The sequence below is a fragment of the Lepidochelys kempii genome, unplaced genomic scaffold (assembly GCF_965140285.1).
Source record: "Lepidochelys kempii isolate rLepKem1 unplaced genomic scaffold, rLepKem1.hap1 scaffold_242, whole genome shotgun sequence".
NCBI classification, from domain to species: domain Eukaryota; kingdom Metazoa; phylum Chordata; order Testudines; family Cheloniidae; genus Lepidochelys; species Lepidochelys kempii.
In genome coordinates, this window is record NW_027621922.1 from 1 (window position 1) to 127,000 (window position 127,000).

The following is a 127,000-nucleotide window of genomic DNA, read 5'->3' on the forward strand; positions in this document are numbered from 1 at the left end:
GCAGCCCAGAAGGAGAACAGAGGCTCTGAAACCAGAAGACGAAGCAATCAAATCCGCAGATTCGACAGAGAAGTTTTGTACCCTACAGGGACATCAAAGAAGGTCTGTTAGGAAAGCTGAGATGTTAGTCTGGAAACAGCTAAGGCAAAGATTGTGACTTGTTAATGTTCAGTTTAAGTCACTACAAAGTGTGTTGTGTTTTGTTTGTCTGTTTGAAATTTGTCTTTTTCTCTTGCTTAGCTTCACTTAAATCTCTTCCTTGTTACTGTGCTTCCCAAAGCACCTCAGCGTTGTGTGTTTGAGTGAAGTGTGAGTCTCCAGCCTACCCAACAGGCTGAGCTGTGCCCTGTCTCTCTAAAGATAGCGAATAATTTCTGAGCGGTGCTGGGCCCAGAGTCCAAGGGCAGTTCACCAGACATCTCCTGTGAAGCCCAAAGAGACTAAAGGAGCAGGAGAGATTCAGGCCCCACTGATCCATGGGAACTTCCCACAGAAGAGGCTACACAGGGCTCCAGACACAGCCAGCAGGATCCCTCCCACAAGCTGGGCCGTGTCCTTCCCTTCCCAGCCCCACAACTTCCTCCCCACCCCAGCCTCAGGAACCCCTCCCACCTTCCTGCTCTCCCCACTCATCCTCCAATACCAGGCTGTTTCCAGAATGGAAGCAAGTGCGTACCAGAGTTCACTCACTGCTAGATGCTGGCCAGGCCTCGTCTCACCGCTTTCTAGCTGGGCTAGCAACCCCGCTGATACTCACTCTTGCAGTTTTTTGGCTGAGAACTCAGCCCTCCAACCAGGTGACTGGCCTTTACTCCACTCCTTCCTGGGTCGTGCTTCTTGCAAACAAAGTCCAAAAATGTCTTGAACAGAAAGAAGGCCTTCCACCCTCGTGGGGAGTTCTTCCTCTGCCTGATTTCGGCTCGGCTTGCCCTTCTTGGGTTTCTATGGTCTTCTGTGTCCCCTTCCTTAGGAACGGTGAGAGAACCCAGTCCTTCCCTGGACTCCAGGTTTTGGCGCAAGGCTGTCGACTGAACAGCTCGCTCTGCTTCTGTACTTTTGCTGCTGTTTTCCCTTGTTTCCTCTCAGGTGGGCCTCACTTGGTCATCAATTTGGCCTAGCCCCAGGCTAGGCAGCCATAGGCCAAGCCACCCTGTTAGATACCCTCCTCCTTCAAATCCGGTCCTGCCCGGCTGACAGGTTTCCTGAGGGGATGGTGAAACCCCATTGCTGATCAGAAGGAGGTCAGAGTCTGTTCTCTAGGAGCTGAAGGTCCATTTGTCCTGCTGCGGGAAGTGGAGCTGGAGAGCGGAGAAGTTAGGTGAAAGAGACTGCATGATGGAGTTGGAGACTGAGGGATGGGAGCCTCCTCCCAGAAACGCTCCCAGGAGAACAGGTTTGAGGAGTTCTCTGGGGAGTCTCTTGCTAGGAAAAAAACAAGGGTGGCACATTCATGGAGATGTCTCTGTCCCAGGGATGGGGGAAGCTCCCAGCCAGGCTATGCAGCAGGGATCCCATTTCTCCCCCAAGAAACCCAGATGCCCAAAGAAGTCAATGGCTCTTACCTCTATGAGGGAGTGGGGTCTTCCCTCTCAGCCTCTTTGAGAACTACCACTGCTTGGTTTCCTCGGACAAGGGACCTGCCCCTACTGCTTCCTGTGGTGGTTCAGCTTCTGACTGCAGCCATCTTGGAGGCTGTCACACACCCCAGGGCCTAGAAGACGTGGCGTGGGGAGGAGGCTCCTCTTCATGTCAGACTCTGAGAGCCCAAAGAAGAATAAAGGGCAGGAGATGAAGCTAGCCCTGAGCCTCTGTCCCATCCTCACCTCCTCAAATGTGGAGCTTCCTGAGTTTCAGTTGGGCAGACAGTCTGTAGCCCTGACACAAAGGTCTTTCTGCACCATATGGGGCAGGAAGATCTCTGCCTGGGAGCACGGGGAATGGGATGGGGGTGAGATCAAGGAAAGAGGGGAGGGATATGGGTGGGAGGGAAAGAGCTTCTGCCCCAGATGGAGGAATTTGGGGGGCCAAGGGAAGGACCCGGCTCCACAGAGAGGGCAGAGAATTTCTGTGAGTGCCAGGGGCCTCCATTTCCACTTCCACTAGCCCCACATTTACAGTGAGACAGAGCAGTACCTGCAGCAGGGAGCGGGACTTGCTGAACAGGGAGGGGAACCTTTAAGAGCATCAGACGAGCCACAGCCCTTGCAGCACCTCGGGCATCTGGTGCAAGTGCCTGATGATGTGAAGCTGGCCCATGACCTTGGCTGTGACATCCTCGTGCTGCAGGGGAATGAGAACATGTCAGAGACTGAGACACTCCCCAGGAATCAGGGAGGATTAAGGGCACCTGGAACCAGCACCATCATTTCCACCCAGCAGCTGCTCATGTCTGATTGGTGGATTCACCCTCCTGACGCCCAGGATGGAGGCTTGCTGTCCTCTCTAGTGACCTCCAGTGCCAACCCCCCTCCTTGTCGCGTGAGCTCCTGCCACCTCCCCATCACTGCCCCTGACAGCTGTTCCACCTCCAACCCACCTGGGGACACCGCTCAACTTCGTAGAACCGTCTCCTCCACCCCCACCTCCATCCCCACCCAGGTAGGGCAGGGAGGGGGCTCTAGCAGGGTGGCGGGGGGCAGGAGGGATTCTGGCAGCAGTGAAGTGGGATGGGGAGAGGTTGAGACCTTTCCCCAAGTCACCCTAGTGACAAAAGCTGAAGCCACAGGATGGCAGCCCTGGTGAACGAGGCAGGTCAGCAGCCCCTGCTGACTGAATCCTCCCAATCTCTCGAAAGCGGGTCTAGCCCTACCAGCAGCAACACCAGCTTCCCACGCCCATGTGCCTCAGCCCTTCCTGCTCGGTCACCATCACCAGTCAGTCCTTGGCCTCCCAGGCTGCCGGGGAAGGGAGCAACTCTCGATGGTGGCTCAGGTGACATGGACACTAGGCTATGGGGAAATGGGGGCAGCTCTGTGGGGCAGGAAAGGTTCCCAGAGGGCTCTTAGGGGACTCTCCTGTCCTTCCCAGGAGTGATAGCAGAGCACCACATCCTGAGAAGAGAAGTCCATGAAGTCCAGAAGTCCCCACTAGGCTCCTTGCCACCAGGCCAGCGAAAGGCGATAGGATGGGAATGAGAACCTGGACCCCACCCCAAGCTCCTGAGTCGATTGCAGCTGCTTACCGTGACCCCCATCAGTTGCTGGGCTTCCCCCAGGAGGGAGTAGACGAGCACCAGCCCAGCCTGGCTGACACGCAGCACGGGGTCGTGGATAGCCAGCACTGCTGTCTGAAGGAAGGATCTTTTCTGACTGATGGAGAAGAATTTTCCAAAGACCTAAAACCAAGAGGACACGGGACTCGAGCAGATTGGCCAGAGCCAGCCTCCAAGTCCTGGCGGTACAATGGCATCTAGTGCCCCAAAGGGCGGGGAAGAAAGCTGCTGTGGCCAAGGCAGTTCATTCCCCAGGAGGCTTTCAGGGTCCCAGGGCTCAGGGAAGCCCCTTTATTAAGAGGTCGCAGATGCTGAGGGACCAAAGACTCCAGTGGCTCTTTCAGAAGGGCAATTTCTGGCAGGGGCCAGGATGGGCAGGAAATGGATCTCTAATGTATGTGAGCAGGCCCACTCTGCTGTGCAGGGCACAGAGATGACAGGGGACCCTGTGTTGCTTCCAGCAGAGAGATCTCCTGCACCTCAGTGGCTAGAGGAGTGTGTGTGTGTGTTGTGTGGGGCGAGGGGGTTGGAGCTGACAGACCAAAGGTCTCTTCACCCCAGCTTAGTGATTTCTCTCGTTGGTGGGAATGACCTCTGCAACTCCTTGGTTTCTTCACAGGGAATCCAACCTGCAGCCTGACAAGGACAAGGAGACTCATGGCCCAGTCCCCATCCCAGACGCTCCTCGGAGACGTTTCTTCCACGGCAGCAATTCAGCTTGTGGGAGGCGGGACAAGCTCACACAGTCTCTCTCACGGGGCGTCTGTGGAGCAGCGTTCTGTCGATGCCCTTGTCGATCCAGGAGCCACTCCAAGGCCTCCTCTGTGATGTTGTGGAAATCACCCATTTCAGCTTTGACTCCAGTCTGGGGGCACTGTGTTACGGTGTGTTCGAAGATTTGGATATTCTCACCACAGTTGTGAGACGGGGCCGGGGGGGTGTCTTTGATTTTCTACTTGTGCAGTAAGTAGCCGCAACTTGGGTCAGTGACAATGTGCTTCTTTGGAACAGTGGCTGAGGTCCAGATACTCTGCCATTCCCTGGCCAGGTCTGGAGACATGAGGGGGGCGCATGTGGTCCATATTGGCTCTGGAGCGCACTATGTCCCCTACCCAGTTCCCAGGTTGGGGCATTCTCTTTCCTGACCGGCAATGGAATTGGGCAAAGCCCACCTCCTTTCTCTGCTTCTACAGGGTGCAGGAAATTAAACAAGGGTCTGATCAAGCAATCGTGACTGACTGACTCAGGGCTCTCCTCTCAGACACTTGGGGATCAGCCAGGGGGACAAGGAGCAGAGAGACACCCAGAGCCATAATCCTATATTAACTCACCCACCCGGGGATCCTCCTTATGCCACGGAGCAATGCAGCCATGTAAGACACTCAAATCACGGCAACTAGCGAGGTTCCAATGTGGGACCTTTAGCACCAGCCTGTCCCACTGGTTGCTGGATGAGGAACTCTGAACTGGAAATAAGGAGTGGGCTCTTCTCCTGTCTCCAGGAGGCATCCACTGCAGGGAACCCAGCCAGCCCCACTCCCCGGGCTGTGTCATGCCCTGGCACAGTGCCCTTACCTCCCCGACTCTGGCTGTATTTTTGTAGCCCAAGAGCCTGCTGTCCTGGTGCCAGTCATAGCACCAGAGATCTTCTGCGTCATGTATGGTCAGGCCTGGAAGAGAGAGAGAGAGAGAGAGACTTTTCTCCTCATTCTGGTTGCAGTTTCTGTGTCCTTCCAATCCCATTGGTGGCTCCACAGTGGAGTGGAGAAGAACAGAGGCAGAGAGAGACTTGTCCTCTAGCTGGGGTCAGTCGGAGAGAAATGGTCTGGGGTCCCATTATCCACCTGTGGTCACTCTCAGTCCCCTATTGGGTTCCGTGTCCCAGCTGGGTTCCTTACCCCTCTGTCGGAGCAGCAGCTGGTAGAGCCGGTAAGTCCCCTCCCTGGCCTGCCGGCTGATGTCCTTGTCTGGATCGCTGACAAATAGAGCCAGCTGGGCCACATGCTGCCCCATCCTAGGGAACTCAGCTGAGATCTAATGGAAGGGAGAGGAGAGGGGACTCCATCAGCATTTTCCTGTCAGCTCCCCTGGGCCAGAGGGCTCCTTCCCCTTAGCTCCTCTGCAGGAGATGCTGGGGAACAGGAGCTTGAGATCGACCCTTCATTTGCTCTGCTGCCAAGGGAGCCCGGAGCTGCTTTGGGATGCCAAGCAGGGGTGGAGCATGGGCTACTTAAAGGCCCAGGGACAACACTGAACCAGGACAAGTAGAACTTGACTCAAGCCTAGCTCTCTCCCTGCTCTGACTCTGCCTCCCATGAAGAACCCTCCTAAGCCACAGCCCGGCAGCCGCAGATCCTGCAGCCCACTGGAGCCAGCCCGCCTCCATCTGGAGAAAGCAAGCTGGGGTCGGAGGTCACTTACGTCAAACTCAGGAAGGGAGACTGTGTATCTCAGCAGGGCTGTGCTGCTCCTGATGGCCCTGGCTCGCTCCTGCGACACCCTGGACACGACCCACAAGTTGATATTCTGCGGGGAAAGGAGGCAGGTCAGAATCAGTGGCCAGATGCACCTGCTTTGCAAATGAGCCCCCCACGCCCCCAGCCCCAGGGGCCTGAGACATTCTGCACAGGAGGGAATATCTGAGGCCTTGATGGCAGAGCTTTAGAAGGGAATTCTTTCCCCCAGGACACAGCTTGTACCCTGCAGGTCACAACTTGTCAGTGTCTCTCAAGATTGGGACAATGTTCGGGGTCAGGGCTGGTCCCATCCTCCCAGAACTCCTGATTCCTGAACAGTTCACCAGAAAGGAGACTGAACCCTCGGCCTTTCCCTGCTACGAAAATCCTTGGGGGGATGGAGGGAGTGACTGAGAACACAATCCCCCCAGGAATTTCAGAGCAGATCAGAGGGAAGGGCTGATTCCCTGGGCTCCTCCTCTTTCTCTAGGAAGGAGTGGGTGCCTCTTCTCTGAGAACCATCTCCCGAATCTCATGGAGTGTGTGTGTTGGAGGGGTGGGGGAAGGGTGGGTTTTCAGACACTCACTCCCCAAGACAGCCAGGAGCCCTGTGGTTAGTGCTCAGCAGAACCAGGCAGAGCTCAGGCTTGAAATCCCAGCTCTTTCCTCTGTCCCTCAAGAAGGAAGGACCTGAAACTGCATTGCACTGACCTCCCCAACCAAGGACGGACCACTGGGGACCGAGCTAGGAGGACACAGAAGAAAATGGATCTTCCAGTCTCTCCTTACCAGTCCCCCAAAGAGTTCAGGTGAAATGGGGCTCACCTCTAAGATGAAGTGGAGCCTGTCTGTGTCTGGGGACTCTGCCAGCAGGTTCCCCAGCATGGCATCCAGGACCTCTGGGATGACTTTGTGGAGAGTCTGCAAAGCATGGGTCAGAGTTAGGGAACCTGGGCCTACACGTGCCACAGGATGGGAAGAGGGGTCTCTGGGAAGCACTGGGGAGACTCCAAATACATCTCCTGGCCTCTCTCCTTCACATCCCACGGCAGGCAATTTGCAAGAATTGATGACCCCTGGACCTTTGATCCATGAGCTTAGCAGGTCTCTGCAGAGGGCCTTGTAGGCAGAAGAGTATGAAACAGCCAAGTTGCTATGGATGGAAGCTGGGCTTCTGGATAAAACATGGCTTATGAAAGAAAGAAAGAAAGAAAGAAAGAAAGAAAGAAAGAAAGAAAGAAAGAAAGAAAGAAAGAAAGAAAGAAAGAAATCCCCCAGGGAGGGGTAATCTCTTCCCTGCTGGAGGGAAGAATCCAACCCTGCAGCTTGTTCCAACTCTGTTACCCCACCCCTAAATCTGGAGCTCCAGCGAATCAAGGGAGCAGGGACCAAGGAAAAGTAAGAGGATGGAGGAGGAACCTGGATGTCGGTGGTGTCCTTCTCCGTGCCCAGGGTGAAGACGGAGTGAAGGGCAGCTCGCAAGAGGTGGGTCTCTAGGGCTGGCTCCAGGGCAGGTTTCATGGTGCTGGCAAGAGAGAGGAGCTGGTATTAGACTGTGCAGTATGGGGGTGGGACTGTCACCAACACGGACACCAAGCCACAGGGATAGAGGCACAGGCTGGCGAGAATGGAAACTGAGGCACTTAGCTAGGGAATGAGAAGGCCAAGGTATCACAGACAGACAGTGGTAGGACAGGAATAGCTCCTGTTCCCTGGAGCCTGCTGCCCCTCCTGTATCTGAGCCCGGGAGTGAGCCCCTCCCCAAGGTCCCTGTCATGTTATGGAAGTGAAAAGAAGAGCCCCGCCAGGAGAGAGTGACCCTTCCCACCCCACCATCTCTGCCAGAGGCGCCACTCTTGGGAGGTGACCTGGGAGGGACAGTGACGGTGACTCCCAGCCTTGGGCCTGAGCAGCACTGGGGTGAGGGGAGCCGACGGGGTGTGGGGGTGGGGCTGTCTCGGTACCAGAGGTTGCCCACTGCAGCCAGGGCTGCTTTGTCAAGCCTGACCTTAAAAACCTCTAAGGAAGGAGATTCTACCACCTCCCTAGGTAACGCATTCCAGTGTTTCACCACCCTCTTAGTGAAAAAGTTTTTCCTAATATCCAATCTAAACCCCCGACCCCCAAACAGTCATAGCAAGTTACTGTACGGACTCATAGAAACATACGCATGGTATTGCCACCCTTACTTCTGGGCTGCTACGGGCGGGGCACTGCCCTCAGAGCTGGGCAGCTGGAGAGGGGCAGCTGTTGTAGCCCTCTTCCCCTCCTGCCCCCCTCCCCTGAGAATATTTTTTGTGATCTCTTGACCCCCCCTCCCTCCTCCAAAGCCTTGCAACCCCCTTTTGGGTCAGGACTCCCAGTTGGACAAATGCCGAGCTAGACAATCTCAAACCATGAACTAGTTCCCAGGCGACTCTGGGCCGATTCTCAGAGGAGGCAGCTCCCAGAATCAGGCCCTCGATGGCTCTCCCAGTGCAACAGGCCCTGGGTGCAGCGATCGGTTTGAAACAGGAACCCCTGCAAGATGCTCTCTACCTTCGGTTCCTGACCCCTCCAGGGGCCGAGTGCATCTCCCCCATCCTCAGGCAGAGCTCAGAGCAGAGTCAGCAGCAGCAGCCCCTCCCCGGCGAGAGCTCCAAGCGAAGGCAGGGGCCTGGCAGAGAGAGGAGAGGGGCACAGGCAGGTCAGCGGAGGGGTGGAAGGTGGATCCCACCTCAGGAGATTTAACAGAGAGAGGAAAGCGGGGCTGTGAGAGCGCAGAACAGAGACACCCCCCAGGAAATCCCCCACCCCCCACCCCAGACACCGAGATCCCGGCCTGGCACAGGGGTTCACTCCCCAACACTTACTCACGACAGCTGCAGCAAGGGGTCCCTGTGGGGCGGGAGGAGCTTCCACCCCGTCCGGCTGGCTGGATCTGGAGAGAGAGAGAGAACAGGGAGAGGAGAGTGCGGTGAGGAGTTGGTGCCCAGGGGTCCCCCTGCCCCCGCTCCTCGCTCTGGACCCCCATAGCAGGGGTATCTGTGGGTGTGTTCAGGGAAGGGCCGGGGGCTCTGCTCCACCAGGGCTGAGAGTGTCAGAGCAAAGTAACTGTAACACTGTGGAGTATTTTCAATGTTGCCTCACCCTGAATGTCACTGATCCCCCAGTTTAGAATGCGTCTCCCCGGCCGCTTCTCTTGCTAATTTGAACCTCAGGGAACACATCAAATCTCTCTCCTGTCCCCCACAGCTGCTGGGTATGGGCCACGGCCAGGGCCCTCTACACGGGGGTTAACATCTAGATCCTGGCCAAGCTGGTTCTAGCCCATGTGGCCAACCTCCAGTGACCAAAAATCACAAGTCAGAGCCCCCCAAAAACATGAGATTGGCTTAAACAAGATGAGATTTTGAAAACAACTGTGGGTTCTGTTCTTGATCTCCTGGTGGTGCAGCCTTTAGGGGTCACCTTTTCAAGCTTTTCTCCCCATCCAGGAGGGCTAGAACAAGAAAAACTTCTGACAAAAATGTCCAACCCCGCAAAAATCTTCTACCAGTATCAGAAAAAATTAGTCCAGAATGATTGAAAACAGAACAATTTTTTGTTTTTTTCCAAGAAGACAGTGAATGTTTTTTATTAAAGTCGACACTTTCCACAAAAGGTTGCCTTGAATCAAACACCCAATTTTTCCGAAAAAAAAAAAATTAATTGAACCATTTCAGTGGTTCTCAAACTTTTGTCCTGGTGACCCCTTCCACACAGCAAGCCTCTGAATGCAACCCCCCGTTATAAATTAAAACCACTTTAATATATTTATATTATATTTCATGACCCTGCCAGATTTACTTGGGGGTGGGTCTTTTGCTCATGGGTTGTGTTATGAATCCTGTGGGTGGTGTTTCCTCAGCATAATGCCGCATTGTTTCCCTCCTTTATTAAAAGGCTTTTGCTACATTCAGACTCTATGCTTGCGAGAGGGGAAGTATTGCCTCTTGGAGGCACCCAGGGGTGGTTTGTAATTCTCCCAGGTCTCTGGGTGGGGGCTTGAGCTGGTTTTATATTGCGTTATTGAAACCCCTAGATACTCAACCTGGCCCTTTTTGCTGCTAACTCTGACGTGCAGAAGGGTTACAGTTACATAGGAATTAGATACAGTGCTCCTGTCAGCTAATTTCCAAGTTATCTGCAAAAAAAAACCCTAGATTTTTCAGATGCCTAAGTAGTACCTGTTAAAATTGCCCCCCCATCTGAAGTGGCACCCCAGCACCCCCCCAGCATGTACTGAGAGTTGGTCAGTCCCTGTCCCAACACATAACACCCCCCCATGTATCTCTACTTTTCTCCAGCTCCCTCCATCCTACCCCCATTTTCCCTGCACCCCTGGGTCTCTCCCTGCCCCCAGATGTCTATGGGGCTGTCTCTCCGAGGCCCCATTCTGGAGAGAGGCGTGTGGCAGAGTTGAGAATGAATGGCAAGTGATAGTTACATTCCACAATTTTCCAGGGAAACTTTGTTCCCTTGGGTTTGTGGCTGGCTGCTTCTTGGCTCTGTTCCCAGCACTGACGTGCTCCCTGGGCTGCTTTTCTGGCCCCCCTGGCTGGCATGACCCTGTTCCCCAGCTCAGTTTGGACCCTGCTTTCTCCTTAGCTCGGCCCCTCTCTCTCTGACCCAGGCAATTCTGGCTCACACAGAGGATGGGACCCCCCTGGCCTCCTGACTCCCTGAGTAACCTGCCCGCCCTGTCAATCAGGCTGACCTGGCGCATTGGCCTCTCCCCATTGTTCCTGGGGACTGGCAGTCTCAGGGTCCTGATTTCCCATTGACCCTTCCCCTTCCTTTTGGTACTGGGAGCTAGCTAACCCAAACACCCCCACTGAGTTTTAGGAAGTGGACAACAGTCGCCTTACATCAGGGAGACTTGTACCCCCAAAGGGAGCAATGTACCCCCAACTTCCTTAAACTGATGTAGCTCTCAGCCACTGTTGTAAAAGCAGGAGGGTTTATTAGCTGTCTGGAACACAGTATAGAGAGTCCTTGGTTAGAACTGAGAGTTCCGGCATGGTCCCTCCGCGTCAACCGAGAGCCCTTTGACCCCTTTGTTGTCCCAGTTCAGGAGAGCGTCCCCGATTCCAGCGGCCCCACACTGAACAACCCCCAACGTGGCTCCTCTTCAGCCCTTTCTTTTTGTTCCTGGGCAAACCTTGTCCCCTGGCCTTCCTCCTCAGCCCTTTGTTCTCCAGCTGGTCCCTTCCCACTGGCTTCCTGCAGAGGGTGGGCCATCCATGGTCATTAGTTGCTGGGTGCCAAATGTCTGGGCAATTGGAGTGGCCATTGTCTTCTGGGGGTCTCCATGGGCATGGGGCCCCAGGGCCCAGGAATCTAGGCGTCGGCCACGTCTGTATCTCTGGGTCTCTACAAAGGATAAACAACCTTTTCCCACCACCTACTTAACCATGCAGCACATAGGGGAAACTGAGGCACATAGTATTCATACAAAATAGTACAAAAAATTCCCACTCTGTCACAGTTCCAACCCTCCCCCAGTCTATGCCCGGGGCAGACAGGCCCTTCTTTGCCCCTTCTCCCCCCGTCCCACCAGTCTCTGCCCCTGCTCTCCCCAGGATTGCAGTGGCTCTCAACTTTTCCATACTACTGTACCCCTTTCAGGAGTCTGATTTACAGACCCCAAGTTACACCTCACTTAAAAACCATTCGCTTACAAAGCCGGACATAAAAATACAAAAGTGTCACACAGCCACTACTATGGAAAAATTGCTGACTCTCTCCTTGTTACCATATAATTATAAAAGAAATCAGCTGGAAATGTACATGTCGGTGTACACTCCATAGAGCAAGATGAAGACGTCACTGTCTGGAATGTTGGTTTGCACTGAGGTCACCAGTGCTTTTAGGCAGCCCCTGGTAAAACTAGGCCAATAGCGAGACGAGCAGAGGCGGACGAGGGTTTCCTGGGGCCCTGGGCCAGAGCAAGTGGACCCTCCTCCCCCTGCGGCGCTCCTGCCCCTTGTCCAATCAGAAGCAATATGCTAATAAGGTGTATGATCTCCCCCGTGCTGTGTAGTTTCATTCTCCTCGTGGCTGGCTTTTTCGGGCGTTTTCCCTTGCACGAGCCATGGGGGAAGACATGATGTGTGTGAAGGGGGGAGTTGGGGTTCCCCCCTTCAGCTAATCCACAGAGAGGGGGAGATGGAGCAGGGACCTGCCTTGCAAAGGCTGCTGCAGCCATGGAGTCCCTGGAGGAGGTAAGCTGTGATCTTCCTCCAGAGCAGTGCCCTGGGAACCTGACTCCCACCCCCCCGCTCTGCAATGGAGGGACTGGGGTTAGGGTGGAGACGGGGGGTTATTCTGAAGATCCCAGTGTCATCGCAGCCCTGTGATTATTGTTACAGCCCCCACAGGCAGGCTGCAGGGCGTCTCAATGTCTGTGAATGATGTACGATTTGTACAGCAGCCGCTGTTGAATTGTGTGTCCATTCTTCGGCCACAAATTGAGCTTGAATATTTTCCTTTCCCACAAAATGAGGTGTTGGGTAAAGGAGAGCCTGGGGGGGGGCGGGGTCCAGGAAATGAACAGTAGCTTTTAGACGTGCCATAAAACCCAGTAAAACACACAGAATTGCTCCCAAGTCAGCGAGACGTCCTGCCTTTCAGAAAGGGCTCCTGTTCTCTGGCAAATCCTCCCTTCGGGGGACAAATCAACCCCATGTGCAGATGTCATTTCTCCCTTCCCGAGGAGCCTGGCCCAGAGCGCGGCGCGCATCGCTTGGCCTCCTGCCCCGGTCCCTCCAACCTCTGGGGTCCCATGCTCGTGGCTGGGGGGGGTCTTACGGCAGCTGGGGGGGCAGGCTCCTGGGGGACAGGGTAGCCGGGGTCTTTGCAGGAGCTTTCGCGAGAGAAGCTCAGCCCCTCGGGGGCTGCGAGCAGGAGCCGCGAACAGGCCGTGTGGTGGGGAGCTCTCTGGGTGAAGGGGAGACGGTGTCTGACCCTGCATTGGCTTGGCTGGGGCGGGGGGACTCGCTCGGCTCGTAACTCCAGCGGGAGAACAATGTTCCACCGCCAGGGTGATGTTTAAGTTGGGGGGGGGGGCGGGGGGAGAGACACCTTTAAATCTGCTTGAATGCTCTGGGTACCGTTGTGATGCGCTGTACACCCCCAGCACCCCTGTCTTCTTTCACTTCATCTCTCCCAGGTGGTGGGTGCAAGACCCAGGCTGTGGCTGCCTTTGTCTGTACCCCGATGGCCGGGTTCCTCTCCCTTCTCGGGGGCAGGGGTGTTGTGGCCGGGCTGGTCCCAGAATGTGAGAGAGACAAGGCGGGGAGCTGATAGCTTTTCTTGGACCAACTTCTGGTGGTGAAAGGTACAAACTCTGGAGCGCCACAGAGCTCTTCTTCGGGTTTCCTCTGATGTCCTCCCCCAGCCCTGAAGACGAGCTCTGTGGAGCTCCGAGTTTGTATCTTCCACCAGTGGAAGTTAGTCTAGGAACAGGAATTACCCAGCTGGTCTCTCTCTTTCCTTGTTGCCGTCCTCCTCTTTCTCTCCACCCATTTCACATCAGATGTTCAGGCTGGGAGCTCTTTGTGGCAGAGATTGTCTTACTATCTGTGCGCAGCATCCCTAGACCAACCTCTAACCCGATCCAGGACAGGAACCTCTCAGCTCTACCCTATTTCTTTCCACTGCAGTCCTGCCTCAGGGATGGAGGCCCCATTGTGCCAGATGCCATAAAAAACACATCACAGAAAGACAATCCTTTCCCCAGGGAGTGTGCAGGAGAAGCACAATAAGTAATTCTCAGCCGCTTGTGCAGAGGAGCAGCAGTGACCTCTAGTGGGAAGAGGAATTCCCATTGCTGGAGCACAGACGATCATGACAATAGTGTAATAAAGAATACAACTCCTCTAGAGGTTGGATCCCAAAGTGCTTTACCAACCACGCCGTACTTATGGGAATCCTTTCCCCCCACTACTGACATGCAGCCACCTCTGGAGTGAAACTCCACAACTGTTCAGCAGCACACAACACGGGCAGACGATGTCTTAGGGGAATGGTTGAAGCAGAATCCACTCACCTATTGGAATTTCACAGGGCATTTGAGGGAGGCAAATTGTAGTCCCCCGAACTTTCATTTGAACCGACTCAGATCTCCCCCATTAAAGAAGAGCCATAGGATTTGTAACGACCGTAATGGGACCTTGCTTTTAACTCCCAGCTGAATCCTGACACCAGCAGAGGTACAGCGCCCCCAGCGGCCAGGTTGAGTCTCTGGGTTCAGTTCTGCCTTAATCGGGGGTGTCATCCGTCTTATTTGTTTCAACACTGAGTTTCCCTTGAGGTTTCCCATTGGGAAACAGCCTGGGTCTGTCCCTGTTCAGCTTTTATAAGCTCACACCGTCAAACCTCAAGGAATTACATTGGAATGCACCAAGCCAGAGGTTTCTCCCAGCCAGTGATTCCTACATCGAGCTCAGAACTTGTGACTGAGTTAGAGCAGATCATTCGTAAGAGAGCAACTCCGTGTAAAGACTTGGAGTGAATTCTCTCCTTTCTGGCCTCCCAGCACCTTGCTTTCCTGACCTACAGTGTGCCCGGCTGTTTGAGTGCTGACCCTGAGAAAAGCCCTCACTAGTACATTGAGCCTGAAGGCTTTTTACTAGGGCTGGCAAGCGATTAAAAAAAATAATCGCGCTTAATTGCACTCTTAAACAATAAGAGAATATCATTTATTTAAATATTTGTGGATGGTTTCTACATTTTCAAATATATTGATTTCAATTACAACAGAATACAAAGTGTACGGTGCTCACTTCATATTTTTGACTATAAATATTTGCACTGTAAAAAACAAAAGAAAGAGAATATTTCAATTCACCTAATACAAGTACTGGAGTGCAATCTCTTTATCATGAAATTTGAACTTACAAATGAAGCATTATGTACAAAAAATAACTGCATTCAAAAATAAAACAATGTAAAACTTTCAAGCCTACAAGTCCACTCAGTCCTACTTCAGCCAATCACTCAGACAAACAAGTTTGGTTACATTTTGCAGGAGATAATGTTGCCCACTTCTTATTTACAATATGACCTGAAAGTGGGAACAGACGTTCGCATGGCACTGCACAAAATATTTATGTGCCAGATGTGTTAAAGATTCATATGTCCCTCCATGCTTAAACCACCATTCCTGAGGCCATGTGTCCATGCTGATGACGGGTTCTGCTCAATAACGATCCATGGCAGAGTGGACCGAGGCATGTTCATTTTCATCATCTGAGTCAGGTGCCACCAGCAGAGGGTTGATTTTCTTTTTTGGTGGTTTGGGTTCTGTAGTTTCTGTATCAGAGTGTTGCTCTTTGAAGACATCTGACAGCATGCTCCACACCCCGTCCCGATCACATTTTGGAAGGTACTTCAGATTCTTAAACCTTGGGTTGAGTGCTGAATCTATCTTTAGAAAGCTCACACTGGTACCTCCTTTGCATTTTGTCAAATCTGCTGTGAAAGTGTTCTTAAAATGAACATGTGTTGGATCACCATCCGAGACTGCTATAGCATGAAATATAGGGCAGAATGTGGGTAAAACAGAACAGGAGACCTACAATTCTCCCCCAAGGAGTTCAGTCACAAATGTAATTAACGCATTTATTTTTTTTAACGAGCATTATCAGCATGGAAGCATGTCCTCTGGAATGGTGGCCGAAGCATGAAGGGGCAGGTGAATGTTTAGCATATCTGTCACATAAATACCTTACAATGCCAAATACAAAAGTGCCATGCGAATGCCTGTTCTCACTTTCAGGTGACATTGTAAATAAGAAGGGGGCAGCAGTATCTCCCGTCAATGTAAACAAAACTTGTTTGTCTTAGTGATTGGCTGAACAAGAAGTAGGACTGAGTGGACTTGTAGGCTCTAAAGTTTTACATTGTTTCATTTTTGAGTGCAGTTATGTAAGAAAAAAATCCACATCTGTAAGTTACACTTTCACGATAAAGAGATTGCACTACAGGACTTGTATGAGGTGAATTGAAAAATACTATTTCTTTTATCATTTTTACAGTGCAAATATTTGTAATCAAAAATAATCATGTAAAGTGAGCACTGTGCCCTTTGTGTTCTGTGTTGTAATAGCAATCAATATATTTGCAAATGTAGAAAAACATCCAAAAATATTTAATCAATTTCAATTGGTATTCTATTGTTTAACAGTGTGATTAATCACGATTAATTTTTTTAATCACAGTTAATTTTTTCAGTTAATCACGTGAGTTAACGGTGATTAATTGACAGCCCTGCTTTTTACACAACTGTAGGGGAAACTTCAGCAATGTCTAGAACTAGAGCTGATACAGTGTAAGCCTAGGTCAAGAAAAAGGTGAAAAGAAATGACAGTTTGATGTCCTTTGAAGGAAGTAGAAAAGTGAAAGTCCTCCGCCACTTTTCAAATGGAGGGAACTGTTAAAAGTAAATGTTTATTTCCCCTCCAAAACTGAATGAAATCCTCCCTCCCACCCTCAAAACCAGTATTTCCATTCAAAGTCCACTCCCCCATCAAAAAATGAAAAATGGCAATCAAAATAAAACCTTTCATTTGGCTCAAAATGGCATTTTCCATTAAAAAACAACTTTGAACAAGAGTTTTCATCCAGCTGTAGTTTGAAGGTTCAGAATTAATGACACCTCGGTTCCCATCTCTCCCTCCAGAGGGATCCGGGTGCAAACTCTGCCCCAGGGACTGGCTGCTGCATGGGGACAAGTGCTACTGGCTGTCTAAGGAGCGTAAAGACTGGACTGGGAGCCGTGACGACTGCTCGGGGAAGCGCTCTCGCATGCTCGTGATCCAGAACCGGGAGGAGATGGTAACAGAAAATACAGGCTCATCCAACTCCAGCTGGAGAAAGACGTGTGTCACTAGTTACAATCCCAGTGTAGCATGACTCTACCACCCCCCCGCAAATCAAACTCCACACTGGGGTGTTTTCTCCCCTTCCAGGGGTCTGGCTTATTAACATACAGTTCAGAACAAGAACCCCACAGCTTTCCCACCCCAGACCGCCCAGCTGGCTCCTGTAGGCGTTTCACTCCCAGGCTCTCTGCCTGAGAGCTCAGCAGAGCCCTTCTGCATAGAGCTACTCACACAAACCTCCTACCCCATCAAATCTCTCCCTGCCCAGACTGGCTGCCCTTGTAGCCCCACCAGGCCTGGCTCCTGGTCACCTGCTTCCATCACCTTTGCCTCTAAATCCAGGGCCACCTAGTCACAGGTGAGGCTCAATCCAGGACTCCCTTAAAGGGCCAGCTCACCCTGTGCCACCAAGGACTGGTGCTGATGTTACCATGTCTGCATAGAGAGAGCCACGTTTACCTGCACTGGGACCCTGCCCACCCAGGGGAGAGGGTGAACTAACGCAGGGGCTGGTGGGGTCTCCTGCTGGCATTATGGGCGGAGCTACTGAAGGAGAGAGCAGGCACTTCATGGGATTGTGAGGATGTGAGGCACCAGGGAGGGGTGAAGTGTTGACCTGGGAATGTGCCCTGGGGATGGGAGATCTGAGAGCCTGTAACCTGAGCCAGGAGTGTGAGGGGGAGGTAACACCTCTGCCCAGGAATGGGAAGGGAGGCTGCAGGAGAGAGCTGCTAGGAGGGTTTAGTTTTCAGTTTGGGGCTGGGTGGAGGAACACAGGGAACCCCAGGGCTGGGGTCTAAGCTCCCTGCTCCCCCAGAAGAACTTGACTGAGGGGTCCTGGTTGTACCCACAAGCTCTGTTTTGGACTGTGTTCCTGTTGTCCAATAAACCTTCTGTTTTACTGGCTGGCTGAGAGTCTCAGTGAATCCCAAGAAGAGGGGTGCAGGGCCTGGACTCCCCCACACTCCGTGACAGGGATCACTAAGGGAATTCTAGCATGTTACAGGATACTCATCCCCACCCCCTCTGCTTTGCACATCACAGGATTTCATACAAGATGTTGTACAAGATGCAAACTACATCTGGATTGGCCTTCAAGTGACACCCCCAGGGGGGAAATGGACCTGGGTGGACGGTTCCCCATTAGATCCAGTGCGGTGAGTGCTGCTTGACGTTTACTCTTTGAGATGTTTGGGAAAAGCTCCCATTGTATAACTTGCTCATGTTAAATGTTTTGTAAGCGAATGGTTTTAAGTGAGGTGTAATTTGGGGGGGTGCTGGGGAGGTGCTGGGTGTTGGGGAGGTGCATTTTCTGTGGGGACACACACACTCGAATATATAAAACCGATTTCTAAAAAAACGACTTCTATAAATTCGACCTTGTTCCGTAGTATAGACATACACTAAGCAAGTCATTTTTAAGTCAGGAGAAACTTGGGGTACGCAAGACAAATCAGACTTCTGAAAGGGGTGCAGTGGTCTGGAAAGGTTGAGAGCCACTTCCCTAACTCCCCTCACAGCCTGGGACGTCTTCTCGACTGACGCTCCGCAGGGAAGTTAGAGATGAAGGACAACACCAGAGCCCAGCTTCCCATTAGCGGGAGGGGGAGGAAAAACTCACCCCTGGGCCTTTCCTTGTTACACGGACCCACAATGACACGGACTCTCTCTCACTCTGCAGCTTCTCAGGCTCTGCTGATGGGAACAGCTGCGGGTGGATAAAAGGCAGCCAGCTTCTGTCTGAGACGTGTGCCGCGGAGCTCAAATGGATCTGCCAGAAAGAAGCGGCCCTGATATAAAAAGTGCAACTGAGGATCCACATTTGTGTATCTGTAATGTGAAGTACCCCCTGTTTAGTCTCCTGGGTACGGCCCTACCAAATTCACCCATCCAGTTTGGTAAATTTCATGGTCATGATATTTTTAAAAGTCTTTTAAATTTCACAGTTTTAGCTATTTCAATCTGAAATGTCACCCTGTTGTAACTGTGTGGATCCCATCCCCAAAGAGGGTCATGGGGGGGTCTCAGGGCTATTGGGGGAGGGGTGTCACGGTATTGCGACCCTGACTTCGGCACTGCTCCTGGCAGTGGTGCTACCTTCAGAGCTGGGCTCCCGGCCGGCAGCCACGGAGCTTTCTGCTGCTGGGGGAGGTTCCTGGCGGTGGCTCTGATCTGGCCCTGGGAGCAGCCCATGCAGGGGACGAGGTCCGGTTCCTCCCCAGCCCAGCCCGAACTTGCAGCTAGAGCCTGGCACACAGTAGGAGCCCCTGCCCGGGACGCTCCCAGCCCTGCCCCTCCCCCATTCCAGAGTCCAGCACTCAGAGGTTAAAAGGGCCTGGAACTGGCGGGTGGCGGGGTTCCCTCCTGACCACCGCGCTCGGGGCAGTTGCCTGCATCACCCACCCATAAGGTTGGCCCTTCCCTCCTCCCCCCCATGCCACTCTTACTTCTGCACTGTTGCTGGCAGCAGCGCTGCCTTCAGACCTGGGCACCAGACCAGCAGCTGCTGCTCTCTGGCCGCCCAGCTCTGAAGGCGGGGTAAACATAAGAGGGGCAGTACTGGGACATATCCCCTCCTCCCCCGGCCAGATTTCACAGGGGAGACTAGATTTCACAGGCTGTGATGCATTTTTCATGGTCATGAATTTGGTAAAGCCCTACTCACGGGGCGGGACTCGGGCTTTAGGCAGAGCAGAACTCTGGGCGGGGCTGGGACTCAGGTGCCCCACGCAGTCACAGTTCCTCTCCTCGGTCCTTCTCACTGGGCTGGGGCCTTGGGGTGTCATTTCTAACTGCCCCAAACCTGCAGTAAGTTAATACCCTGCATTGCTTCCCAGGGTACCCAGGGCTGGGAGGCACCTCGCCACCACATGCCCTTTGCCTGAGGGAGCCTTGTCTGTGCCTGCCAGGGGTCAGCTCCCCAACTCCACTGGCCACACGCACTCGCTGCTGGGCCTGCCGTCACTGCAGGGTAGCAATAGGCCCACTCTGCCCTCAAGCCCTCTGAGTATCTGTCTGGAGCGTCCAGTCCCTGGTCCCCTGGGCACTGGCAGGATTCACAGATTCACTGTTTCCAAAGGAACAGTAACATCCTCGGCCCCAGCTTACCAGCTCCAGCTCAGATCACTGCTCCACTTAACACACAGTACTGTCCTAGGCTCACAGCGAAATCACCCCTCAGTTCAACAAAGCCAAGAGTCAAGTGGAAGTGTTGGAAACAGATGGTTACATATATCAAAGTCACAACATACGTTCTAGAGCCGAGACTGAACTAACAAGATATTCTCCTGTCTAACCAAGTACAGCTCACCCGAAATCCTTGCAGCACTTCACAGCCAGGCAGGCTCGGACCCTTCTTTCATGAGACATGCGTACGGTCAGTTTGTCTCCAAGGGCAAGGATCCAGTATGTCTCTGCACACCGAGAGAGATCAGACCGATCCTTTGTCTTTATGCTTAAACACGACACATGGACACACACACAGCCCCCTGCTCTTAGTTTCTTCCTGTAGATTTCCCTTTTTTGTGGATTTTGCAATCTAATTTTGCACCTGGCTCAGTGCGCAAAGAGACATCCTACGGCAGGCACAGAATACACAGATGGCCAGACAGGGAGGGAACCTCAGTTGCCTCCTGTCTGAAAGGAGCATCTGGGGTACATCACCTCCCGTGACCTGCCTTAACTCCAAGACCTTAAGGGCACCATTGTCCGTCTGGAGACACAGCTCCTTACATAGTATCCGTACAGAGGTCTTGCTCCGATTATGGTGACCATTGGGCTACTGGCCCTTGACACAGACCTCACATGCCCCCTTTGGTGAACTATTCCATAGACCACTGGTTCTCAACCAGGGGAACATGTACTCCTGGCCGTATGCAGAGGTCTTCCCACGGAGACATCAACTCATCCAGATATTTACCTAGTTTTAAAACAGGCTACACAAAAAGCACGAGCGAAGTCAGTAGAAACTAAAATTTCAGATAGTGACTTGTTTACACTGCTCTATCCCTATACACTGAAATGGAAGTACAATATTTATATTTCCATTGATTTATTTTATTATATGGTAACAATGAGAACGTCAGCCATTTTTCAGTAATAAAGACAGGATTCAGAGTAGCAGCTGTGTTAGCCTGTATTCGCAAAAAGAAAAGGAGGACTTGCGGCACTTTAGAGACTAACCAAATATTATTTGAGCATAAGCTTTTGTGGGCTACAGCTCACTTCATAGGATGCATAAAAGTGGAAAATGCAGTGAGGATGTTTTTATACACACAGATCATGAAAAAATGGGTGTTTATCACTTCAAAAGGTTTTCTCTGCTCCCACCCCCCACCTCTGTTCCTCAGACGTTCTTGTTAAATCCTGGATTTGTGCTGGAAATGGCCCACCTTGATTATCATACACAATGTAAGGAGAAAAGGAGTACTTGTGGCACCTTAGAGACTAACCAATTTATTAGAGCATAAGCTTTCGTGAGCTACAGCTCACTTCATCAGATGCATATCGTGGAAACTGCAGCAGACTTTATATATACACAGAGAATATGAAACAATACCTCCTCCCACCCCACTGTCCTGCTGGTAATAGCTTATCTACAGTGATCATCAGGTGGGCCATTTCCAGCACAAATCCAGGTTTTCTCACCCTCCACCCCCCCACACAAATTCACTCTGCTGCTGGTAATAGCCCATCCAAACTGACCACTCTTCAAGTTTAAATCCAAGTTAAACCAGAACATCTGGGGGGGGGGGTAGGAAAAAACAAGAGGAAACAGGCTACCTTGCATAATGACTTAGCCACTCCCAGTCTCTATTTAAGCCTAAATTAATAGTATCCAATTTGCAAATGAATTCCAATTCAGCAGTTTCTCGCTGGAGTCTGGATTTGAAGTTTTTTTGTTTTAAGATAGCGACCTTCATGTCTGTGATTGCGTGACCAGAGAGATTGAAGTGTTCTCCGACTGGTTTATGAATGTTATAATTCTTGACATCTGATTTGTGTCCATTTATTCTTTTACGTAGAGACTGTCCAGTTTGACCAATGTACATGGCAGAGGGGCATTGCTGGCACATGATGGCATATATCACATTGGAGGATGTGCAGGTGAACGAGCCTCTGATAGTGTGGCTGATGTTATTAGGCCCTGTGATGGTGTCCCCTGAATAGATATGTGGGCACAATTGGCAACGGGCTTTGTTGCAAGGATAGGTTCCTGGGTTAGTGGTTCTGTTGTGTGGTATGTGATTGTTGGTGAGTATTTGCTTCAGGTTGCGGGGCTGTCTGTAGGCAAGGACTGGCCTGTCTCCCAAGATTTGTGAGAGTGTTGGCTCATCCTTTAGGATAGGCTGTAGATCCTTAATAATGCGTTGGAGGGGTTTTAGTTGGGGGCTGAAGGTGACGGCTAGTGGCGTTCTGTTATTTTCTTTGTTAGGCCTGTCCTGTAGTAAGGAGAGTGATCACTTTAGATAAGCTATTACCAGCAGGAGAGTGGGGTTGGGGGAGAGAAAACCTTTTGAAGTGATAAACACCCATTTTTTCATGATCTATGTGTATAAAAACATCCTCAGTGCATTTTCCACTTTTATGCATCCGATGAAGTGAGCTGTAGCCTACGAAAGCTTATGCTCAAATAAATTGGTTAGTCTCTAAGGTGCCAAAAGTCCTCCTTTTCTTTTCTCAGTAATAATGTCTGTAATGCTTCTGTATTTTTTATGTCTGATTTTGTAAGAGAGTAGTTTTTAACTGGAATTTCACTTTTTAAGTAAGGTGACAAATCAGACTCCTGAAAGAGGTACAGTCATCTGGAAAGGTTTAAAATGACTGATGTAAAGATCAGACCCAGTGGATTCCTGTAAAACCTTCTGTGCTGCCTGCCACTTGGCACCAAGGGGTCCCTGGGTCACATGCATCTTTCCCCCAAACTCCATCTCTGGGCAGGCTCAGCTCCCCTCTCCTGCAAGGAGGGAACTGGAGCCAAGGCCGTGCAATAGCGCTGTCCGCAGTGTCCTGAGAGAGTGCGCGCCAACCTCAGGGCAGACTGCTGGGAACCAGGGCACAAATCCAAACTGGCTGAGAATTCTAGACCTAGATTTCACCAACCAAACATGCAGGGTAACCTCCCCCGGCATCCTAACAGCCTAGCCATGCAGTCCCCTTGGGTTCTCCGATCTGTCTCGCAACCCAGGTGAGCCTGCCTTTGAGAGACAGATGGTCTCTCACACTCAGAATCACAACAGTATTCAGGTTACTCCCAGTCCCACAGGTCCAGGCACCCCAGGTGAACTGCACCTTAGATGTCACACCAAAGACAGCGCACGTAGCCAGTCTTATTATATGATAATTTATTAAAAAGGAAATTAGATTTATTTACAAGGCTAAAGCGGGTGAACATATCTACACAACTAAGCTACAAAGTTTCAAAAAGGTAACAGAAGCATCTATAGCAGTGATGCTCCGAGCTCAGTGGTTCAGGAGCGAAATTAGTGAGCAACCTTACCCAAAGAGCCACAGTAGCGTGAATTCATTGTTTCATTTACTATAGTACTTCTCCTATTTAAACAGAAGGGCAGGGGAAATATTTAGATTTTTATATAAATGCTCGCAGCAAACAACTTAGTGGCTAATAACATTGTAAAAGCATCCGGACTGGTTAACAATGAAATCAGTGTTTTAATATCATGTGCTACAAAGAGCGGCAGGAGACACATTAAAGAGTCACTTGCAGCTCGTGAGCCGCAGTCTGTGTATCACTGGTCCATTATAAACTCTGTCCTTTAGGGCTAACCCAGGCTAAGCAGCTGGGGAACTCTTGCTTATGCCTAGAAAACCTTGCCCCCCAGCATTAACGAGCTAGATTCAGTTCCTTCTTGTATCCCACCTCCTCCCTTGTGCTCTGAGCTGCTGGAGATCAGCACTTCACACTCCTAAATGCCTCAATTCACTCTCCTGTCTGGTGATTTACACAGTCACAGAGGCTCCCAAAACAAACGCTCCAATATTACCTTACAATGTGGGATATAGAGGTCAGAAGAAATGAGATTAATGCTGCAGCAGCTCACAAGCATTCAATAAAGGCTGAACGCAGTCTTATAATGCTAATACCTATTTTAACACACAGGTGAGCCAGCCTGATCTGTGGGGGAATGTCAGGGCAGTGAAAGTGGAGGCTGGTGCCTTGGCTCAGTTAGCTCTGTCCAGCTGAGGTAGGTTGGAAAGGCTGGATTTGAGCCATTCCGCTGGCGGAAAAAGAGATGGCACGGGTGGGGGGACAAGATGTGCAAATAGCATTTCTGGTTTTCACCTGCATCCACAGTGCTCTGCCCAGTGATGCACAGAGCATTCCCCGATATTCTGGAATTGCTCAGATGTGATCTTCTAAAGAGATCAGTCTGGCTTTTCCGGGACTAATTCCACAGTACTCTCCTTATGAGACCCCTAGCACGGCAGCCTCCTGTGCCTGTGTAAATGCATCGGGTTTGGTGCAGATCCAGTGTCCCTCACTGGTGCATCGCAAGCTGCTGACCGCACTCAGATCGTTCAGATACGCGCAGTCTCCTCCTCCTCTTATCACAAACCTGCGAGACAGAAGCCAGGGAGCTGGTGTCAGGTAGGAGTCGGACATTTCCCATCAGTCACAGGCAGGGAGAGATGCTCTCGCACAGTGCAGGGAGCTGCTGCACTCACAGCCCCTCATGATTCTCCTTCCTGCACCTGCCACAGGCCCCAGCTAGAAAGGGGGCAGTGGGGCAGCAAGGCTAGGAAAGGTTCTAAGATCAACTGACCTCCATGGAGAATTTAGGCCAGGTGGGTATTAACCCAGTTCCTACTTCTCCCCCGCTCCCCCCCACCCCGGCCCAGCTGGGTCTGGATGGGCCCCTGCAGGCCCAACCCACCCAAACTGCCCCGGGCGCAGGTTCCAGGTGACTCTCAGCGTGGTGAGGAGCAGCCGTAACGCCGCACAGAAGAGCTGGGTCCAGGGCTCCCTGGACAGTTTACATCAGCTCTCAGGCCAGAGGCCTGTCAGGACAGGCTGTATTGCAGGGGGCGGCTGGAGTGAAATGCCAGCAGCACAAACCCAGCAGCCATGGGGTGACCCCAGCCACTCACACAGAGCTTCCCGTGAAAGCTGGAGGCCAGCGCTTCCCACCTGGGAACAGGGTGGGATCCAGGCCCACAGGCAAATCCTCCCCCATGGTCCCATCCTGGCTACTCACAGCTGTCATGTGCTGGGCTGGGAGGAGGTCCAGCACTACTCTTTGGGCAGGCCGGGATCTCCCTGCCCTCAGGCCACCAGCCTCTGGCTCGGGGTGAGATCTGTCCCAGAGAAGGGAGAACCCAGCCCACAGCCACCTGAGCAGATGGCTGTGGGTGGCTCCCCCACCAGCATCACCCCAGATGAGCTCTGAGGAGATGGCAATGATGCACCCAGAGCCTTCTGCTGGGGTGGGCGCCCACAGGGTGGCAGATTTCAGGGTTAACACCCCACTGAGATGCCTGTTTACCCAGTTCCGGTAAATTGGCGTCACATTAGCTATCCTCCAGTCATCGGGTACAGAAGCGGATTTAAATGATAGGTTACAGACTACAGTGAGTAGTCCTGCAATTTCACATTTGAGTTCCTGGTCCTGGTGACTTGTTACTGTTTAGTTCCTCAATTTGTTCCAAAACCTCCTCTAATGACACCTCCATCTGGGACAGTTCCTCAGATTTGTCACCTAAAAAGGACGGCTCAGCTTTAGGAATCTCCCTCACACGCTCAGCCGTGAAGACTGCTGCAAAGAATTCATTTAGTTTCTCTGCAATGGCATGGTGCCAGCTCCGGTGTGGACACACCCCAAACAGGCCGGCTAACAGATGGGCTCATGATGCAATCACAAAGACAGACTGCTTCCGACACCAGGGCATCCTTGCTGGAATATGTGAAAATATCTGACCCGGATCAAACAGGTCATCAACTGACTTGTTTTCTAAGCCTCCTCTGGGCACATTTTCCAGCTTCCCATCAACCGCAAAGGGCTCTTTTAAAAATGCCATTCAGCTGTAAGTACCTAAGACTGGCCACATGGGTCAGACCAATGGCCCATCTAGCCCAGTGTCCTGTCCTCCGATACTGGCCAGCGGTAGGTGCTTCCGAGGGAATGAACAGAACAGGGTCAGTGTCGAGTGATCCATCCCATTCACACCCAGCTTCTGGCAGTCAGATATTTATGGACACTCAGAGCATGGCCACGATTTGTGGTTTCTCGTTCCCTGCTCAGCAGCCCAACTCCCTGCCAGAGGCGGTGCCAAGATGATAAAACCCCCTTAAACGCCATCGGCCCCTCCACCCCCCAGGGCTTCAGAGACCTGATCTGTGACGGACCCCACCCACCGGGCACCACGCACCTGTGACAAGCACCCAGCTGGGGTTGACAGGAGGAAAAAACCCTCCCTCCCCACACATACCTCCTGCAATCAAGAGCAAGTCGAGAATCCTAACAGGAGTGGGGAGTTGGTGTGCAGGGGGAGAGAAACAGGATGGACTGAATAAAATCAAGGCAATTAAATCACCAAGTCCAACGCCACAATTGAAATGATCAATTTTAATCAACTTTTCCATTTATACTTCAGTAATTTTCTAAGGCCAAGTGCCCACTCAGTGGGCGATAGAACCATTAAAACTTCATGTCCCAAACTTCCCCCACTGGGGGGGGGGAGAATTGTGCGAGTGGCCCTTTCCTTCCCCCTTTTTCATTGGGAACGCAGGCAGGGGGAAGATTCCCATGGCAGCCGGGGTTAAGTCCCAAGTGTTCTGCCTTTGTTTCCCAAGTGATAGTCCCAGTGGATAGTCCAGTGGAAAAGGTCTCAGAGCGAATCTCAATTTTCCCTGGCAGAGCATTCTTCTGCAGAGTCCAGCCCTATCACTACATGCTCACAGAAATACCAAGTCCCCCGTCTCCAGACAGACAGAACACACACTAGCCTGCTGGCTCATATGAGGATACCCACCTCACTTTAGTGTAACGCACTGGCAGGATTTGATAGCATCACCAAAAATAAGTTTATTAAGAAAGAACAGAGATTTAAATTGTGCTAAACATGGACAATAGAGAAGAAAATTGCTACAAATAAAACAAAATAAAGCATGCTTTATAGTGGCTGGAACTGAACAAGTCACAAACAAGGCTTCAGGCAATTTCTCTCCAAAAAGCTGTACTTAGAGTCCTCAACCCATGTGGCTGGGGGATCCACCTTTCACAAGAGCATGGGCCTCTTTGTCCCTTAAGTGTTGAACAATGAAGCTGTCACCTTTTTTCTATTTTAAAGTACAGAAAACATTTGAAATCTATTCTTTGAAAACTAACCAAGGTAAAGTTCCTCTGCCCTGCTGCTGCGTCTTTAGGCTACGGGCGCCAAGACCCTTCTTTGTCCTCTGGTCACTTTGCTTTTCTGATTGGCTTGATCACTTTGTTTACCTTTAGATGTGAATGTACTTTTATTAGCCTTTGCTTGTAATCAGGTGATGTTATTTTCTCATCCACCTGTTAGCTTGATCCAGGCAGGCAGGTAAATCCACCTTCCTTTGTCTGGGGCAGGCTTGTTTATCAACTACCTCCACAACAACGTATTTCCAGCACACACAAAACTCTTCATACAGAACATGTACATTCAGCAAGCAATGACCAGCATGTCACCAGTTTTTATAAAGCACCTTAGAAGACAATGTTTGGATAAACATTTGACAACAGTGCGTTGGGTGTGGTGAATTTGTCAGACCTGCTAGGATTTACTGTGACATGACATAGTGTGCAACATGACTCACAGATTGGGCATCCCGACTTGAACGTAGGGGGTGGGGGCAAAGAGGGGAGCTGAGCAAGTGCCCATGTACTCACAGACTGCACCACGAGGCAGCCAGATGAGGAGGCAGATTGAGGTTCCACCACCTTCTTCCCTCCAGCATTTCCTACCTTTGGGAGTTGTGGCCCTGGGCACCAGCACTGAAAGCAGGGAGCCAGGCAGGTCTTAGGAAAGGCCAACCCCCAGGCAGGTGGCCTGGAGATGGACTGGGACTGAGGATCCAGAGTGGGGGAAAGTCTCCACTGAAGAAGCACTGAGGAGCAGCAGCTTGGGTAGGAGCCATCCTGTTGTCTGATCCCAGCTTCTGGCGGTCAGAGATTTAAGGACACCAAGAGCATGGGGTTGAGTCCCTGACCAACTTGGTTTATAGCCAATGACGGACCTGTCCTCCATGAACTTGTCTAATTCTTATTATTTGAACCAATTATGCTTTTGGCCTTAGCAATCTCCCCTGGCAATGACTTCCAAAGATTGACTGTGCAGTGTGTGAAAGAAGTATTTCCTTATGTTAGTTTTAAACCTGCTGCCTATTAATTTCACTGGGTAACGCCTGGTTTGTTTGTTAGATTAAGGGGTAAATAACCCTTCCTTAGTAATTTTCTCCATACAAGTCATAGTTTTATAGACCTGTATCATATCTCCCCTCAGTTGTCTCTTTTCTAAAATGAACAGTCCCAGTCTTATGGAAGCTGTTCCATACCCCTAATTATTTTGGTTTCCCCTTCTCTGTATTCGTTCCAATTCTTTTCTTTTTCTTGTCTTTTTTTTTTTTTTTTTTTGAGATGACGGTGACCAGAACTGCATGCAGTATTCAAGGTGTGGGCATACCATTGATTTATATAGTCAAATTATCTATCCCTTTCCTAATGGTGCCTAATATTCTGTTAAATTTTGTGACTTGCACTACACTTTGAGCAGAAATTTTCAGAGAACTAGCCACAAGGACTCCAAGATCTCTTTCTTGAGTGGTAACAGCTAATTTAGATCCCATTGTTTTGAATATTTTTTGTATTTTTGTATGTTTTCCCCCAAACCACCTCTATTGACCCCTCAATCTGGGACAGGTCCTCAGATTTGTCACGTAAAAAGAATGGCTGATGTGTGGGAATCTCCCACACCTTTGCAGTGTTGACCTGAATTTTATGGGCTAATGTGTTTACCGCTCAGCACTGATCTGATCAGAAGATACTTTAGGTTCTTGTCCCAGTTCAGGCTACAGGGATAGAGAACACAGAGAGTTCAATATTGAGGGAGGACCTTCCGGGTGTGTGGCAAGGACACTTATACTGAGGACAATACCAACTTGTTAAGATCTTTATTAAAATAAAAGAAAGAAGCATAAATGCTACAAAACACAGAGTCACAAAGAAGTAATACAATTCTATGACCCCTGGTGGTAACATTTCTATTCTAAAAGACTACTAAAGCTAGCATATTCACACCCTTCCCTGAAGACCTGGTAGTAGGAGACAGAGGATCAGTCTTGTCTCTGGCATGTCCGAGGAACTAATGGTCCAGGCTTCCCAAATTGGTAGGGATTAGGTTCAAGTGTTGAGTGGCTAGGATATATAGTGAAACTGAGGTAATAGCTTGATAGAAGATAGGAAAATGTGACCCCTTTGTATGGCTGTTTGCCATCTTATAGGGTACCGGTACTGCCCACTGTCAGAATCTAGGCCCAACCTACCATGCCTAAATCTTATTTCCTCAACACCATAAATCTTCAGGTACACTTACTCTACAGGTTAACATGTTATGCCATATACTCATACGTATTAGTATCGATTATCTCATTCCCGAAACCGTTACCCCTGGCCTAACTCATGACTTCCATGTTCTGCAGTGTGCCTTGCAGTTACTGGTCTGCTCCAGACTTAAGGTTAGCAGATTCAAGTTTTTTGTTCAGTTCCCCAAAGCTAAGGGGGGCAACTGGTATGCCATTTATCTATGCCAAAGTTTACAAACACTTATACTAACTTACTCTAGCTAATCGTACAGGATACAGGCCTGAAGGTTACTTGCATTACAGCCAACTATTATGAATAACCATGAATAACCCTTATGACTAGCATAAACTGGAATTCCACATAAACAAAACCCCAGAAAATACTATGATTAATTAATAATAGGATATGATAACAAAATAATATGAATCAAACCAAAAGAAAACATATTATGCAATATGGCAAGCTAGCAAACTGACCTTATGGGCTACAGCAATGAAAACCCATGCAAAGAATATATTTTGCTTCTCTGCAATGGCCTTGTCTTCTGAAAGTGCTCCTTTGGCACCTCGGTTACCTTGTGGCCTCACCGATTGTTTGGAAGTCTTCCTGCTTCTGATGTACTTAAAAAAAATTCTGCCAGGGAGGAGTGGGGAGCCCAGTCTCTCAGTCCTTCTCCCCCCCAGCCCCCACCCCACTGCCTCTCTTAAGTTGATGGAAGCATTCCTGGTAAGGATGCGCATGACTGACAGAAGGAGAGCAGTGTGGATGTGAATAGTTTGACTTACGTTTGTAGTGCAGACATGCCCTCAGTCTCTGAGGACCTTGAACTGCTTTCACCAAATGCCCACGCATGCCACCACCCCACAAGACAGGTAATCATAGATGCTGCATTCAGAGCAATAATTTTTACTTCAGCAGGATTTTGTTGTTGTTGTTTGTTAGTTTGTTTTTTTTACAGGGGGGTGCTTATTGGCCTACATGTAGAGAATTAATGATATGGATGGTGGGATGAATTGCACGCTCAGCAAGTTTGTGGATGACACTAAGATTGGGGGAGAGGTAGATATGCTGGAGAGTAGGGATAAGGTCCAGAGTGACCTAGACAAATTGGAGGATTGGGCCAAAAGAAATCTGATGAGGTTCAACATGGACAAGTGCAGAGTCCTGCACTTAGGACGAAGAATCCCATGCACCGCTACAGACTGGGGACCGACTGGCTAAGCGGCAGTTCTGCAGAAAAGGATCTGGGAATTACAGTGAACGAGAAGCTGGATATGAGTCAACAGTGTGCCCTTGTTGCCAAGAAGGCTCACAGTATATTGGGCTGCATTCGTAGGAGCATTGCCAGCATATCAAGGGAAGTGATCACTCCCCTCTATTCGGCATTAGTGAGGCCACTTCTGGAGTATTGTGTCCAGTTTTGGGCCCCCCACTACAGAAAGGATGTGAAGAAATTGGAGGGCAACAAAAATGATTAGGGGGCTGGGGCACATGACTTATGAGGAGAGGCTGGGGGACCTGGGGTTATTTAGTCTGCAGAAAAGAAGAGTGAGGAGGAGGATTTGTTAGCAGCCTTCAACTACCTGAAGGGGGGTTCCAAAGAGGATGGAGCTAGGCTGTTCTGAGTGGTGGCAGATGACAGAACAAGGAGCAATGTCTCAAGTTACAGTGGGGGAGGTCTAGGTTGGATATTAAGAAAAACTATTCACTAGGAGGGTGGTGAAGCACTGGAATGGGATACCTAGGGACGTGGTGGAATCTCCATCCTTAGAGGTTTTTAAGGCCTGGCTTGACAAAGCCTTGTCTGGGATGATTTAGTTGGGGTTGGTCCTGCTTTAAGCAGGGGATTGGATTAGATGACCTCCTGAGGTCTCTTCCAACCCTAATCTTCTACGATTCTATGAATGTTTGTTAGGTATATCTGGCTCTCGCTTTCCATCTCTAAACTCCCTCGCAAAGCTCCCTGATTTGCTAGCTCCTCTGGTAGTTAGGAGCTGCCTTTTAAAATTTCTGAGATAGTCCTGCCCCTTCATGAAGGCCTTCAAAAATCACAGCTGGGAAATTAAAGGGAAACAAGCCAATAGACCTTCTTGTAGGCTTCATTTACATTAAGTAAATGTCAGGCTTTAAAGCAGCTGAGAAGATCTTCAGTAACCAGAACATATGGGAAAATGTCCAAAAAATTGAAGCATAGTTCTTTTGAGGAACTAAAATGGCACAAATGTCCATGAACTAATGTATGAAATTAAAGAGTTACAGCTTCACTTTCAGTAACATTTTATAAGTCATCTCTCCCTCTCTCACACTCTCTCTTTCCTTCTCTCTTTACTTTCATTCTATCCATTTTTGCTCATAATCTTTTTTAGCTTTTGTTACCCACCCTGGTTTATTTCTGACTTCTCCATTCTCCTTTAGTCACTGTTAACTGATTATTTTTCTCTCATAGTCTCCATTCTGTCCCCCAATTTTACCCCTTCCCCATTTGCTCCCCCTGGGTGTTTCCCCTCTCAAGAATGTTTTCCTTTCACTCTATCCATTTCTGGTTTTCACCCTTTTTCTAGGACTCTCCCTTTATTCTTGCTTCCTCTGCTCCCTCTGGTTAAACCCACTCTGTCCCTGCTTCTTCCAGTGTTCATTCCCGCTGAAGCACCTGGCATTGGCCACTGCCGTAAGACAGGATACTGGGCTAGATGGACCTTTGGTCTGACCCAGTCTGGCCATTTTTATGTTCTTAATTCTCAGAAAATCATGAGATTGACACACCGCTCGCCCCCACCCCCCCAAAAAAAGAGATTTTTAAAGAAGATTCTATAATGGTTTCTGGTCTGTCTCTTGGTTTTTAATTTTCCCCTGCCTATCCCCTATATCTGTGTGACAAATAGAGACATCCCATATCTACAGAGGAATGTGACTTTGGCCCCTGTTGCAGGAGCTGTCACTGGGGGACCCCAATGAGATCTAATTAAAGAGTTTTGTACAAAACGCTCCCTGCTGGTGTAGAGGTTCCAGCTTCTCTCTAAACCCCAAATCCCAATTAATTAATTCTCTATCTCTGCTGCCACCACATCTGTCTATCCCCCAGCCCAGCAATTACTTCTCCCACCAAAACCCTACATCCCTCCCTGCCCCGCAGTGACCCTCTGCTTCTCCTGCAGCTTTAATGGGTCTCCCTTTCTCTCTCCCCTCCCCCCCGCCTCCCAAAATCCCTGGTGCTGCAGAGATGGAGGGGGAGGAGATGGAATAAGGAACCAGAGGGTTGGGTACACAGGAGTCCTCCAGGGTCATAGAGACTAGCATGACTGTGGCTAGGGAAGCCCATTTTTTTAATTCCCCCCATGTATTAGTGACACTGTCTGACTGAAGATCCCCAGAGTCCTCCTGGACCATAGAAGATAGCGACAAACAGTCTAAATAGCGCCTTGGGCAATGAGATTGGCTTCTCCATCTTGATTACTTGCTTCTTTCTGTGGATTCACAGTCCAGACATGAGACCCCAAGGACCCTCCAGGGTCATAAAGACTGGAGTTTCCAAGGCTAGAGAGGCTGATATCAGGGTCCTCAGTGCAATATTCCACCCCCTGTGTCTCAGGGACACAGTCTGAGCTCGGACCCTGCCCCCACCCAGAGCCAGGGGTAGATTCTCTCCCCAGGGACAGAGGCTAGTGGGAAAGTGAAGATTGGGGCCTTGTTATCAGCATTGAAAAATGTCACTTGGCCCCATTCACAGTCCAGACAAACCTGGATCCTCCTGGGGACCTGGCTCAGGGGTAGTATGGTGTCTCCCCATTTCACACTTTTCTGATCCTCAGACAGGATGAGTCGGGGATGAGCCGTGTCTGGATCCAGAATCACATTCACTACGAGAGAGAGAGAATCAGAGTTCAGCCCTGGGGGAATCTGGGACCATTTCTCACACTCCCTAACATCCCTGCTTGGCAGTTCCTCAACCTGTGTAATGGGATCCACTTCTGTACTTTCTCATTTGAATATAGAGCCTGCAGCTCCCTGCTCCCCAGCTGGGGCTGGTTCATTCCCAGCAACAGAGACTTGGCAAGGAAGGTAGCAAAAGCTTGTAATTAGGAGAGTCCTGTGGAGGCAGGTACCAACTTTGAACCCCAGAGGGAGTCTCCTCCCATAAATGCATCCTCCACTGCCAGGCCTGGGAGCAGAGATGAAGACACAGCACAGAGGAAGAGCCAATAGTTCAAGGCCAGTGAGCAGGAAGCAGGAGGTGGCAATGGGTGGGGCAGCCCCTTCCCAGCCCAGAGAGAAGGGAGGTCTGCAGGTGGCAGCACTAGAGAGACACCATCTCCCCAACCCACAAAGCAGCTGCAATGGCAGAGCCCAGCCCTGCCCAAAGGAGAAGAGCCATGGGGAACAGTCTGTCCCCCAGGTGAAATGGGGAAGGGTGTGACAACCAGGAGGCTCTCTCTCCTGACCACCTTGAAGGTAATATTGGAAAGGCTTGTCAATGTCAATACAAATTCTCAGATCACAATTAAGGTGGCTTTAGGGCCGGGCAGTGCAAGTGTCTCTGGTTATTGCAGTGTGGGAAAGTTGCTTTCATGGACATTTTCTGTTAATGGAAGGAAAAACTCCCCCAAAGCTCACCCTGGATGTGTGATCCCAGAGATCCTCCCTTCCCTGCTCTAGCTCAGGTGGGAAAGAGTCTGGAGGGGAAAAGGGTCACAGAGATTAGAGCACAGCGTCTCTGATTTACAACACCAGCCTGGGGAGCTGCTTCTCTCTCCTGAATGCCTGAGAATAAGCAGAGATGCCCTGGCAGTTCGTCCCCCTGGCTGCTGAGACTTTCTGTGGTGGCTGCTTTTTCCCTCCTTCCCAGCTGCATCTCCCTACTCTTCCACACCTTAGTGTGCAGGTGGTTGAAGCCCCCTTGGTGCATCAGAGGATAGCCCTGGATGGTACAACCAGACTCAGAACTAGAGTGACTGGATGGAGCCCACAGTGCTCAGCCAGTGCACGGGGCTGCCCACCCTACATGTCCCCTCTTTTGTGTTCCAGAAGGTGAGGACAATCTAGCCTCTTGCTTCTCTTGCTTTCCTCAACCAGGTCCCGTGAGAAGGTGTTTCCCATCCATCCCTCACAGCTGGCCCTCTGTAACTCATCATCGCCTCTTGCACCACAAGCCTCCTCAGCCACCTTTGACACGCCACCTGTATTGGCTGAAGGACATCCAGCTGGTCCACCTCTGTACCAGTCCCCGAGAACATCTGTACATGCTCATGCTCCACACCATCCACTTCCTTGCCTTTGTGTTCCATCCTGACTCCAAATGGTGGGACCTACAGGAGAGAAAATGAGGAATTGTGGTGGGCCAGCCTGCACTCCACTTTTGTTCCACAGCCCACTGGGGATATTAGGTGGTGTGTCAGCTTGCAGCCCCTTTTCCAGCTCTTTTTGAACCTCTTACTAAAGTTCTGGCTGCAATATTCCCTGCACCTCCTGATGTATACACACCCCATTTGTGACTTTGGAAAGTGGCAAGACCTCCTTATTAATCTCCTCCTGGTGATGGCCAAGATGGCCACACATCACTGCAGGAGGACAAATCTGGAGGGAGGGAGAAGTGCTCTGAGACTGTGGCATGTATATCCATTCCCTTTTAAAATCATGTCTCCAGGCACCGTTCCCCTGGGCAGTGTTCACTGACTCCTTAGACACCTTTGAGGAGCGATGGATGCTCTCTGGGGTTCTCTGCTTGGTGTCCCCTTCTGGCTCCCTCATTTTTAATTTCTGATCTCTCTCCTTGTCCTGGTTTCTCTTTCATTGTCCCAAATACTCCATGGTTTCTCCCCCTTAGTTGAGGGGACGGGCCTTTAGCTTTGGGAAGGCGTAGATCCACCATGTCCCAGTACATGCAAATAGCATCTCCTTGCTTTTCCTGCTGGAGCTTCTCCTCTGAGGGAGGTGAGAACCTGAAGTTGCAGGGAGGGGAGTTAGAGGAGGAAGGTAATAGCTATAAACCTGGGGGAAGCTCTATACTGAGCCTGTCCTTCTCTCCCTGGCCTGGGAGAAGAGAAGGGGATGGGTATTGGGGATGATCCACTCAGGCCAGAGAGTGGCACCTTCTCCAGCCCAGAGAGCAGGGAGGATGTGGCAACATCACAGAGGGACCATATCTCTAACAGAGGAGAAAGAGAGCAACTCAAATGGGAGATCTCAGCCCAGCCCAGCTGAAGAGAAAGATGGGATGCTGGTGAAGAGCAATCGGAGCGAGCCCCTCACATAGGGGAAAGGAAAAAAAGGTGGCAACCCATCTGAATTTAATATTTAAAGGGCTTACGGACATGTATGGAAATGCCAGGGTCAGCATTAATGACATATCTGTGTTGGTGAGGGAGAGTGTATCTACACAGCAGTTTAAGCCTGGGTCTGAGCCTGGGCTCAAGCCAAACCCTCATTGCATCCACACTGCAAATATGCTAATCTAGGGCTCTGATCCAGAGTCCCAGGACCCTGCAGGTCTGGAGGGTCAGAGCCCATGTTAAACTGGAACCCGGGTCCAAGCCCTATTGGTTTCCTATGTGCATGCATCTGTGGCTTGACTTGGGTGTGGAAGTCTTCTGGGTGTATCCTATAGTTCCTGGAGGCGGAGGAGCAGTGCTACAGGCAGCCAGCACAGCATGCCAGACACAGCATTACTACCTGGCCGAGAGGTCCCCCTTCCTGCTCCTCCCACAGTGATGGTGGAAGTTTCTCCTCCATGGTGGTGCACGGAGCTTGCCTGGAGCAGGGAGCAAAGTTAGGAGGTGGGTCATCCTTCCCTCAGCCATACTGAGCTGAGAGCTCTGTCACTTCTTCTCCCTGCAGGGCAGCTGCTATGGTCCCTGCTCTGCTCACTGGCCCTTACTCCAGGCCCTCCTGCCCTCTCTTGGGCTGCAGGTGCAGGGTCACCTGGGCAGCATGCACTGTTAGGGTGGTCAGTGGGAGCCAGCACCAAAACTTCTCCGCAGCATCCCAGAGGTCTGGGGGTGTGGTGATGGCAGGGATAAGGGATTCCCCAGGGTTGCTGGAGCACACTGCATCCCAAGCCTTGGGGATGGATTTTGCCACTTTGCAGCAAGCAGCAGCCAGACTGGAATGTGTGTGTGTCTTCCCTCTGACACCTTCATTTTATATCAAACTTCAAAACAAACTGAAAAAAATCAAGCAAGCAAGCAAAAACTCCTCACCTTCATTGATCATCCTATTTGAAAAATTAAGAATTACAAAGTTTCACTGTAATAGTTTGACACCCTGGAGACTGATGTCCTCATTATCCTTAGGACAGGCACAGGGGCATGTTTTTTGCCAATGTGACCGAGCCTAGAGCTGGAGAACCCAGTTATCCGATTAGACAGTAATTCAGTATAATGCCCTCTCAAATGGAGACAGCCACCAAATGAGCTAATTATGCGGCGTATGTACTCACGTGCTCCTTACGGGCACCCGCGTCCCATCAATAGCACGGCCACAGTTAGGAAACAGGATTGGCAGTCGAGTTTCCCCCCAGTGCAGAAAATTCTTAACCTAGAGTTAAAATGCAATGTTGATGCTCAAGCCCAGGATTCCCTGACAAGAGGTCAGCTGACTCAAATCCCTTACGCTTACATTGCTATGTAGGCCTAGCCTCAGAGTGTTTGTTGGTCAGGGAGAGAGTTTCTGTTCGTCAGTGGGTGCAGGGACTCAACACTAAGGATGGTATCAGGATTGTTTGTGTGATTTCGGCTTGGGAGCTCTTAGTATTTCATGTTTCAGAGTAGCAGCCATGTTAGTCTGTATACGCAAAAAGAAAAGGAGTACTTGTGGCATCTTAGAGACTAACCAATTTATTTGAGCATAAGCTTTCGTGAGCTACCGCTCACTTCATCCGATGAAGTGAGCTGTAGCTCACGAAAGCTTATGCTCAAATAGATGAAGTGAGCTGTAGCTCAGAAAGCTTATGCTCAAATAAACTGGTTAGTCTCTAAGGTGCCACAAGTCCTCCTTTTCTTTTAGTATTTCATGTTTTTGTTTTTATTTTTATTTTTAGGGGTGTGTGTCATGGTCAGTCTTGGTTTGGTTTGTACATTTATCTAGAAGTTCATGAAAATGTTTTCATGGGATTTTCCTCTTTATTTAAGAGGTTTATTTAAGATTATTTATTTATTTTATCTCCACCTGAAGTCTCACCTGGTCTGTGTGATCCTAAGGATTTCCCTCTTATTGTCTCCAGTTCAGATGGCAGAATGTCTGGAGGGGGAAAGGATAAGATAGATGATATTTCATGCTGTCATATTTGTGACATCCTCACTCTTAATTGACATAATTGTATTTTAATTAAGAGAGAAAAACAGTTGAAGAGAGACAGACACACCCCCAGATTTTTAACAAAGGCTAATATGAATCATCTTATTTTCTCTTTCATTCAAGCATCTCAAATCAACAGAACCAATATCCATGAAGCCTCAGAACCACTCAAAGAGACACTATGTGGAAGACAGATTTTGTGCCTCTCTTAAGTTGATGGAAGCATTCCTGGTAAGGATGCGCATGACTGACAGAAGGAGAGCAGTGTGGATGTGAATAGTTTGACTTACGTTTGTAGTGCAGACATGCCCTCAGTCTCTGAGGACCTTGAACTGCTTTCACCAAATGCCCACGCATGCCACCACCCCACAAGACAGGTAATCATAGATGCTGCATTCAGAGCAATAATTTTTACTTCAGCAGGATTTTGTTGTTGTTGTTTGTTAGTTTGTTTGTTTTACAGGGGGGTGCTTATTGGCCTACATGTAGAGAATTAATGATATGGATGGTGGGATGAATTGCACGCTCAGCAAGTTTGTGGATGACACTTAAGATTGGGGGAGAGGTAGATATGCTGGAGAGTAGGGATAAGGTCCAGAGTGACCTAGACGAATTGGAGGATTGGGCCAAAAGAAATCTGATGAGGTTCAACATGGACAAGTGCAGAGTCCTGCACTTAGGACGAAGAATCCCATGCACCGCTACAGACTGGGGACCGACTGGCTAAGCGGCAGTTCTGCAGAAAAGGATCTGGGAATTACAGTGAACGAGAAGCTGGATATGAGTCAACAGTGTGCCCTTGTTGCCAAGAAGGCTCACAGTATATTGGGCTGCATTCGTAGGAGCATTGCCAGCAGATCAAGGGAAGTGATCACTCCCCTCTATTCGGCATTAGTGAGGCCACTTCTGGAGTATTGTGTCCAGTTTTGGGCCCCCCACTACAGAAAGGATGTGAAGAAATTGGAGGGCAACAAAAATGATTAGGGGGCTGGGGCACATGACTTATGAGGAGAGGCTGGGGGACCTGGGGTTATTTAGTCTGCAGAAAAGAAGAGTGAGGAGGAGGATTTGTTAGCAGCCTTCAACTACCTGAAGGGGGGTTCCAAAGAGGATGGAGCTAGGCTGTTCTGAGTGGTGGCAGATGACAGAACAAGGAGCAATGTCTCAAGTTACAGTGGGGGAGGTCTAGGTTGGATATTAGGAAAAACTATTCACTAGGAGGGTGGTGAAGCACTGGAATGGGATACCTAGGGACGTGGTGGAATCTCCATCCTTAGAGGTTTTTAAGGCCTGGCTTGACAAAGCCTTGTCTGGGATGATTTAGTTGGGGTTGGTCCTGCTTTAAGCAGGGGATTGGATTAGATGACCTCCTGAGGTCTCTTCCAACCCTAATCTTCTACGATTCTATGAATGTTTGTTAGGTATATCTGGCTCTCGCTTTCCATCTCTAAACTCCCTCGCAAAGCTCCCTGATTTGCTAGCTCCTCTGGTAGTTAGGAGCTGCCTTTTAAAATTTCTGAGATAGTCCTGCCCCTTCATGAAGGCCTTCAAAAATCACAGCTGGGAAATTAAAGGGAAACAAGCCAACAGACCTTCTTGTAGGCTTCATTTACATTAAGTAAATGTCAGGCTTTAAAGCAGCTGAGAAGATCTTCAGTAACCAGAACATATGGGAAAATGTCCAAAAAATTGAAGCATAGTTCTTTTGAGGAACTAAAATGGCACAAATGTCCATGAACTAATGTATGAAATTAAAGAGTTACAGCTTCACTTTCAGTAACATTTTATAAGTCATCTCTCCCTCTCTCACACTCTCTCTTTCCTTCTCTCTTTACTTTCATTCTATCCATTTTTGCTCATAATCTTTTTTAGCTTTTGTTACCCACCCTGGTTTATTTCTGACTTCTCCATTCTCCTTTAGTCACTGTTAACTGATTATTTTTCTCTCATAGTCTCCATTCTGTCCCCCAATTTTACCCCTTCCCCATTTGCTCCCCCTGGGTGTTTCCCCTCTCAAGAATGTTTTCCTTTCACTCTATCCATTTCTGTTTTTCACCCTTTTTCTAGGACTCTCCCTTTATTCTTGCTTCCTCTGCTCCCTCTGGTTAAACCCACTCTGTCCCTGCTTCTTCCAGTGTTCATTCCCTCTGAAGCACCTGGCATTGGCCACTGCCGTAAGACAGGATACTGGGCTAGATGGACCTTTGGTCTGACCCAGTCTGGCCATTTTTATGTTCTTAATTCTCAGAAAATCATGAGATTGACACACCGCTCGCCCCCACCCCCCCAAAAAAAGAGATTTTTAAAGAAGATTCTATAATGGTTTCTGGTCTGTCTCTTGGTTTTTAATTTTCCCCTGCCTATCCCCTATATCTGTGTGACAAATAGAGACATCCCATATCTACAGAGGAATGTGACTTTGGCCCCTGTTGCAGGAGCTGTCACTGGGGGGCCCCAATGAGATCTAATTAAAGAGTTTTGTACAAAACGCTCCCTGCTGGTGTAGAGGTTCCAGCTTCTCTCTAAACCCCAAATCCCAATTAATTAATTCTCTATCCCTGCTGCCACCACATCTGCCTATCCCCCAGCCCAGCAATTACTTCTCCCACCAAAACCCTACATCCCTCCCTGCCCCGCAGTGACCCTCTGCTTCTCCTGCAGCTTTAATGGGTCTCCCTTTCTCTCTCCCCTCCCCCCCGCCTCCCAAAATCCCTGGTGCTGCAGAGATGGAGGGGGAGGAGATGGAATAAGGAACCAGAGGGTTGGGTACACAGGAGTCCTCCAGGGTCATAGAGACTAGCATGACTGTGGCTAGGGAAGCCCATTTTTTTAATTCCCCCCATGTATTAGTGACACTGTCTGACTGAAGATCCCCAGAGTCCTCCTGGACCATAGAAGATAGCGACAAACAGTCTAAATAGCGCCTTGGGCAATGAGATTGGCTTCTCCATCTTGATTACTTGCTTCTTTCTGTGGATTCACAGTCCAGACATGAGACCCCAAGGACCCTCCAGGGTCATAAAGACTGGAGTTTCCAAGGCTAGAGAGGCTGATATCAGGGTCCTCAGTGCAATATTCCACCCCCTGTGTCTCAGGGACACAGTCTGAGCTCGGACCCTGCCCCCACCCAGAGCCAGGGGTAGATTCTCTCCCCAGGGACAGAGGCTAGTGGGAAAGTGAAGATTGGGGCCTTGTTATCAGCATTGAAAAATGTCACTTGGCCCCATTCACAGTCCAGACAAACCTGGATCCTCCTGGGGACCTGGCTCAGGGGTAGTATGGTTGCAGGGGAGGTGAGAGCCTGGAACAGACCCAACCACTGCACAGCCCAGATCCCCACTTCAGGGTTAAAGCTGACTTCTCCCTTCCTCCTCACAGACTCTCTTGCCACTCCCACAGCCCAGAATCCTCTGTCCCCTACCTCCACATCCCAGCAATATATCCCTGAAGTGAATCCCTCAGAGCCCAGCACACAGGCCCAGGAGTCAAATCTCTCTGGATTGTTCGGCAGATGTTGCCTGGTGTCTCCCCATTTCACACTTTTCTGATCCTCAGACAGGATGAGTCGGGGATGAGCCGTGTCTGGATCCAGAATCACATTCACTACGGGAGAGAGAGAATCAGAGTTCAGCCCTGGGGGAATCTGGGACCATTTCTCACACTCCCTAACATCCCTGCTTGGCAGTTCCTCAACCTGTGTAATGGGATCCACTTCTGTACTTTCTCATTTGAATATAGAGCCTGCAGCTCCCTGCTCCCCAGCTGGGGCTGGTTCATTCCCAGCAACAGAGACTTGGCAAGGAAGGTAGCAAAAGCTTGTAATTAGGAGAGTCCTGTGGAGGCAGGTACCAACTTTGAACCCCAGAGGGAGTCTCCTCCCATAAATGCATCCTCCACTGCCAGGCCTGGGAGCAGAGATGAAGACACAGCACAGAGGAAGAGCCAATAGTTCAAGGCCAGTGAGCAGGAAGCAGGAGGTGGCAATGGGTGGGGCAGCCCCTTCCCAGCCCAGAGAGAAGGGAGGTCTGCAGGTGGCAGCACTAGAGAGACACCATCTCCCCAACCCACAAAGCAGCTGCAATGGCAGAGCCCAGCCCTGCCCAAAGGAGAAGAGCCATGGGGAACAGTCTGTCCCCCAGGTGAAATGGGGAAGGGTGTGACAACCAGGAGGCTCTCTCTCCTGACCACCTTGAAGGTAATATTGGAAAGGCTTGTCAATGTCAATACAAATTCTCAGATCACAATTAAGGTGGCTTTAGGGCCGGGCAGTGCAAGTGTCTCTGGTTATTGCAGTGTGGGAAAGTTGCTTTCATGGACATTTTCTGTTAATGGAAGGAAAAACTCCCCCAAAGCTCACCCTGGATGTGTGATCCCAGAGATCCTCCCTTCCCTGCTCTAGCTCAGGTGGGAAAGAGTCTGGAGGGGAAAAGGGTCACAGAGATTAGAGCACAGCGTCTCTGATTTACAACACCAGCCTGGGGAGCTGCTTCTCTCTCCTGAATGCCTGAGAATAAGCAGAGATGCCCTGGCAGTTCGTCCCCCTGGCTGCTGAGACTTTCTGTGGTGGCTGCTTTTTCCCTCCTTCCCAGCTGCATCTCCCTACTCTTCCACACCTTAGTGTGCAGGTGGTTGAAGCCCCCTTGGTGCATCAGAGGATAGCCCTGGATGGTACAACCAGACTCAGAACTAGAGTGACTGGATGGAGCCCACAGTGCTCAGCCAGTGCACGGGGCTGCCCACCCTACATGTCCCCTCTTTTGTGTTCCAGAAGGTGAGGACAATCTAGCCTCTTGCTTCTCTTGCTTTCCTCAACCAGGTCCCGTGAGAAGGTGTTTCCCATCCATCCCTCACAGCTGGCCCTCTGTAACTCATCATCGCCTCTTGCACCACAAGCCTCCCCAGCCACCTTTGACACGCCACCTGTATTGGCTGAAGGACATCCAGCTGGTCCACCTCTGTACCAGTCCCCGAGAACATCTGTACATGCTCATGCTCCACACCATCCACTTCCTTGCCTTTGTGTTCCATCCTGACTCCAAATGGTGGGACCTACAGGAGAGAAAATGAGGAATTGTGGTGGGCCAGCCTGCACTCCACTTTTGTTCCACAGCCCACTGGGGATATTAGGTGGTGTGTCAGCTTGCAGCCCCTTTTCCAGCTCTTTTTGAACCTCTTACTAAAGTTCTGGCTGCAATATTCCCTGCACCTCCTGATGTATACACACCCCATTTGTGACTTTGGAAAGTGGCAAGACCTCCTTATTAATCTCCTCCTGGTGATGGCCAAGATGGCCACACATCACTGCAGGAGGACAAATCTGGAGGGAGGGAGAAGTGCTCTGAGACTGTGGCATGTATATCCATTCCCTTTTAAAATCATGTCTCCAGGCACCGTTCCCCTGGGCAGTGTTCACTGACTCCTTAGACACCTTTGAGGAGCGATGGATGCTCTCTGGGGTTCTCTGCTTGGTGTCCCCTTCTGGCTCCCTCATTTTTAATTTCTGATCTCTCTCCTTGTCCTGGTTTCTCTTTCATTGTCCCAAATACTCCATGGTTTCTCCCCCTTAGTTGAGGGGACGGGCCTTTAGCTTTGGGAAGGCGTAGATCCACCATGTCCCAGTACATGCAAATAGCATCTCCCTGCTTTTCCTGCTGGAGCTTCTCCTCTGAGGGTTAGAGAGGAAGGTGAGAACCTGAAGTTGCAGGAAGGGGAGTTAGAGGAGGAAGGTAATAGATATAAACCTGGGGGAAGCTCTATACTGAGCCTGTCCTTCTCTCCCTGGCCTGGGAGAAGAGAAGGGGATGGGTATTGGGGATGATCCACTCAGGCCAGAGAGTGGCCCCTTCTCCAGCCCAGAGAGCAGGGAGGATGTGGCAACATCACAGAGGGACCATATCTCTAACAGAGGAGAAAGAGAGCAACTCAAATGGGAGATCTCAGCCCAGCCCAGCTGAAGAGAAAGATGGGATGCTGGTGAAGAGCAATCGGAGCGAGCCCCTCACATAGGGGAAAGGAAAAAAAGGTGGCAACCCATCTGAATTTAATATTTAAAGGGCTTACGGACATGTATGGAAATGCCAGGGTCAGCATTAATGACATATCTGTGTTGGTGAGGGAGTGTGTATCTACACAGCAGTTTAAGCCTGGGTCTGAGCCTGGGCTCAAGCCAAACCCTCATTATATCCACACTGCAAATATGCTAATCTAGGGCTCTGATCCAGAGTCCCAGGACCCTGCAGGTCTGGAGGGTCAGAGCCCATGTTAAACTGGAACCCGGGTCCAAGCCCTATTGGTTTCCTATGTGCATGCATCCGTGGCTTGACTTGGGTGTGGAAGTCTTCTGGGTGTATCCTATAGTTCCTGGAGGCGGAGGAGCAGTGCTACAGGCAGCCAGCACAGCATGCCAGACACAGCATTACTACCTGGCTGAGAGGTCCCCCTTCCTGCTCCTCCCACAGTGATGGTGGAAGTTTCTCCTCCATGGTGGTGCACGGAGCTTGCCTGGAGCAGGGAGCAAAGTTAGGAGGTGGGTCATCCTTCCCTCAGCCATACTGAGCTGAGAGCTCTGTCACTTCTTCTCCCTGCAGGGCAGCTGCTATGGTCCCTGCTCTGCTCACTGGCCCTTACTCCAGGCCCTCCTGCCCTCTCTTGGGCTGCAGGTGCAGGGCCACCTGGGCGGCATGCACTGTTAGGGTGGTCAGTGGGAGCCAGCACCAAAACTTCTCCGCAGCATCCCAGAGGTCTGGGGGTGTGGTGATGGCAGGGATAAGGGATTCCCCAGGGTTGCTGGAGCACACTGCATCCCAAGCCTTGGGGATGGATTTTTCCACTTTGCAGCAAGCAGCAGCCAGACTGGAATGTGTGTGTGTCTTCCCTCTGACACCTTCATTTTATATCAAACTTCAAAACAAACTGAAAAAAATCAAGCAAGCAAGCAAAAACTCCTCACCTTCATTGATCATCCTATTTGAAAAATTAAGAATTACAAAGTTTCACTGTAATAGTTTGACACCCTGGAGACTGATGTCCTCATTATCCTTAGGACAGGCACAGGGGCATGTTTTTTGCCAATGTGACCGAGCCTAGAGCTGGAGAACCCAGTTATCCGATTAGACAGTAATTCAGTATAATGCCCTCTCAAATGGAGACAGCCACCAAATGAGCTAATTATGCGGCGTATGTACTCATGTGCTCCTTACGGGCACCCGCGTCCCATCAATAGCACGGCCACAGTTAGGAAACAGGATTGGCAGTCGAGTTTCCCCCCAGTGCAGAAAATTCTTAACCTAGAGTTAAAATGCAATGTTGATGCTCAAGCCCAGGATTCCCTGACAAGAGGTCAGCTGACTCAAATCCCTTACGCTTACATTGCTATGTAGGCCTAGCCTCAGAGTGTTTGTTGGTCAGGGAGAGAGTTTCTGTTCGTCAGTGGGTGCAGGGACTCAACACTAAGGATGGTATCAGCATTGTTTGTGTGATTTCGGCTTGGGAGCTCTTAGTATTTCATGTTTCAGAGTAGCAGCCATGTTAGTCTGTATACGCAAAAAGAAAAGGAGTACTTGTGGCACCTTAGAGACTAACCAATTTATTTGAGCATAAGCTTTCGTGAGCTACAGCTCACTTCATCCGATGAAGTGAGCTGTAGCTCACGAAAGCTTATGCTCAAATAGATGAAGTGAGCTGTAGCTCAGAAAGCTTATGCTCAAATAAATTGGTTAGTCTCTAAGGTGCCACAAGTACTCCTTTTCTTTTAGTATTTCATGTTTTTGTTTTTATTTTTATTTTTAGGGGTGTGTGTCATGGTCAGTCTTGGTTTGGTTTGTACATTTATCTAGAAGTTCATGAAAATGTTTTCATGGGATTTTCCTCTTTATTTAATGATAATCTCCACCTGAAGTCTCACCTGGTCTGTGTGATCCTAAGGATTTCCCTCTTATTGTCTCCAGTTCAGATGGCAGAATGTCTGGAGGGGGAAAGGATAAGATAGACGATATTTCATGCTGTCATATTTGTGACATCCTCACTCTTAATTGACATAATTGTATTTTAATTAAGAGAGAAAAACAGTTGAAGAGAGACAGACACACCCCCAGATTTTTAACAAAGGCTAATATGAATCATCCTATTTTCTCTTTCATTCAAGCGTCTCAAATCAACAGAACCAATATCCATGAAGCCTCAGAACCACTCAAAGAGACACTATGTGGAAGACAGATTTTGTGTTTCCTCATCCTCCAAACCCAGCTGATTTCTCATTCTCCTTTTGCATTTTGTCATAAGCCAGGCCAGATCCTGCAAAGATTTTAGCATTAATGTAACTTTACAAACATTGGCCTCTTTCACATCAGTGGGATGCTGAGACTTTTCAGGATGAGGAGCCTGAATTGTGAGCTCTTTGGGTCTATTTACTCAGTATATGTACAGAGCTCAGCACAATGGGGCTTTCATTCTGCATAGACTGAAATACAAATAATATTAAAATTATTTCATAGATGCGGAAACTGAGTCAGGGAGAGAATTGGATCAATGGGCCTCATTCACCCCTGCACTGGTAAAGGGATGGGGGAAACAGTTTGTGGTTCTCCTATTCAGTAGCTGCTGGGGTCAGTGCAGACATTGGCACAGGCTGCGGAAGTCCGGAGGTCCAGCCTGAGTTGCACCTCTGGTCCAGTGGCCCCTAGATGACTTCTCCCGGAGGCAGTGTCAAAGGCACAGCTTTACCCTGGCCACACCCCATTATTCCTGCTCCACCCCTTCCTCCTCTGCCCAGCCCTCAACAACTCCACTCTATTCCCTGCTTTCCGGGGAACACTCCTTGAGCCTGCAGCTGCTGTGGAGGAGCTGGAGGCACAAGAGGCTCCTGTGCTGGGAGGATTCTCCTGGGTTTACACCTTCCCTACAGCCCCTTTGGCCCACACAAGCTGCCACACGGGGCCAGAGCACAATGGTGAGCTGAGTCCACATTTCAAAAGTGGCCTTAAATTGAGGATTTACATTTGGGTGCCAACCTTTAGGCCTTGTCTACATAGTTTTGTCGGCAAAAGGCAGCTTTCGTTGACAAAACAGTGGAGGTGTACACACTACAATGCACCTCTTGGTATCAAAACTCTCCTGCTTTACTGACAAAATATAACCACCTCAATGGGAGGCATAGAGATTTTTGCAGCAAAGTTAGATCAACAAAGTGTCAGTGTAGACACTGTGTTTGTTACGTTGCTGTAACTGGCCTCCGGAAGGTATCTCACGATGCCCACCGTAACCGCTCTGCTCACTGTTTGGAAATCTGCTGCCATTCATCCAGCTATGTAGACATGTGTCCCTCCCCTTTCAAAGCCCCAGGAAGTCCCCCATACACAATTTGTCTCTCTTTCTCACATACACACTCCCCACACACACAGTCTCTCACACGCTCCGCCAACACATGCTCTCTCTCTCTCACACACCCACCCACCCACACACACACACACACACCCTGTCACACATGCTTCCCCCAGACAAACACACACTTCTGTGGGCTTCTTCTATTACTGTTAGGGTTACCATATTTGAATATTCAAAAAAGAGGACACTATGGGGGGGGGTATTTGCTCGCCCCACCTGCCCCCACCCCAACTCCACCTCTTCCCCGCCCCCATTCCAACCCCTTCCCCAAAGTCCCCGACTCTGCCCCATTGGACCCCCCCCGCTGCTGGCTCCCTCGCCGCTCGCCTCTTCACTGCCCACCGCTGGCTCGCCGCTCGCCTCTTCACCCTCCCCGCCTGCCACTTGCCTCCTCACCCACCCACCAGCCAGCCACTGGCTCCCTCGCCGCTCGCCTCTTCACCACCATGCCCCACTCGCCTACTCACCCCTCCTGCCGCCGGTCGCTCTGGCTCCTAGGATCAGGGGCAGCCAAGGGGTCTCCACGTGCTGCACCCGCCACAAGCGTGAGCTCCGTGGCTCCCATTGGCCAGCACCAAAGAAAGGCACCAATGGGAGCTGCCGTAGCCATGGAGTGGGGCTTACAGGTGCCGGCAGCACGCAGAGAGCCCTCCCCCCCACCCCGACTCGACCCGACCCTAAGAGCCAGAGGCACCTTCCGGGGGGCGAGGTGGGGAGTCCCAGCGGTGCTTACCTGGGGCGGCTCCCAGGAAGCATCCGGAAGGTCCCTCTGGCTCCTAGGTTCGGGTCAGGTCGGGTCAGGGCGGGGGCGGAGGGCTCGCTGCCCGCTGCCGGCACCTGCAGGCCCTGCCCCCGCAGCTCTGATTGGGCAGGAGGCAGCACGTGGAGACCACCTCTGCCTCTGTGCCAAGGGGCCGCCCACACTGCAGGCTCCTGCCAGCGGGCAGGTGCCGGGAGCTGCCCCAGGAAGCGCCACCAGCCCCGGGACTTTGGTGTGTGTGGTGAGGTGAGCGGTCCCCAATATCGGGGCAAAGGGCGTCCCAACCGATGTGGCAAAATCCCAGACGTTTTTAGATATTTAAAAATTCCTCCCAGATGGTGATTGAAGAACCAAGAAGCTGGACATGTCCAGGAAAATACGGACGTATGGTAACCCTAATTACTATTCAGCAGTGTCAGTTTGGTCATATTATCAAGCGTTACTCTAAAAAGTGATCTAAGATGTGTAACTTTTCAGGCACACACAGAAATCATTACAAGGTTCATAGCACAGTGCAAAGAAACAATGCCAGGCTCAGCACACTACAGCAACACACGTTACTGTGGCTCAGTGTTAAAATGCTCCTTCAAGGCATCCTCCAGCCAAATAGCCCCCCATTGGGCTCCTCCTATAGCCTTGTGTTCAATACAAGCACAATACACAGCACAGCACAATACTGAACAGCAGGGTAGTATCCATGCTTTCTGACAGTGATGGCTGGGGTGCAGGTTGCCAGGGCAGTTGAAAAATAGCTGGCCATACAGTAGGATGCCCATGGAACAATGAGATTGAGAAACCTTCATCATGTGACTCTCTACCTGCCTGCATGAGGCATTGCAAACCCTTCACAAAGCACCTTCTGGCCAGGGGCACAGTGGATAGCTACCCAGAGTGCCCTGCTGTCTGTGTCAATGCAAAGCCACTATTGTGGATGTGCTTTGCCGACACAAGGAGCACAGTGTGGACATGCAACAGTGGTTTAATTATAGAAGTGGCTGTTTGTTGGCGTAACTGGAATCGACAAAACTCTGTAGTGTAGATAGAAAAGGCCTTAGGCACCTGGGGCCTGGAGTTCCTTGGTAATGGGCACCTGCAGATCCTACGGACTCCAGCTGCATGTGGGGCTGCTAAACAGCTCTGGAGCACATGCCCTGTAGTTCTGTAGTTGGAAGAGTGAAACTGAGGTACCCCAAATTTTGTACATTTTTACCTTAATGATTGTACCAAAGTTCACAGAGTGAAATAATGTGAAAGATCCTGGCACCTGGGCCCATACTTCATCTGCTCAGTTTGTCTGCTTTCTACTTGTTATTAAATAGGTACATAATCTAATTGAACCAGTTGCCCAGAGCCCATCTCCACCCATAGTCCCAGAGACACACCCTGGTTTCCTTTCCTAGATCCCTTCTCAGTACCTTTGAACTTCCACAGAATCTCCATTAGAGCAATATTTTGCTGGGAGAAATCACTGAGTCTCTTTTCCAGCTCAGGAGAAATCTCCACTGGCTGGAGGAACTTCCCCTTCTCGCACCTGGAGAGGAAGAATTTCATGATATTATGTTTCTTTTAGTGACTCATTATAATTCCTTGCTAGTGGAAGTTGCTGCTCTTATGGGCCTGGAGTTAGAATTCCTCCACTTCTCCTAGTCTCAGAGCAGGCACAGCACTGGCCATGGCAGTGCAACCTTTCCCTAAAGGCCCCATTAATATTCTTCATCTCTAGCCTGGACAGAGCAGATCTGTACATCAAAGGGAAATCATGTTTTCATGACCAATTCACTCCTTCGCCTCCATGCACTAATACTAGTATGTTCCCATATTTCATGCGCACAGTGCTATCGGATTGTTCTTTCAGGAACTAGATTGAAACCTCAGGGGCCCCCGCCCCCACCAGTTCCTTCCACACAGGTCTCCAAACAGTCCTGAGGTGGTAAAGGCTCTTGATTCCTGCTGTCCAGGGCATGATTGTAACCAGTGCCTTGAGCTGAAAGGCCCATATTGATCCTCAGGGTTCTGAGGCAGCCAATTCCCCAGGGATGTAATATCTCTAGGAAATACTGTAGGCCAGTCTTTCCCACTGAATAGATAATTCAAGAGTCCTGTGTAAAAGGCTGAGGATTAAATGCATAAATGGGAATTACATTCAGAATGTGACCTTGCCCCATATATTTTGCTGCAGTGCCCTGGGGAACTATAGTAAAGAACAGAATGATCAGATACATAGATGAACATGATTTGTTGGGGAAGAGTCAACATGGTTTTTGTAAAGGGAAATCATGCGTCACCAATCTACTAAAATTCTTTGAGGGGGTCAACAAACATGTGGATAAGGGGGATCCAGTGGATATAGTGTACTTAGTTTTTCAGAAAGCCTTTGATAAGATCCCTCACTACAGGCTCTTAAGCAAAGTAAGCTGTCATGGGATAAGACGGAAGGTCCTCTCATGGATTAGTAACTGATTAAAAGACAGGAAACAAAAGGTAGGAACAAATTATCAGTTTTCAGAATGGAGAGAGATAAATAGTGGTGTTCCCCAGGGGTCTGTACTGGGACCAGTCCTATTCAACGTATACATAAATGATCTGGAAAAAGGGGTAAACAGTGAGGTGGCAAAATTTGCAGATAATGCAAAACTACTCAAGATAGTTAAGTACAAAGCAGACTGTGAAGAGTTACAAAGGGATCTCACAAAACTGGGCGACTGGCTAAAAAATTTGGCAGATGAAATTCAATACTGATAAATGCAGAGTAATACATATTGGAAAACATAATCCCATCTATAGTTATAAAATGAGGGGGTCTAAATTAGCTGCTACCACTCAAGAAAGAGATCTTGGAGTCATTGTGGATAGTTCTCTGAAAATATCCACTCGATGTGCAGCGATAGTCAAAAAAGCTAACTATGTTGGGAATCATTAAGAAAGAGATAGATAATACAACAGAAAATATCACATTGCGTCTATATAAACCCATGCAAAATCTTGAATATTGCATGCAGACCTGGTCACCCCATCTCAAAAAAGGTTCAGAAAAGCACTACAAAAATGATTCTGGTTATAGAACAGCTTCCATATGAGGAGAGATTAATAAGACTGGGACATTTCATCTTAGAAAACAGATGGCTAAGAGGGGAGCTATGATAGAGGTCTATAAAATCATGACTGGTGTGGAGAGAGCAAATAAGGAAGTGTTATTTACTCCTTCTCATAACGAAAGAACTAGGGGGTCACCAAATGAAATTAATAGACAGCAGTTTTAAAACAAACAAAAGGAAGTATTTCTTCACACAACGCACAGTAAACCTGTGAAACTCTTTGCCAGAGGATGTTGTGAAGGCCAAGACACAAACAGGGTTCAAAAAAGAACTAGATAAGTTCATGGAGCATACGTCCATCAGTGGCTATAAACCAGCATGGTGTTCCTAGCCTGTGTTTGGCAGATGCTGGGAATGGTGACAGGGGATGGATCACTTGATGATAACCTGTTCTGTTCGTTCCCTCTGGGGCACCTGGCATTGGCTGCTGTTGGAAGACAGGATACTGGTCTGACCTAGTATGGCCATTCTTATATTTTTATGAAATGTAGAGTCAATACACTCTCCAAGCCCTTTCACAGCATCGTGAAGAATGAGGGGAAGTGAAATAGAGCCACATACCTGCTCAAGGTGCTTCTGACATCCTAGAGAGGAAAGAGACAGAAAAACAATTTTAGTCCCAAATGCTGCCCACTGGGGATCCCAGAGAAGGGATTTTGCAGATATGGGAAAGAGAGGCCCTGCCTTGGCCCTAGGGACATGGATTTGCTGAGTTAATGTCATCTCTAATATAAATGAGTCTGTAATTCTTCAAAGAGAAACAATAATTCACATTTCAGGAATGCACACACTGAATTACACTGTGAACTCTAACTGCTGGTCTCCAGTGCCCATGATTCAGGAGCTGTCCTGTCTCTGTGCTTGGATCAGGGATGTTTATAACTCAGTCTCACCTGCAGGAATTCACTTGCTGGCTTCTGACACTTCCCCTCCAGCTCACTGATCAAGTTGCTGAGACGGAAAATCTCCTCAGACATTTTAGTGACATTGTCATTCTGTATCTTCACAATCGCCTTTTCCAGATTTTCCAGCTGGCCCAGCAGGAGTTGCTCTTCTTCTTCTAGAAACTGCCGCAGTTGCTGAAATTCAGATACAACCTTCTGCCTCTTGTTTTGTGTCTGTATCTATTTTTTTTAAAAGAAAGGACAGGTAAGGGTTAGAGAGAGAGTCTAGGGTCCGTTCATGGAGTGCTGACTGTGCAGGAGAGAGAATTTCTTTGAAAATTCTGTGATGTCTAACACATGATTATACCCTGTCGTTAGTAGGGAGAGGGTTTTCTACCACTTTCCCATTTGTCCCTAATATTTTATCATGGGATGTTTCTATGTCTGACATAGTCAGCACACTGTGTTAAGCCAGACCCAGAGCAGCAGCCAGCAGGACTGAGCACTACATTAACAGAGATGCGAGGGGAGAGAAATAATTAACAATGCAAGAAATGTCTGCAGATTCAGGCAGACAGCACTGCACGAGACATAGTCTGCTCACCTTGGGAGGAGTTTTGTGAAAGACACAAGGGCTAGAAATTAACTCATTAATTGGAATGGAAGCTTAGATTCTACAGAATATGATGTGGTCCTGCTCCTGAGAGAGGATTTCTCAGGGCCGGTTTGTGTAGGTGTGCGAAGACACAGGACTCTAACACAGACATCCATGCTCATGAAGAAACACAAAGCCCACATTCCCCAAGTCCATGGAGGAAGCTGCCTACAAACAGATGTCCTACCAGGTGCACCTGAAAAGCGAAGCCAAGGGGCCTGGCCCATCCACTTTTCACCACAGACCCAGCCCTCTCCCCCTCCTCTTCTCGCCGAGGTCCAGCCCCCCGGCCAGGCTGGAAACTGGAGCCCAGCCAGGGTAAGAGAGGCCCAGGGAGCCCAGGCTGCTGGGAAAAGCCATGGGTGGGGGGTCCCAAGACCAGATTCCTAACAGATGGTCCACTGCAAGTCCCTGCAAGTTAATAACAATGGGCACCTACCAGATACTCCAGGCTTTTCCCCTCTCCAGTCACTTTAAATCTCAGAAGCTTTTCTCTCTCTTCCTTCAGAATCTCCAAATGGGCCTGAATCTTTTCCTGAAGAAACAGAAATGATGTTGGGAGGTTTCATTTTGAGAGTGCTTGGGGTGGGGTGGGGGGTTTCCATGTCAAACCGAAGACTCTGTAGGTGACTGTCAACCCTACCAGGTTTATGACATCAGTAACACCAAGGAAATGAAACCTCATTAACAGAGACAGGGAGTGTTTTATATTGAGACTGTTTTGAATGATTTGTCCCCTTTCTCCATAGAATTAAACCAGTAAGAAACTGGAGTCACATGATGGTGAATCAATTAACCTGTTTTTGAGAAGGTTTAACTCACAAAATGATACAAATCCCAGGTGTTATATGCAGTGTTGTATTTGTGTTGGTCGTGGGATAGTAGGTGTTAATGGGCCATGGTGGGGAACAAATAAATCTATTTTTGAGAAGGTTTAGCTTACTTTGTGATACAAACAACAGGAACTACCAGGACTATTGAACTTCAGCCCTGAACCCCTGGGGAGCATACTGGTTGGGCAGAACTTGCTTAAGCACTAAAGCAAACCCTACTAGAGATGCTGATTAGTGTTAAGAATGGCTGGAGTTTGACTTAGTGCTGTTCTAAACCCTTTCAGTGGCAATGGCCGCTGTGTAGTTACCCAGCGTCCCTGGAAAAGTGTCCAGAAGCAGTGGCTTCTGGAAGATTTCAAAAGGCTGCACTGTAGGACTAATGGAACCATTCTGGCTGGTCCTTGCCCACATACACAATAAAACACTTCAGACTGGCACAGGACAGCTCTTCCCAGGTTAGTTTTGCGGCAACCCAGGCTAATGCCCATGGTGTTCGGCATGGACCTACGCTGTCTGGAGCCCTTTTGTGTGTGGACTCAAGCTGCTTGGGGTCCACACAGGGTTTAGCACAGTGACCTCCTCTAATGCAGGCTGGCATCTGAATTTAATCCCTTACGGAGGAACACAGGAATTCAGAATCCCAGTGGGAAACCTCATCTCCCTGCTGGGCCTGAGGCCTTTATTAAGGAGTTGCTATATAATTTTTCATACATTTTTTTTCTTCACAGGGCTGAATGATGCAGATACATCAATAGCTGTAGGAGAGAGAGAATATGTGTGACTGGCAACTTGTGATTAAATGAACCTGCAACTAACATTCAAAATTATTTCCCATTAGGCTGGAGAGAAGTTCCCTACCTTGTATTCCTGGGCAGCCTCCTCTATGGGAACCACAGCGTGAGCTCTGTGAGCCTGGGATCTGTCACACACCACACAGATGGGGGTTTGGTCCTCTTCACAGAACAGTTTGAGAGGCTCCTGGTGCTCATCACACACACTATCCCTTCCTGACCCTGTTCCTGCCTGGAAACTCAGCTGTTTGGCTATTTCTACAACATTTGCCAGCTGCCTGTTTGGCCTGAGGTTTCTCTGCTGAGCAGTTTCTCTGCACTGAGGGCAGGATACTTCCGAGTCAGATCCCTCCCAGCACCGGCTGATGCAGCCTCGACAGAAATTGTGCCCACAGTCTATAATCACTGGGTCTTGAAAATATTCCAGACAGATGGGACAACTAGCTTCATCCTGGAGACTTTCCATGGGGTTTTCTGCGGCCATGGCTCCCTCTGGACAGTGTAAGTGTAAGCTTCACTTTCCTGAGCTCAGAAATATGCCCCTCCTGCAAAAACAACTGGGTGTTTCCCTACCTGGCACTGACTCATGCGGTTTGGTGAGCTGGAAGGTGCCAGCTGGTAACATTATAGCCCCAGAGGCTTTTCTGAAAAATGAACCACTAGGGCTCTGGTGCTGCAACCAGCCCCCCTGTGCTGGTGTGGAGGGTCACTGGGGCTTCACAAAGACACCAATGTCCACCTGTGATGGTGAGCTTGCAGAAGCAGGGTCTGTGTGTTTAAGGAAGGAAATTGTTAAATTCACAGGCTAAAAACTTGGTTAAGTTGGAGTGTTTCCAAGGACTGATTCTCATGCACGCTAAGACTGTTCTGGTTCAGTGTAAAAGGGCCTTGCAGTGTTGCCAACCTTCAGGATTTTTTCATGAGCTTCATGACAGTTGATGTGTTTGTTAGAACCCCAAGCTCCCGGAAGCTTGTGATTAGGTGAGACTCTGGCAACTTCTATCTAAGCAGAGCCCTTATGCCTACAGCCCTCATAATGTACAAGAAAGTTTTAACATAGTGTTATTCCCCACCAACCTGGGCCCTGACCATGTTCCAGGCACAAGCCATTTTTGCTCAGGTCAGAATTCAGGATTTGCTTTACATTGTGAGTGAGATGAACACACTCAGTGTTGTGTGTAGAACTCTTCTGTCAAAGGCACTTACCTGGGATGGGGCAGTGTCCTATTGCCAGTGAATGATTTTAGAAGTGTGTAGCCAGGAATGGGGTAGGTATTCTCTTTAAATCTATATTTCCTTCTATGAAGGAGAAGAGAAAGTGCCGACTGGCACAGCAGGGATTAAAGAAAACCTTTGGGTTCAGCTAGCCCTGCCCCGCTATACCTGCAGCCAATGCCAGGCCTGGAGGGAGGAGAAAAGAAGGGAGCCGGCTCAGCCAGGGGATGACTGGTGAGGGGGCAGGAGCTCCCTGTTTGCCTGCCTGAAGGGACGGAGTAGCGACTTGCCAGCCAACGCAGCCACTGGAGGCAAGTAAGCCAAGGGGAGCCTGCAGATAAGCCCCAACTGTGGGGCAACTGGACTAGTGGGGCTGTGCCCCAAACTAAAGAGACTTTAGAAGGAAGCAGCCCGAGGAAACTGGTTTTGAAGCCCCCCCCTGCCCCCCCGACAGGGAGAGAGACTCATCTCCCCTGTTTAGGGGTTGAACCACACAGGGCCCTGGGCTGGGACCTGATGGAGGGGGGGTGTGGCCCAGATCCCCCTAAGTCCCCTTTGTGCAACTAACTAGCCACTAGTTCATCTGGCCATTGAAGGCTCTATCACACCTTGCTTTTAAAGATTGGGGCTAGGGTGGCCAGGACTTGGCGTAGCTGAGGCTGCCCAGTGCTGGGGGGCCTCAGGCACCGAGGCCATGCCGCTTGCTACTTGGGGGAGGGAGGGGAACGGAGGTGCTGAGGTGGCCTGTCCTGTGCGTGGGGTGGTCAGGGCGGGGGGTGGTGGTGGTTGCATGCCACCCGCCCTGTGCTGGGGGCCTGGGGGGGCACGCACCGCCTGCCCACCCTGTGCTGTGGGGTGGGGGAGCACATGCCGCCTGCTCTCCCTGTGCTCTGGGTTGGGGGGGGGCTGGCAGACATGGAGAGGGGGGCTTCGGCAGGGGAAGGGGGTGAGTCCGAGGGGAAGGGGAGTGGGGCTGGCCGGAAGGGGGGTGAAGAGGGGCAGGGGGCTCTGAGAGCCAGAGGGCACTGAGGGGTTAACAGCGATGTGTGAGGGGGCAGGAGGGTGGTGAACAGGGATGCACGGGGCAGGATGGGGCCATGGAGATGTGGGCTGCTGAAGGGATGCTGAGGGAATACTCAGGAATCAGGGGGTGGGGGAGAATTCTGGGGCTCAGGGGAACAGAGCTGGAATAGAGGGAAACTCTGAGTGGCGGGATAAAGAGAAGGAAAGGGTGGGATGTGTGGAGAGGGGCTGTGGGGAGGCTGGAGGGAGAATATGAGAGCAAGCTGAGACTGGCTGGAGAAGGGAGAGCCGGAGGATAGAAGGGAGGGGGATGGTGAGAGATAAAATAGCAGCTCCCCCAGCCCATGGGGTAGGAGAGGGGTAGGGGGGAATCTTTTCCCCTAGAAATGGTCAAACAAGCAGGGGGGGAAGGGTGGGCAGTGGACTTCCCCCAAGGGCTCAGAATTCACTAGGCAAATATCCCGCCCCCCTCCACACACACACACACACACCCTGCTCCCAATTTACTCTTTGATTTTTTTCAGACAGACAGTCTCATTATTTGAGAGTCCAACTCCTGAATGTTAAATGTTTGGGGTTGACAGGACAGAACAGGGCCCTGCTCTGACTGATGTGCAGGATTCTGGGTCAAACCAAAGTCACTGCTAGCAACAGCAGGCAGGGAGTCCAACTGGTATTTATTTTGGTTTGGTTCAGTTCAGGTTAAGTTGCATTAAATATGTTCAGTTTCATCGATGGTTCAAGCCACCCAAAGAAACAAAAGTAAAAGTTCAGTTACATGTTCAAATCCTAATCCATGAGATGCTATGTCCTGAGGTTGGGAGTTCCACGACCACCACTCCCAAGAGGAGAAGGCGGGTGGTGGTGGTCGGGGACTCTCTCCTCCGGGGGACTGAGTCATCTATCTGCCGCCCTGACCGGGAAAACCGAGAAGTCTGCTGCTTGCCAGGGGCTAAGATTCGCGATGTGACGGAGAGACTGCCGAGACTCATCAAGCCCTCGGATCGCTACCCCTTCCTGCTTCTCCACGTGGGCACCAATGATACTGCCAAGAATGACCTTGAGCGGATCACTGCGGACTATGTGGCTCTAGGAAGAAGGATAAAGGAGTTGGAGGCGCAAGTGGTGTTCTCGTCCATCCTCCCCGTGGAAGGAAAAGGCCTAGGTAGGGACCGTCGAATCGTGGAAGTCAACGAATGGCTATGCTGGTGGTGTCGGAGAGAAGGCTTTGGTTTCTTTGACCATGGGATGGTGTTCCATGAAGGAGGAGTGCTGGGCAGAAACGGGCTCCATCTTACGAAGAGAGGGAAGAGCATCTTTGCCAGCAGGCTGGCTAACCTAGTGAGGAGGGCTTTAAACTAGGTTCACCGGGGGAAGGAGACCAAAGCCCTAAGGGAAGTGGGAAAGCGGGATACCGGGAGGAAGCACAGGCAGGAATGTCTGTGAGGGGAGGGCTCCTGCCTAATACTGGGAATGAGGGGCGATCAACAGGTTATCTCAAGTGCTTATATACAAATGCACAAAGCCTTGGAAACAAGCAGGGAGAACTGGAGGTCCTGGTGATGTCAAGGAACTATGACGTGATCGGAATAACAGAGACTTGGTGGGATAACTCACACGACTGGAGTACTGTCATGGATGGTTATAAACTGTTCAGGAAGGACAGGCAGGGCAGAAAAGGTGGGGGAGTAGCACTGTATGTAAGGGAGCAGTATGACTGCTCAGAGCTCCGGTACGAAACTGCAGAAAAACCTGAGTGTCTCTGGATTAAGTTTAGAAGTGTGTGCAACAAGAGTGATGTAGTGGTTGGAGTCTGCTATAGACCACCGGACCAGGGGGATGAGGTAGATGAGGCTTTCTTCCGGCAGCTCATGGAAGCTACTAGATCGCATGCCCTGATTCTCATGGGTGACTTTAATTTTCCTGATATCTGCTGGGAGAGCAATACAGCAGTGCATAGACAATCCAGGAAGTTTTTGGAAAGCGTAGGGGACAATTTCCTGGCGCAAGTGCTAGAGGAGCCAACTAGGGGGGGCGCTTTTCTTGACCTGCTGCTCACAAACTGGGTAGAATTAGTGGGGGAAGCAAAAGTGGATGGGAATCTGGGAGGCAGTGACCATGAGTTGGTTGAGTTCAGGATCCTGACGCAGGGAAGAAAGGTAAGCAGCAGGATACGGACCTTGGATTTCAGGAAAGCAGACTTCGACTCCCTCAGGGAACGGATGGCCAGGATCCCCTGGGGGACTAACTTGAAGGGGAAAGGAGTCCAGGAGAGCTGGCTGTATTTCAAGGAATCCCTGTTGAAGTTCCAGGGACAAACCATCCCAATGAGTCGAAAGAATAGTAAATATGGCAGGCGACCAGCTTGGCTTTATGGTGAAATCCTAGCGGATCTTAAACATAAAAAAGAAGGTTACAAGAAGTGGAAGAAGAAAAGGAGTACTTGTGGCACCTTAGAGACTAACCAATTTATTTGAGCATGAGCTTTCGTGAGCTACAGCTCACTTCATCAGATGTTTACCGTGGAAACTGCAGCAGACTTTATATACACACAGAAATCATGAAACAATACCTCCTCCCACCCCACTGTCCTGCTGGTAATAGCTTATCTAAAGTGATCAACAGGTGGGCCATTGCTGGAAATGGCCCACCTGTTGATCACTTTAGATAAGCTATTACCAGCAGGACAGTGGGGTGGGAGGAGGTATTGTTTCATGATTTCTGTGTGTATATAAAGTCTGCTGCAGTTTCCACGGTAAACATCTGATGAAGTGAGCTGTAGCTCACGAAAGCTCATGCTCAAATAAATTGGTTAGTCTCTAAGGTGCCACAAGTACTCCTTTTCTTTTTGCGAATACAGACTAACACGGCTGTTCCTCTGAAAGAAGTGGAAGGTTGGACTTATGACCAGGGAAGAGTATAAAAATATTGCTCGGGCATGTAGGAATGATATCAGGAGGGCCAAATCGCACCTGGAGCTGCAGCTAGCCAGAGATGTTAAGAGTAACAAGAAGGGTTTCTTCAGGTATGTTGGCAACAAGAAGAAAGCCAAGGAATGTGTGGGCCCCTTACTGAATGAGGGAGGCAACCTAGTGACAGAGGATGTGGAAAAAGCTAATGTACTCAATGCTTTTTTTGCCTCTGTCTTCACTAACAAGGTCAGCTCAAAGACTGCTGCGCTGGGCATCACAAAATGCAGAAGAGATGGCCAGCCCTCTGTGGAGATAGAGGTGGTTAGGGACTATTTAGAAAAGCTGGCCGTGCACAAGTCCATGGGGCCGGACGAGTTGCATCCGAGAGTGCTGAAGGAATTGGCGGCTGTGATTGCAGAGCCATTGGCCATTATCTTTGAAAACTCGTGGCGAACCGGGGAAGTCCCGGATGACTGGAAAAAGGCTAATGTAGTGCCAATTTTAAAAAAGGGAAGAAGGAGGATCCTGGGAACTACAGGCCAGTCAGCCTCACCTCAGTCCCTGGAAAAATCATGGAGCAGGTCCTCAAAGAATCAATCCTGAAGCACTGCATGAGAGGAAAGTGATCAGGAACAGCCAGCATGGATTCACCAAGGGAAGGTCATGTCTGACTAATCTAATCGCCTTTTATGATGAGATTACTGGTTCTGTGGATGAAGGGAAAGCAGTGGATGTATTGTTTCTTGACTTTAGCAAAGCTTTTGACACGGTCTCCCACAGTATTCTTGTCAGCAAGTTAAGGAAGTATGGGCTGGATGAATGCACTATAAGGTGGGTAGAAAGCTGGCTAGATTGTCGGGCTCAACGGGTAGTGATCAATGGCTCCATGTCTAGTTGGCAGCCGGTATCAAGTGGAGTGCCCCAAGGGTCGGTCCTGGGGCCGGTTTTGTTCAATATCTTCATAAATGATCTGGAGGATGGTGTGGATTGCACTCTCAGCAAATTTGCGGATGATACTAAACTGGGAGGAGTGGTAGATACGCTGGAGGGGAGGAATAGGATACAGAAGGACCTAGACAAATTGGAGGATTGGGCCAAAAGAAATCTGATGAGGTTCAATAAGGATAAGTGCAGGGTCCTGCACTTAGGACGGAAGAACCCAATGCACCGCTACAGACTAGGGACCGAATGGCTAGGCAGCAGTTCTGCGGAAAAGGACCTAGGGGTGACAGTGGACGAGAAGCTGGATATGAGTCAGCAGTGTGCCCTTGTTGCCAAGAAGGCCAATGGCATTTTGGGATGTATAAGTAGGGGCATAGCGAGCAGATCGAGGGACGTGATCGTTCCCCTCTATTTGACATTGGTGAGGCCTCATCTGGAGTACTGTGTCCAGTTTTGGGCCCCACACTTCAAGAAGGATGTGGATAAATTGGAGAGAGTCCAGCGAAGGGCAACAAAAATGATTAGGGGACTGGAACACATGACTTATGAGGAGAGGCTGAGGGAGCTGGGATTGTTTAGCCTGCAGAAGAGAAGAATGAGGGGGGATTTGATAGCTGCTTTCAACTACCTGAAAGGGGGTTCCAAAGAGGATGGCTCTAGACTGTTCTCAATGGTAGCAGATGACAGAACGAGGAGTAATGGTCTCAAGTTGCAGTGGGGGAGGTTTAGATTGGATATTCGGAAAAACTTTTTCACTAAGAGGGTGGTGAAACACTGGAATGCGTTACCTAGGGAGGTGGTAGAATCTCCTTCCTTAGAGGTTTTTAAGGTCAGGCTTGACAAAGCCCTGGCTGGGATGATTTAACTGGGAATTGGTCCTGTTTCGAGCAGGGGGTTGGACTTGATGACCCTCTGGGGTCCCTTCCAACCCTGATATTCTATGATTCTATGATTCTATTTAAATCTCTGTGGAGATAACTTGAAAAAACAGAGCTGCAACTGAAAACTGTTTTAATTTTTGACCATTTATTTATTTTTTAACTTAAACTTTACATGAATTTTCCTAGTGTTTTTGTGTTGTTAAATAAACATCATTTTTTTGATGAACAATTTGGTTGAAAAACCTAAAATAACATCTTGAAACATTTGGTTTGTGAAATTGGACCTCTGCAGTAAAAAGATACCTTTGAGGTCTGGAAATTTTCTTTTAAGACTCACTTTTGTTGCTGGAACTGCTGGTACAATTTTTGCTAGTTGATACAGCTTGGACATGACATTTTTCTGATGTTTTCAATAGATTGGTATGTTTTCTTTCTTATTGATAAGTGGCTCATCTGCAAACGAATCAAGAATTAGCCCAATCCTTTTGGGGCTTTCCTTGGTCCAGATATTGCTTCCGTTTTGGAGATTTCACAAGCTTCAGAAGAAGTTCCAATTCATCTTTCAATTTCAAATGTGTCTGACATTGATGCTAAGATATAATTATTTCTGACTTCTGACTCAAGCCTATCTGCACCCACATTTTGGTGAAACGAAATTTTGCCCAACTCCATGCTTGCCACCCCTTCTCGTCTTTCCCCCCGCCCGCCCACAGATCTGTTACGGTTCAGGTTCAGACAGTGAAACAGTTGATTGCTCCCATTGTGGGAAAATCACCAGCCCATTGTGTATTTTGTTTTCATCTCTCAAAATGAAAATAAGATGACTGTAATTTTTTTAAAATGATGAGCTGAAAAAATGCGAAATCTTAATTTTAACTGGACACACACACACACTTCTTTTTTTTTTTCACTTCAGTGCAGGTTCAATCAGTAAAACAAAATTATGGTTCAGGTTCAGCTCCAGTTCCAGTACGAAATCCCGGTTTGAATTAGTTCTCCGGTTCCAGTGTGAGACCAGATGGGCAAATGAGATCAGCATCGGAGCCAAAGGGAGCTGGCGGCAGCTTCCCCTGGGCCCAGGGCAGAGAATCGCAGCCAGCTCCGCTGGGAGCAGCCTGGGGCCAAACCCTCCCCCTGCAGCCAGGATGGCACCGGGGGGCACCGCTCCCTGGGGGGATGGGCAGGTCTCTCTTACCTTCCCTCCAAGCGGTGCCCTCCCCGGGAGCAGGGGCTGGAGCCCGGGATGGGGGGTCCTGGCCAGGCTGGGGTCTCTGCACCGGGGGGAGGCTCCTGGGGAGCAGCGGGAACGTTACTGCTGGAGATTCCCCTCTCCCGGCTGCAGCCAGGGCCCCGGGGTCCCCAGCAGCAGCCGCCGGGGCTCGGGGATCTTGCAAGGAGCGTGGGCTCCCCACAGCGCCCCAGAGTCACTGCAGCGAGAGCGATTCACTTCCTGCTGCTGGACTGAGTGACCCCAGCGATCACTGCAGCCCCCAGGGACAGTCAGGCCGATGCTGATCTCATTTGCTGGGAGCCAAAGGGCTCCCTTTGGCTTCTTTGTTATGTAACTGCTTATTCATTTCTTGAAGTAGACTTTTGCTTGTTTGGGGGCTTTGGGTGGGGTGGGGAGGCTTCTATTAGGAAGCCTATAATGGCTTCTTTGTACTTGCCCATTCATTTCTCTCAGTAGCCTGTTGCTTTTCTTTAAGAAGCCTGTTGCTTGTTTTGCCATTGAAGTGTGTGGCTTGTTTGGGGCTTGGTGAGTGGGACTGGGCGGTGCCCCCGAAATGGGATTGGCTTGCTTTGGGCTTGCTGGGAAAAGGCAGTGCAGATTTTTTATTTTGTGAGACTTGGCAGCCTTTTCCAGACTGCGCTGTGGGGACAGCTGGGTCAATGACACCTGGGGGGTAGGAGCCGGAAGGGGGCTGAAAAGGGGCAGGGGGAGTGTGGGCCAGAGGGGATTGAGGCATGAAATGGGATGTTTTAGGGGGCAGGAGGGAGGGAACAGGGATGCGGGGCATGGGATGGGATTGGGGGGCTGTGAGTGCACTGGAGGGAGGATAAGACAATTCCTGGGAATCAAGATGCAGGGGGAGAATCATGGGGTGGGTGGGAACAGGGCTGGGAGAGAAGGAAAATGTGAATGGGGGACAGTGAGAAGGGAAGAGGGGGAGAAAGTGGGGGGGTGAGACTAGGGGGCTGGAGAGAGAGTGACAGAGGAGACTGGCTGGGGGAGGGGGAGAGAGGCTAGTGATAAAGTAGAGGGATGGTGAGAGATCCAATGGCAGCTCTCCCAGCCCATGGTACAGACCGGGGCAGTAGGAGGGGGAGGGGTCTTCCCCACCCAGCAGCCAGGGGAGATTTTGTTTTTACTGGAAACGGTCAAAGTGTTGGGGGTGGGGGGGGCAGCAAAGGACTAACCCCTAAGGGCTCCAAAGCTACAAGGTGAATATCCCCACAGAACTCACCCCCCAACAGACACACTATTGCATTATTTTCTTAGGCCAAAATCATGATTTCTGGGCTCTGGCTTCTGACTGGGACTGTTTGGGGTGACAGGATGGACCAGGGTCCCTCTTGGATTTCTGTGCAGGATTCAGGGCTCAGAGTCACCCCCAGAATAGCAGGGGGTGGGTCCAGATGGGCAAATGGGATCAGTATCTGCCTGGCTGTCCCTGCGGCTGCCCAGGGAGCCCAGTGGGGCACAGTCATTAGCTGCTGCCACCAGCAGGATCCTAGTATTACTTAGGGAGAAGAGGCTGGTGTCTGCCTCTCTCTGACCTGAAGAAGATCTCTGTGTAGCTCTTACACGTATCTCTTTCACCAGTAGAAGTTGGTCCAATAAAAGTTCTTACCTCACCCACCTTGTCTCTCTCTGCTCATGGTATTAGCACTCTGGAGTTGGTTTCCGTGGGGCAGATGCAGCTCCCTGCACTGTGATCTGGGAACCTGAGCAGCTGCTGCTCCCCCAGTGCGGTCTGTTCTGGGGAGAGACCTTCATTAAAGCTCCCTCCGTGCCCAGCCCAGCTGGGGACTTTCTCTGGTGGCTAGAATGAGACCCCTGGGGCAGCCCTGGGCTCTGCTGACTCCAACTCCTGAGCTGAGACTCCAGATGATGGGACAGACCTGGGGGAAAGTGCTGGGGACTAGCAGGAAAGTGACTGCACAAAAGCCCCCTTTAAGGGACCCACTGGTGAGTTTGTACAAGAGGGGAGAAAGCAGCGCTTAATGTGTGCCAGGGCTTGCCAGAGCTGAGCCCCTGCATCTCTGGGCTTGCCATGTCAGTTATGAAAGTAAAAAAATTGCTTGAGCCCCAGCACCTCTTTCATTACAGATAAAGCACTGGGAGAAAAGGGAAGGAGACTGAAAGGGGCAGCAGGAACAATAAGTGGAAAAAGAGATTCCCAGGTCCCAACCCTACCTAGATCCATTTGCTGCCCCACCCTGGGAAGATTGACTGTCCCGGGAACAAAGTGAGGACCAGAGAGCAGAAGCCAGTTCGTGTCTCTGCTGAGTCACTGCTGGAGGGATGCGCTGCCCTCGAGGACAGTGTCAGGGGAATTCCCCAAAGTGGCTCTTTTGATCCTACTCTTTTCTAGCATTTGCTTCAGAGACTCTTTTCCTGGGAGGGTTTAAAATTCCCACTCTAGCACTTCGAGTGCAGAAGGTGGAGGCCGACAAGGATTATAAAAATGAATACTGGCCACTCCAGGCTTGTATTACGCTCCCAAGTTCACAGCTTTTCTCTGACCTTGGATGGGTTGATGCTGCCACCACCCAAGTGCAAAAAACCCCTTTGAGAACCCAGGAAGGCGCACTTGGGAATTCCTTCCTGTAGGGTACCCTCAACCCCTTTCACCCCCGCCCCCTGAGGAAGAGCTGAGAAAGAAAACAAAGGAAACTAGCTGTTGCCACCAGCTAATTAAACAACATATGCACAAACCTTTTAGGACACAAAAATCCAATCCTGTTGTTAAAAAAAGGTAAATTTTATTAAAAACAAAAAGAAAGAAAATACATTTGGAACTTAGGCTTTTTGCTAGATTTAAAAAAAAACAAACAATCAATTACAAGGATTAAGCACCAAGATAGCTCTCTTGAGGTCCAGCTTAAAGGCTACAAGCAAAACAAAAGCACCTGGGGTTAGCACAGAGGAGTCCACAAGCCATAAAGAAATAAAAGAGATAAACCTAATTGCATCTTCCTAGACATTTCCTGATCTATTACATATCTGGGGTTTCAAATGAGTAGTTTCTAGGTATGATCTGATGATTTTTTCATACCTGGCCCAAAGCTTTTACAGCATAGTTCCAGCCCTGTCTCTGCTCCTCCGGAGAAGAACAACAGACAGACAAAGGGGAAGTTTTTTCCAATTTTAAAAAGTTCTGGCCTTCCCATTGGCTCTTTTGGTCAGGTGCCCACTCCCTTCCTTTTCCAGACCACATGACACTAAATTCCATTTTGGTACCTGTGTTTTTCCATGAACTGGGCTGGGAACTTAGCTTGAAACAAAAGGTTTCTGCCATATGGAGAGACTATATAAGGTGGGGAGTGACATCATGATTTGTCTTCGCTCCCCCACAATTCAACACCTGAAAGAAGCTCTGGAAGACAAAGGATTGGGAACAGGGGAGGGGAAGCCAAGCTGCCAGGCACATGTTCCTTGTGCCTTAAGAATGTGCAAGCCTGCTTGTATCATCAGTCACGGGGAGATATTGCTAATTCATATCTATCTAGTAATTTAGGCTTAGTTTCCAATTTTGTTTATTTGCTAGGTAATCTGTTTTGATCTGTTTGCTATCACATATAATCACTTAAAATCTATCTTTCTGTAGTTAATAAACTTGTTTTATAAGAACATAAGAATGGCCATACTAGGTCAGACCAAAGGTCCATCTAGCCAAGTATCCTGTATTCTGACAGTGACCAATGCCAGGTGCCCCAGAGGGAATGAACGGAACAGGTAATCATCAAGTCCTGTCGCCCATTCCCAGCTTCTGGCAAACAGGCTAGGGACACCATCCCTGCCCATGCTGGCTAATAGCCATTGATGGACCTATCCTCCATTAATTTATCTAGTGCTTTTCTGAACCCTGTTATAGTCTTGGCCTTCACAACAGCCTCTGGCAAAGAGTTCCACAGATTGACTGTGCGTTGTATGAAGAAATACTTTCTTTTGTTTGTTTTAAACCTGCTGCTTATTAATTTCTTTTGGTGACTCCTAGTTCTTGTGTTATGAGAATAAGTAAACACTTCCTTATTTACTTTCTCCACACCAAGCCTGATTTTATAGACCTCTATCGTATCCCCCCTTAGTCGTCTCTTTCCCAAGCTGAAAAGTCCCAGTCTTATTAATCTCTCCTCATATGGAAGCTGTTCCATACCCCTAATCATGTTTATTGCCATTTTCTGAACCTTTTCCAATTCCAATATACCTTTTTTGAGATGGGGCAACCACATCTGCGCACAGTATTCAAGATGTGGGCATACCATGGATTTATATAGAGGCAATATGATATTTTGTGTCTTTTTATCTATCCCTTTCTTAATGATTCCCAACATTCTGTTTGCTTTTTTGACTGCTACTGCACATTGAGTGGATGTTTTCAGAGAACTATCCACAATGACTCCAAGAATTCTTTCTTGAGTGGTAACAGCTAATTTAGACCCCTAAAAAGTATGGCTCTGGTTTGGGAATCCCCCTCACATTCTCAGCCATGAAGACTGATGCAAAGAATTCATTTAGTTTCTCCACAATGGCCTCATCATCCTTGAGTGCTCCTTTAGCATCTCGATTGTCCAATGGCCCCACTGGTTGTTTAGCAGGATTCCTGCTTCGGATGTCCTTAAAATTTTTTTTGCTCTTAGTTTTTGACTCTTTGGATGGCTGTTCTTCAAATTCTTTTTTGGCCTTTCTAATTATATTTTTACACTTCATTTGTCAGAGTTTATGCTCCTTTCTAGTCTCCTCATTAGGATTTAACTTCCATTTTTTAAAGGATGCCTTTTTGCCTTTCACTGCTTCTTTTACTTTGTTGTGTAACCACAGTGACACTTTTCTGGTTCTCTTACTATGTTTTTTAATTTGCGGTATACATTTAAGTTGAGCCTCCATTATGGTGTCTTTAAAATGTTTCCATGCAGGTTGCAGGGATTTCACTTTTGGCGCTGTACCTTTTAATTTCTGTTTCACTAACCTCCTCATTTTTGTGTAGTTCCCCTTTCTGAAATTAAATGCTATGGTGTTGGGCTGCTGTAGTGTTTTCCCCACCACAGGGATGTTAAACCTTTACTCGTGTGTCTTTAAGTGAGGTGTTTGGGAAAATCTCTGCTTGGTAAACAAAGGCTGTTGCACATCTTCCCCACATCGAGGGGGGAGAGAATTAATTAATGAGCTTGCATTGTACAGATCCTGTGCAGTGCAAGATGATATAATTCTGGGCTCATACTCCAACAGGGGTGCAAGGCTGGGGAGCTGGGAAAATGGAGGTTGTCTCCTGTTTGTCCTTGTGTGGCTTAGGTAAAGCACTGAGGTAACTCAGTTAGGTGTGTGGCGTCACCTGCTGTCATGTTGGGTGATAACAGGGCCTGGAGCGGCTGGCTGTGTATCACCAGTAGAGCAGTGTGAGAAAGGACAACTCAGCTGAATTGTTAGGAGGCACAGCAGTTCCAACCACTCCCAGACTACACCCCGGGGAGTGACAACCTCTCACAGCGGGCAATGACCCTAACTCAGTCTGAGCAGAGGGAACCTTTTCCCAGTGCCTTCCCCAGCAATCCTCCCACCCTTTGCCCAGCCCAGTGCTGCCACGCTCTCCCTGCCAAAGTTACCGACTGGGTGTGGGAGACCTTTCCTTCTCCTGCTGCACCTCCCCCTGGCATTTTTCTGGCTCACTCAGCTTCTCTCCCTGGCAGCCAGGCCCAAATGTGGAGCAGAGGGGGCAGGACAGAGATGCTTCTCACGGTTGAGGGTGGCTACTCTGGTTTGCTGCCTTTGTGTACAGAGCCTGGCTGGGGAAGTGGTGGCTCGCCTCCTGTCTCACTGCCTGGACCTGGCTGCCAGGAAGAAGAGGCTGGTTGCAGGACCACAGCCTAGCCTAGTGGTATTGTTTTCACAAGAGCCTCCAGGGTTGTAATGTTACCAGGGGGCTTGTTCCAGCTCAGCAAACAGCAGGAGTCAGTTCCAGGAAGGGAAACACCCAGGTGCTGCTACAGGTGGGGCTTGTTTCTGAGCTCGGGAAAGTGAACCTTATCCTGTTACACTGTCCAGAGGGAGCCATGGCTGCAGGGAGCTCTGTGGAAAGTCTCCAGGATGAAGCTACTTGTCCCATCTGTCTGGAGTATTTCACGGAACGTGTCACTCTGGAGTGTGGGCATAATTTCTGCTGAGCCTGCATCAGCCAGTGCTGGGGAGAATCAGACACAGGCATCACCTGCCCTAAGTGCAGACAAGCTGTGCAACAGAGAAACCTCAGGCCAAACAGGCAGCTGGCGAATGTCCTAGAAATAGCCAAATGGCTGAGTGTCCAGGCAGCGAAGGGATCAGGAGTGTGTGTGGAACACCAGAAGGCTCTGACACTGTTCTGTGAAGAGGATCAAACCCCCATCTGTGTGGTTTGCCATCTGTCCCGGACTCACCGAGCTCACACTGTGGTCCCCATAAAGGAGGATAACCAGGAGTACAAGGTAGGGAATTGCTGTCAAGTTCAATGAGTAACAGCTTTGGATTTTTATGACAGGTGGAAGTTGCCTGTCAGAGGTGTGACTGCATTGTTCAACTCTGTAAGGCCTTCATTGTATGGGAGATGCTATAAACAATAAATGAGACAGCTGGGTGGCAGGAAGGGCAAACAATTAAGACTTGAAAAATTTCTAATGTGGGAAAGTTTTACCTGAGAAGCAGAATCCTTTTCAAACCCAGCTCTCACTGGTGAACTAAGGGAACTCTCTATGGAACAGAAGCTGTTAAATGATTAGTGAGGTTTAAGTCACCTGCAGGCCTGTCTATGTGAGACTGTTGCCTTCAGACTGGAGAATATCAAGTTAAAAAGCTGATGTTGTCATTGCTGATTTGTATCTTAGCATTTATCATCATTGTTGTTATTTGCATCCCAGTAGCCACTACAGACCCCAGATGAGATTTGACCTTGATTTTGCTGGAACCTGCACAAAACAGTGTGAGGGACAATCCCTGCTCTGAGCAGGGATAATCTAATGTATAGGCTAATCTGAGAAGAAAAATGCAGAGTGGGATGGGAAATGGAGGGTCAGAGTGGGGAAGTTAATTGCCTAAGGTCACCCAGCAGGAGAGTGACTGGGTGGGCAATAGGACCAAAGTCTCTCAAGGCCCACACCAGTGCCTGAACCATGAGACCATGCTGTTGTGGCCCTAGCAGCGATGAAGTCTGTTAGAAGGGGAAGACTCTTTGAGAAAAGTCTGAATCATAGAATATTAGGGTTGGAAGGGACCTCAGGAGGTCATCTAGTCCAACCCCCTGCTCAAAGCAGGACCAATCCCCAATTTTTGCCCCATATCCCTAAATGGCCCCCTCAAGGATTAAACTCACAACCCTAGGTTTAGCAGGCCAAAGCTCAAACCACTGAGCTATCCCTCCCCTCAAGCCAGTAAGGAGATGAAGTTTCTCCTTGGGATTCTGAATTTCCATGAGGGGTTAAACTGAGATGCACTCTCACCCCTAAAAATAAAAATCAAACCACCCAAATCATTTCTGTTGATTCAGGATAAAATCCAGCTCTATTTGAAGATTCTGAAGGAAGAGAGAGAAAATTTCCAGGGATTTAACTTGAATAGAGAGAAGAAAAGCCAGGAGTATCTGGTAGGTTCCTGTTGTTATTAACCTGCATTGACATGGGAGGTGAGGTTGGTTTGTAGGCAGATTCCCTTGTGGCCTTAGGAAATGTTGGCTTTTATCTACTACTCCGTTACCACGGATGCTCTGTGTGTATGTGCAAAAAGAAAAGGAGGACTTGTGGCACCTTAGAGACTAACCAATTTATTTGAGCATGAGCTTTCGTGAGCTACAGCTCACTTCATCGGATGCAGTGAGTATCCGATGAAGTGAGCTGTAGCTCACGAAAGCTCATGCTCAAATAAATTGGTTAGTCTCTAAGGTGCCACAAGTCCTCCTTTTCTTTTTGCGAATACAGACTAACACGGCTGTTACTCTGAAACCTGTGTGTATGTGTGCACTCACCTCCATACAGATGGCCTGAAAAATCCTCTTCTCCATCTTCAGATTCTAAGCTTTCATTTCTGGTAATGAATTCTTGTCCACCTTTTGTGGCTTTGACGAAAATCTAGCCAAAATGATCTGAATGTATCCAATGCACAGTTCTGTGCCTGTCTGCACTTTTTGTTCAATTGATTCATTTTTTCTTTCCATACATCTGTGTCAACGTAGTTCTGTGTAGAACTGAGTAAACAACAGGACTTTTCATTGACTGGAAATTGGGAAAAAAAATGGTCAAACCAAAAATAATTTTAAAAAGTTTAGCAAATCAGTGTTCCATTTTTTCTTGGGCAGAGTGTTTTGTTTCAATTTTGACCATGAAGAAGGACTTTTTGAAGGAAAAACTAATTTCAAATTGAATAATCAAAACATTTTCTTGATTTTTTTAATCATGTATTTATTTATCTGCTTATTTATTTCTTCATTTATCCATCCAAAAAAGGTGGATATTGAGAAGAATTCATTAAATATTTCAGAGTCAATGAATCTGCCTTTTCCCTCCAAAAAAGTTTAGTGCAAAAAATGTCACTCAGCTCTAGTGCTAAATCTTGCCTCCAGCTGCCTTGGATCTGCATTTTTAAAGGCCCCTGGTAACACGATATCCTAACCATGTCAGACATGAGAATATCCCTTTAAGAGATATAGGGGCCAAATGGGAAGGTGTGAGAAAATCCTCTTTCTACTAACCACAGGTCACAGGCAAGTGTTAGATGTCTTAGCATGTGCAAAGAAATTCTCCCTCCTGCACACTCAGCACTCCATGAAAGGACCCCAGGCTCCATTCACATCCCAAACAAGCCCTTTCCCTATTTTCTTACAGAAACAGACAGAAACAGAGAGGCAGAAGATTTTATCTGAATTTCAGAAACTGCGGCAGTTCCTGGAGGAAAAGGAGCGACTCCTGCTGGCCGAGCTGGAAAAAACAGGACAAGGAGATTGTGAAGATACAGAATGAAAATGTTACTAAACTCTCTGAGGAGATTTCCCATCTCAGTGAGCTGATCAGTGAGATGGAGGGGAAGTATCTGAAGCCAGTAAGCAAATTCCTGCAGGTGAGACAGAGTAAGAAATACCCCAGATCCCACACAGGGACAGGACCATTCCCAAATTGTGGGCACTGGAGTCCAGCTGTCAGTGAATTCCTGAAATGTGCATTACAATTTTTCTATGACGAATTAGAGATATATAGATATGAGAGATGGAAAAGCCCCATTAGCTGAGATAATCCATGGTTCTGGGGCTAGACCAGAGCTTCTTTTTTCAAGATTTGCAAAATCCCTTCCCTGTAATCCTCAGTGTGTTTCAAGTGGGTCTCAGATTATTTTTCTCTCTTTTTCCCCTCTAGGATGTCAGAAGTACCTTGAGCAGGTACATGGCTCTTTCTCACTCCCACACACACTTCACATGCTGGGAAAGGACTTGGAAGCCATGTTAACCCCGCTTCTCTCCAGGGCTCCATGGCAAAATGTGTGGGGCAGGTTCACATTTTGGATACAAATCTCTTTAATGAATTTAATCCTGATGTTCTCACTGTCTTTCTGTCTGGAATAGCTCACAACTGTGAAAGCCAAATTCAGGTCAGATGCCAGAAAACAGGGCAGACACCCTAAACTGGTGGTATATTCTATAATTAGATTTCACCGAACCAGTAACGAACATGCACTCCTGGATCACTGTATCAGTCTTACCATGGAGTCAAAGACAGTCCCCTTAGGATCTCCAGCCCTTCTTGCCACCCAGACAAACTGGGCTTTGTGATATTGGTCACTATACCAAATATCACATCACATTAGGTTACTCCCAACCACAAACGGTCAGTTACTTACCCTGGTCAAATTTGTACTCTGGATCTCACCAAAGACAAAGCTGAAGTAAATTCACTAGTAAACTAACTAAAGATTTATTAGCTAAGAAAAAGAACTGAGACTTATTGAGAGGTTTAAGCAGGTAAAATACATTAACAGGTGAGTCAAAGTTTATAGTTCCAAGATGATAGCAGAGATGTAGTAGTCTGCTAGTTTTCCAAAAGTCTCTCAGGGATACCCAAAATCACTTTGGGGACCTCCTTCCACTCACTCAGTATTCTACCCTCTTTGAATCTAAAACAGTTCAGAGATACAGGATCATTCCCTGGAATCAGTATTTACCACTTCTTTCCACAGAAAGCAATCATCCAAGTGTTTTCATCACAGCATGCATTTTTCCTTTGTTGACTAAATGCAGACTGAGCCTGAAGATTTCCATTGTCGAATGCAATGACCCATGCTTTGAAGTCAGCATGCTTCTTCATTTCCTGTTCCAAGGCTCCAATCCTGTCTGATGGGCAATTAAATCACAGAGATATTATGTTATGTATGTCCCTGTACTTAACTGATCCTAGATCAAAAGTGTGTGTTAGCATCAAGATGAGAATTTACTTGATGTGTAAAGTTCATGAAAACTAATGGATTGTTACATGCTATTACCTAACAATATGCATTATGTATGAGATAGCAGAGAACAGGTTACAGATGAGAAGACAATATCATTCACATTTCCTTTGAACTAGATTAATACTCAAATGAATTAGTACACTTAACATTTCTTTGATATTCACACAGAAGTGAATTGGCCTATGGCTTTGACCTGAGCTGGCCTGGTGGTGTCACACTGACCCTTTTTAGAGAAGACTCTGGAATTATCCATTCAGGGGGAAAGATTAACCTAAAGTATTTCTTAGAGATGTCACACAAACAACAGCCCCCCAACAGTTAAAAACACAGAACATAAGGAATACAGCAGGAGTTTGCCTGGGACTGGTAAGTATCCGAGTCTGTGTTTGCTTGCTGAGGAAGTATCCGAGCGTGTGTTTGCTGGGGGGGCAGTGTGAGAGCCTGAGTGAGTGTCTGATTGGCTGCTAGCCTGCAGGGGGCGGGCAGTAGGGTGTCTGTTTGTTTGCGACAGGGAAGCCTGGCTGTTTAAAAATAGCCAGAGCTTCGCGAACCAGCTGAGCGGGGGAGAACCAGCGGGGACAGCAGAGCAGCTCACAGCAGGAGTTTGCCTGGGAGTTCGCCTGGAGTGAGCCCAGTGAGGCTTACGTCTTGCAAACTGCTCTGAGGAAGCTCGTAGTAGGAAGGTGATATGGAAGCGGGGGGGGGGGGGGGGGTTCAGCTGTTGTGACCTGCACTGGATGTGCCATGTTTGTCTTTCTTCCACAGGACAGAAGCGACTTTGTCTGTACAAAGTGCAAGCTGGTCTCCATACTGGAAGAGAAGATTGAAGGTCTGGAGCAACAGATAACAACCCTGCGTTGCATACGGGAAACTGAGGATTTCCTGGACAAAACTCAGGATAGGCTTCTAGGGGCACAAAGCTCTACAGATATAGAGCAGGTTGCACAGAGGAGCCAAGAGGCCAGTGAAGAAGCTTGGCAACATGTGACCTCCAGAAGAGGTAAGCGGAATGTCCGGGTTCCAGTAACACAGACACAGGTAACTAACCGCTTTCATGTTCTCTCCACAGGTATCGTTGCGGAGGGTGGACCAGATGATATGTCTGGGGCGAGAAAGCAGAAGGAGACTCCGCTGGTTGGAAGGCATGAGATGCGATGTCCTGAGGTTGGGAGTTCCACGACCACCACTCCCAAGAGAAGAAGGCGGGTGGTGGTGGTCGGGGACTCTCTCCTCTGGGGGACTGAGTCATCTATCTGCCGCCCTGACCGGGAAAACGGAGAAGTCTGCTGCTTGCCAGGGGCTAAGATTCGCGATGTGACGGAGAGACTGCCGAGACTCATCAAGCCCTCAGATCGCTACCCCTTCCTGCTTCTCCACGTGGGCACCAATGATACTGCCAAGAATGACCTTGAGCGGATCACTGCGGACTATGTGGCTCTAGGAAGAAGGATAAAGGAGTTGGAGGCGCAAGTGGTGTTCTCGTCCATCCTCCCCGTGGAAGGAAAAGGCCTAGGTAGGGACCGTCGAATCGTGGAAGTCAACGAATGGCTATGCAGGTGGTGTCGGAGAGAAGGCTTTGGTTTCTTTGACCATGGGATGGTGTTCCATGAAGGAGGAGTGTTGGGCAGAGACGGGCTCCATCTTACGAAGAGAGGGAAGAGCATCTTTGCCAGCAGGCTGGCTAACCTAGTGAGGAGGGCTTTAAACTAGGTTCACCGGGGGAAGGAGACCAAAGCCCTGAGGTAAGTGGGAAAGCGGGATACCGGGAGGAAGCACAGGCAGGAATGTCTGTGAGGGGAGGGCTCCTGCCTAATACTGGGAATGAGGGGCGATCAACAGGTTATCTCAAGTGCTTATATACAAATGCACAAAGCCTTGGAAACAAGCAGGGAGAACTGGAGGTCCTGGTGATGTCAAGGAACTATGACGTGATCGGAATAACAGAGACTTGGTGGGATAACTCACACGACTGGAGTACTGTCATGGATGGTTATAAACTGTTCAGGAAGGACAGGCAGGGCAGAAAAGGTGGGGGAGTAGCACTGTATGTAAGGGAGCAGTATGACTGCTCAGAGCTCCGGTACAAAACTGCAGAAAAACCTGAGTGTCTCTGGATTAAGTTTAGAAGTGTGAGCAACAAGGGTGATGTAGTGGTGGGAGTCTGCTATAGACCACCGGACCAGGGGGATGAGGTAGATGAGGCTTTCTTCCGGCAGCTCACGGAAGCTACTAGATCGCATGCCCTGATTCTCATGGGTGACTTTAATTTTCCTGATATCTGCTGGGAGAGCAATACAGCAGTGCATAGACAATCCAGGAAGTTTTTGGAAAGCGTAGGGGACAATTTCCTGGCGCAAGTGCTAGAGGAGCCAACTAGGGGGGGCGCTTTTCTTGACCTGCTGCTCACAAACCGGGTAGAATTAGTGGGGGAAGCAAAAGTGGATGGGAATCTGGGAGGCAGTGACCATGAGTTGGTTGAGTTCAGGATTCTGACACAGGGAAGAAAGGTAAGCAGCAGGATACGGACCTTGGATTTCAGGAAAGCAGACTTCGACTCCCTCAGGGAACGGATGGCCAGGATCCCCTGGGGGACTAACTTGAAGGGGAAAGGAGTCCAGGAGAGCTGGCTGTATTTCAAGGAATCCCTGTTGAGGTTACAGGGACAAACCATCCCAATGAGTCGAAAGAATAGTAAATATGGCAGGCGATCAGCTTGGCTTAATGGTGAAATCCTAGCGGATCTTAAACATAAAAAAGAAGCTTACAAGAAGTGGAAGTTTGGACATATGACCAGGGAAGAGTATAAAAATATTGCTCGGGCATGTAGGAATGTTATCAGGAGAGCCAAATCGCACCTGGAGCTGCAGCTAGCCAGAGATGTCAAGAGTAACAAGAAGGGTTTCTTCAGGTATGTTGACAACAAGAAGAAAGCCAAGGAATGTGTGGGCCCCTTACTGAATGAGGGAGGCAACCTAGTGACAGAGGATGTGGAAAAAGCTAATGTACTCAATGCTTTTTTTGCCTCTGTCTTCACTAACAAGGTCAGCTCCCAGACTGCTGCGCTGGGCATCACAACATGGGGAAGAGATGGCCAGCCCTCTGTGGAGATAGAGGTGGTTAGGGACTATTTAGAAAAGCTGGACGTGCACAAGTCCATGGGGCCAGACGAGTTGCATCCGAGAGTGCTGAAGGAATTGGCGGCTGTGATTGCAGAGCCATTGGCCATTATCTTTGAAAACTCGTGGCGAACGGGGGAAGTCCCGGATGACTGGAAAAAGGCTAATGTAGTGCCAATCTTTAAAAAAGGGAAGAAGGAAGATCCTGGGAACTACAGGCCAGTCAGCCTCACTTCAGTCCCTGGAAAAATCATGGAGCAGGTCCTCAAAGAATCAATCCTGAAGCACTTGCATGAGAGGAAAGTGATCAGGAACAGCCAGCATGGATTCACCAAGGGAAGGTCATGCCTGACTAATCTAATCGCCTTTTATGATGAGATTACTGGTTCTGTGGATGAAGGGAAAGCAGTGGATGTAGTGTTTCTTGACTTTAGCAAAGCTTTTGACACGGTCTCCCACAGTATTCTTGTCAGCAAGTTAAGGAAGTATGGGCTGAATGAATGCACTATAAGGTGGGTAGAAAGCTGGCTAGATTGTCGGGCTCAACAGGTAGTGATCAATGGCTCCATGTCTAGTTGGCAGCTGGTATCAAGTGGAGTGCCCCAAGGGTCGGTCCTGGGGCCGGTTTTGTTCAATATCTTCATAAATGATCTGGAGGATGGTGTGGATTGCACTCTCAGCAAATTTGCGGATGATACTAAACTGGGAGGAGTGGTAGATACGCTGGAGGGGAGGGATAGGATACAGAAGGACCTTGACAAATTGGAGGATTGGGCCAAAAGAAATCTGATGAGGTTCAATAAGGATAAGTGCAGGGTCCTGCACTTAGGACGGAAGAACCCAATGCACAGCTACAGACTAGGGACCGAATGGCTAGGCAGCAGTTCTGCGGAAAAGGACCTAGGGGTGACAGTGGACGAGAAGCTGGATATGAGTCAGCAGTGTGCCCTTGTTGCCAAGAAGGCCAATGGCATTTTGGGATGTATAAGTAGGGGCATAGCGAGCAGATCGAGGGACGTGATCGTTCCCCTCTATTCGACATTGGTGAGGCCTCATCTGGAGTACTGTGTCCAGTTTTGGGCCCCACACTTCAAGAAGGATGTGGATAAATTGAAGAGAGTCCAGCGAAGGGCAACAAAAATGATTAGGGGACTGGAACACATGACTTATGAGGAGAGGCTGAGGGAGCTGGGATTGTTTAGCCTGCAGAAGAGAAGAATGAGGGGGGATTTGATAGCTGCTTTCAACTACCTGAAAGGGGGTTCCAAAGAGGATGGCTCTAGACTGTTCTCAATGGTAGCAGATGACAGAACGAGGAGTAATGGTCTCAAGTTGCAGTGGGGGAGGTTTAGATTGGATATTCGGAAAAACTTTTTCACTAAGAGGGTGGTGAAACACTGGAATGCGTTACCTAGGGAGGTGGTAGAATCTCCTTCCTTAGAGGTTTTTAAGGTCAGGCTTGACAAAGCCCTGGCTGGGATGATTTAACTGGGAATTGGTCCTGCTTCGAGCAGGGGGTTGGACTAGATGACCTTCTGGGGTCCCTTCCAACCCTGATATTCTATGATTCTATGATACTTATAGGATGGGGGACTCTAATGTGGGAAGCAGTTACTCTGAAAAAGACTTGCGGATCATGGTGGATAATCAGCTGAACATGAGCGCCCAGTGTAATGCTGTGGCTAATTGGGCTAATCTGATCCTTAGCTGTCTAAACAAAGGAACATCAAGCAAGAGTAAGCAGGTTATATTACCTTTGTATTTAGCATTGGTGCAACCACTACTGGAATACTGTGTCCAGTTCTGGTGCACTTGATTCACGAAGGGTGTTGATAAACTGGAAAGGGTTCAGAGAAGAGCCATGAGAATGATTAAAAGATTGGAAAACATACCTTATAGTGAGAGACTTGAGCAGCTCAATCTATTTAACGCAAAGAGAAAGTGAAGGGGTCACACCTTATCACGCAAGAGAATGTGATCTACCTACCTGATCACACAAAAGAATGTGCTTAAGGAGCTGATAAGCCTACCTATAGTATATAGGAAAAGCATCTGCAATATCTTGGGAGACTAATCTGAGAGACATACAGTCACATTCCAGGGTGCAGTCCAAACCAGAGAAGGGTTGTGTCACTGCCTGCCCTGCAGCCTTGGGTCCCTCACAATGCTTTGCTGTTGTAGCTCCCCCACTGGGCTGCTCTCAACTAGCCTACCAGCATGCAGGACACACCCTGAGTGTTTCTATGTCGCTTCAGCCCTGGTCCAGTATCTCTGACCCCAACAGCCTCTCAGTAACATGCCAGCCACACTCCGGCTTCCACCAGCCTTGGTTACTACTTGCAGGGTGACCCTACCATATTCCCAGTCCTGAATTTTCCCCAAAACATGTGCTCTGCAATGTCCAACCCTCTCCTGAACAGTTCAGATATTAAGGTTCATTTCTCTTGTTCAAAGTAATTATTTAACAATTTGCTACTTTAACTGGAGTTGCCAAACAGTTCAGTTTAAACACAGCACTGGATTGGTCTAGATTAAAAAAAACAAACAAACAAACAAAACAAAAGAAGATAGGATTTAAATTAGCTCACAGATAAGAGAGAAAATTAGAAATGGTTTTAAGCAAATAGATGTAAAAACATGCATCTAGAAGTCTAAAACAATCTAGCAAGTTTTGGTTCAAGGTTTTGTTCAAGAGGGACTTTCTCAGTCAGTGTCTTCCGGGCAAGATTATGACTGTCTCTTTCCTTGGTCAGGATCTCTCCCAGAGGCCCAAAGATGTGTTGTTTTAAGTGAAAGAGAGACTGTGTGGGGTTTTCTGCCCCCCTCTTTTATGTGCAGTGTTGTTGTAGCCCAGGATATTAGAGAGACAAGGTGGATGCATGGACTTCTATTGGTGAGAGAGACAAGCTTTCAACCTTACATAGAGCTGTTCTTCAGCTTAAAAGCTTGACTCTCTCATGAGCAGAAGTTGGTCCAATAAAAGATACTTCCTCATCCACCTTGTCTCTCTCTTTTATAGTCCACGTGAACCTTTGAAATGAATAGGTACCTTGATGAAGAACAGAAATTTGACAGTAAAGGGCTCTTTACTTTAGCAGACAAAGGAATATGAAGATACAATGACTGGAAGTTGAAGCTAGGTAAATTCAAAAAACATAAGGCTATTATTTTTAACAGGGAGGATAATTTACCCATGGAACATCTTACAAAGGGTTGTTGTGGATTCTTCATCACCAGAAATTTTAAAATCAAAATTGGATTTTTTTTTTTTGGAAATATATGCCCAAGTTCAACCGCAGCTATTGGGCATGGGACAGGAATTAATTCAGGTGAGTCCCAGAGCTTGTTGGGCAGGAGGTCAGATTAGATAATCACAGTGTTTCCTTTGGGCTTAAAAAAAATCTATGAATTTATGAATTAATTTTAATTAACTTGAAAAATTAAGTCCACATTATTCCATTGTTGAGATCATTTTATACAAAGACTGCAACACAGGGTCAATTTCTTAAAGGGCCCAGTTTGTAATTAAGTTTGATTTATAGGCTAATTAACAAATTTCTGAATTCTCAGAAAATTAATTCTTCCCTCGAAGACTAAGTGCTGTAAATTTGGGGAGGGTAATGTATGGTTTCTCAGACATAACAAAGAGGTGGAATTCTCTGATTGAGGTGCCAAACAGAACTCTGCCTGAACAATGATGTGAAGATCCTCAGCAGTGTGCCCTTGTTGCCAAGAAGGCCAATGGCATTTTGGGATATATAAGTAGGGGCATAGCGAGCAGATCGAGGGACGTGATCGTCCCCCTCTATTCGACATTGGTGAGGCCTCATCTGGAGTACTGTGTCCAGTTTTGGGCCCCACACTACAAGGATGTGGATAAATTGGAGAGAGTCCAGCAAAGGGCAACAAAAACGATTAGGGGTCTAGAACACATGACTTATGAGGAGAGGCTGAGGGAACTGGGATTGTTTAGCCTGCAGAAGAGAAGAATGAGGGGGGATTTGATAGCTGCTTTCAACTACCTGAGAGGTGGTTCCAGAGAGGATGGTTCTAGACTATTCTCAGTGGTAGAAGAGGACAGGTCAAGGATTAATGGTCTCAAGTTGCAGTGGGGGAAGTTTAGGTTGGATATTAGGAAAAACTTTTTCACTAGGAGGGTGGTGAAACACTGGAATGCGTTGCCTAGGGAGGTGGTGGAATCTCCTTCCTTAGAAGTTTTTAAGGTCAGGCTTGACAAAGCCCTGGCTGGGATGATTTAATTGGGGATTGGTCCTGCTTTTGAGCAGGGGGTTGGACTAGATGACCTCCTGAGGTCCCTTCCAACCCTGATATTCTATGATTCTACCAGTGTCTGTATAGTGGAGATAGCATTGCTGAAGAGAGATTATTACCCTGGTCCCTGTACATTGAGTAAAGGGTCCAGAGTAGAGTAAATTGGTACTCCTAATAGCACAGCACAAAATCTCACCCCAGTCAACATATAGCAGTAGAAATATTGCTTTTCTTGCAGAATGGACTATTTTCAGTAGCCATTCTTTAGTCTTCTGGGTATTTTTGACGTCAGGTGATGTCTCTACTTATTGGCATTTGTTAACATCAAGCCATATCTGTTTCTCCTGCTACGACAATTTTTCTTGCTATTCTCAGGGGTTGCTGGGTTGTGGCTATTATACCTGATTCAGCTGTGTCCCCGTCTTAACCAAGAAAGACTCAAAACCTCGTCTTCACACCCAGACTCCACACAGCGCTTAAAAAAAAAAAAAGAGGGAGACTGGTTTAAAAAAACAGCACACCAAGAAGCTCTTATTTTCAGTCTTTCACTTCTGACAAAGTGCAGTTTCTATAGCTGCTTCAGTACAATTACAGAAATCATTCCCACTCTTGAACCCTAATTTGCTGCCAGAAAATCAGGGTTGTTCTATGTACTCTGTATACCTCAGTTTAATGAACCCCACCCCACAAGATTACTGAGTGGTAGTGAGGAATGGGTTGTGGTGGATTTGCAAGAAAAGTCAGAGGCCTCAATGGGGTGTACCACCACAGTTTACCATTGTGGAAATATCCCAAAGAATTGAATAGTAAATGATAAGCTTTCTATAGCTTCTTGAACCATTCTGGAGAACATAATGGAGAATGATGTCCCTGTTACAAAATTGTACTGTTTGGTTTTGAACACACATAGGAAGGATGTGAATTCTATAGTTTTTTAGAGCAGTGGTTTTCAACTTGTGATCTGTGGACCCCTGGGGGTTTGCACAATCTATGTCTAAGATTTCCAAAGGGGTTTGCACCTCTATGTGAATAGTTTTAGGGGTTTCGCAAATGAAAAAAGTTGAAAACTATCATTTTGGAGTAATTCTTACAGAATGCTTACATTTCTATAGACCCCTATTGGTTTAATATCTGTTAACTTTATGGGACTAACATAGGGTGGTTACCTCCAGGGACAACCCCTCATGGCCTCACGGTGGCCCTGCAAGAGGCCTCTTTTTCAATTTCCTTCTTCCAGACTCCCCCACTCACTCCAAGCAAACTTTCTGAGCATAAATAGCCCTTTGTGGGGCTAGTACCAAAGTCCCACAACAATAATCCCGAATTCCCCAGCACAGTCCAAACAGTACATTCAATCTCCAGCAGCCCATCAACAGCTCTGGCATCTCTGATCATGCTCTGGATCTCCAGTATAGCTCCATCCCTGACAGGTGTTTGTCCAACCTGTTCTTAAAAAAACTTCCCATGATGGGGATTCTACAAACTCCTTTGGAAGCCTATTCCAGAGCTTAAATGTCCTTTATTTAGAAATTTGTTCATGCTATCTAACCTAAATCGCCCTTGCTGCAGATTAAGCCCATTACTTCTTGTCCTACCTTCAGTGGACATGAAGAACAGTTGATCACTGTCCTCTTTGTAACGTCCCACCTCAGTCTTCCTTTCTCAAGACAAAATAGGCCCTGTTTTTTTAACATTTCCTCATAAGTTTTCTAAACCTTTTATCATTTTTGTTGCTCTCCTCTGAACTCTCTTCAATTTGTTCACATCTTTCCTAAATTGCAGAGCCCAGAATTGGACACAGTACTCCAGCTGAGGCCTCATCAGTGCTGAGTAGAGCGGGACAATTACCGCCCATATCTTACCTACGACACTCTTGATAATACATTGCAGAATGATATTAGCCTTTTTGCAACTGCATCCCATTGGTGACTCATTCAACCTGTTATCCACTATAGCTCCCAGTTCCTTTTCAGCAGTACTACCATACAGTTTGTTATTCCCCATTTTGTATTTGTGGATTTAGTTTTTCCTTCCTAAGTAAAATACTTTGCCTTTGTCTTTCTTGAATTTCAGATCCATTCTTTAATCTGTCAAGGTCATTTTGAATTCTAGTCCTGTCCTGCACAGTGCTTGTAATCCCTCCCAGGTGACATCCTCCACAGATTTTATAAGTACACTCTCCACTTCATTATCCAAGTCATTAATGAAAATATTGACTAGCACTGGACGTAGGACTGACCCCTCTGGGACTCCACTTGATACATCTCCCATTGTGACAGCCAGAGAGATAACTACTCTTTGAACTACTTTTTCAACCAGATGTATCCCTACCTTATAGTAATTTCATCTAGACCACATTTCCCTTGTTTGCTTATGAAAATGGCATGTGGAATGATGTCAGAGACTTACTAAAATCAAGATAAATCAAAGAAGGAAATTAAGTTGGATTGGAATGATTTGTTCTTAACAAATCCATGCTGGCTACTCTTCATAAACACTGATTTGCTAGGGGCTTACAAATTGATTGTATAATAATTTGTTTCAGTATCTTTCCAGGTATCGAAGTTAGGCTGACTGGTCTATAATTCCCTGCGTCTTCTTTGTTGTCATTTTTGTTTTAAATAGATAATACACCTGCCCTTATCCAGTCCTCTGAGATCTCATCTGTCCTCTGAGAGTTCTTGAAGGTAATTGCTCATGGTTTCAAGATTGCTTCAGCTATTTCCCTAAGTACCCTAGGATGAATTTCATCAGGCCCTGCCAGCTTGAATACACTTATCTTAATATTCTTTAACCTGTTCTTTCCCTATTTGGGCTTGCATAACATGTACCCTGCAGAGGAAGGTTGGGGCCTGCATAGTATAATCTATTTGCACTGCAATTTAGTGGCAGAGGTCCCAATCCTGCAAACACTCATGCAGATAACTTTATGCTTACGAGTGGGCTCATTGATTTCAATGGCATTTTTCATGTGCATAAAATTAAGCAAATGTGTGCCTGTTTGCAGGATCGGGACCAGAGTTTGTAGTAATTTATACACTGGCTCTAATGTGGTTTAGAATCCCCATTGTGAAGAAGGTTCCTGGAACAGTTGTAAAAGAGCTTCTTGTGGCACAGTTCCTGTGGGAGATCCAGTATTTAGTAGCGATATCTTTGGCAAGGGGGTTAAATCCCACTCTTCCTCCTGCATAAGGCTGGGAAAATTCATAACTCCTCTTTGTAATTATTCTTGCATCAGGGAGAATGCTTCCCATACTTGGGAAGCAATCTCATCTTGTGTGGAGCCATTTGTCCAAACCTAGGCCTTGAATCTAGAAGGTACTTGCACCTATGATTAACTTAAAGCGTGTGAGTAGTCCCCTTGCATTTCGTGGGACTACTCTCATGATTAAAGTTAGGCATGAGTTTAAGAACTCCTATGAATCACAGCCCTAATGAACACTTGAGAACAGGCACAGCTCTCTGCACCAAATGAAAACAATGAATGGGCCACACCTATCATACCCAGGGTTAAACCAGATAAGACCATCCACAACTGTGTGGATTATAAAGCCATGGTGAATCAGGTCTCCAGGTTAGACAATTACTCCATTCCAAGGACAAAGGACTTACTGGCAGTGTTAGGTGGGGGTTGAAAAATTTAGTAAGTTAGAAATGTTGCAGGCTTACCAGAAGATGAGGCTGAAGGAGGACTGTAAAAAAAAAAGAAAGAAAGAAAAAGAAAAGAAAAAAGTACCACTATAAAACACTCAAGGGATTATATCAGTACCATCAATTACCATATGGAATATTAGCAGCACCTGGAATTTTCCAGAGGGCTGTAAAAATTTGTTGAACCCACATGTTGTAGTGAGGATCGATGACATCCTCATCATAGTTGGAAGTGATGCTGAGCATCTGTCAACACCGGAGAAGGTGCTTCACAGATTGGAGGCAACAGGACTTCACTTAAAACAAAGTAAGTGCTTTTTTGTAAGACCGGAAGTGATGCACCTGGGTAATAGGATGGATTAGAAGGGATTCATGGAGCTCCAGTCGGTATGGAAGAGCACATTCATTGCCCTCCACAGCCTGCCATCCACCAATATGCATTTCCATCTGGCATCTAGGGCCCCCGACTGACCACCCCCAGTAAAGGAACAAGTACATGAAAATATCTGGAATGTAAGTAAATAAATATTTGACTGCTGTGAGTTTTGCAAGTGGCCAAAAGACAAGGAGAACGGAGACCTGACTCTATCTCCCTCTCCCTTCCGAACAAGATGGCTGATGTGGGCACGGCAGACACATCAGATATCAAGGCCATAGCACAGCTGACTTACTTCAATTGACTCCTCTCTGGAAGCGCTGACAGGATGCATGAAAGAAACAGAAGAGTGAATATCAATGGTGGAAATTCAGGTACAAGGGCTCTCTGCCCAGGTGCAGAGAAGCCTCACAGACTAATCTTCTCTTAAATCAAAAGTGGCAGACATTGAGCAGAGGTCTTGCTGCAATGATTTGGGCATTATAGGAGTACCTGAAAGAGAGAGAGAGAGAGAGAATTTGTTTCCCCATCTCCTTGCAGAAGTGCTCAGTCTGCCGGATGATTTTAAATTTGATTTAGAGAGAGCACATAGGTCCCTCGCTCCTAAGCCCACCTCAAATGCCAGATCTCACACATAGATTGTCAATTTTCTCAGGTTTACTGTAGAATAAAAATACTACAGCTAGTTTGTGGGGAAAGAAACTGTTTGGGGGAGACCATAAGATAATGATTTTTCAAGATTGTGCAAAAGATGTGGTTGAACAGAGATCAGCCTTCAGAAGAGCAAGGGTACTTGCCAAGCACTGAGGGCTCAAATATTTTCTGAAATTTACAGCTCAGTTCCCTGTCTAGGTGAGGAAGTGAATCTGTTCCAAGAGCCCCAAGAAGCAGAATGTTTTTAAATAGCCTGCAGTGAACTGAGTAGTTGTTCTGTTTTACAACAAGTTTACTTCTTATTTGTTATGTCTGCCCTACTCGGATACATAAGCTTGTCTAGTGACTGGGACGCACTTACTCGGGTTATCTTTTGCTGCAAGCTTTTACTCTCAACTTTTGGGACATGTAGATCAATTCTCAAATGGCTGAATGTGAAACACCCTAGCAGGGGAGTTGAGGGAATACCTCATCCCAAACTGATACCATCAGAATGATGTATGAGCAAGATTAAGTGCCTTTGCTTCTGTATTTGTGTTGGGGGAACTGATGAAACATTTGACAACATCATTATCAAGGCAGAACACCTTCTATGTGTTTTCGATTATATAAAGGTCTGTATATTAGCTAGGTACTGACATACACTAAAGGAATCACCAGAGTGTGGTGCAGCTCCTGTTGCTCTGTAGAAATTTGAAAGCTCTGGTTCCACTTTTTAAAATTGGTGCCAGTGGCAGATCCTGCTGTGTCACCCGTCTCACTGGGGGTTCTCAAATCCTGGCAGCTTTACATTCCACGTACTGGAATTGCAAGAGACAGCTCTCCTCCCTGCAAGATGTACGATATCGGGCAGCTCATATGCCTAACAGATGGGGACTATTCATATTTTCCCCTCTCTGTGAGTTCATTTCAATTTACTTTTGATCTCTAGGGACGTGGTAAATTCTGTAACTGACTCCTCCATTGATGCAATTGCTGTCTCTGATGATGATCCTCTACTTCTTTGAAGAGCAACAGTTTTGGTCCAGAAAGAACCATGTAGATGAAGTTTGAATTCCTCACTTTTAGTACATCCCCATTTCAAAATTTTTATTGAAAAATAAATTAGCCTGTTCATGAAGACAAATGACCCCCAAACATCTTCTAACAGGCTCAAGCAGGGTGGCAGTACTTAAAATTAAAACACTTACTAACAGATCAGTTGGATGCACCAAGACTGCCAGAGGCTCCAGAACTATGGAGAAATGCTTCATAAACTCCCCAGGTCCACGTCCGCCATGCTTTGCAGAACCCAAAACCATGACTATGATCCAGAGACAGAGACGTGGGCCCAAAGGACCTGGTCTATACTAAAGGTTTCAATAGTGATCAGCCAAAATGGATTCCAGGTACTGTCCTAGAGCAAACTGCCCGCTTGTCTTTTAAAGTCTGTTTAAGTGATGTTTGAGTCGTAAGATGGCACTGAATGATATCCGTTTGTGACATGTGGGTGCCAGAGCCTTTGCTCTTGGGTGATGAGTCTGGAGGAGCTGAAGCCGAGAGGATGCCGTTTTGCCAGGAATGCCGGAGATCTCAAGAGGAGGGTATTTGCAAAACTGCTGGAGCAGGAGACTGGAGGCAGTGGGCCTCTGCCCCTAGAAAGGGCCATGGCTGCCATGGAGAGGCACTACCCTGTGTAAAAGAGAACAGTCCCAAGGTTTTTAGAAGACTAACTCAGGGCTGCAGATTGAAAGGTGAGCAATGTAGCTAAGTGGACATCAAGGACTTAACTGGGTTACTCAGAGTATTATGGGTTGGAGCCACACTATCCCCTCCCTTACCTCCTATTGAGTTAGTGGGTGTTTTACCCCACTCTTTTTGTGTATAGTTGAATAAAGCAGCATGTTCCCAGCCTGCAGTATTGGAAGTAAAGTGTGATTCTTGCGTTCAGAATGGTTCTTTTTTGGGCGGTCAAGCAATTAAAAACATTGCAATTAATCACTCAATTAAAATTTTTCTATCACGATTAACAGTGGCATTAAATAATAATAGAATACCACCTATTTAATTATTTTTGGATGCTTTTTACATTTTCAAATATATTGATTTCAATTATAACACAGAAAACAAAGTGTACAGTGCTCACTTTATATTATTTTTAATAACAAATATTTGCACTGTAAAAAAAGACCCAACTGTAACACATGATACTGTAGACCCAATTGTTTAATAGACCCAGTACTGTTTACAGTATTATGTAAAGTTTACCCAAGTTTACATTTAAATTGTAATATAAAGTGAGCACTGTACACTTTATTTTCTGTATTGTAATTGAAATCAACATATTTGAAAATGTAGAAAAACATCCAAAAATATTTAATAAATTTCAATTGGTATTATATTGTTTGACAGTGCGATTAAATCTGCAATTAATCACAAATAATTTTTTAAATCACCATTAATTTGTGTGTTAATTGTGTGATTTATTTGAACACATTAAACTAAGTTCTCTCCTCTCAGATGTGAGCATTGCCATTTCTGTGCACATTTCCATCAGCTATCCTGCCTTCATGTTCATGTTCTATATTATCATCCTTATTGCAAACTGAGTCAAAGTAGTCATTTAGTTTTCGGACAATGCCTAGATTTTCTCTTTCCCATCCACCTGGGCAGCCCAACCTCATAATTCCATATTGAAACTGTGGCCAATGGGAGCTGCGGGGGTGGTGCTTGCAGGCAGAAGCAGCGTGTGGCGCTACATACCCTTCCCCAGGGGACACAGGAGCATGCTGGCTGGTTCTGGGAGTGGTGTGGGGCCAGGGAAGGCAGGAAACCTGCCTTAGCCCCCCTGTGCCACCACCTGGGAGCTGTCTGAGGTAAGTGCCGCCTGGCGGGAGCCCACACCCTAATCCTGAGCCCCCTCCCAGAACCTTCACCCCGCACCCCCTCCTGCACCCAAACTCCCTCCCAGAACTTGCATCTCTACCCCAGGCTCAGCCAGGAGCCCCCTCCCAAACTGAGCCGCTTGGCCACAGCCCAGTGAAAGTGAGTGAGGATGGGGGCAGGGGAAAACAAAGGGGACTGAGCGGGGCAGGGGTGGGGTAAATCCTGGGTTGCACTTAAATTCAAAAAGTGATCTTGGGAGTAAAAAGGTTGGAGACCACTGATTTATATAATTAGAAATCCTCTTACTAGGTGTTTGGTCTTCAGTGGGAGTTGCAGGTATTCAGTACTTCTCATGTAGCCACATCATACCACTGGATGTTACACAGAACTTCCCATTGATTTTATTGAGGTATTCTACTTCAAATATCCATGGCATATTATGGTCCAGGATCAGGTTCCAAGTTTGGAAATGGCATACTGAGCACGTGGCATAAATCATTTCAGTTACTTTTAAAATATTAATTATGCATTTAATCATTGTTAGATTAACGCCAACAAAAGAAATGGAAAATACACCCTGAATATGAATCATGTGAATGAGAAAAAACAAAAAGGGAAGCAGAGCATACACCTGGGATCATTCTGCCAATAGGAGTCCATAGCTGATAATTAAAGAGTGCCTTGCTATACTGGTAGAAGTGAGTCAGACTCAATCGGTAAAGAGAAAAAGAGCAGAAAAATATCAGGTGTCCATTTTTGAGGTAAATAACAAGGTTTTTTTTTCTTAATTAAAAGGCCCATGGGAAATGCATCCATTTGTAATATGAAATTCCAACAACAAAATCCAGTATAGAATCATAGAATATCAGGGTTGGAAGCAGCCCCTGAAGGTCATCTAGTCCAACCCCCTGCTCGAAGCAGGACCAATTCCCAGTTAAATCATCCCAGCCAGGGCTTTGTCAAGCCTGACCTTAAAAACCTCTAAGAAAGGAGATTCTACCACCTCCCTAGGTAACGCATTCCAGTGTTTCACCACCCTCTTAGTGAAAAAGTTTTTCCTAATATCCAATCTAAACCTCCCCCACTGCAACTTGAGACCATTACTCCTCGTTCTCTCATCTGCTACCATTGAGAACAGTCTAGAGCCATCCTCTTTGGAACCCCCTTTCAGGTAGTTGAAAGCAGCTATCAAATCCCCCCTCATTCTTCTCTTCTGCAGGCTAAACAATCCCAGCTCCCTCAGCCTCTCCTCATAAGTCATGTGTTCTAGACCCCTAATCATTTTTGTTGCCCTTCGCTGGACTCTCTCCAATTTATCCACATCCTTCTTGTAGTGTGGGGCCCAAAACTGGACACAGTACTCCAGATGAGGCCTCACCAATGTCGAATAGAGGGGAACGATCACGTCCCTCGATCTGCTCGCTATGCCCCTACTTATAAATCCCAAAATGCCATTGGCCTTCTTGGCAACAAGGGCACACTGCTGACTCATATCCAGCTTCTCGTCCACTGTCACCCCTAGGTCCTTTTCCGCAGAACTGCTGCCTAGCCATTCGGTCCCTAGTCTGTAGCGGTGCATTGGATTCTTCCATCCTAAGTGCAGGACCCTGCACTCATCCTTATTGCCTTACATAAGCAGGGCCTGAATGAGTTCTCCTCTGACATCTAGTGATGAACTGGGGAAAGACTTCAGGAGCAGATACTCCTACTCTGCATAAACACTCCTACTCTGCCTAGGTGTTCACCAGAGAGACCTGCTTTGCCAGAGTGATGAGTTTTGGGTTAAAATTCACTTCAGTATTGAGTGCAGGGGTAATAAAATTGTGATGCTTTGGGGTTTCACCCAGACCAGTAAGAGTTCGTGTCAGCACCTGCCCAGTAACCCTGACTATTTCTGTGCTGTGCAGCTTCGGCTCAGCGCCCAAGTAGCCTGCTCACAGCACAATGACCTCACCCAGCAGCTTCCAGCAACCAGCAACACACCAACTGCCCCTCCAGTCCCGAGTCACCCCAAAACCATCTCCCTGGTAGTATCCAGTCCCTCTCACTGGACCCTCACAGAAGTTATCCAGTTAGCTGCCTCCAAAGGGAAAGAATACACACCAGCCTGCTAGATTAGCTGAGGATTTTGCCCTTTAGTTTAACATACAACACTGAGATAGTTTTGTAAAAGGTAAAACAAGTTTATTACCAATAGAACCTGGATTTAAGAGATGCCAAGTAGAAAGAATAGGGATAGAAGTGGTTACAAACAAGTAAAAATAAGGCTTCTAAGGCTAAAAATCTAACTTACACTTTAGATTTTTATTCAAAATAGTTTGCTCACCACAGTCATTCTTCCAGCATGACTGGCCAGTCTTTAGCCAGGATCCAACATGGAGCCTAACACACTTCATTTCTTGGTCTTCTCAGGGGAACGACGACAAATGGCTTTCCCCCTCTACTTATATCTTCCAAAGTCCATTGACCCTGTTTCAAGAAGCAGGAAAGCATCCTTGGGGAGGTGGGTGCGGGGGTGCAGTCTCCATCCCCCCACCAACATTGTTAAGTGGTTGTCTTCTCCCACTTACTTGCCCGATGGCTTTGTCTAACCTTGCACATAAATGTGCTTTTCATGGTCTTTGGTCACACCTTATGGAATTTACACTGGAGCCACACTCAAGCCTGTGAAGCATTCCTTTGCTCGGGACAGGCTGTGCTTAGGTACTGCAATGCCAAACACATTTGAGGAACATATTTCCAGCACACATCTATAATTCTTTATACACTTCCGGTACATACATCATGCGCTAATATTAATGGCCAGTATATTACCAGTTTGCATGTGACACCTTCCATGGCACGTTATAGATACAGATGACAACAGAGAGTTGGGGCAATGTGCTAGGCCTGATGAGCATTATAGGGTACCCTCTGCAAGTGAGCATTGAGGGTCTCCCTGGGACACAGAAATGTTATCCTGATTGTATGAGTAAAGGTACTTAACATGCCCTGGTTGAACCTAAATTTAACCTCACTCACTAAGCAGGGGGTAAGGGTGCTGTGTTCTGAGGTTCCACTATTTAGCCCAGTTCTTAATGATTGGAGTGCTTAATGATTGCACCAGGTAGCAAAGCAGTGGGGTTGGGGACAGGTGTTCCTACCTGGGGGTGTAGGCTCTTTAAATAGAGTCATAGACACCATTTGAACCTCCCCCTCTATGTTTAAAGACAAAGCTGATCATACTCATTTAAGAGTCTTTGTTTCTGCTCAGTGATGACTAGAGCTGAAGTCACTGGTGACCGGGTCTGGGGGCTAAGTCTTTGACTTGGTATGAGGACAGTGTTGGAGTGAAAGACAATGCAGAGGTTTCAGTTGCAGAGAGGTTCCCCCCTCCGTGGTGAAGTCACTAAGAACAGGGCTAGGTGATGGACCCCCAGAAAATGTTATCACAGAGGCAGCAAGCAGTGCCAGCAGTGGCAAAGGTGGCAGCAGGGACAGTGGGCAGTGGCAACTACAGAGGGATTGCTAAACCTTCCCTTTGAGATGTGGGAGGTGAACCCACATGAACACACCCCTGAATGCTGGGACTTCACTGACTATGGACAACCAACTCTGAGCAGAGCGCAGTGGAGGGGAAAGGAATAGTATGATAAAGGGTCATTTGTCCCTCAGACTTTTGTACTACAAGGGGGGAAACTGAGGCAAAGGGGGAAACTGAGGCAACACGGTGGGGTGTTGACTTGTGGTTTGCATACTTTTGCATCATTGTTGTGCTGTTTTTCTGAATTAATGCTAAGTTCCCCCTTCCTTTTAATACAAGTTTTCTTGTGTTGTACACAGATTCAGTGCTTATAAGTGGAGAACTTTCACTTCTTAGAGGTGCCTAGGGTGGTGGTAAGTTTTCCCAGATTGAGTGAGGCTCGAGCCAGTTCTGTTTTGTAATGTTAAGAGGAACTTCTGAATATTGAACCTGGCCTTTGTTGTTCCTGATACCACCTGGCAGAAGAGTTGCCTCTAGAAGACCCAATTTTATAAGCATGCAGAATGCAGCTAGCTAAACTCTAACCTGAGCCAAGGTTCCAATCGCCATCTAGGCTGATTTCCTAGATGCTGGAGACTAGCTGTATACTTACTCGACTCCTTCGTTTTGCTTCAGCCAGCAAGCCCCCTTCACATTTTCCTGCTGCATTCCTAGCATTTGATGGTGCTATGTTAGGGTATAAATAGAAGCAATCAGATGCTCCATCACATGACCTAAAATGGAGTTCAACAGCTATCAGAAAGTACAGTTGGTACCACTTAGTTTTGAAACAAAAATAAGCCTCTCCCCTACTTTAAAAGTTCTCAGGTCTCTGCTGTTGGAAAGGGAAAATAGTGCTGTATCCTGTACGCTGCAGTTGGCTTCTTCTCTCTTTGCTCTTGAGGCTTTATATACAGTTGCAGCAATTTTTAAAAATAGAGTCAGAATACCTCTTGATATTAACCTATTAATAGATCTACCCCTTGCGTTCTCATTCTCCAGTGGGGGCTTGACCAGGCATAGAAAGACGAGTGGGAAATATGGAATTTATTCCAAGACCTGTCTATCACTATAATATCTGCTGACCTGGAATTTGCTTTTATCTTCACTAAAAAGGAGAAGACTAACAGATGTATTTATGCAGCAGTGGTTAATGAAAGGGAGAAAAGACAATCATCATCTCTGGCTCCATAGAGAGCTATAACGCATACAGGGAGCGGTCTCATTTATCAACAGACCAAAATGTAAAGGGGAGAGTCTGCAGCAAATTAGGTTAAATACAAAGAAAACCAAGAGTATAAATATTAGTCATGCAGGGGATATTGCAGAATCAACATCAGTGACTATTCAAGTTTAGTCTTCATAACCATCTACTGAGGATGATTAAGGATTAATTAAATAACTCCTATCACAATGCAGGCTGATGGACTGGAGAACTCCTGAGGGGGCTAGATCCTGAGGCTCAGAACTTCTTACAATCAGCTGACAGAAGACCCACTCAGCCCAAATTATCATATTATTCTGCCTAGTGCCCGAGTCAACTGAATGTAAGCCAATTGAAAAGTGAGATTCCAGCGGTGAAAACAAAAACAAAACTTAAACCCCCACCCCAGCAACTTGCTTTAGCCCAGGGGTTCTCAAGCCTGTTTTTGCTGGAACCCCCTTTGAAAATGTTTCGGGTTGTGATGACATCCCCTACCACCATGCCACCCTTGCTTCTATGCCGCTGCTGGTGGCGGCACCTTCAGAGCTTGGTGCCCAGCCCAGCAGCTGCTGCTCTCTGGCCGCCCAGCTCTGAAGGCCGCACAGAAGAAAGGGTGGCAATACCGTGATCCCCCTACAATAGGTTTGTGACCACCTTTTGGGTCAGGACTCCCAGTTTGAAAAACACTGCTTTAGCCCTTACATTTATATTTATTAATTTACATTTCTCTAATTCATGAGTGTAAAACTGGTATAAATCAGGCCCCCGGAGCCCTGGAATTCCACTTGACTTGCAGTAAGAGGTTTTTTTAACTTAATGTTATTCAGTGAAATTCACACTAAAAGCAATGAAGTCTCCCGCAAGACAGTGGAAATGTATGGCTCAAGGACTATAGGTTTCAAAAGGGAATCTGCCCAAGAAATTCTTTTGAAGTGAAGCCAGGATAATTAGCAATGTCTCTCATACCCCTGTTGGAATGCAGCAATCTTCTACTTCCAAAACCTCCAAACACTATAAAAGACTCTACTACAATGACCACTTTATTTGGGATGAGCTGCAGAACTCACTCACACCTTCACCATGTGTGTAAGCTGGCCATCTAGAAAAGCCTTTATGCCATCTCACCATGTATTCTCTCTAAATATACCTTTGTTACAGTGAATATATAAAGAGTGGTACTTTCACTCAAGAAAAATACATTTGGTTTGAATTACCACTGAAGAGCAGTGTAAGAGAGACAGAACAGTAAGCAGCCTAAAGCAATGTTATGTTAGTGCAAGAGTGTCCTCCAGTGGTGACAGTGTTATGTAACTCAAAGGATGCCTGCTATAGAAGGATCCAACATGGCTGCCTCCTGAATGTAACATGGATCATGCCTGTCACAATGGTGAGGCTGAATGAATAGAAAATACAGGGTTGGATTCTTCATTGCATTTTGTGTAGTCATTTACCCCTATGCAAAGTGACCTCAAATTGGGTATAAGCCACCACCATTTTCATTTTGCGGTATTGTATATCTATTTTACATTAACTTTTCACAGGGGTAATTTCCTACATAAGGAACAAAGCAATAGAGAATAACATCTATATTTTTACTTATTGACTTTAAAAAAAAATCTCTTATCTGTGCTTCATTTCTGAGGGGGATGCAAGTAGAATTTTGCAAAACAACCCACTGCAGTCTGTAGAACATAATATCCAAATCAATACTGGCCTCCTGGTCCTTTCTGGAGATCGCACAGCTGTGCTCAGATGGGACCTCATCACCACAAAGACAAGAATCTCTCTACCTGGAATGTTGAAAGGGGTACAAAGAATAAACTATGGGGAAAGATTTTTCTCTCTATTCTCCTCACCCTCCATTTCCTTTCCACTATCATTTAACTTTGTGGGTGATGGGAGTTTCCCTTTTAAAATGGGACAAAGGCTGCCAAAACTTACAATTCTCTTCATCGCCAGCTGGCTTCTTGTGCCAAACCACAGCTTTCCACCTCTTTCCCCACTCTCCTCTTTCCTAAATTTGTACGAGTGAAACGAGATCCCTAAATCAACTCCTTAATTCAGGTCCAGTTTAGGTTTATTGTTCCCAATTGTGAAAAAACCTACCGACAGCAGCCAGGGTAAAGGAAAACTACGAGGTTCTCTTTGAAGTTTATGAATTCTTCTGTCAGGGGGAAGTTCAGGGTTTGGCCTGCCCTTCACTTGTGTTTAAGATGTCCTCATCTGCTTTCAAGCAACTGTTTGCTTTCATGAGCTCAAGTAAAAGGGGAATCTTACATCCTGGGGCTCTGATTTTAGGGGGGCTATGTTAGCCACCAACAGCTATATTGAAGTAGCTTCTAGGTCTTGCTTTTAAGTGTTAGGGTTTTACACAGGGAATGTGGGATATGGACATGTAAGGTAAACTCAAATCAAACAAGAAAATTGATAGTTTTCGTTTGTCAGCTGAGGGTTGTGAGTCTGTACAATTACATTATTCAAGTTTAAGGGTATTTGCCTGTATTAAAAGCAATGTTATCCAGATGACTGAAGGAGATATTGATAAAATTGCATTAAGCCTCTCTCTCGTTTTGCTGAGGTATCTTGAATTTCACAATCTAGTCATTCCGGTTATCTCATAAATGTCTCAGTTTTGTGACTGAAGACTTACTTGCAGGAGCCACCATCTATCAAGGGGAAAAAAAATGCTTCTATTGTGATGTGCAGGTCCTCAGCTGATGTGAATTGTCTTGAAGTCAATGGAACTAGACAGTTGACACCAGCTGTTTATACTGAAATATACCTCTGATGTTCATGTGAGCTTATCAGGAGGCATTTTCTGGCTTTCAAACTAGGTTTAGATAAATCCCTAGGTTTATTTTGATAATGTAAATGCCTTTAAACGAGCCATTTCCGCTTTCATTACATATTTTAGATGCATCAGAACCAATCTAATAAAATGGGCTAGATTCCTTGAAGGCTGCAAGAACAAGGTGAGTGACACCAAAAATGGGATATATTAATTATTAATGTGCAACATCACATTTTTGGTATTGAGTTAAAGTGCATAATCTTTCATCCAGTTTTGGGAACAGCTAAAATGCATATTGGAGTAACAAGTTATTTAAAATAGGGAAGTGAAACTGTTCCATTGACTTTGGTACAGAACCATGCTAGACACTGTCTGTTGAACCAAGACATAGGCCCCAACGTAAACCAAACAATTTACTGGAATAATGGACATTAACCTAATGATTTACTGGAATACTTAATTGGGAATATTAGGATGGGCTTCTGAAGATATTTATCATGTCTAGCCCCAGAAATGTTACAAACGCTCATGACTGGTGAAATATTGAGATGTGCTCACTGGGCCTGCCAATTGGGGTGACCCATAACTGTTAGGAAAATGGGCTGCATTTGATTGTGTCAAATGACTTGAAATTGAGCTCAATGTTGATTCATCGAGGGACCCTGGAGGAGGTGCAAGTGGGAGGAGCAACAGATCCTCAGAGAATGACTGCTTCCAATGCAAAACACTGCACCCGAAACCAGAATTCTAGGATCTGGTCTACAGCCACACTAGTACTTCTGAGCCAACTCACACCTGAGTTTGAGAAAGAAATTGGAGATTGGTCCTTGCAAGTTGGACAGCCTTTTATGTCCTAACGATCTATGAAGCATGTAACATTCCATCTCTCAGAGGCCTGTTTCAAGAGAACTCCCTTGCCAAGATCCAGGAACAACACAGAGTTATACATATCATTGCGGAAGAAACTTGAACTGTCCTTCCCTATCTGAAGACCCAGTCACTGCCAGCTGTCAAACTGAGCTGGGGAATCCAGCTCCATGAGGCATCTACCTAATAAGTACCAGAGACATTGTTAATTCATTTTCTTTTGAGTAATGGCTCAATTAATTAAAGTTAAGTGTTTTCCAGATGCATTCCTGTGAATATTTATAAGAAAGATTTATTTAGATCACCAATGCCATAACTGGACTTTGTGTGATAAGTGTCAGCAATGACTATTGTACTCTGGGAGAGGTAGTTTTGAATTGAATTGGCATCTTCAGTAAATAAGTTATTGGCTGGAGACCTCAGTTCTTCAACTTGTTGCTTGTGGGCAGATTCTGGAGCCCACATGGAGCCCCACTGACCTCAGTGGGGCACAGGTCAGCCCATGTGCACCAAATTGCAGAATGGAGACCTAAGCTTCTTTGGAGTTATTTGGATGACTTGGCGCAAAGAAAGGCCATAGCTTGGAACTGGCATATTAAATTGGAGTGGCAAATTAGAAAAGGACTTGTATTAAGGATCCATGATTTTATATTGATATTGAAATTACTTACCTGAATAGGTTATGTTTTAGCTGCAATAAGGTACTGCTATCTCAAAAGGTTTGTGATAAAATATTTATGGAGTCTACATAATGTTCTAGTACTTCATATTCCATTCATTATTTTAAAACTCTATAAACACTCATTTAACTATTTTTATTTTCCATTCTTTAACATTTTGTTTTACAAGATTTATAAATTTAGAAGAATTTTTGAGTCTGTACTTTAGATTGGATTAACCAAACAAACAGCCATGAAAATTAGGATATGGATAATTGGTTAATTCAAGTTACTTAACTGATGTGTGTCTAATCCCATATGTAGTCTATTGGTCTTATCTGGGTAAAATGGAATTTAAAAAATTTAAAACAGCTACTGCTATTCACTTTCAAACTGTAAGTGTTTATAACAGCTATTAAATTTCTGTATTTATAGAAAAAACACTTAATAAATATCAAACTATACATTTATAAATATGCCAGTCCTACAGAACTATAGAAATATGGCAAATGCCATGAAAACTATTCATTAAAGTTCAAAAATAAATAATGAATAGGCATATCCTGTCACCAAAATTGAGTGACAGATTAATGAATCCAGGCAAACAGCTCAATTTATTTGTAATACTATATATTTTCACTGAATACCTACTCACGACATTTGTGTAGGATGCATATTTGAAGGCATGAGTCTAGCAAAGAATAACTTGCAGAGTAATAAACCTATTGGATTGACCATTGGTCCATCTAGTCTTGTATCCTGTCTCTAGCAAAGTCTAGAACTTAATGCTTCTGAATAAGGTGCAAAAAACCCATAGTGGACAATTATGGGATAAGCTACCTACTGAAATTTCTTCATAAGACCCATCAGTTAGATGTTTTATTCTCAGGAGGTAGAAGAGTTTCTCTTAAAAATAACCTTACATAATGCAATTATAGATGCTTCCATTGCCAATATAGTTATTTTTATTTGTTTCATATAAGCTGATAAAAAGGACATATCTAAGACTCTGGGCACCTTAGCACATTAACTATATAATACAGTTGTCAAGGTTCCTTCCCCACTCTGAACTCTAGGGTACAGATGTGGGGACCTGCATGAAAGACCCCCTAAGCTTATTCTTACCAGCTTAGGTTAAAAACTTCTCCAAGGTACAAACTTTGCCTTGTCCTTGAACCGTATGCTGCCATCACCAAGCGTTTTAAACAAAGAACAGGGAAAGAGCCCACTTGGAGACATCTTCTCCCAAAATATCCCTCCAAGCCCTACACTCCCCTTTCCTGGGGAAGGCTTGATAAGAATCATTACCAATTTGTACAGGTGAACACAGATCCAAACCCTTGGATCTCAAGAACAATGAAAAATCAATCAGGTTCCTAAAAGAAGAATTTTAATTAAAGAAAAGGTAAAAGAATTACCTCTGTAAAAATCAGGATGGTAAATACCTTACAGGGTAATCAGATTCAAAAACAGAGAATCCCTCTAGGCAAAACCTTAAGTTACAAAAGACACAAAAACAGGAATATACATTCCATTCAGCACAGCTTATTTTATCAGCCATTAAACAAAAGGGAATCTAATGCATTTTCTAGCTAGATTCCATACTAACTTTCCAGGAGTTGTACGGCTGCATTCCTGATCTGTTGCCGGCAAAAGCATCACACAGACGGACCAAAACCTTTGTCCCCCTCCTCCAGATTTGAAAGAATCTTGTCCCCTCATTGGCCATTTTGGGTCAGGTGCCAGTGGGATTACCGTAGCTTCTTAACCCTTTACAGGTGAAAGGGTTTAGCCTCTGGCCAGGAGGGATTTTATAGCACTGTATACAGAAAGGTGGTTACCCTTCTCTTTATATTTGTGACAACAGTAATCCCAGCATCATCAAAATAACCATTCCAACAGGAACTCAGCCATTCAGAGCTTACAGGGAGTGGGACTCCCCCCTACCCTTTGAGTATTATGGGGTAACATATACCTCTCTGAATGTTATTGAAACTCTTGGTCTGATGATATCTAGTGGCAATGAGTTTTACAGTTTAGTTATGCATGGTGTAAAAAAGTATTTCCTTTGATAAAGTTACATTTATCCCCCTTACAATGTCATTGAGTGTCCCTTGTTCTGTTAGAGAGGAGTCAAATAAAAGCACTCTTCTCTGTACATTTAATTTTATACCTCTATCATATCCACTTATTCATGTAAAATAATTTTTAATTTAAATCCAGATTTTCAGGCTCTCTTCCTGTTGAAATCTTTCTAAGCTTCTAATCATTTATGTTGCTCATCTCTGAGCCTCCCCACACCATTTCTGATTTTTTTTAAGACAGGGTGATGAGAAATGAATATAGTGGGTGAAATCCTGGCCCAGTTGAAATCAATGGGAAGTCTATTATTGACTTCAATGGGACCAGGATTTCATTCATTTGTTCAAGGGGGTGTACTAATGATTTGTAAAACAGTATTACCATAGCTTCAGTATTATGTTCCTTATGAATTCTTACATTGTGTTGCTGTTTCAGCAGCCCTTGCACATTGAGCAGAGGTTTTAGTCTAGCTGTTCACACCACCACTTTGGTCTTTTTCCAGAGTGGTTGAAATGAACGTAGAACCCAGTAATTATTTAAATTATTCTTTCCAATGTGAACTACTTTGCATTTGTTAACATAGAATTTTAGCTTCTATCATGCTGTCCTTTAATTTAGCTTGGTTAGGTCCCTCTGAAGTTTCTCAGTCTTCTCTAACCTGAATCATTTTGGGTCATCTGAACATTTTTCACCTCACTTTTAACCCTCTTTTCCAGATCATTAACATATTAAGCACCACTTTTAGTGCAGAATCTCAGGGCATCTGTTAACCTTTGGACAAATTGAAAATTGATCATTTAGTCCTACTCTTTTTTATCTTAGCATCTGCACAATATTTCACCTCTCATTCTGTAATTACTTAATTTCCTTAGTATTTTCTCATGCAGGTGAGGCACTGTGTCAAAGGCTTTTTGAAAGTTCAAATAAAAGGTCACCTCAGTCTCCTTTACTAGCTATTTTGCTGACATGCTCAAAGAATTACCTAGATGAGTCACAATATTTCTTTATAGACACTTTCTTTGTAGGAGTCCATTGTGGTCTTAAATCTATTGATATCTTTTCCTCTCAGCATCTCTTGTGTCAGAACCTCCAACTTGGACAATACCTCATCTTTATTACTGCTAAGAATAGGTTTGAGGAAGGTATTCCCCACAACAGTAGCCTCTGTTGTGAAAATGGATACAAATAAATCCTTTATTTTCCTGCAATGCCATTATTCTCCTTTATTACGGCTAGTCCAGCAAACCTACTGGTTTCCTTACAACTTTCCTGCTTCTATTGTATTGAAAAGAAATATTTTTTATTTATTTTTTATAACTTTGGCTACTTGCTCTACAAATTCCATCAGTACCATACTTTTTCATCTTCTTACCTGATCCTTTCTATTACCTTCTTTTAAGCTAGATTTCCATTTTCTGAAGCCTGTTTGGCTAGAACAGTCACTTGGGCTTTGCCATTCAGCTATACTTTTTTCTTGCCTTTCTGCTTCCTTTCTTTTTAAAAGGTATGCATGTACCTTCTGTGACTCTATTTTGCAGTACTTACGTGACCGCCATAGTAATTCTAAGGCTTTTAATTTCTTTGTAGTTGTCTATAGAGACGTTTTGACTAGCTTCCTTATTATTTGAAATATATCTTTCTAAAGTTTAGTGTCTTGTTGACAATTCTTTGTAGTATGGTTTTGGTGTCTCATGTATTAGTATTAATTTACTGCTTGGGAACTTGCACCAAGATTTTTAAAAAATGGGCGCCTAAATTTACGCTTCTGAATAAGTAGGTTGATTTTCTAAAGGGCCGAACACCCAGTCATTTCCACTGGAGTCCATGCTGGGGCTCAGCATCTTTCAAAATCAGGCCACTTCAGAAACCTGTTTTTGAAAATATTGGCCTCAAATATGTTGACAGAGGAAATAAAAGCTTTGCAAAAGTTGTGTTTTGAAAGCAGTGTTTTGCTTATAAACTTTTCACTTTGCAGTTCATATAACAATAGAGGCTTTTATTCTTTTCAAGACTTATTGTCTAGCCTGTGGGATATACTGTACAGTTAGCAACCAAAACAAACCACTTCATTGGCTATGAGGAGAGGCTTGTGATAGCACCATTTGTTCAAATACAAAAATAAAAGTGAAGTAATTAATCTAAGGAGTAGTGACAGACAAAATGCAATAATCGCTAAATTTCAATCCTAGTCTTAAAAACCCTAGCAAAGGTGCCAGTCTTCAGAGATCAAGCAGCATCAAGAGCAGACTGCAGTCTCATTACCCGCTAAAGCTTTTTGCCTTCTTTAGGGGCCTGCCTCGGATTCAGTATTCCATCTCCATTCAGCCAAGCACATAAGCATGTGCTTAATTCTCATTGATGTCAACAGGACTTACACACATGCTTAATGATTTGCTGAACAGCGGCCTACACGTAGCTGTGAGAAGACTTCTGTTTGTTCCCACTTTCATATCAGAACGGCAGCAGCAAAGGCCAGGAGAGAGTCACTGTAGTTTATATTTCAGAATAGAGGCAAACATTTGTAGCTTACTCTGTTCAGTATTACAAACTTCGCATATTGTTCACATGTGCTAGCAGCCCTATCAGCGCTTTTATTATTGTTTCACTTGCACACTTGAACCATCCCATCCAATATTGGAGATCGGATCAAGAGTCCTGTCTTTCTGATGGGAGAGCCTTCCAACCAACGTTCAGAGAAGGAGGTAAGGACTGCTTTAAAAGTCTATCCCCCACAATCCTTATATGCCAGCAGCAACAGCAACTTGAGCCCAGGGGCTACTGGTCTGCTGCTGTTCCATTTCATTGATAACTGTAGCAGGTTTTAAAGTAACTTGCTATTTATCCAACAACCAAAAACATAACCACGGTCCTCATACTGATTTTACTCTGCTGTCTCCACATCCTAGTTCTAGGACTTTATCATCAGTGCTGATATATTGGGCTATTGAATAATAAATAATTTTATGTATATATTTTTCTCCCACAGTAATGGATTATTTATCACAACCTACAAGATTCTGAGCAGAATAAAAGATTATTATTGAGTATTTAGAGGTTGTTCTGCTGATCAGCTTGATTGAAAACAAAGAAAGTTAATCAGCTAACACTCAGCAGACCACAGTTTAAAATCTTTTTTTAAAAAGACTTCACCATGACCCACTGATCAGCACTGTTGTGACTAAACATATTTAGCTATTTTTATCTAACACCTGGCAACAACTTGTGCATCACTACTGAGGTCATCAATTGAGCTATTAAGAATGAGGACATCCGCAGTTCTCATAAAAAGTAGGGCAAGGGGTAATGGTGATGTAGTTCTTAACACCAGCACTGAATTCTGGTATAAATCATCATCTTGTCCATTATTTTTCCATAGTTAGAATCTGCAGCAGGCTTACAAAGCATACACTTACCACTACAAATATGAGAGGTTTCCCAGTTGGCAGGAGTGGTCATAAGTCAGTATAATAATCTTCTCAGGGAATAGAGAGAGAAAAAAGTCTATGAGACTGTAAAACATGAGGTGGCTACAGGACCTACAGAGAAAATAATGGAGGCAGTCTCTTCCACCGAGCATGACAATGGAACCTAACAGTGGCATGAGACACCTTCTCAGTGGCGTTGGAACTTCTATAGTCGGCACGCTGAAAGCCCTGTATACAATGGCAAGTACTTCATGCCAAGGGGTGCTGCCCCAGTATCACTCCAGTATCCCTAGTTCCAACACCCCTGCAACTTCTTCCCCGGTGTAAGCAGCTGGAGAGGATTGCCATGTTCAGCAGGAAAACAAAAGTCTTTTGATGAGGGAGTCTTTTATCCAAGGCTTTAATCTGGCTCTGTTATGTATAGAAACAACAAAACATTCTTACTTAAAAAACATTCAGCTTGGGGTTATGTGCAACTGCCAGGTTATCAGGAGCACCCGGAACTGTTTGTTCGTAGAGGAAAAGCAAGTAAGCAAGATTTTACTAGGGAGCGCTGAGTCCATGCCCCTCAAGGAAAAAACCCATGAATTTGGTCCCACCTCTTTCTCCCACTTCCAGATGCCCTCACTTACTTGATGATCCACTGTGTTAAGCTCGATGGGACCCACTATGTTAAGCCAACATATTTATCAACGTTTCCAAAGATGATGGCAAGACAAAGGTTCACACGGTACACTAGCTCTTGACAAGAGCCTATAGGGCAGGCATGTATTGCTGGTGCAGATCAGATGCTTGGGTATCTCGGGGGATGCCGTCTGCAGGGACTGATGGAAATGGTTGTGCGAGGAGTACGTGACTGAGATCAGGTGGTTGCAGACCATATAATGCAAGCTGTTTGGTCAACTTGCAGTATTGCCAACCCCAAGCATTTAAAAATCATGACTCAAGCCCTGAAAAAACAAAAAACCCAACCCTCCAACCCCAAATCCCACAAGATTAAAGCTCAATTTTAAACTAAAAAAGAAAAGGTTTGGGTGCTTTTTATGTGCTGATTCCAGAGTTTTTGGGTACACTTCATCCACATTAAAGCTTCTCTGCCATCATAAGGGCTAGAAAGTTATTTTTTTTAAGAAAGTAAAGCGGAGATTCTCAAAATCATTTGGCCTTAGGAGCTAAAAATAAAGTTGTTGGTGTGGCAACACTGATTTTAGAGGAGTCCTTGTGGCAATTTAGAGACTAACAAATTTATTTGGGCATAAGCTTTCGTGGGCTAGAACCTACTTCATTAGATGCATGGAGTGGAAAATACAGTAGCAGGTATATATACACAGTACATGAAAAGATGGGAGTTGCCTTACCAAGTGGGGGGTCAGTACTAATGAGATAATTGAATTAACAGTAGAATACCAAGGGAGGAAAAATCACTTTTGTAGTGGTAATGAGGATGGCCCATTTCAAACAGTTGACAAGAACCTGTGACTGTTAATTGAATTGTCTTGTTAGTACTGACCCCCACTTGGTAAGGCAACTCCCATCTTTTCATGTACTGTGTTTATATACCTGCTACTGTATTTTCTCCTTGTTGTTTTTGCTGATACAGACTAACAAGGGTATCACTTCTGAAAACTGATTTTAGAGATATCAGGGATAAGGCAAGACAGGAAAAGGGCTCTCCTCCAAGGGAAGGCAGCCTGTGAGGTCGGGCCTGTGGTGAAGAGGCCTATGAAGAAACTCAGGAGGAGGTCTTACAGATAAGCAGGGGAAGAAAAAGGACCTCCAAGGAAGAGTAATAAACACTTGAAGGAAAGATCTTGGGGCATCACAATAATGGTGTTCGCTTGAAGCCTGGTGTTAGCATGTATGCTTGTTTAGGGGCACCAGATTAGAGTTTCCAGAGTTCTGTTGCCAGCTCAGCTATAGACAAAGATGTGAGGATACTTTTTATCCAGAGTGTTTGGAAGAAGTCCTTTGTTATTCTCCCTGCAACAATTGCAGTGAAACTGTAGCCCAGGATGGGACAAGGAAGGAACTGTTTATCCTGGAGAGGGCCAAGATACCGTTTAGCAGTGCTTTCACAGGGCAAGAGATTACTTAGCCTGTGAGGGAATCGCTTAGCTTTGTTTCAGTGGTGTGAGAGACTGTTGAGCCTGGAGAGAGCTGAAGGACTATTGAGCTGAGGGAAGAGAAAATTTGAAACAGTCTCAAGGTTATGAACATTTACATTTCGCTACTGCTCTTTTTTAAAAATATCTACTGAAACCTAGCATGTTGAAGGCTGTGAAAGGTCTTAGGTTTGAATGAGTCTTACTTTAGCTGTTGAATGCTTCAGAATTAAGTGCAAAAGAGGAGAAAAGATTGACTTTTGGTGAAGACATGGCACGAAGCTAGGACATGAGAGTTCCCCTGCCAGCTCACCCACAGACAAGGGGGTGAGCAGACTTTGCTTATCAAATTGATAGACCAGAGAGAGAAGTGTGTACTTTCAGTGACTTTTCAAAGTCCATCACGGAGCAAAGAGCGAGCAGCGCCTCCCAGGCCCAATATAAAACTCTCTTCTCCACCTCAGTAAAAGTCACAAAAATACCATTGTTACTCAAAAAACAAAACAAAAACAAAAAACCACAGCCACTCTCCAAACACAAATGTTCTAATTAAAAATTTAATCAAACTCAGGAAAGACGCTTCTGCTTGGTCTCAGAGAATGACAGAGGAACAGGGTTCCACTTGCAGAGAAAAGAACAAACTTAAAAAAACGCCTTTCACACATGTTATCTTTAACTTTCACTATACTTACTTCTATAGTTATCAAATTCCTTGTTCCACAGCAAACATCATGTGAGAACCAAGACTAATTAGGAGACTAATCACGCTTTTATGTTGATTGGCTGTTTTGCCCCCGACTCCTCAAAGGTTGTGACCCTACACTGGTTATTTAAAGAAATGAGATTCATAGTGGGGTTTTCAAGAGCACCTATATACCTAATCCCCATTGGGTGTGAGGTGCCCAGGCACTTTTGAAAACCCCACTAACTGTATCAGTTTTATAAAAAACACTTGAACTAATATAAAAATCAAGAAAACATCACCAAAACCAAGCTATTATTAATGTTAAACTGAAGTAAAAACGGAACATTACAAAAACTGAATTAAAATCAAATTGGCAAATTAGTCTCAAGATTTGATTGAAATTAAATAATCATATAAATAAAACTCATAAAATTAATCCACTTAATACCAAATGTAATCAACATAATCAATTCTAAAGAGGATTTTAAGTAGGTAGCTGTCTGTTTAGTTATAAAACCCAACTAAAGAATTTTACCAAAGTTAATCAAATCTATGATTTACAGCTGGTCACAGGATTGATACTGAAAACAAGTTATCTAATGTCTAAGGCCTGGTCTACACTACATGGTTAGGTCAACATCAGCTGCCTTGCATCAACCTAGCTGTGGAAGTGTCTTCACTTAAATTTGGCTCCCATTGATGCAAGTGCCTCTCTGCACTGATTTAGTAACATCACCTCCCCAAGTGGCGTAGAGCTCCAGTTGATGTAACTAGGTCAACACAGAGACAGTGTAGACACTGCGTTGCTTACATTGACTATTACTGGCTTTCAGGAGCTGTCCCACAATGCCCCACATTGGCAATACAATCAATACCAGCATTCCTAGTGAGGACACGCACCACTGACACAAGGAGCCAAGTGTATGCGCACACACACACACACACAATTTAAAAGTGCAGGGGGTGTATGCTGATGTAAATTAGGTTGGCATAATTTTGTAGTGTAGACATGGCCTAAGGCACATCCTCAGAGCCAATTATAAAGCTTCCTTAGAATTCTATTCTTGTGAGATGGGTAACCCTTTCCTCCCTCTTCCTATCAGAGAGATTATGGTCTAGACTTTGTCTAACTTCTACTTAAGTAGTCTGCTAACTTTTATTTACCAGAAATTACAGACGACGATCTCAAGTCTCTTAAGACAAACAACCACAGAACACACTTTAGTGAATAATTTTATGAGACAATATTTTAAGCTACTAAACAGAGAACTTTCTGTCACCTTTCTGAGGTGGACTTTATGGTTATTCATACCCACACATGTACACAACCACGCTTTCAAACCCTAACGTTAAAAAGAATATAAAAAGGCTGCTATGTCTCCCAGCTACAAAAATATTCAGAAAAGAAAAACAAAATACTTAACAGAAGCTTTGCAAACTCTTCAACTGATGTCTGTGACACATCCCCTCAAAATATAATAAATTCAATTACATAAGACCACTTTTGAATAAGCTGGTACTGTCTTATCTGTGTGAAAGTTCTTAAGAGAACATTGTGTTATCAGTTTAAGGAAAGTTCAACAACAAAATCCTTTAAAAATATTTGACTGAAAAAAACAAAAAAACAAAAACACCCTAACAGTCACTCAACATTCATCCATCAGTAAAATTAAAAATAAGTTCAAACAAATAATCAATTTCATCACTTCAGTTTCCTCAGAAAGAATAGAGTAAATGCCTCATTTCTATTTTAGAACTGGGCTGTAAGTCAAACAGCTTGTCTTCTGCAATCTTCATCTTGAAGGATAAAAATTATTGTAAAGCCTCTGAAGATGAAACCCATCTAAAACATAAATACCTTCATATGAAATTTAAGGTAACTATACCCATGAAGCTATTCTTCTCACAACTGTATTCCAGTCCTGTGATTTTTCCATTTTGTAGTTTCAGGAACTCTATTTTTATCCCCTTGATCAGAAAGTTTGTATGTGTCAGAGTCATTGTCAGAGGACCAGGAAAAAACAAAAATAATCCTGATTCTTGTTTGCAGAATAATAATTCTACACACCACTTCAAATATAGATTGATAAAAAATTCCAAGGTGTACAACACAATTTCAAAATTTATTTTATTCTGTGACTGGATGATTTTTGTGTATCAATGGATTGAGGTGTCAACACACCTAACGTTGGGAGTACATAACACCCACCCACACCATGCTTATAGTTATGCTTCTGGCCACAAGCTCTCTGTTTGACGTTGGGCAAGTTTAGCATATTTGACTCAGTGTCCTCTCGCTGTATAACAAGTACAACAATATTGACTTATCCACAGCCGTACTTTAAAGCTTACTTTGTTAATATCTGCAAATCCCTCTGAAATCCTCTGATTCAAGATGCTATACAAGTACAACATTCAAAAATATTAGATGATAAATTTATCTTAGTGAGGATATGTGTAATGTTTCTTTAAAACTGTAGCAGGAAGCCAGAAGGAAAGGGCCCTGGAGAAGTTTGTAGGAAAAGCTCTGCAGTGAACCAGAAAGACAGAATAGTTTCAGGGAATAACACTCAGTCTAATAAAGTTCCCTTTTCAGTGTTAAAAAAGATGTACTTTACCATTTTCACATGACAATGCCTCAGTTAAGGTCAAGCCTGTAAAAGGCAAGCCTACCTTCAAGGAAATCATATAACTAACATTAATTGTATGAACATTTTACATTAAATATTTCAACTTGCTTAATTTCATTTAAGATTGAATCAGAACTGGCGTGGGGTAGAACATTGGACAGTTTCAAACTCTAGCACATCTCAAACTCTGGATCGCCTCAAACTCTGGATCATTTAAGTAACTTCTCCAGTGGGAGAGCACCTGAAACTGGAACACATAAAAAAAACCTCTGAGATTATTACAATCTGTGGACCAGCTCAAACTCCAGGCCATCAATTTGAAACTTCATTACTTTAAAAGTACTGAACTGATTTTCTTCACATTTGGCTTGTTTTGTAGCTATAATTGAAAAAACAAGCAAGGCTGAAGGTTATAAGTACTACACTGTGATTTACTGTATGCAAGTATAAGAAATTTCAGCTGTGTATCATATTAAATTTTAAAATAACTAGAATTCTATAAGGGACAATACTTAAATATAAGTCTGAGGGGAAGGAGTTATATTTGAGACTTAAGCTCATCATTTCTTGATTATATTTCTCCTGTTGCAGAATTACAGGCAGTTCAGAGAAGAGTGACAAATGATAATAAAGCACCTGGAAAACCTCATCCGTGGAAAGATTGAAAAGATTGGGATGGTTTATTTAGAAAGGAAATATGAGAAAAGTATAATACAATGAATGGTTTAGAGAAGGTACATTTGGGAACTTCTGTTCTCCCAGTCTCATTACTCAGGAACACAGAGCCATTCACTGCAATTAAAGGACATGAAATTTAAAACTGATAAAAGGAAATACTTTTTCACACAACGTTTGATTAAACAGTGGAACTTTCAAAGACTAAAAAAGATCTTACAGAAAAATGCATCGCTCTTTCCCTCAAGTGTGGATTCTTCTTTCCCCTCATCTGCAAAAGTTACACTGGTCCATGATCAAGGATGGGCCTTACACAGCTGTAATTCCCATGGATGAGACAGATCAAAGCACAGTGCAGAGGTCAGAGTTCAGGTAAGGATCTGATAGCCTGCAGATCCAATCCAAGGGGACAGTTCAGCAAGGCAGCAGAAGGGTCCAAGTAGCAACAAGCAGGCAATGGCTTGTTGGTCAGACAAGGACAGGAAGGAAGCAGGAAGTTTATATAGGGTCACTAGCCAATCAGGGTCAAGATCATGTGGCCAATCAGGGAGCAGGCTGCAAAACCCTGGCTGTTGACCCACTCAACTCTGTAAAGTCCCCTATAGCCTGGTGCATGGCTGTGGTGTGATGGGTAAGGCTGTTTTCTGAGCTTCTAAAGGGCTTTGGTTTGAGACTAGATTACTGACAACAGCCCCATTCCAGTGATAGATTAAGGTCCAATATCTTATATGTCTTCTTGGATAGAAATGTGAGTTCAGCCCTTAGACAGAGGATATTATGGCTTTTCCAAAGGAACACATAACACTTTCTTCCACTTCTCTGAACATACCTGGACTTACAACGTATATCATTTAAATGCATAGAATAGCTACTTTAAGTTATTTTCAGAGATTTCTAAAATGTATTAGAAATTGTATTACAATTTTTTATTAAGGTACATTTCTGCTCTTCCGCTGATCACTGTACAGTTGGATTTGTCATACAAAAGCAATCTGGCTTTTTAGACAGGGGGATACAAAAAATAATCCTCTCTTTTTAAACAACTCTCTAAAATACTTTTCCTGTTAAGTATGTGGCATAGAATCAACCCTGGTTATATGCATCTATATTATATCATATGCACACACAAAATAGGACAAAGTTCATATAACATCAACATCTTACTATATCCACCCATATCTTTCTTTTTCCATAAATGTGACTATTCCGTTGTAAAAGTGAGATGTTCCTGTATTTGCTTATTTAACTTTCCTTTTCTGTTTTTGACGTAACTAACAACCAACCTCTCTACTTTAAGCAGACTTTTACTCAAAAAAGTAGACATGCCAGTAATTCCATGCACTCCAGGAGGATTTTACTTATGTTTCCAATTTACATGGAAGATGCTCAGATACTACACTGATGGGCAACTGTGTAAACCCTACAATGGACAGAGAGATAGATATAATAATTAACCAGATCATCTGTCCACCTTCTGGGAAATGTATAGTTATTATTAGTGTAATACTCTTTCCCAAAGTGACATAAAGGGGTTGCTGATTAATAAAAAAGGCAACACATTGAAAAGAAATATGTTTTAACATTTTTCGAAACCTAACAACAACAAAAAGGTATCTTGTAAGGCTTTCATCTTCTAATTACTACTGATTTGAGACTCTATTTTTGTAATTATATTTATGTAACCTGTTTTAATAACTGCTAAATCACAATAGCAGCTGCCTCCTATGACTGTGAAGACTACTGAGAATGCTTTCTTTCCATCAAAACAATAATTCCAATAATTTTAATCACCAGATTTCTGCAGATGTTTATTGCAATACAAGTGCCTGATGCATTGAAGTGAATGGCAGAACTCCTATTGACTTCTGTAGGAGCAAGATTGGGCCCTTGATTTTCACTATTGAGATATTTCTTCCCCCATTCAGTTAAAGGAGCATTTCAAGACAAGCATCCTTTGATCAAACTGTTTGGAATCTTTCCCAGAATTACAAGTGAAGCAAGTCTGGTCATCTCAGACTTCATTTTATCCCACGCTATATAGATGGTTCTCAGATCCTTCCAATCATATTTTAAAGAATGACAAAAGATTCTCACAACAGTTTTTCTCAATATCCCTTTAAGAAACGTTTACACACCAAATTCATGAACATCTTCTTGTTTGGGTCATAGAATCATAGAATATCAGGGTTGGAAGGGACCTCAGGAGGTCATCTAGTCCAACCCCCTGCTCAAAGCAGGACCATTCCCCAATTAAATCATCCCAGCCAGGGCTTTGTTAAGCCTGACCTTAAAAACTTCTAAGGAAAAAGATTCTACCACCTCCCTAGGTAACGCATTCCAGTGTTTCACCACCCTCCTAGTGAAAGTTTTTTTCCTAATATCTAACCTAAACCTCCCCCACTGCAACTTGAGACCATTACTCCTTGTCCTGTCCTCTTCTACCACTGAGAATAGTCTAGAACCATCCTCTCTGGAACCACCTCTCAGTTCGTTGAGAGCAGCTATCAAATCCCCCCTCATTCTTCTCTTCTGCACACTAAACAATCCCGGTTCCCTCAGCCTCTTCTCATAAGTCATGTGTTCCAGACCCCTAATCATTTTTGTTGCCCTTCGCTGGACTCTTTCCAATTTATCCACATCCTTCTTGTAGTGTGGGGCCCAAAACTGGACACAGTACTCCAGATGAGGCCTCACCAATGTCGAATAGAGGTGGACGATCACGTCCCTCGATCTGCTCGCTATGCCCCTACTTATACATCCCAAAATGCCATTGGCCTTCTTGGCAACAAGGGCACAGTGCTGACTCATATCCAGCTTCTCGTCCACTGTCACCCCTAGGTCCTTTTCCGCAGAACTGCTGCCTAGCCATTCGGTCCCTAGTCTGTAGCGGTGCATTGGGTTCTTCCGTCCTAAGTGCAGGACCCTGCACTTGTCCTTGTTGAACCTTATCAGATTTCTTTTGGCCCAATCCTCAAATTTGTCTAGGTCCCTCTGTATCCTATCCCTCCCCTCCAGCGTATCTACCACTCCTCCTAGTTTAGTATCATCCGCAAATCTGCTGAGAGTACAATCCACACCATCCTCCAGATCATTTATGAAGATATTGAACAAAACCAGCCCCAGAACTGACCCCTGGGTCATTCTACTTGACACTGGCTGCCAACTAGACATGGAGCCATTGATCACTACCCGTTGAGCCCGACAATCTAGCCAACTTTCTACCCACCTTATAGTGCATTCATCCAGCCCATACTTCTTTAACTTGCTGACAAGAATACTGTGGGAGATCATGTCAAAAGCTTTGCTAAAGTCAAGAAACAATACATCCACTGCTTTCCCTTCATCCACAGAACCAGTAATCTCATCATAGAAGGCGATTAGATTAGTCAGGCATGACCTTCCCTTGGTGGGAAGGGATCACTTTCCTCTCATGTAAGTGCTTCAGGATTGATTCCTTGAGGACCTGCTCCATGATTTTTCCGGGGACTGAGGTGAGGCTGACTGGCCTGTAGTTCCCAGGATCCTCCTTCTTCCCTTTTTTAAAGATTGGCACTACATTAGCCTTTTTTCAGTCATACGGGACTTCCCCCATTCACCACGAGTTTTCAAAGATAATGGCCAATGGCTCTGCAATCACAGCCACCAATTCCTTTAGCACTCTCGGATGCAACGCGTCCGGCCCCATGGACTTGTGCACGTCCAGCTTTTCTAAATAGTCCCTAACCACCTCTATCTCCACAGAGGGCTGGCCATCTACTCCCCATGCTGTGATGCCCAGTGCAGCAGTCTGGGAGCTGACCTTGTTAGTGAAGACAGAGGCAAAAAAAGCATTGAGTACATTAGCTTTTTCCACATCCTCTGTCACTAGGTTGCCTCCCTCATTCAGTAAGGGGCCCACACTTTCCTTGGCTTTCTTCTTGTTGCCAACATACCTGAAGAAACCCTTCTTGTTACTCTTGACATCTCTTGCTAGCTGCAGTTCCAGGTGCAATTTGGCCCTCCTGATTTCATTCTTACATGCCCGAGCAATATTTTTATACTCTTCCCTGGTTATATGTCCAACCTTCCACTTCTTGTATGCTTCTTTTTTATGTTTAAGATCCGCTAGGATTTCACCGTTAAGCCAAGGTGGTCGACTGCCATATTTACTATTCTTTCGACACATCGGGATAGTTTGTCCCTGTAACCTCAACAGGGATTCCTTGAAATACAGCCAGCTCTCCTGGACTCCTTTCCCCTTCATGTTAGTCCCCCAGGGGATCCTACCCATCTGTTCCCTGAGGGAGTCAAAGTCTGCTTTCCTGAAGTCCAAGGTCCGTATCCTGCTGCTTACCTTTCTTCCCTGTGTCAGGATCCTGAACTCAACCATCTCATGGTCACTGCCTCCCAGATTCCCATCCACATTTGCTTCCCCTACTAATTCTTCCCAGTTTGTGAGCAGCAGGTCAAGAAAAGCTCCTCCCCTAATTGGCTCGTCTAGCACTTGCACCAGGAAATTGTCCCCTACATTTTCCAAAAACTTCCTGGATTGTCTATGCACCGCTGTATTGCTCTCCCAGCAGATATCAGGAAAATTAAAGTCACCCATGAGAACCAGGGCGTGCGATCCAGTAGCTTCTGCGAGCTGCCGGAAGAAAGCCTCATCCACCTCATCCCCCTGGTCCGGTGGTCTATAGCAGACTCCCACCACTACATCACTCTTGTTGCTCACGCTTCTAAACTTAATCCAGAGACAGTCAGGTTTTTCTGCAGTTTCGTATCGGAGCTCTGAGCAGTCATACTGCTCCCTTACATACAGTGACTAACCAATTTATTTGAGCATGAACTTAGCAGGACAGTGGGGCGGGAGGAGGTATTGTTTCATGGTCTCTGTGTGTATATAATGTCTTCTGCAGTTTCCACGGTATGCATCCGATGAAGTGAGCTGTAGCTCAGGAAAGCTCATGCTCAAATAAATTGGTTAGTCTCTAAGGTGCCACAAGTCCTCCCTTTCTTTTTGAGAATACAGACTAACACGGCTGTTACTCTGAAACCTGTCATTATGCAGATTAAAAGGTGTCTCTCCCCCCGCCCCCACCCCCATCAACTTAAACATCACCCTGGTGGCGGAACATTGTTCTCCCGCTGGAGTTACGAGCAGAGCGAGCCCCCCCGCCCCAGCCAGGCCAATGCAGGGTCAGACACCATCTCCCCTTCACCCGGAGAGCTCCCCGCCACATGGCCTGTTCGCGGCTCCTGCTCGCAGCCCCCTGTCAGGTTCCTTGGGTGTGAGCTTCTCTCGTGAAGGCTCCTGCAAAGACCCCGGCTACCCTGTCCCCCAGGAGCCTGCCCCCCCTCAGCTGCCGTAACACCCCCCCCCCCAGCCACGAGCATGGGACCCCAGAGGTTGGAGGGGCCTGGGCAGGAGGCCAAGCAATGCGCGCCGCGCTCTGGGCCAGGCTCCTCGGGAAGGGAGAAGTGACGTCTGCACACGGGGTTGATTTGTCCCCCGAAGGGAGGATTTCCCAGAGAACAGGAGCCCTTTCTGAAAGGCAGGACGTCTCGCCGACTTGGGAGCAATTCTGGGTTTTTTGCTGGGTTTTCTGGCATGTCTAAAAGCTACTGTTCATTTCCTGGAACCCCCCCTCCCCAGTCTCCCCTTAACCCAACACCTAGCTTTGAGGGAAACGAAAATATTCTATCTCAATTTGTGGCCGAAGAATGGACACACAATTAAACAGCGGCTGCAGTACACATCGTACGTCATTCACAGACACTGCGAGGCCCTGCAGCCTGCCAGGCTGTAAAAATAATCACAGGGCTGCGATGACACTGGGATCTTGAGAAAAACCCCCTGTCTCCACACTAACCCCAGTCCCTCCATTGCAGAGCAGGGGTGGGAGTCAGGTTCCCAGGGCACTGCTCTGGAGGAAGATCACAGCTTACCTCCTCCAGGGACTCCATGGCTGCAGCAGCCTTTGCAAGGCAGGTCCCTGCTCCATCTCCCCCTCTCTGTGCATTAGCGGAGGGGGGAGCCCCAACTCCCCCCTTCACACAAATCATGTCTTCCCCCATGGCTCGGGCAAGGGAAAGCGCCCAAAAAAGCCAGCCGCGAGGAGAATGAAACTACACAGCACCGGGGAGATCATACACCTTATTAGCATATTGCTTCTGATTGGACAAGGGGCAGGAGCGCCGCAGGGGGAGGAGGGTCCACTTGCTCTGGCCCAGGGCCCCAGGAAACCCTCGTCCGCCTCTGCTCGTCTCGCTATTGGCCTAGTTTTACCAGGGGCTGCCTGAAAGCCCTGGTGACCTCAGTGCAAACCAACATTCCAGACAGTGACGTCTTCATCTTGCTCTATGGAGTGTACACCGACATGTACATTTCCAGCTGATTTCTTTTATAATTATATGGTAACAAGGAGAGAGTCAGCAATTTTTCCATAGTAGTGGCTGTGTGACATTTTTGTATTTTTATGTCCGGCTTTGTAAGCGAATGGTTTTTAAGTGAGGTGTAACTTGGGGTCTGTAAATCAGACTCCTGAAAGGGGTACAGTAGTATGGAAAAGTTGAGAGCCACTGCAATCCTTGGGCGAGCAGGGGCAGAGACTGGTGGGACGGGGGGAGAAGGGGCAAAGAAGGGCCTCTCTGCCCCGGGCACAGACTGGGGGAGGGTTGGAACTGTGACAGAGTGGGAATTTTTTGTACTATTTTGTATGAATACTATGTGCCTCAGTTTCCCCTATGTGCTGCATGGTTAAGTAGGTGGTGGGAAAAGGTTGTTTATCCTTTGTAGAGACCCAGAGATACAGACGTGGCCGACGCCTAGATGCCTGGGCCCTGGGGCCCCATGCCCATGGAGACACCCAGAAGACAATGGCCATTCCAATTGCCCAGACATTTGGCACCCAGCAACTAACGACCATGGATGGCCCACCCTCTGCAGGAAGCCAGTGGGATGGGACCAGCTGGAGAACAAAGGGCTGAGGAGGAAGGCCAGGGGACAAGGTTTGCCCAGGAACAAAAAGAAAGGGCTGAAGAGGAGCCACGTTGGGGGTTGTTCAGTGTGGGACCACTGGAATCGGGGATGCTCTCCTGAACTGGGACAACAAAGGGGTCAAAGGGCTCTCGGTTGACGCGGATGGACCATGCCGGAACTCTCAGTTCTAACCAAGGACTCTCTATACTGTGTTCCAGACAGCTAATAAACCCTCCTGCTTTTACAACAGTGGCTGAGAGCCACATCAGTTTAAGGAAGTTGGGGGTACATTGCTCCCTTTGGGGGTACAAGTCTCCCTGATGTAAGGCGACTGTTGTGCACTTCCTAAAACTCAGTGGGGGTGTTTGGGTTAGCTAGCTCCCAGTACCAAAAGGAAGGGGAAGGGTCAATGGGAAATCAGGACCCTGAGACTGCCAGTCCCCAGGAACAATGGGGAGAGGCCAATGCGCCAGGTCAGCCTGATTGACAGGGCGGGCAGGTTACTCAGGGAGTCAGGAGGCCAGGGGGGTCCCATCCTCTGTGTAAGCCAGAATTGCCTAGGTCAGAGAGAGAGGGGCCGAGCTAAGGAGAAAGCAGGGTCCAAACTGAGCTGGGGAACAGGGTCATGCCAGCCAGGGGGGCCAGAAAACAGCCCAGGGAGCACGTCAGTGCTGGGAACAGAGCCAAGAAGCAGCCAGCCACAAATCCAAGGGAACAAAGTTTCCCTGGAAAATTGTGGAATGTAACTATCACTTGCCATTCATTCTCAACTCTGCCACACGCTTCTCTCCAGAATGGGGCCTCGGAGAGACAGCCCCATAGACATCTGGGGGCAGGGAGAGACCCAGGGGTGCAGGGAAAATGGGGGTAGGATGGAGGGAGCTGGAGAAAAGTAGAGATACATGGGGGGGGGGGTGTTATGTGTTGGGACAGGGACTGACCAACTCTCAGTACATGCTGGGGGGGGTGCTGGGGTGCCATTTCAGATGGGGGGGCAACTTTAACAGGTACTACTTAGGCATCTGAAAAATCTAGGGGTTTTTTTTGCAGATAACTTGGAAATTAGCTGACAGGAGCACTGTATCTAATTCCTATGTAACTGTAACCCTTCTGCATGTCAGAGTTAGCAGCAACAAGGGCCAGGTTGAGTATCTAGGGGTTTCAATAACGCAATACAAAACCAGCTCGAGCCCCCACCCAGAGACCTGGGAGAATTACAAACCACCCCCGGGTGCCTCCAAGAGGCAATACTTCCCCTCTCGCAAGCATAGAGTCTGAATGTAGCAAAAGCCTTTTAATAAAGGAGGGAAACAATGCGGCATTATGCTGAGGAAACACCACCCACAGGATTCATAACACAACCCATGAGCAAAAGACCCACCTCCAAGTAAATCTCGCAGGGTCCTTTTCCCCTCAGGGTCTTGAGCCGGTGAGAAACGTGCAACCCACGCCGGGCTCGCTGGGGGAGCTCTGGGACACTGGGGGGCAGGGGCTGGAACCCCCCCTCCAGAGCCCCCCCCCGCCGGAACCCCGACTCATGGGCTGGGCATCGCCGTTTGGCGACCGCTCCCCCTAAGGGGCCCCCTCCCCCTCTTCAAGCTGGGGGGGGTCTCTGTCTCCCCTCTCCCCTCCCCTTCCCCCTCTCCGGGCTGGGGGGGGTCCCCCGTCCCTTCCCCCTCTCCAGGCTGGCGGGGTGGGGGGGCCCTCTGTCCCCCGCCTCTAATTCCCAGGTTTCTGATGCTTGAGTTTTGCTGATGCCCACGTTCTGGAAGGGAAGGAGCTGTCCCTGCCCGGCAAGCCGGACCTCTGCCTGCATGAAGTCTCTGCTGTTTAACTGATTTCAGATTCCTGCCCCTGGTTGGAGCTGAATTCACACTGCTGCGGGGTGGCGGGCGGGGGACAGTCTCTCAGAGCCCCACAAGTCTTGTCCATCCCAGCAGCCTTTCATCCCTCTGGCTCTCTGTCTGTGCATGCTCAGTGTAGTCCAGGGGTCCTCAAACTGGGGGTCGTGAGGTTATTATGTGGGGGTCATGAGCTGTCAACCTTCACCCCCAAACCCTGCTTCATCCCCAGCCATTATAACAGTGTTAAATATATTAAAGTGGTTTTTAATTTATAACGGGGGGTTGCATTCAGAGGCTTGCTGTGTGGAAGGGGTCACCACGACAAAAGTTTGAGAACCACTGAAATGGTTCAATTATTTTTTTTTTTTCAGAAAAATTGGGTGTTTGATTCAAGGCAACCTTTTGTGGAAAGTGTCGACTTTAATAAAAAACATTCACTGTCTTCTTGGAAAAAAACAAAAAATTGTTCTGTTTTCAATCATTCTGGACTAATTTTTTCTGATTCTGGTAGAAGATTTTTGCGGGGTTGGCCATTTTTGTCCGAAGTTTTTCTTGTTCTAGCCCTCCTGGATGGGGAGAAAAGCTTGAAAAGGTGACCCCTAAAGGCTCCACCACCAGGAGATCAAGAACAGAACCCACAGTTGTTTTCAAAATCTCATCTTGTTTAAGCCAATCTCCTGGTTTTGGGGGGCTCTGACTTGTGATTTTTGGTCACTGGGGGTTGGCCACATGGGCTAGAACCAGCTTGGCCAGGATCCAGATGTTAACCCCAGTGTAGAGGGCCCTGGCAGTGGCCCAAATCCAGCAGCTGTGGGGGACAGGAGAGAGATTTGATGTGTTCCCTGAGGTTCAAATTAGCAAGAGAAGCGGCCGGGGAGACGCATTCTAAACTGGGGGATCAGTGACATTCAGGACGAGGCAACATTGAAAATACTCCGCAGTGTTACAGTTACTTTGCTCTGACACTCTCAGCCCTGGTGGAGCAGAGCCGCCGGCCCTTCCCTGAACACACCCACAGATACCCCTGCTATGGGGGTCCAGAGCTAGGAGCGGGGGCAGGGGGACCCCTGGGCACCAACTCCTCACCGCACTCTCCTCTCCCTGTTCTCTCTCTCTCTCTCCAGATCCAGCCAGCCGGAGCGGGGTGGAAGCTCCTCCCGCCCCACAGGGACCTCTTGCTGCAGCTGTCGTGAGTAAGTGTTGGGGAGCGAACCCCTGTGCCAGGCCGGGATCTCGGTGTCTGGGGTGGGGGGTGGGGGATTTCCTGGGGGGTGTCTCTGTTCTGCGCTCTCACAGCCCCGCTTTCCTCTCTCTGTTAAATCTCCTGAGGTGGGATCCACCTTCCACCCCTCCTCTGACCTGCCTGTGCCCCTCTCCTCTCTCTGCCAGGCCCCTGCCTTCACTTGGAGCTCTCCCCGGGGAGGGGCTGCTGCTGCTGACTCTGCTCTGAGCTCTGCCTGAGGATGGGGGAGATGCACTCGGCCCCTGGAGGGGTCAGGAACCGAAGGTAGAGAGCATCTTGCAGGGGTTCCTGTTTCAAACCGATCACTGCACCCAGGGCCTGTTGCACTGGGAGAGTCATCGAGGGCCTGATTCTGGGAGCTGCCTCCTCTGAGAATCGGCCCAGAGACGCCTGGGAACTAGTTCATGGTTTGAGATTGTCTAGCTCGGCATTTGTCCAACTGGGAGTCCTGACCCAAAAGGGGGTTGCAAGGCTTTGGAGGGGGGAGGGGGGGTCAAGAGATCACAAAAAATATTCTCAGGGGAGGGGGGGCAGGAGGGGAAGAGGGCTACAACAGCTGCCCCTCTCCAGCTGCCCAGCTCTGAGGGCAGTGCCCCGCCCGTAGCAGCCCAGAAGTAAGGGTGGCAATACCATGCGTATGTTTCTATGAGTCCGTACAGTAACTTGCTATGACTGTTTGGGGGTCGGGGGTTGTCATAGCCTGAAATACTTTCAAAGTGGGGCCAGCAAAACCAAAAGTTTGAGAAGCCCGGGTCTGGCTTATTCTGATACCTGTTGCTCCCAGCCTTCCCCCAGCTGGTTTTATAGAGCTGGTGAGGCTCTTCGTCCCCATCTATTGTCCGATGATAGTAAAGCAAGAGGGAAAAAAGTGATCCAGGCAACTACAGACCCATTCATCTAAGCAAAAAGAAAAGGAGGACTTGTGGCACCTTAGAGACTAACCAATTTAGTTGAGCATAAGCTTTCGTGAGCTACAGCTCACTTCATTGGGTGCATTCAGTGGAAAATACAGTGAGGAGATTTATATACACACAGAACGTGAAAAAATGGGTGTTATCATACACACTCACTTCAAATGAGCTATTACCAGCAGGAGAGTGGAACGGGGGAAAGAAAACCTTTTGTAGTGATATTCAAGGTGGGCCATTTCACTCTCACAAATCTTGGGAGACAGGCCAGTCCTTGACTACAGACAGCCCCCCAACCTGAAGCAAATACTCACCAGCAACCACACACCACACAACAGAACCACTAATCCAGGAACCTATCCTTGCAACAAAGCCCGTTGCCAACTGTGTCCACATATCTATTCAGGGGACACCATCATAGGACCTAATCACATCAGCCACACTATCAGAGGCTCATTCACCTGCACATCTACCAATGTGATCTATGCCACCATGTGCCAGCAATGCCCCCTGCCATGTACATTGGCCAAACCGGACAGTCTCTACGTAAAAGAATAAACGGACACAAATCAGATGTCAAGAATTATAACGTTCATAAACCAGTCGGAGAACACTTCAATCTCTCTGGTCACTCGATCTCTGACCTAAAAGTTGCTATATTACAAGAAAAAGACTTCAAAAACAGACTCCAATGAGAGACTGCTGAATTGGAGTTAATTTGCAAACTGGATACAATTAATTTAGGCTTGAATAAAGACTGGGAATGGATGAGTCATTAGACAAAGTAAAACTATTTCCCCATGTTTATTCCCCACCTCCACCCCCCACTGTTCCTCAGACGTTCTTGTTAACTGCTGGAAATAGCCCACCTTGATTATCACAACAAAAGGTTTTCTTCCCCCCCGCTTCCTTGCTGGTAATAGCTCATCTGAAGTGAGTGTGTATGAGAACACCCATTTTTTCACGTTCTGTGTGTATATAAATCTCCTCACTGTATTTTCCACTGAATGCATCCGATGAAGTGAAGTGAAGCGCATCCAACTATACTCTTAGCCCAGCAAAAAGAATCTGTCCTATCTTGGGGCCTCTCCTTCTGCCCCTGCACTTATTCCCTTCACCTGGGGACAGGTTCAGTTGAGCTACGAACCCTTTCATGGCCATCTCACCCTGGGACAGCCTGAAACTGGAAACCTGTGCTCGAACAGGAACTGTTTGCTAGGAAAGGAGCTGAAGACACAATGGAAGAGGAAATCCTTTGGACTGGATTGAAATTATTCCAAAGGAAAGTGAATGAGAGAAAATGTCCAGCGTTACCCTCCTTGTGAAAGAAAAGAATTAAGGTCAGAAAGGACCATTCTGTCCATCTTCTGTGTAACACAGGCCCTAGAACGGCACCGAGCACTTCCTGCAGAAAACCTACGACATGGGACTGAGCCAGAGCACGTCTTCTGGAAAGACATCTCCGTGCATTAGAGCCAGCTGGTCAGAAACAATCTTTCTTCTGCAGTGACGTGAAGTTAAAGGACACAGAGAGGAAGAAAACCTCGACTCGGGTTGTTGCTGGAGCTGAAGCAGAGAGGCCAGGACAAACACGGCTAGGGCCCAGGACTATCAGCAGATCTGCCATTTTTTATTCCTGGCTTTTTGACCATGAGCGAATCTCTTTGCTTCTCTGTGCCTCAGTTTCCACGACTATAAAATAAAGCTAATCAAGGTTCTGTTTTTTTCTCTCCTCTTTTTCAAGGCAGGACACTTAGATACATTTGGGGCCTGTCTACGCTACCGGTCTAGAATGTATTTGTAAGCTGATGACCCCCACATGTTGTTCAGAAGCTATGGATGACACAAGCTCCTAAGGTTGTTTTGTGCTTAGCCCCTATGGCACAGCTGGGCTGGGCGGCCTTTTCTCGCTGTGCTGTGTGGAGCAGGTTCTGGGCACTAGGGATATGAAGAGGCTGTCGGGGACAAATTCTTGAAAATAAATATCAATGAACTGCAACCCAAATAAAAAATCACTGCTGCTAACATTGGTGGGTGATAAAATAGTAGCAGAGTGGTAATTAATGATGAGGACAGGGCAGTGACACAGAGCAATGGGATCCCTTGAGAAGCTGGACCCATTCAAAGAAAACAAGTTTGAAAAGAACCAAAGGAAGGGTCCTATAGCTAGCAACAAAGCTCAAACATCCAATGTAGCTGGACGGGGCAGGACATCAGCACTGCAGGGGAGGGGTGGGTGTGGCAGTGACATCACAAGGGCCTTTGGCAGGACCTCAGCCTATTGGACAAAGATGGTGGGGAGGCGATGACCTCACAGAGAGATCTTGACATCAGCCAGGCAGGACAGGGGCGCAGGACAGGGGCAACCTCGGAGATCCCTGTGGCTTTGCTTCAGCACGTCTCCTTCTCGAGGTCTCTCCTGGAGGACTGAGAGAGCATTCACTTGCACGTACGTGAACGCAAGGAGGACCCTCTTCGGAGTTTTCTCCTTTTCTTTTTGTGGTTTTGCTTGAAAACAGACGTCCCTGTAGAGAAGGTAAGAGCCTCAGAGAGGTTTGGAACCTGTTCAGTCTGATCCATCAGGTGCTGGCTGACTTTTAGGAAAGGAAAACATTAGATTGTGGGGGCAGTATTTTATTTCCGACCTAGGACTTTGTCCCTTAGAATTACTGGGGACATTGGGGTTTCTCCTTTTTGTTTTCCCTTTTCCTCTGTCCCTCCTACCTTTCTCTTCTTGCTTCCTTTGCCCTTTTCCTCTGCTCTCCTGCCACCACCAGGAGCTCTGTGTGTGGAGCAGGGGCCGGGGGGTGGGGGGGTTGTGGGAGGCCCTCACAGAGAGGTGAGACTGGACTAGTGCTCCGAGAGTGATCCCCTCGGTGGTGACCAGGGCCATTCTTTGGGCTATTTGATGAGAGCCCTTAGCCTCCCACCCCTCAAAGTCCCAACCTTGATTGGCTGAGGAGGGGGCTATTGACAGGAAGGAAACACTGGTCTTTGTTGTTCTCTTTTATGACCAAGCAAATAAGTCACAACCAGTTACATGTGTGACCAATGTTGACGCTGCTCTCCATTCATTGTCTCGGAGCAGTTCATGATCCTCTTGAACATTCCAATTCTTCTGAAATATTTGCTGAATAATTACTAGGAACAATTGTTGGTCTGTAGCTCATTTGAGAGCAACTCTGCTACTGACTGGCTGCATCAGCTAAGACAAGTCACTGCTCCTTTCTCAGCCTTCGTTTCTCCTTCTGTCAAGTACAAATAACAATTCTCTCCCACCTACCTCGCCATGGGTGGATGCTGGGGATCCACTGAAGAGTGTCACTCGGAGCAGTGCAGACTAAGGGGTGTCCTATCACACTGAGCCATAGCAGATTATGACCTAATATTCAATCTCATTTGTATTTTATTGTTTTGAAATTGTGAAGAGCAGCAACTACTTACCTCAGACTGAAGCATCTCATCTAATTTCCTAGAGCATAGTGTCTCCCCTTTGTGTACGATGAGACAGTTTAATGCACTATGATAAACAAGAGATGCTCTTCTTTTGCAAACAAATATTTTTGCAAAGAATTTTCCTCCTACTTGTTACGATTTCAAGAAAGAAAGTGGTTTCGTCTGAATGGATTTTCTGACAGAAAACGGTTTCCATGCAAATGTTCACACCTTATTTCCTGGGCTTTATCCCTGCCTCCGGGGGCGGGGGGGGGGGTTGTTGTCTGTTAGAACAGGAGTCAGGACTGTTGTCTTCTCTTACTGGCTCCGTCACCGCTTTGCTGTGTGACACCTTGGGTAGGTCCAATGGGAACAGGGTCAATTCTCTAACTCCAGGCAGCAGGGAGCCTGGGTGAGATAAGGGATGTTAAGGCCATCTGCGAAGGAGAAAGGGATGTTTCCAGGTGCTGAATGTCAAGAACTCTAAACTTTGCTAAAATGGCTCGTCTCGAGAAACAAGAACTAGTTGGGGCCAAACTTTAACCATTGTCTTTTTTAAAGCCCATTCAGGGACGTGAGTCCCAGAGAGCCATAGAGAGGGGGAGCAACTTGCCCAAAGTCCCACAGATCAAGAGGCAGCAATGGAAGCAGGAGTGACCCTCCCTCTGAAAGGCAGGGGGACCAGCCATTAAGGCCTGGTTGCAATTGCCAGCTGTGGGAGGGAGTGTGCGGCAGTGGTTAGTGAAGGGGTCCATCCATGGCTCTGAGACTCAGTGTGACCCTGAGCTGGTAGCTGAGGCCCGTTTGCCGTCAGTTGGGTTGGGGTCCGATTGCAACAGCCCAGCGGGGTTGGGAGGCTCCAGGAAGGTGTGTAAAGAGCTGGGATGTCAGGATCCTGGAGGTGCTGACATCTCCGCCCTAGGGCAGTGTTCTGCACCGCCCTGCTGCTGGCTGAGTTTCTCCGTCCCTTGGCAATAAGACAGATGCTTGTTTTCACAGCCAGTCGATCGCCCTCGTGTCATCACCCTGCCTGCTGGCTGGGCAGGGTAACTCCTGAGGTCACCACCCTCTCCAGCCTGCCTTGGGCTTGGAGAGTGAGGAGGAGGGCGAGGGACGTCTGCTGACCCTGAACATCCGCCATCCATCATACCATCACTGAGAGCAAGTGAGTGGCATTCGGGTTCCTCGGTGGCTTCCCCTGTCTGTCTCGGGAGAGGAGAAACGGGGAGAGACTATCTCCAAAGGGGGATTTCATTTGCAAACAGCCCCCAAGAGCCCCTCACTCTTAGACCGGGCAGGGGCTTCTCCAGAGCCGTCTCCAGTGTGTTTGGAAAGGTTCCAGCAATGGGGCTCCCAGCCCTTCCCTTGTGGGACACTGTTCCCCAGGCTGGGAGTCTCTGAGCTGGGCCAAACCCTGTGAGGTGCTGAGCCTGGAAATCAATGGGGAACAAGGAGGGCCCTGGTCTTCCTGTGCCTAGGGTCTTTGTGACTTTGACGTGGAGAATGGTTTCGCAGGAGAAGTCCGGGCTCCTGGGTTCTGTTCCTTCTCTAGCCTGGGCGGGAGAGTGGCCTGGGACGACAGGAGGGGGCTGCATGTCCAGAGTAACCAATGGTCTTTGGGACTGACCCCATTGCTGGAAAAGGATGAAACTTCCTGGATATTGCAGCAACTGGGATAACGAGGGGGAACGTTGGGAGCAGATCATGCAATGAACTCCTGCCCGTGTGTGTAGATGGCACTCCCTGCACTCCTGTGGGGGCAGAGGGGGCGGCTGTGGTTGGAGCAGGGGGGAGGAGGGACGGAAAAGGCCCAGGAGTGAAAGGCTGCCTTGAGCCCAGACTCACCCCTGCTCCCCGCTCGGTTCCAGGATGGCCAGGCTCCTGCGGATGTTCAGGAGGAAGGCTCTGCAGGTGGCCCCAGAGACTGAGGGAAGCAGCTGCCGTCTTCCCAAGGGGCCGAGCAAGCCCTGCGTCCCCGCTGGCGGGGAAGCAGGTCCCGTCCAGGCCAGACGGCGGAAGTGCCCGGCCTTCTGGAAAAGGACCCCGGCTCCCGGCGCAGGCGCCGAGCTGGGAGAGGCCCCGACCAGGCCCCAGTCGAGCTGGCCCAGGCTGCGGTTTGGCAGACAGGACCCAGCCCAGGAGGGGCGCCGGGCAGGGTGGCTCTGGGGCTTGTTGTGTGGGCAGCAGCGGCCCCAGGAGCCCAGCCCTCCTTCCCATCAGGAGGCCTCGCCCTGCCCGCTCTCTGAGGCCCTTCCAGCCCCCGCCGGCCAGGAGGTGGAAGGTCCCTGTCCCAGCACCGGCAGCTCAGCCTGGGACAGCGGCAGCACCTGGGCCTCTGGCAGCAGCCAGGCCGACGGGCGCCACTGCTTTGTTCCAGGTGAGGAGCCAGGCTGGGCTCCGGGAGGGCTGAGGACGGGATGTGAACACCCTGGGCCCAGACGCTCTCCCAGGGATACGGGGTGGGGGTCCCCAGCCCAGGTGTCTGGCCTGAGCCCCGCGAACCCCACGGACAGCAGCAGCCGTCACACAGCTGCCCCTTCTGCACGGGGACCAGGGGGTGGGGGCGTGAAGAGCTGCTGCCAGTTGGTCCTTGCTGCTCCGGGCGGGGGGAACAGGCACCTCCCCTGGAGTCCTGGGCAGGGGAGGGGGGCTCTGCTCTGGGCTTCGGCAGCTGTTGGGGGCTGAAGGCATCCCTGAGAGGGAGGTTTGGGGCCCGATCTGCCCTGGGTGCCAGAAGCGGGAAGGGGGGTCTTGAATCCTGCTCTGCCCACCACACCCCTGTCCTTCCCTCCCTGGTGCAGGGAGCCCCCTGGATTCGGAGCAGGAGGAAAGGGTGGACGTGGCCAAAGATGAAGCTGCTCTCAAGGTCATCCGAGAGCAGCTCCAGTGCAGAGATAAGGTACAAATGTTCCCCACTTGGGCTGGGACCAAGATTGACCTGTCCCTTCCCAGCATCCCCCACACCCCCGGCCAAGGGTCTTGTTCCTCCTGATCCACCACCCCTAATGGGGCCCTTTTACATCAATGATGTGGGACCCCCAAGATGGGGGTGTTTGTCCCCCAACAGCCGAGGTCATCTCCCCCCACAGGCACTGTCCCAGTTCCTGATCCTGCTTGCGTGGGAGTGGGGGGGGATTTGGACAATAGGTGGGTCCCCACAATCCCCCATTGAGGCCTGAGCCCTGGAGCTGGTTTGGGTGGGGCAGGAAGGTCCCTAGCTAACAGGTTCTCTCTCGCTATACCCGACTCCTGGTGGGTCCAGGACGAGGGGCAGCAGCTCCTGTTCCTTCAGGCCATCTACCCCGCATGTCTGGCTGCACGGGAGAGAGGGGAGGACACGCTGGAGCCGCGCTGCTGCAAGGCGGCTGTGGTGAAGAGGATCGTGGTGAGTGAGATACGCCATACGGCAGCTGGAGGGAGGAGAGAGACATGGGATTGGCAGGGGTATGGCCAGGCTATTGGGTGGGTGCTGGGTACTGTTGGAGGGGGCAGCAGAGGGCAGGGATTGCTGTCGCTGAAGACTTGGGAGAAGAGAAGGAAGAAATTCTGAGATTGGTGGGTAGTGGGCAGGGGGGGAATTGTGGGGCTGGAGGGCAGCTGAGAGTGGGGAACAAGGAATCACATGGTCCCGGATCGGTCATCAGGATGGGGCTAAATGGGGGAAGTTTTGACAGGGAGGAGGAGAGAAGGGGATTGGGAGTGAGCTGGACAGGAATCCGGGAAGGGGGACAAGTCGGATGGGCAGGAAGGAATCCGGGGAGCGGGAGGTTGTGGGGGATCCTGCTGGCCATGTGGGGCACTGGCTGTGTCATCTCCGCACTGGGAGGTGTCAGTCGGGCCTGAATCTTACACGCTCCTTTGTCTCCTTCGCGTCTCACAGGAGCTCATCGAGGAGCTTCCCGATGACTCGTCACCCAGCGCCGTCCTCGCCCACTCCCTGGCTGCAGTGGGCAACCTCTGGTACCAAGACAGCCCCACCCCCACACCCCGCCGGCTCCCCTCACCCCAGTGCTGCTCAGGCCAAAGGCTGGGAGTCACCGTCACTGTCCCTCCCAGGTCACCTCCCAAGAGTGGCGCCTCTGGCAGAGATGATGGGGTGGGAAGGGTCACTCCCTCCTGGCAGGGCTCTTCTTTTCACTTCCATAACATGACAGGGGCCTTGGGGAGGGGCTCACTCCTGGGCTCAGATACAGGAGAGGCAGCAGGCTCCAGGGAACAGGAGTTATTCCTGTCCTGCCACTGTCTGTCTGGGACGCCGTGGCCTTGTCATTCCCTAGCTAAGTGCCTCAGTTTCCATTCTCGCCAGCCTGTGCCTCTATCCCTGTGGCTTGGTGTCCGTGTTGGCGACAGTCCCACCCCCGTACTGCACAGTCTAATACCAGCTCCTCTCTCTTGCCAGCACCATGAAACCTGCCCTGGAGCCAGCCCTAGAGACCCACCTCTTGCGAGCTGCCCTTCACTCCGTCTTCACCCTGGGCACGGAGAAGGACACCACCGACATCCAGGTACATCCTCCTCCTCCATCCTCCTCCTCTTCCAGAGTGCTCCTTGGTCCTGCTCCCTTGATTCGCT

The 127,000-nt window shown here is 47.5% G+C and overlaps 1 protein-coding gene, 2 long non-coding RNA genes and 1 other non-coding gene across 4 annotated transcripts; 1 reads left to right on the forward strand and 3 right to left on the reverse strand.

Moving 5' to 3' along the window:
* Window positions 1–11,771: 11,771 nt before the first annotated feature.
* On the forward strand, window positions 11,772–18,470 carry LOC140904858 (uncharacterized). The gene is made up of 4 exons (XR_013635130.1): window positions 11,772–11,912; window positions 16,373–16,527; window positions 17,619–17,731; window positions 18,256–18,470. It is a non-coding gene; the product is annotated as an uncharacterized LOC140904858 (transcript).
* A 14,454-nt stretch (window positions 18,471–32,924) lies between these two features.
* Window positions 32,925–37,378, reverse strand: LOC144930014 (uncharacterized). The gene is made up of 3 exons (XR_013635131.1): window positions 37,316–37,378; window positions 34,318–34,446; window positions 32,925–33,000 (listed from the first exon to the last, which is right to left on the reverse strand). It is a non-coding gene; the product is annotated as an uncharacterized LOC144930014 (long non-coding RNA).
* A 2,067-nt stretch (window positions 37,379–39,445) lies between these two features.
* Window positions 39,446–54,419, reverse strand: LOC144930016 (E3 ubiquitin-protein ligase TRIM39-like). Its single transcript, XM_078851045.1, is given in 9 exon segments — window positions 39,446–41,035; window positions 45,336–45,395; window positions 48,989–49,104; window positions 51,230–51,252; window positions 51,562–51,792; window positions 52,647–52,742; window positions 53,899–54,337; window positions 54,339–54,368; window positions 54,370–54,419. Coding segments are annotated over 9 exon segments (1,557 nt in total). The 3' UTR covers window positions 39,446–40,523.
* A 17,622-nt stretch (window positions 54,420–72,041) lies between these two features.
* LOC144930015 (uncharacterized) lies at window positions 72,042–114,118 on the reverse strand. The gene is made up of 3 exons (XR_013635132.1): window positions 113,966–114,118; window positions 80,274–80,347; window positions 72,042–72,368 (listed from the first exon to the last, which is right to left on the reverse strand). It is a non-coding gene; the product is annotated as an uncharacterized LOC144930015 (long non-coding RNA).
* Between the last annotated feature and the right edge of the window lie 12,882 nt (window positions 114,119–127,000).